We start from the raw sequence: 144,179 nt of genomic DNA on the forward strand, positions 1-144,179 counted from the left end.
CACAGGGCTCTTGCCAGTGTGCTGATGGCTCTACAAAGGGCTCAGCCACCTGGAATGTCCCATGTTTCCTTCCTCCAGCATCTACTGCCTGCAGGACCTTCATCTTCTAGGGAAAGAGTTTCCCTGTGCACAGTTTATGTCTCAAACAGGGCAAAGCAGCTGCTTGCCCTTGTTCTTTTTCCTCCCCCCATGGGGTTGAGCAGCCCAAGTTGGTAGGAATCTTGAGGACCACAGTGATGTGAGACTGCAGTATCATGGGGTCAGCCTCCCAATTCTGCCTCAGCAAAGCATAGGCAATCATGTCTAGTTTTTCAGCACATGTAAACTTTGTTGGCTACTCTGCATATTTTAAAAATGCAGTGAACAAGGGCCTAGGTAGGAAAAAGCTAAAGGGCTCTCTGTACTTTCCAGATCTGACAGTTGAAGAGTCCTTGTTCCTCTTCTGGGATAGCAGCTCCATGCTTACAGGCTGACTGATGTTATCAACTTTTCTGCTACCCAGAAAACCCAGGGGTTGATAGCATCTCTCATTCACTCAATTGCTGACCCAGCCTTAAACCTTGACAAGTATGCCCATGGGTTTGGTGTTTTCATCTCCTGCTCTGAGGTCATAGGTGTGTGTGGAAACCAGGACTAAGAATCCCCTTTTATTTTAAGTCCCTGCCTTTTTTGTTATAATTCCACATGCCTTGGCTTTCTCACATACTTTTTGTCATCTTTATCTCTGTGGGTACACTGTCACAGGCAAGACTTGAAAAGGGGCCTCTAAATGGAAATCGCTAAATCAGAACCAAGCAGTGGACACATGGCTGCTCATCACCATGCATTGAGCATGTCCCATAATGAGCACGTCTTCTGGGACACCTCTGTGATGAAAGGGAGAAGTTCAAAGGCTATTGAGAGGTCCAGGATAAAGAGCTCAGATGGCTTTGTCCCAGCCAAAAGGATATTATCCAACAGTTCTCTGAACTGGTTTAATTTCTACATGGTAACACGAATGCAGGTGGTGCGGTGCCAAAGATTAGCTTCACTTCAGTGAGCTTCAGTGACCTTTGGCTATGGCCAGTTGTGTCAGAAAGGGCAGTTTGTCTTTGGGAGGTATCTGTCTGAGATGGATGTACTGCATGTTTCAAGGAGAAAGGGCAAGATGGATCACTTCTCTGAATGACACACTGGCTGTTTCAGTGAGGACCAGTGCTGCCTGCTAGTGACCCTTGCAAGCCAGGAAGGGCAGAAGTTGAACTTATATCTTTCTGAGCCCCCTATGCTAATGTTGTGCATGTAGGGAAGGCCAGCAGAACACCAGATGAAAAGCACAAATGGTGTAGGAGGCACACAGTTTGAGACAATTACCATCCCTGCAGCTAGTCAGTATGACTGCTCCCTGCCACAGGCAAATAGTTTTGATGAGATTTTCCTACCTTCAGAAGTTTTTTGGTGCAGGATTTTATAACTCCCATGCAGGCAGCCAGGACTTTGGATATTTAGTCTACATTTTTCTTCCCAAGCTCAGAGTCACATAATCCTTGGCAACAACCACAGTTTTTATAAAACACACACTGATAACAGCTGTGATCACCAAGAAGAATGTGAAAACTGGGTTCATCAAATACTCAAAAACACACAAAACCAATTCTGACTCTAGTTATTTTTCTATCTGATAATCTCAGACCTGTCCCATGCTTTTCAGGAATGAGAACTGACACTGTAGATATTGTCAGTAGTAGATAAGCTAAAGAGTTCATGGCTTTTAGTACTACTGCCAGGATGGTGGTGTGTGCCACCACAGATGCATCCCTGATTCTAGCTGCCACTTGACCACATGACCCCTTGGACATGCTCTCCAATGGGCTGGATGAATCTTCCTACTGAATGAAGAATCCTGGGACTTTGATTTCAAATACAGCCTTAAGTGCTGGTGATAGTCAAGGTGCCTTTTGAACAGCTAAAACAAATTTCCCCATGCTTCAGAAATGTATTCAGGGATTTTCTGTCAAAGGGCCTACAGTGCAGCCAACTGCAAACCCCATCATCCTAGTTGAGACTCCCACTTGCCTTCCATAGGAGACTGCTATTGTAGACGAGCAAGAATAAACATAAATATAAATGATAATAATGCATATTATAAATAATACACATTATAAATAATATTAATAAATATAATTTTACTTACAGTGAATAATTTCTTTCTTTTTGCAACATCTGTGAATGATCAGCATTGGGATTCTGTCTGACTGCTAGATAGCTAGCAAATCCAAGTTGAAACATCTGTACTTCAGATATGCACTGCTGCTGATCCATCTGCTAAACACATCAGAAGTGAGCTGACTGACCTGCACTTGATTGGGCTGGGTAAACAACCAGTAGGAAAAGATAAAATTGCACAGCTCAGTGCAAGTTTTTCCCCCTCACCCCTCCTTTTTAGCCCAACATTTTTGTTCCTCTGTTCACGTTTTTGCAGTTGTTTTTCTTACATGGTGCAGTTATGGTGTTGAATATGGAAAAGAGAGGGAAAATCCACATTTCTAAAAGGCAGGAACACAGATGTCCCTGGCAAAAATAACTGTATCTGTGGTTACAATCACCAAAAGCATAAATGAAACATGTAATTAAATCTTCCAGAAACTGCTTCAGGATTTCAGCATGAATACTGGGGAGGGGTTTGGTTGTATTTCTGTAAGAGACATTTTAACAGTTTTGGGTGTCTTCCCTATTGGCTTTTAATCACACTGAATCACGTTGAAACACAACAGTGATGCTAGAGTCTTTTGTTTGAAACTGAAGTCTTATTTTCTGTCTTGGCAATCCCTGATTGCATTTACATTGGTCACACCCACTTCTCATTGCTTTCTATTGTCCACTTGCCTGCATCATGAGCATGTGCAGTTGTTGCAGTCTTCATTGGAAATACTCCTTTTCCTCAGAATGCTTCTTTAGTGTCCTCTAGAAGTGCAGAAATGCATGATGATGATTAAGAAGACTCATTGTTAGTTATGCAACCAAATGAAGACTGGGTTATGACTTTTTTTGTCTATCATAGCAATCACTGTATCATTCAGTACTCCAAAGGCATGGGGGGGCATGCATGTGGGGCTTACCTATGCTCTTCCAGCAATTAGAGGATACAGGCATTCTCACTTTAGTAGCAGATCTCCTAACACTTCGAAAGGGTCAAACTAAAAATGTCTCACTCACCCACCTCTACGTTGCTTCTGCATCACCATGGCAAGTCATAGAAGCATACGAGGTTCTCAGGCAGATGTGACACAGGCAGCAGGTAGTAAATTAAAAAATAACAGCTTTGTACAGACATCGTTCTGACTCGTAACTGCTGTTAATGTGCCACATGTGGAGAGCCAGCAACCAAATCCTCTGCTGTGATCAAGCCATGCTCTAGTTCCTTAAGCTGCTCTGAGAGTAATGGGAAAAGCCTTTCTGCAAAGGCACTATTGGTAAAACCCCAAAATTTCTGAGACTGAGTGAAATGAAGGCTTGCTTTAACAGCTACATCAGCTCAGTAGCTATTATAGCTGACAAAGGGGATCTGCCACGGTTTAAAATCTGAGCCATTATCCCTTTAATGCTCTTCCCTCTGCAACGGAAGGATAGCTTGTTAGCTTTCCTTACTGTTCTGAATGCAGTAGTTCAAACTTCCCAGTATGACTGTGATGACTGATGTAAGTGCTTTGCAGACTGCTTTTTAATCCTGGTAGGAGTAGAGCAGGTTGATGGACTAGCAGATGAATTGCCTTTCCTGTAGGCATCCCCCGCATGAAATCACAAATGTCTACATGGGAAAAGAAACCTCATCAAAGGATGTGTGCAAGAAATTGTGCATGAGTTTCATTTGAATCATGTCAGCTCAAAGAAGAAACCTTCTTTGAAGGAAATGTCTTTCTGTATCAAAGAGCCTGGCAGAAAAACAGAAATAAATAAAAAAATTGTCTCATTAATGTATGTAAATACCTGAAGGGAGGGTGCATGTAAGTTGTAGTGCAAATAGTCTCTTTTTAGTGATGGGTGACAAGATCAGAGGCTTGTGGGCACTAACTGAAACACAAGAGGTTCCTTGTGAACATCAGGAATCACTTTCTCACTGTAACTCAGGGTGACTGAGCCCCAGCACAGCTTGCCCAGAGAAGTGATGGATATCTATCCTTGGAGATATTCAAAGCCATGTGGACATGATCCTGGGCAACATGATCCTGCTAAGTAGCTCTGCAGGACTGGGGCAGTTGGACCAGATGACCTCTCAAGGTCCTTCCAGCCTCAGCCAGTCTGTGATTCTGTAAACAGTGAGTGAGGGGATCTCCTCAGAATAGTCTGATATGAGTCTGACGTGCTCTCCACCCTGGTGCTGGGAGCAGACTCCACCAGCTCAGTTGTATCTGTCAGTGAAAGACCATGTTTGTAATGGTGCTTGTTCTTCTGCAGCTTCTCTATGTTAGAGACACGGAAACACACTAACAACTAACCACATTTAATAACCACAGAAAAATGAGGCACTGGGTAGTTCTTATAGGTCATCTAGATCCAAGACAGCTTCACAGGCCAATGCTCTGGGCAATATGACTCAGTATTTGCAATACTGTTCTTGAGAACAAAGAAGCAATGCCTTCCAGCATTTTCTCCTTGGAAAAGACTGAAACACTTTTCTTTTGCTTCTGCATTTTATGCCTGGGGACAGTTTAACTGGTACCTGACAAAAATGAGATTGCTGAAAGCATGTCCAGCTCAGATCTAATAAATCACATAAAAGCAAAAAAGGAACAAAACTGTAAATGTCCCCAACCAAATAATCAGCAGTAATAACAACCTGCTAGAATGTAATAAACTTGAAATACGCAGCAAGGATTTGGTCAGTTTTGTTTCAGAACTAAGTAATTCTATGGTATAAGCAAAATGAAAAGCCATCAAGAATGTTTCCCTTCCATTGTGTGTGGGAAATATACTCCAGATGCTTGCTGCCTATTGGTAACAAACAGCAGTGTGATGGATTAGAGAGACTTTGAAACAATGCCTCTAACTGATCTAAAGAACAAGAATGATAAAATATCCATCAACTGACTAGGTGGAAAAAAATGGAAGATTGTAATCCAGGCTTCAGTTCTTCGCTTGGGGGGAATTTTTAGACCCCAGAACAGCCCCTAATATTGAATGATTTATTTTCTAAACAAATCTCTGTCTCAGAGAGGTCTCTCTGTCTGTCTCTACTGACATACATTGGAACAGTTTTCCAGGGCTTGTCTGGTCTAAATCTACTCATTGTTTTGAGCATGCAGCACTGAAAATTAAGAGTAATGTTACTGCTGAGATAGTTTTCCTCCTGTGGAAGTCAATCTTGACTGAAAACTTTTGGGATCTTCTCCAGCAACAATAATTGACACTTGAGGAAGAATACAGGCACTGAGAAAACCAGTGAAAAGCATGAAGTTTCTGAAGCTGATCCAAAAGTGAATTGGGCCTCAGAGTATGTCACTTGAGATTTTGGAGCAGTATTCACCTTTCTGTTGCCATGGCTGAGCTAGTTTGGCGTTCCAGTACCAGAGTAAAGATAGCCTATACATAACCAGATGCTTCCACTCATCCTATCTTCATTCTGTTGGTGTTTACAGATTACTTTTGAGATAATCATGCCTCAGAGTTAGCAGAGGCTTTATCACTGGAATTGATTCAAATATGCACATGGGGCAGCATGGTGACCTTGACTAAGAAAAGGCAAAAGCTTTTACTGAAGACAGCTCTTACTGCTGATCTGACCACTGCAGCATGGATGTCTCATGTCTTTCAGTGGTGACTGACTTCTGCAGCTTTTGCCGGTGTTACTCATGCTTGTGGAGATGCAGCCATAGTTTTTAGCAATGTAGGAAAGTTTTTGGTACTATAGTTACCATCTAGTAATTTTGAGGTTAAAAAATATCAGTTCCTCTGGGGAAATGTTGGGAAGGCACCAGAATACTTACCAACATAAGGCAGAGTTGCCTTGCCTAGCTTTTACAGACTGGAAGTCAATCTTCTCATATGAGCTACTTTGACCTTCTGGACTTCTTTCCACACAGCACAGTGATGGTGCTAGATGACTCCCCTCAGATGGAGATTTATTCCTGAATCTAGATGGATTTCTTCTCAGTCCTTGTTCTTGCTAAAGGAAATGAGAATTACTAGCTCCAGTGAAAACTAGGTGAGCTCCAACAGGCCTGCCACCTAATCACCTACTTGGGTTTGCTTGAACTGCTTTAGATTAGGGCAGAGAGTTTTCTCCTCTAAGTGAGAAAAAAGTTTCAGGCTGTCTCTGGGGGTAAAAGATAAATTAGCTTTGCTGTAAGTATTTATTTTCTGGGCTGGGACCAGGATGGTAAAAGGATCTCTGCTCCATAGTAAAATCCATCTTCTGAGAAAGTGAACATGCAAGCTGCAAGCAGTTCTGCTCAGTGTCTCACCTGAATGAAAAAGGATCCAGAATCTGTAATCCTTGTGTTGAAGCAGTCATCACATGAAGAGAAGTGGCAGGCAGAGAGGAGCAGCATTCTGTCCTCAAGGCCTTTAAGAGCAGCAGTTTTATCCAGTTCCTTCGGGAAAAGACTCAGAAAACTGCAGACACCTCTGCTACCACTGAGTTAGCCCTTGCACTTCCAACACAACCACCTTGTCTGACACATGCTGAGTGCTCTTTACAATCCCATTAAGTACCTTGTGCAGATTTTGCCAGCACATGGATTTGCATGTGGGCTATGATCCTGGGCAGTCTGAGTCAAGAAAGTAGCTCTGACCTTTGTGTGGAGGTTCTAGAAAGCAGATGAGATAAGCCTATGCGTGGGCTTCTGTCACTGATAAATGCCAGCCCCATGGTCCAGGAATAAGGGAGTAGCAACTAGCTCAGCTACTTCTCAGCTATGGAGATGAAGAGGTCTGGAAGATTCATGGAAGTCCTGCTTTGTACCTTCCTGAACTTTCCACCTATGGGATAAATGTCCTTGTCTGCCTGAAGGGAGGCTGGATGAGGTTCACAGGTACTTCTGCTTCATATGTTGGAATTACGTTTTTCCATCCAGAATCTCACCACAAAATGTGAAAGCTCATGGCTCATCCTAGTGAATGTTTCTGAGTTGTAAAAAATGAGGCTTTGGTTTAGAATAGTTACAGATAGCCATGGCAACTAAATAGTAGTCCAGTCCAACACTGCAAGGCAAGGAAATGGAATGGAGCACCTTGAGTGCATGGCCCTGGGGTCCAGAGAAGAACAGGCTGGCTTGCTAATTGTTTAGTACCAGGATACTAGCTTACTAATAATATGGTGCAAGTAGCTTGGTACCAGGTCTTTCACCTTCACGTGATGAGTAGGTATCCTTGGGAAACAACTGTCTCCGCATGATCTTCCATCCTAAGTGGTTTTACAGATATTCAGTATTAACCACATAGAGCAATAGAGGGTCTGATGCCCTTTGAGTGTTCTGTTTTGGGTTTATTTTCTTTACAACAGTGTGTTTGACTCAGCATCAAACTGTAGATCTGGTTCAACTGGGGTACTGTCCACCTGCTTTCCAGGTTAGCATGCATCCAAGAACTCTCCTTGTCTGCAGCTTGAACATGCTCCTGCTGCTCTCATGTCCCTGGCAGCTCAGTTATTTGAACGACACAATGATGAAAAGAATTGTTTTATGTCATTGTAGTGGCCACAGAGAAGGTAGTTTGGCTGCTGCCTGTAACAACTCTCTAGCACAGGATTTAGGGAGTGATCTTGTGGTCACTTAAGTCCTGGACAGAACTTGCAGTGGAGACAGTGCAAATCACATCCAGACTGGCTAAGAAAGTTACACAGATTTCCCATCAGAAATGGTCACCCCACTTGATCTAGGCTGGACATTCTTCCAGCTGCTTGAGATTACCTGTTCTACGAAGTTAGGTTCAACAGCCATGACTAAAGGGAAGTTATTAGTCCCCTTCCCCACCCCAAATAAACTTAACATTAAAAACTGTATGCACTGTATGTTAAGATAGATTTATGCCATTTCTCAGAAGAAATAGTAAGCACATTTACTTGTTTTGGTTTGTGGGCAGGTTTTTGTTGTTGTTCTGGGAGTTTTTGTTTGCTTTTCTGTTTGTGTGGTGGTTTTTTGTTTTAAATCCTGATGGTAAGCTTAAGGAATTTTCCTCAGTATTTGGTGAGGAGAGAAAATTCCCACTTGAGAAGCAAAGTAAAGTGTTTACTACAAGAAAATTACCAATGAAAACAGAGAATAGAAACACAATTTCAGCTCTGCTGACCTGGCTAATCCAAAAATGTATGAAACATTTTCAACATGCTATTTCTTTAATTTTCCTGGGACAATGTGCAGTGCAGGAAGATATCTGTCTATGTAAATCTTCACAGCTTTAAATGCCCTGGGGCAGGGATGGTAGTTTGCTGCGCACTTCTCTAGAGCAAATAACCCAGCAAGTTCACCAGTGGCTTATTGCTGTGCAAAGACACATTCGAGAGTTTCTCAGAAGTCAGGTCTGAATGGGTTGGCACATGCATGGCAATTCTGTGGTGCCATAAATGCCTGAGCTCCACCACTTCAAGGCAAAACCTCACCCAGCTTAAGTAAGCCTAAATGCTATGAGGTTTCCCTTGTGCTGGAGATTTATTTCCATGATGCGCTCAGTGGGTCTGATACTAATTCTGATTAGTAACTACAGGGAGATGTTCACCATATATTTTTCTGTTTTCACAATAAAAGATACCTTTACACACTGGTAAGTCAGCATTCTGTAACAAGTTAGAGTTGCCTACACTGCCTATTCAACACTGACAGCTTTGTGGATACTTTTTTAGAGCCAGTTAGGAAACCAGGACAAAATAAGAGTTTTCTCAAAGAAAATTCCTCCCTTTTTCGTGGAAATCTTCAATTACAGCTGCTAAAAAATCAGAATAGTGTTTCTCCCCAAAAGACATTCTGAAAAAAAAAATCATGCTAATTGAAAAGATAAACTTAATTCAATGCTTTTCTACTAGTTTCAGATTTTCAGATGTTCCACAGTAAAATTCTGATCTTTCCTGGAAGATATCAAAAATCTACCTATGTAAACAAAAAGGCTGTATACATGGCAGGTCCCTCCCCTCCTGGGAAGTGCTGTCTTGCCAGATGTTTCCCAGGTGGAAGCCTGTGTGTACAGAACTTGGATCCACCTGGATTTCCAGGAATGATTGATTCTGCACCTTTCCCCCATCCCCGTGAAGGGCTTGAGAAAGAAGTGAGAAAAGCAGGAGTGTTGCATCCCTCCTTTCCCAGGTATAAGCAGTTTTTTTGAAGACAGGGAGGCTGAGGGCACAGGTTAGCCATGGAGCTACAGCTCCCCCCTAAAAAAGGAAGGACTAACTTTCAGGGACTCACACTTTTCTTCCAGCCCTGCAGAACAGGTTTGGCTGGTGTGTCCAGCAGGTGATTCCATGATGCAGCCATGCCCAGTGCAGAGGAGCACCAAAACATCAGGTGAGAGGGTGAGAGATGGGCCAGTCTGGATTAACCTCCCTTTTGGTAAATACAATCAGTTAGTTTGCATCAAAGCATTTGAGTTTCACCATGGAGCTTTGGACTGCTTCTGCCTCTCCAGTTGCAGTATGTCAATGCTACTCAGCCACTCCTTCAAAAAACCTTCAAAACACAAGATCCACTGTACTTAATACCTGCATGAGATATGAGTTCCCTATATACTGAATTTAATAAAATAATGCATTAGTCTTACTAATTTTGATAACCTTTGCATTTTTTTCTTCAAAGATTATGAATTAATGGCTGAATAATTCACACTGTTTTTACTATTTTGTTTGCACTTTATTTTCATCTATTAAATAGCATGAGTTTTGATTTCCCTTTTTCATAAAGAATCCTTTCAGACAGGGGAAAAGGGTTTTGCAAGCTGTCCTTTAACTCCTTCCAGCCTGGCTTCAGATGAAGCCTTTTATTTCTAAAGTGCCAGGGTCTAGCTCAATTCAGAGCTCGCTGTTGTGGTCATGTACTCTCTCTTCACCTCCTTTCAGTGCCTAAGAGATTTATTTTTGTTTAGCTTTCTCTCTCCATTCAAATTGAGATTACTATTATTAACATCTGTTTAGAGAACAGAATTCCACTCTTTATTTTTGTCTTCTGGCTGACTATGCTTGATAATTACATGTAACCACTTCACTTTGTAATATATTCCCCATATTTCCCTTCCAGCTGACCTAACACTTTCATACAGTAACATACTACAAAGTTAACTAACCCTTTTTATCTAGAGGCATAATTGGGTCTCTGTGTTCCTGAACCTCTGAAGTCCACATCAATCCTTCTAAGCAAACTTCCTTTCAAATGCAGATAAAGCAGAGTACTTTTTCTCAACTTGATGAAGAAAGCTCCTTTGCCTCCTTTATTATCTGTTTTATGATATTTGTTTCATAATTTTAAATGGTGAGAAATCCTCATGCTTAATTTTCATGGTGTTTAAAATCTACATTGAATTCAAAACCAGCTAAATCATGTGTGATAGTGAATCACAGCTGACCTGCCTGTTAACAGGTTGTGAATATATTCTCTCTCAAGGTCTGTGCAAATCTCTTTTGTGGCAGCTTCTTTCTCCCAAGGCTTTCTATGTTTGGTTCACTGAGGTAAGCTCTCTTTCCCAGTGTGGGTTAACATTCGGTATCAGAGGAACACTTACAAACTGAAGAGGTCTTCCAGGAGGGAGTGCACTGTATGCACACTGTGCCACATGTGCACAATCATGCATGGCATCTAAATTAGAATGTGCAGAAGTTTTGGACTGTAAGTCTCTGCAGATCTGTCAGCACTAATACCCACTTGTGGAGGCTTACATCTCTGACAGCCTTTCAGTCCTTTCTGTACAACTGCTCCTATGGCCTGGGAAACTAAGTCAGATGACAAAAAAAAATCAAAACAAAGCCCAAAACAAAACAAAAACAACAAAACCAAACCAAAGCAAAAACAAAAACCAAAGCAAAATAAAACAAATAAACAAAACCCAACCCCCGCTAACAATTTTTAAAACAAAGTCCAGGTCACTACTTGTCTCCACCTGCAGACACACTTAGAAGTGTGGAATGTGAGTGTAAGCAACTGTCTGTGCAGAGCATTTGCTTAAATTCTGCTGATAAAAGAGTCAAAACTGTGGAGCCTGCCCCTCCAGTTACCTTGAATTAACTACCAACTAGAAAAAACAGATCACAGACTCTCTGTGGTCTAAGGTGCTGATTCAGAAAAGCTTCAGTTTACCCTTTCTGTGTAATGTACATAAGCACATGCTTAGCCTGAACTATGCTAAAGCATAAACTATGCTTATGCTTCACCACTATGCCTGGACTTATTGAATTGAAAGAATTTTTCAAGTTACCAGGATAAACAAATCCCATCCACTCTACAGTCAGAATTTTATTAAATGAAAATACTGGTTTGTATCTTACGTTTCTGTTAGCTGGTGTAGGATGCAGCTTTCTACTGAACTGTTGCAGTGAAAGTATAAATTACTTTGAAAGTCTCTGAGAAAGTCTGTTTGTTCCTCCTCCTTCCCTACTTACCATCAGCAGTTCACCACAAAGAATGCATTTCCCACCAATTAAAAAATAAAGGCAAGCAGCATCTTAATCTGCATTGACTGTATGCAGGTAAGCCACATATTTCAGAGTGTTGCCATGTATTTTGCTGCTTTAGAATGAAAAAACAACTGATAATGGTCACAGAAGGTACCTAAGTCTGGCTGCACGTCTTGGTGCCATGAAAGATTGATTTTCTGTTGCTTGATCTAGGTATTGTATGAATTCTATCTGGCTTCCATGCACAGAAGTACATATGACCAAATGCTGCTCTAGCTCACTGAGTTCCAGGGCAGAAAAATAGTGTTCCAACATTTTATATGCGGCTGCTGAAAGTGATGTCTGTTTGGAAAAGCTTCTTAACTCTAACTGGTGGGCAAACTCAGTATTTGAACCCACGGTACCAAGCCAGGGATTTTTTTTTTTCTTTATTTTTATTGGTTTTCAGAGGATGATAAATATGTCTCATCCTAAGTTCTTCCTCTTACAGAGTGCTGTCAAACTGCAGGTAGCATTTTGCCCTGCTGTAAAATAAGGAATACTAATTAGGATAGCTAGGGATTATAACTACTATGTATTGAATAAATGCTAAAGTCTTCGTCAGATAATGATATTTGTTCTAAATGGTTGGCGTAACCTAGAAAACAATGCATTTCATGTATTAGTAGTGTCATTCCCCAAATCAAAAGCCACGGTATTCAGAAATAGAGTTAATGAGCACAACAGAAGGCAAGACAGGGAAAGGTTTTTGTGCTTGGCTACCTTCTCTTCTGAAGGCAGTTAGTCTGCTCCACAAAATGTGACTCTCCTACCAAAGTTAAAGAGTGGCACCTTTACCTTCTTGAAGTTGTTGGGAAGTTTGCCATTAACTTTGAACCAGAATTTAAATCCTTGGGATTGAAGAGGGTGACTTTTAAAGTAAGAATGGGGTAAAGCTAGAGAAAGAGTAACTGTCTGTGAAGAGCCTGCTTTCTGCTTGGTATCTTCACAGCTTCAGAAAGAATGGTCAACATTGTAAACAAGTAATAGTAGTCTTTTAAGACCACCTTTGTGCATCCAGTGTACCCAGCCCAATAGTATGTCAGGTCCACTAGCTATTAAAAAAATTTAAAAAAACCACAGCAGCATACCCATCCATCCCCACAGGATAGCAAGCATAACAGTGATTACCAAAGTAGAAACAGTAAAATTACTGCCACTGAACACTGAGAGAAGATGGACAAATGTATTGTGGAGAAAGGTCTGCATTAAAAGTAACACCTTAGTCTGCCATTTAAAGAAACAGGTTCATGGAGTGGCGTGACTTTTTCAACTTCATTTGATCTGTTATATTTTTTTATTATTATTATTTTATGGTTTGAACAGATTCTGGCTTCTGCATTTGGAAGTCCTTAATTAAAACAACTGGAGATGGTGCCAGAGGGAAGGTACCATGTAATAGGACCAAACACTGTGATGGACAATGCAGATTTACTATTCTAACTTTAAAGGCTTTCTTAGCTCTAGCCCTAAGAGTGCCAACAGTTTTATTATGCATTAATTGTACATGCCATATTAAAATTATGAGGAAGATCCTATCATGAAGATTCAAAGAGAGATGAAAGTTCAGCTCTTTTAATTCATTATACTAAAAATTGCTGTTTCTGGTTTTGCTCAGTATTTTTATGACTGTGATTAATAGCAACACGTACTTTTGTGAGGCCTTAATCACCAGTCACCTTATAAAATATTGCTTAATTTTACAGTTAGAATCTTCTGTGCGTTGTTGATCTGAAATAGATCCCAGTGCTTGTGCAAAGCACACAAGACACCCAATTTTGTCCCAGGTGTCCTAAAACAAGAAAAAATGAGTGTGTCAAAAGTAATGGCTCCTCAATTTGAAGCTGATGGATAATAAAGACACTTGCGAAGAATCACGTTATGGAACTTGATACTCACTTCAAGAGATCGACACGCTGAACAGAGACCGGCAGCTGGGCCGGGGACAGCCAGGAGGCGGGAAGCGGAGGCAGGCAGGGCAAGGGAGGACAGGGCAGGGCCACGAAAGGCAGAGGGCAGGCGGGGCAAGGCGGGGCAGAGCAGGATCGGCAGGGCCCCGGGCACGGCGGGGAGCGCAGGGGCGGGGCGGGCCGTGTGGGGGGCGCAGCCACCCCAAACCCCCGGGGCTCGGCCGGGGGTCACCGCTGTGCTCAGCGCAGCGCTTCGCCGCCGGGGGGGGCCGGGGCACCCTTCCTCCCCCTCTCCGCTGCCGCCCTATCACCCGCCCCCGGTGCGCCGCGCTCCGCGCCCTCCCCTTCCTCCCCCCGCAGCCCCCTCACCCGGCACGGGACCCTTTAAGAGGGCAGCGGCTGGAGGGCTACTTGGCCTGGGGACGGGGCAGCTTCTGCGAGGGTTCTAGAACTGGGTCGACCAGGAAAGAAAAAAAAAAAAAAAGGGGTGGGAGGGGGGGGGAGAGTTAGGAAAAGGAAAAAAGGGATTTTAAAACAAAAACCACAGAAAACAAACAACAAAAAAGAAAGGTGTGGAAGCAGCAGCAGCAGCAGTAGAAAAAAGTAGGGACAAAACAAAAAAAACAGGGAAAAAAAAAAAAAAAAGAAACCTGTCCCGTCTTCAAATAGTACCAAGTGTGGGAGCGAGCAAGGATGGTGCATCCCGGCTGGCTCTGCCTGTTGCAGGGCTCCCTCCTCCTGCTGGCCAGAGCGCGGCAGAGCCGCGGCCCCGCCGTCTCCTGCCCGCTCCGTGGAAAGGTAAGCGCCGGGCCGGCGGCCACTGACCGACGCCGGGGCACCAGCAGCGCCGCGGCTCCCGAGGCACGGCAAAGGGGGAGGTGGTGTGTGGTAGCAATGCCACAGTCTCTCCTTCGGGGGCGGTCTCTCGTTCGGGGGCGGTGGCGAGACCGTAGCAGCGCGGGGCCACCTCCGCCGTGGCTGAGCCTGGTGTGCGGCTGGGGCGGGAGTGGGGGGAGGGGCAACGTGTCTTGTCGGGCTGTACGCCAGGTGGGACGACCACAGCGGAGTGCTGAAACAGGGATGTGACGGAGGAGGACCCCGGATGTGAGCCCCAGCAGGATCCTTTGGTTGGGTCTAGTGGAGCTGCTTACTGGCCGCATCCCTCGCTGAGGGTAAGGGCTTGCCTCGACGGTGAACGCGGAGCGTGGTGGAGCAGGTTCGGATCTGCAAATGGCCGTGTCCCTGCAGTGGAAGTACAGTTCTAAGTTGTTTTTGGCTTTACTTATACTCTAACCTCATCAGCCTGAATCTGGTAACCAGGAGCAGCACGTGCTGACCTGGCTCCAGTGGGTGGTAAGCACCGCTGAGGGTCCCTGATGTAAATTAGGGATTCTGTTCTGGCTTGTGGAGCAGGGTGTCACTCCCATGAAAAATCAGACGCTGAGAAAAAAAAGTTGTTCTTGCTGAACGTCCTAAGATAAATGTACAAAAACTCATGTAGAAAAAAATCGTCCTGAAGTTAGTTATGTGTTAATACTTCTTAGATACTTCTAAGAGATACTTCTAAGAGAACATTTGTACTGTCTTGTTGACATCTGCTTGGACCTGGAAGCAGTCTGACTGAAAGGTGCTGTGCACCCGATCCTCTTCTGGGCCATGCATCCTCCCATTTGTGTGGATCTCCTGCCTTAAGCAGGGTCACCTCCTCCAGCACAGCTGTTAAGGGAATTGTGCAGCCCTGAGAAGTGCAGATGGGGAGGTGCCAAAGCTGCAGTGGGCTCACTGCAGGGTAGGTGTGCAAGGGTAGGTGTGAGAAAGCTTTGCAGCTGTGAAAATCTGTTGCGAATGAGTACTTAGATAAAAGTGTGAGTTATAAGGGTTTGATAGGGGGGGTTGCTTTATTGCCTGCTATATAGAGGAAAGGAAGAGTGGGAAAATAGGGTTAGAATAAATTTAGAATAATTTACACAGGGAATAGAGGTGCAAAAAGAAGAAGTCACTCGAGTGATGAGGTTCATACTAGAGTCCCTTGCTTTTTAAACTCTTCTCATGAGTCTAGGTGTGGCTGGATCCAAACTTCGCCCCAGTCTTGGTTAATAGTTTATGTCTAAGAGATTATGAGTTTATAGCTAAGCAATTATATATGCATACACAATTCTAAATATCACTTATCTAAGATTTCAAAGTTTTGTCATGCTTATTCCCAATTCATCTACCATCTGTCTGGATGTCCATTGTTGGTTTTCTCCAGAGTTCAAACCCTGCGTTTCCTGACGCAGACTCTCAGGCTCTAGATTTTGTAAAAAATAAATAATTTGAGTGGTACATCAGCAGGGTCAGGTGCCTGGGGTTGACCTGAACAAAATCTCTGGGAAATTATATTCTTGCAGACTATTTAACTGCCTTGCACACAAGGGTCTGGTCCACTGGTAATATTTGGGTCTGGGGTCATATTCTTCTCTAGATTCCTTCACAGTCTTCAATCAGGCCATTATCTTGTCTAGTTGCAGCTGCTGTTGTAACCTTGAAGCCTTCCGTCTTATTCACGCTGGTCTGGCAGCACTGTTTTGATTAAATAGTTACACATTCAGTAAATCTAATCGGAAATTTACAGGTCCTGGCCTAAGGCTTCAGCAAATCTAGCTACTCATGCTGAGTAAGTAAAGCTAAGCAAACAGCATACTAAGTCTCACAATATTATAACTCTAAGTGGTTCATTCTATTTAAAATTTCCTTATTGAAGCTATGCAACCTCTTAACCTGAGAGAAGGTAAGCACCTCTGAATAGTGAGAGATGTTAACTTCCTCTACCGAAGAGGAGAGTTGCTGGGTGTGCAGTTCAGTTGCCACTCAGGGAGAACTTGAATCGGGTTCATACAATGATCCATCTATGGTAAAAGATTTTAGTGCTGCGAGGAGCAGCCTTGAGATTGGCCCCAGCTCAGGGAGGTATCAAGTAGCCATGCAGCCACTCTCACTGCCTAGCAGGGCGAGCTCAAAGAAGACTCACTTAGGCTGTCCTATTGATGGCATGAAGTGGTTGGCTCACAGTCAAACAACATACCGTGGGAGAGCTATGCATGAGGCTCCTTGTACCCACAACTTATTAGTGTTCCCTCTGTCGCTGTGCTCCTTTGTGAGTTTTCTGGAGGAGTTCTTGGCCCAACTGCAGCTCAAGCCTTCACCACCCTGGAGCCTTTGCCAAGCTGCTGAGGTTTTGGTTAAACATAAACCTATATCTAGCCCCTGGTCTAGGGCCCTCTCTGCCTCCAGCTGTGCATGCCACCCCTCTGCCGCTGTGGAGGCTGCAGCATCTCCTACTAGGACTTAGGGCACTGGCGATCACTGAGGGAGTGTGCCTGAGCTTGGCTTAGACAGAGCTTTAACTCTACCTTGGAGGAAGGTGCATTACCAATTTGATTGTGCCTGGATCCAGTTTGTCAGCTGGATTTATAGATGACCAGCCATGACGCTACCACAAAGCTAGGTCGAGACTCTGGAGTGGGTGTCCCCTTTCCCTGGGAGGGCATGAAGTGCAAAAGCTGTGGAATGGCGTAAATCTACTGCAAGGAGCTGGTGAGAGCAACAAGAAGGAAGGGGACAGCCCCAGAGAGCCTGAGCAGCAGGAGCTGTACTTCTGGAAATGGGTAATTCACTCATCTGGTGTGACACACAGGGACTTTCCTCAGGAGCCATTGGCTGGACTTCTGCTGGTTAACAGCAAAACTGGAGGTGAAATGTGTTAATGATACTTCATTATCTGCTGATTACTCTGTCATTAAAATGTGAGACCACTTGTAATTCCGGTATTGATGGGCTGTTTCCTGGGATCATCAGAACAGCAGTGGTAGCTACACTGTCTAGGCCTGGCAGGATTTGCCTTGCTCACAAAAGTGTATCCTCAAAAATATTTATTTCTACCATTGCCCTGGGAAAAAAATGTTCTTCCTTGTCCCTGTACCATCAGTGAAGGTGTTTTTATTTGTTTTTATCTTAATTCTTTCTTTATGGGAATTCTTTTCTCACCTCTCTAGATCACAGAGTATACTTATGTTCTTTTTCTCAGATTGCCTAAAGCAACCCAAAATAAATATGTGCATAAGTGCCTGAAAGACAAGTTGCAATTTTAAGACATGAACACTCAATACTTCAGAGGGTTTTCTCATAATCACTCCAAATTATAATTAAAGCCGCAACCAACCAATAATGTGCCCCATCATTCTTCTTTAACAGCTTCCAGAACAGTTAATGTAGAATAAAGTATACTAGAATCCTTTGGGTTATATTCCAATTCCCAGACTGGTAGTGCTTTCTTTTTGCTCAGTGTTGGAGTGTATTGGTAAATTCAACTGTAGAATCTAGGGATTAACAACAGAATCGTGGTTATAGCTGGTTAGTATTTTATGGTGTGTTGTTCCTGCTGGGGGCAATTAATTTAGATGGCTGCCTTTCCACATAATATGTGCTTCAGCAGAGCAAGTTAACCATCTGCTCTCAACCCTTAGCTTTTTAATTAGAAATTTGATTTTTATTTTTCATTTTTGGCAAACAGAGACTGAATATGTTCTTTTTAAATAGTTGTAGCTAGTACAACGTTTATCTTGAGTTAGTTATGCTTACAATCTTAAGATGAATTTGAGCGCGTCAGTAATGCAGGTGGGTAAAAACTCACCTGCCTAGCATTTCTGCATCCATTACTTTAGAAGCATGAAGCACTTTATGCAGTGAATAAAGGCATGGTCTTTGCCTCAGTTAGGTATAAATGAACATAACAATATAGATAAGAGGAGAGATAAAAGGGAGGGAGAAAGCCATATAGGCAAATTTATAAGGCTGCTTCTTGTGTTAAATATTGCACAACATGTGTACTTCGCTTCTGTAGCAAGCAAGCAAGCAAAAAAAAACCAAAACAAACCCCCAAAAAAAGAAACCAAAAAGATGTGCATTGAGAAACCGTGCAATCCTGGGATGAGGATGTGAGTGCAGAACCAAGTGGTTTATTTGAGAGTTAAGGGGTCCTGAAAGACACTGAAGACACCTACTGACAGAGGGCACCTACTGGCATAGCTAGTTACACACTTTGTGTTGGAAAATGTTTTGTCTGCATCGATGAGACTGGCGGAAGATGGAAGGAAGCAGAAATGAGGTAGAAGGAAGCAGAGCAGATGTAGTTTGACCGTATCTGAAGTTCCCATCCAGTTCTTCAGTCTTTGGACAGCAGTTTTCCTTCTCCTCTCAGCCTGTGTCCCTCGCATCTTCACAACTTTACCTCTTGAATGGTTATGGTTTTTAAACTCGCGTGCTTTCTTCTAGATGTTCAAAGTGCTGCCACTAGATGAATGTTTTGTTCTTCCTGGTTTGTTTGTTTGTTCATTTTTTGTTTGTTTGGTTTATATTTCTGCATTATTTTATGCATGTTTGCCATAATTTTACTGCTAACGGGCAGTTTGTCATTTGCCCAATCTGAGCTAATTTTTCAGATTACACTTTCTCTGATCCTTTTGGCACCATTCTTCCATCATTGCTGCCTGACCTAAAGTAATGTGTGGTGTCTGACAAATGCAGTAGTATTTTTGTATTTGGAGACACCTGTCTATGGTGGACCTCTAAAATGAACAGAATATGAGTCCTGGTGTTTCTTTAAATCTTAAATGAAAACTATTGGAAAGGTGAGGGAAATATCTCTCAGTCAGAGCCTGTGTTCTGCTGAAGGAGACAGAAGGAAGGCAGGAGGTCGTGGGAGTTTCCGTGGCCAGCCAGCTAGGTAATTAGAGGGCAGATAATAAGGCTGCTGGGAGCCTGCTACTGCTGCTGCCCAACTTTCAGCTGGAGGGTCTTTGGTGAGGCCAATCAGCTGTTAAGGGCTGTGAAGGGCGCGGCCCCCACACCGGAGAGAAGGTATTTAAGAGGTTTCCGGGAGCGCCAGCGACCCGGAGCACGGCGAACAGGAGCAGGCAAACAGGAAAGTGAAGCAGCAGTTAGCGAGGCAGTTCGCGTAGGCAGAGCGAGCAGGATGGTCTCCAAAAAAGCAAAAACTGTTGCTGTCAAGAAGAAGGATGTGTCCATACAGACAGAATCCCTTAAGAGGAACAAAAAAATGGATGTAGCTGTTCAAGTCTCTGGATGTGCCGAATGTTTAAGCCTCGTCTTAGCACCCGCGGACAGTGAAAATAAGCCCTGTGTAAGATGCGAGCAGGTCAATGACTTGCTGAGCATGGTGGCAGAGCTTAAGGAGGAGGTGGAGAGACTGAGAAGTATTAGGGATAGCGAAAGGGAAATTGACTGGTGGAGTCACACCCTTTCGACTGCATTAGAAATGCAACAGGATATGGTAAAGCCCTGCCCCTCCTATCAGGCAGCTGATGCGGACCAGGTGGATAGGGGAGAATGGAAACAGATCCCCCACCGGAAAGGCAAAAGAATTCTCCCCCAACCCCCACCATCCCCCCAGGTGCCCATAGAGAACAGATATGAGGCCCTAGACCCAGAGGATCAAGAGGAGGACGAACAAGAGGACGATCTGTCCAGAAGGTCTCCTGTTCGCCCCCTGTCTAGCAGCCAGATTAAAACTTCACCCACAAAGAAAAGAAGAAGGGTAGTCGTAGTTGGTGACTCCCTTCTGAGGGGAACTGAGGGACCTATATGTCGACCAGACCCATCCCACAGAGAGGTATGCTGCCTTCCTGGCGCCCGGGTGAGGGACATTACTAAGAGACTCCCTTAACTAATTCGACCCTCAGATTATTACCCACTGCTGGTAGTCCAGGCTGGCAGTGACGATATCAATGGAAGAAATACTAGGGCAATTAAAAAGGACTTCAAGGCCCTGGGTCGATTAGTTGGTGGATCAGGAGTACAGGTGGTGTTCACCTCAGTCCCTGCATTAGAGCAGATGAATGAGGAGAGGAGCAGGAAAACATATCTCATCAATAGGTGGCTAAGGGACTGGTGCCACCGGAAGAACTTTGGGTTTTTTGACTATGGGATGAATTTCAGCATATCAGCTGGACTGCAACTATCTAACAGGGGAAAAAGGACTCTAGCCCACAAGCTGGCGGGTCTAATAAGGAGGGCTTTAAACTAGGTTCGAAGGGGGAAGGGGTTGAAACAAGGTCCTCCGGAAAGGAGCCCAAGGGTGGACAGCGCAAGTTAAGGGACAAATCAGCAGCCCAGCTGAAATGCATGTACACCAATGCACGCAGCATGGGCAACAAACAGGAAGAGCTGGAAGCCACCGTGCAGCAGGAAAGATATGATGTAGTCGCTATCACGGAAACGTGGTGGGATGACTCCCATGACTGGAGTGCTGCAATGGGTGGCTACAGGCTCTTCAGAAAGGACAGACAGGGTAGAAGAGGTGGAGGGGTAGCCCTGTATGTTAGAGAGTCTCTTGACTCCACAGAAATTGAAGTAGGTGATAATAAGGTGGAGTGCCTGTGGGTAAGAATCAGGGGGAAGGCCAACAAGACTGATACTGTGGTGGGAGTCTGTTACAGACCACCCAACCAGGAGGATGAGGGTGATGAACTCTTCTACAAGCAGCTGGCACATGTTTCAAAATCGTCGTCCCTTATTCTCGTGGGTGACTTTAACCTGCCGGACATCTGCTGGGAATTCCACACAGCAGAGAGGAGGCAGTCTAGGAGATTCCTAGAGTGTATTGAGGATAATTTCCTGATGCAGCTGGTAAATGAGCCTACCAGGGATGGAGCCCCACTTGATCTACTCTTTACAAACAGAGAGGGGCTGGTGAGGGATGTGGTGGTCGGAGGGCGTCTGGGACTTAGTGATCACGAAATAATAGAGTTCTCAATAATCAGGGACACAAGGAGGGTTGTCAATAAAACCTCTACATTAGACTTCCGGAGGGCAGATTTTGGCCTTTTCAGAAGACTAGTCCGGAGCATATCCTGGGAAACAGCCCTTGAAAACAAAGGGGTCAAGGAGGGATGGACATTCTTCAAAGAGCAAGTTTTGAAAGCTCAGGAGCAGGCTATCCCGGTGTGCCGAAAGGCGAGCCGGCGGGGAAGACGACCACTCTGGCTCAACAGAGAGACTTTGAAGGAAATTAGGATAAAGAAGAGGGCCTACCGGTTATGGAAAAAAGGGTTATCTACTCAAGAGGAATTCAGGAATACAGTTAAGTTATGTAGGAAAAAAATTAGAGACACAAAGGCACAACTTGAACTAAATCTCGCCACCTCTGTGAAGGATAACAAGAAGTCCTTCTACAGATACATCAGTGGCAAAAGGAGGGGCAAGGAAAACATTCATTCTTTAATGGACATGGACGGGAATGTAATTGTCAAAGATGAAGAAAAGGCTGAGGTATTTAACACTTTCTTTGCCTCAGTTTTTAACAGTAAAACGGGCTATCCTGATGACAGCTGGCTTCTGGAGCCTATAGGAGACAAGAATCTAAACACTCTCCCTGCAATCCAGAAGGAAACTGTCAGTGATCTACTGGGCTGCTTGGATCCCCACAAGTCTATGGGACCAGATGAACTCCATCCAAAGGTGATGAGAGAGTTGGTAGAAGAGCTCGCCAAGCCTCTCTCTATCATCTACCAGAAGTCCTGGCTCACTGGGGACATCCCAGATGACTGGAAGTTGGCGAATGTCACGCCAATCCACAAGAAGGGCCGGAAGGAAGACCCGGGAAACTACAGGCCTGTCAGCCTGACCTCAGTGCCTGGCAGGGTTATGGAGCAGATCATCCTGGGGGCAATCACACAGCACCTGCAGGATGGACAGGGGATCAGACCCAGCCAGCATGGGTTTAGGAAGGGCAGGTCCTGTCTGACCAACCTGATCTCCTTTTATGATCAGGTGACCCGCCTGGTGGATGAGGGGAAGGCTGTGGATGTGGTCTATCTGGACTTCAGCAAGGCCTTCGACACCGTCTCCCACAGCATCCTCCTGAGAAAGCTGGCTGCCCACAGCTTGGACAAGCGTACTCTGCACTGGGTTAGGAACTGGCTGGAGGGCCGGGCCCAGAGAGTGGTGCTGAATGGGGCTGCTTCCAGTTGGCGGCCGGTCACCAGCGGTGTCCCCCAGGGATCAGTACTGGGCCCAGTCCTGTTCAATATCTTCATTGATGACTTGGATGAGGGGATTGAGTCCATCATCAGCAAGTTTGCCGATGACACCAAGCTGGGGAGAAGTGTTGATCAGCTGGAAGGCAGGAGGGCTCTGCAGAGGGACCTGGACAGACTGGAGAGATGGGCTGACTCCAATGGGATGAGCTTCAACAAGGCCAAGTGCCGGGTCCTCCACTTTGGCCACAACAACCCTATGCAGCGCTACAAGCTGGGGACAGAGTGGTTGGAGAGCAGCCAGGCAGAAAGGGACCTGGGAGTCTGGATTGACAGGAAGCTGAACATGAGCCAGCAGTGTGCCCAGGTGGCCAGGAAGGCCAATGGCATCCTGGCATGTATCAGAAACAGCGTCACCAGCAGGTCCAAGGAGGTGATTCTGCCCCTATACTCAGCCCTGGTAAGGCCACACCTTGAGTACTGTGTTCAGTTTTGGGCCCCTCAGTTCAAGAAGGATATTGAGGTCCTTGAACAGGTCCAAAGGAGGGCAACCAAGCTGGTGAAGGGACTCGAACACAGATCCTATGAGGAGAGGCTGAGGGAGCTGGGGCTGTTCAGCCTGAGGAAGAGGAGGCTCAGGGGAGACCTCATTGCTCTCTACAACTACCTGAAAGGAGGATGGAGCCAGGCAGGGGTTGGTCTCTTTTCCCAGGCAACTCTCAAAAAGACAAGAGGGCATGGTCTTAAATTGTGCCGGGGGAAGTTCAGATTGGCTATTAGAAAGAATTTTTTCACGGAAAGGGTGATCAGACATTGGAACGGGCTGCCTGGGGAGGTGGTGGACTCTTCGTCCCTGGAGACATTTAAGAAGCGACTCGATATGGCACTCAGTGCCATGGTCTAGTGACTGTGGCGGTAGCTGATCAAGGGTTGGACTCGATGATCTCTGAGGTCCCTTCCAACCCAGCCTATTCTATGATTCTATGTTTGGATATGGCACTAGCATATTCTGATTTCAGATACCTAACTTTACTCCCCCTGTCTTTAAGGTCTTTTTTTTTAAACACTCTGTTCCTGAGGAAAAACCCTTTATGTGCACCGTGATTTTCCAGGATTCCTGAGATGCCTGATGCTGTTGTCCACCAGCCTTGGAGAAGTGCTCTCTGGCCTTAGGTGCCCCCAACAGATCTCATTGTGGATAATGGAGTTTGTCCCTATGCAGCCCTTGTTGGGAAGGAAGGCTTTCCTAGTCTGGCAGGGATTGGATCCTGTAGGTGCCAGTGAGTCATCTGTGTGACAGTGTCAGCTTGAGCAGCTGACATAAATTGGAGAGTGGAGACAGAAATAGTCATCTTGATCTGCAAACCTGGCTTTTTGTTGTTATGCTGCTGAAAATGAAATGCCTGGAGCTATACAATACAGCTCTCTTAAGTCTCCAGACTTGGTCTGTAATTCATGTGGGTTTTAAAGCACCCCTTTATGATGTAACAGCTGTGTAGAAGGATCCTACTGCAAAGGAAAATTGGGCTGTAGCACCTTTATGTACTGCATGCTGTCAGGGAAGTGTAGTGTGAGAGAGGTGCTGTCAGTGAGTGCATACTGCTCTGCATGAGGCACAGGAGTGTATACTGTATGAGGCTCAGGAGCCTCAGCACCACTCCTGTGCCATGTCAGTCACCTAGAATGTTGTTTAATGGCTCCCCTTTTACTATCTTGGGGAGAGATTACACCCTTGCTTTTCTCTCTCCGTAACTGCAGTGAGACGTGTGAGGTCCAGGAGATTCACAGGGACTTGAGACTGCCAGGAGATGCAGCAGGGGAAGCACAGACCTCAGTCCCATCCCTTCTCACATGAATCATTACTGGGCTGTTGGCAGGGGTCTGGCATGGAGGCAGAACAGTACTGGGATTGCTTTCTTCACCTGCTAGAGGAAAAGGAGATGGCAAAGGAATGTGAGGCACTACGATGTCCTTATCAGCTGTAATGCCACCTTTTGGAATGGAAGTGAGCTTTGTGAGCTTCCGTTGTAGCATCACCTGATGATGATATCCAATTGCTGTTGCCTGGAGACTGGCTCTACAGGGTCTGGGAAGCTTTCCCATCAATGGTGGGAAGCAGGCCTGTTCTCCTCCTATGTTTGTTCCAAACAGTTCTAAAAAGGGATGTCTTGGGGTGGCTTGCCAATTCATGACTGCTTCTGTTGGCATGGAAGTGCTGGCAAGAATGCCCAGCTGCTCTACTTTGTAAGGTCTCAGTGTGTAGGACTGCATGAGAAGTTTTGCTTGGTCTTCTCCTGCTTCCAGTCTGTGCTGAAGTCTATTTAAAGGAAGACTGTATTTACTCTGTGCCTGATGGCCTGTGTGATTTCCTCAGTGGTACCAGTAATAGCTGACAGTATCTGCTTTAAGTATCTGATTGTGAAAATTGGAGGGACTTGCTGAGTAAAAAAAAAAAAAAGTTACAATGGCAAGCACCTTTCTAATTGGGCTGTGTGCAGAAGTCTGGAGCAGTGCTGATGATGCATATTAAAGCATGGTACCATACTTCTAGACGTGAGCCTTCTGGTTCGATTTATTCAGGGAATGAACTGAAGTTTTAAGATGGCTGGTGACCACTTTTTCCTTACAATTCCTAGCAGCTGTGGCTGTTCATGGACCATGTACATGATCAGACTTGTCTGAGGTGCCTCTGCTGTCTTTTTGTTTGCTTGTAAATAGAAAGCAGCAATTCTGCTCATTCTTCCTTGCTGGCTGATGACTACTTCCAGTTAATTTTTACTACAGTGGTGTGTCCTTACATTTTTCTCATTTTTTTCATGGCATTGTCCTAATGACAGGAGGCCCAGTCTCATTTCCCCTCATTTTACTTTGTGTATTCATTTACCTAAGTTCTTCCTCGTTCTGGGTCAGATTAATTCTCAACTGTTGTCCTGTGTTTGTTTATCTCTTAGTGCTGCATCATGTTTGTTCTACCTTTCTACTGTGGTCTTCAGGAGAGTTTTTATGGTCTGTAATACAGGAGTGCATTCCAGATCTGTCCTATGGGATCTGGAATTGTAGCATGGTGTAAGGTCTAAGCCTAGGGTATCCTTAAGACTTTCAGTATGTTTCTGAGGAGCTCTTTGGAGTATACTTGGTTTGTCAGTCTGTGCTTGTAAGCTGACCTGGTGGTAGCATTTTGCTGAAGTGTTGTCTGAACTGTGGCCTGTTGTTTGATGTCAATAGCTGCTGGAGAAAGTTGTTTCTGATTAGCCATTGCAGATTAACCTTTGTGACCTTTGTAACCTTTGTGTGGGTCTTTTGTATCAGAAATTTATAGGCAGTGTGTTTCCAATAAATTCCTTCAAGCATCCTGTTCTGTATTTGACAGTCAAGCTTCTTAGATCAGCACAAATGCACACTTAGCTTCAGACTTGAGGTTAGAGTTAGCAGTTGGCTAAAGGCTGACCAGATGTTTGAGTGCATCTGGAAGCCTGTCCTCTTACTTAGGCATGCAAAGGCTGACTCTTCCTGTCTGTGCAGACACAAATAGTTTGTGTCTGTCGCTTCAGTAAGGACCAGTGCATCAGTAGGGATGCATCAGTGTAGGAGATCATGCCTACTGCTTCTATAAAATGACTTGGCAGGATCCAGTCAGGATCCATGTTGCCCCATCTGCTTTCATGTCCCGTGGGATTGCTTAGGGGCTTGATCACAGCCCCGTCCTCTGGTAGTCCTGGACAAACTATGTAGTTTGTAGTTTTGCAGCAGAACAAAGCCTGATTCTGACTTTCTGATGGCCGTGTTTTTTGAGAAATTTTAAATCTAAAGAAAGATTTCACTTTCTCTGTGTTTAAAAGGACATGCACTGGCACTGCAGGCTGAGTTTGGCCTGTAGAATTTCTCCCCTTATATTTCAAGGGATTGTATGTGCTTCTCTGTGCTTTAAGAAAGAGAAGAACTGGACTGCGAGGGGTCTTGATGGTGTGTCTGCCTGCTATGACCTACATCAATGTAGAACTGTATTTCTGGTTGCTCCAACGAGTCTGGCTGTCAGCTGTGTTTTGTGTTACTTGCTTGTTTGGTGTCTTGCTCAAAGCAGAAACTCCTCTCCAGATGCTGTGGCACCCTCTGACTGAGCCTCCCAGCAGTTTCTTTGATGAAAAGTGTCATGCTGTGCTGGAGTAAGGAGACATCAAGCTGAAGGTGATTACTGTTACTTCTCTCCTTAAGCATAGTGATGCCAGCTTTCGCCTCAATAAAAGGTGGAAGCTGGATAAGTGTCTTGAGCTCTGCTGCAGGTTTTGGCAGATGCCCAGGTGGCTTTAATGTTGAGAAGACTCAGGGCTTGCTTTCAGGAAGAAAAAGCCAGAGACAATCTTCTTGTGTTTTTAATTAGTGAAATGAATTTTGACCTCAGGACCTGAGAAAAAGATGGTCAAAAAGAACTGTCTGTGAGCAAAGCTGCTTTAGGAAAAGAATATGCTGGCAAACTGCTGAGCCAGCTGGCCTGTTAGCTTGGAACCATGTTTTCCTTAAGCCCTATACTGCAGTGTGAATATCTGTCCTTAATGAGCTGTGTCTCCCTCTCCCCCAGCAAAGCGAGCTGAACTCCTTCCTGTGGACCATCAAGAGAGATCCTCCATCTTACTTCTTTGGCACCATCCATGTCCCATACACACGTGTCTGGGATTTCATTCCAGAGAACTCCAAGAAGGCCTTCCAGCAGAGCCACATAGTATACTTTGAGCTGGACCTCACTGATCCCTACACCATCTCAGCTCTTACCAGCTGCCAGCTCCTGCCACAGGGAGAAAACCTCCAGGATGTGCTGCCCCGTGACATCTACCGCCGGCTCAAACGTCACCTGGAGTATGTCAAGCTCATGATGCCGTCCTGGATGACCCCAGACCAGCGGGGCAAAGGGCTGTATGCAGACTACCTCTTCAATGCCATTGCTGGCAATTGGGAGCGGAAGAGGCCGGTGTGGGTGATGCTGATGGTGAATTCTCTGACAGAAGTAGACATCAAGTCACGAGGTGTGCCCGTCCTGGATCTGTATCTGGCCCAGGAAGCAGAGCGGCTGAGGAAGCAAACGGGTGCTGTGGAAAAAGTGGAGGAGCAGTGCCACCCACTCAATGGGCTGAACTTCTCCCAGGTAAGACAGAGTGCTGTGCAGGGTTCCAGGTGGATGCTGCTGTAGATTGATATCCCAGCAGCAAGAGTAAGGGCTGGAGTGTGGGGTAAGTGCTGTTATCCCAGAGACTCACATTTGCTCCTGGAAGCCTGTGCCTCTCCTGTGCCACTGGGAGAGTTTGTAGCTGTAGGAGTTCAGGACACTTTCTAAATTCATTTAGACCTGGCCTGGGGAGACCTCTGTTATCTTCCCTGAGTAGCCTTGAGTGTGGTCCACTATAAGAGATTCTGGACCTCTGGATGTCTGCTCTCTGATGCTGTCTGGATGTCCCTACTAGAACCCGGGGCAGACTGGGACTCTGTGTCAAAACTTGTTTTGTAATAGCCAGTTAAGAATAAAGGTGTGATCACTTTGGAGAACTAGGGGTGCTGTGAGTGAAGCTGAGAAGTAATTGCTTCCTGGAAAAGCATCCCAGTGCCCAAAAATTTGTGTCCCATCCTTTGCATTGGGAATAGGGTATGGTTTTAATTGTTGTGATTTTTTTTTCCCTACTTTGAGACCAGGTGAGGGTGGGCACAGCGCATCCCCCTGTAGGGAGCTCTGCAGGCCCTTGGGCAAGTGTCTTTGTGTTTTCAAACCTACTGGAGTTCAGCACCATTGTTCATGCAGTCTCACACTAGGCAAGCAGAATGATTTCTGTGCGGTCCCCGTGTTGGATGGAGCAGTTGTGGACGGACTCTCCTCTCTGAACTAAATACACCAGGGAGCAGCATCTCTCACTGTCTCTGCCTACCCACTGGGATTACGAATGGGCATACCATTACTCCCTGCCACTGGAGGACCTTTTCTTGCAGGAAGGTCATAGTTTGTGGAAAGGAAGTGGTGTTTGCTTAGGCATAAGGGAGACCTGCTGTTGCAGCATGCCCTGGTAGAACAAGGTGGGGGAGGACCTTTGGTCATGGGTCTGGGGAGTTTTGATTGATGCCTGAGCCTTTCCCCTGTATTCCGAAGCCTGTCCTGTCAGAGGTGCAGCTCAGCAAGGACAGGTTCAGGGCAGAGTTTAGAAGTGCTGGTACAACATCCAGTCTTGGCAGGGGGGCATGGTTCAGGGAGCAGGATGGCAGCCTAGGGTGCATTGCTTGCACAGTCTGTAACTGCAGGTATGGCACCTGCAATTCTCTCTTCCCTTGGTTTAAGCTGGGCAGTCTCATCTGCATCTCTTGTCTTCTGCTTAACTGTGCTTTGAATCCTTGTGCTGCCACTGTTTGCTTGGAGCTACAGACTGTAGAAACAGGCTGAGAAGTGCTCATTCACTTCTTATATGGTTGAAGCTGTATTAACATTATTGCTTGTGTTTTTCTGACACTGCCTTTCTGGTTTAGCATAATAGAAGAGGTATGAGGGAAGCATTTGCTTTCTCTCCTGTATTGTTAAACAGTGCTTGGGAGGATGAAAAGTACTGCTGATACTTCAGGCCCTAACACAATTTTCTTCAAGCAGTATCTTGTTGCTCTTATATTTTTTGCTAATGGAATAAATACCACGTGAGCTGGGAAGCTGTGTGAGGAGGGGACACAAAGCTGCAGGGTCCCGAGTTCCCTACCTTGATGACATTTATTGTGAGAAGCCAGCTGAGGGGTCAGGGAAACCAGAACAGCAGAAGAAACTTCACTAGTTTTCACTAGTTGGGAAAATCACAGCCTGCAAGTGTATGGACCTGTGCATGTGCATCACATGGGCTGCTGCTCTTCCACATCTGTTCACTTCCAGGGGGAAAGATCACACTGTTCCTTAAGGATGCAGCACTTTTCCTTAAGGATGCAGCAGCTACTGCAGCACAAATTCACATCCTCGCTTCTGCCCAATAGTAGATTGCCAGTACAGACAGCTTAACTGGAGGCAGATGGTTTTTATATTTCTAAGCCAATTTCACGGCTGTTTCAGAATCTGACTTATGAACTCTCATGGTTGGCAGTTCTGTAAATCTTTGGTTTTGGAGCTTTCTTCTCGGTTTGTTCAAACAGTCGAGTTAATTCTGTGTTTAATATAAACCAAACAAAGATTTTAATGGGCTGTTTGAAAATTATTTGTTTTCATATTGTCCTTGCTGTCTGGGAATCCCCAGCGTCAGACCATTTCTTCTATCTGCCTTTAAGGTAAGAAAACACACAGGAATGACTTACAAAATTGTGATGGGGAAGAAAGGACACAAAGCCATTAGGAATGGTTCAGTACTGTGCAAGAAATGCTTTCTTTCTTGCAACAGACTCAGAAAGATGATACACTTAGCAAGTTCAGTGCTTTTTGTTTATGTTGTTGTGTAGGATTGCTCTGTCATTCATTTCTGACCTGGTTGTACTACCTGGTAAAGAGGACTCCCAGGCCACTTACAAGCAATAAACCATTATTAGGTAGGTCCCATTATTTTTGATATATACCATCAGACAAGGCCTGATTGGTGTGGGTATGTTACTGCATGAGAAACTCTGGAACAGTTTTATTGATTACCTGTGTGGAGTTGCACAAAGCTCAGTAACTCCAAAGTGCTGGGAAACCCAAACTTGAGACTTCTTTCTTCATGTGAGGAAAGAGGTAAAAAATGAGCAAAAAAATCCACACATGCAACAGCCAACACTGCCAGTCATGCTACTCTTTTTCTTTGGCTATATTTGTTACAGTGTTCTCTGTATCTTTTGTTTTATGAGATTTTACCCATGACATTTCTCAATTCTTGTTCAGCTCAGGCTGGCTGCCCACATAGCCAGACCATAAAAGTATCATTTCTGTAATATACACAATGATGAGCATACAATCTGTGAAATATTCTACTGCCTCATCAATCCCCCTCTCTTATTCCAAGATCTATGCTTCAGGAAGTATGGAAAGAATAGTCTGTCTGTATGCCAGGGTCATGGTGTTCCTGTTTCATGCTGTTTCCATCCTAGTTTGTCTTAGACTTTTTTCTCCCACCTGACCTTTCATGCATAATCTCTGTATCATTGCAGTACCCTATAAGGATGCAGGTCTCATTCCTAGCAGTATCCAGGCTTCTAGAAGATAAAAGGCTTTGTGGCTATACACAATCTGTGACTGCTGACTTCCAAACCTCCCAGCTGTTACTTTCAAGTTATTTGTCTGCTTATATGCTTGCTGGATTTGAGGCATTAGTGCTCCAAAAGCCTGTGCAGCTTTGCTGTTGGATTTAGCTGCAGTATCATGAACATGAGTTTGCTGCTGGCTCAGAAAATGAGATGGCCTTGGCCACTCACTTGTAAACAGGTTTTGCTTTGTGAGATGGCCTTGGCCACTCACTTGTAAACAGGTTTTGCTTTGTCACACTCAGGTGGTGTTCAGACTGTGTTTGTTACAGACCTGCTTGGTTTTGAATGCATGAAGTTTGTTACTACCCTCTGCGTGGGACTTGGGCTTAAGTGTCTCAACACTATCCATCCATCACCATTTCCGAGCCAAGACCCTGGCCAGTTTGACTTCCCCAAGCTTGAGATACTAGATGGAAAACCCTAGCTGTTATTTATTTGAGAATTGTTTGGGTTTTTTTCCCTTCTAAAGAAGTTAGCAGCAATGGCTTGAAAATAGTCCCAAAAGATATGGTATGAAGTTGGAGAGAATTGTGCTAATAAAATTTCAAACAGCTTTTTTTGCTACACTGAGTTACCAATCACAATGTTTGTCTTCAATTCCTGGTTGGAATAAGGTCAGATCTGGCAGTGTTTCCACTCATAAGACCCCAGTGCAGGCTCACCTTTGACAACAGCAGTAACAGAGAAACTCAGAGAAAGGAAGAGCAAGAAGAGTCACAGGTGCGAGCTCTCCAGTTCAGATCCAAAGTTTGTAGCAAAGCAAAAAACAGTTGCTTGGTGAAAGAGTAGACAGGAGCAGAGCACTTGCTGCTGAACAAGTTGAACTGGACACTACTTGTGGTAACCTGATTGTATCCCCTGCCCCGAGGGGATAACTTCAAGATCTGCGTGTGAGGAACAGCCCTCCCTTTTCAAGTCATGGGAACATCGGGATTTTCTGCACAAGAACTGGAGCTAAACCCACTGAATTGATACAATTTGCATCTTTGGCTGTTGGAATCTGTGACCTAAACTTGTTTTTGTTTTCAGTTTGTGTGTAGGCACACCTACAGCCTCCACGTCTAGACATCAGTGGTGGGGAATGAGCTGGCTGGTGGGAACCTAAATAGCTAAGGTATTTTTTTGAAAATATCATAATCAGTGTTCAATTAAGATCTTTTTAACTACCTCAGGAGCTCAGAGTTCTTCTGTGGGAAGAGTGAAAGGGGAATTCAGTTGCTGATATCCTCTCTCAGCATTCGTAAGGGTGCAGAATTTGTTTCAAGCAGCCTGGAATCTGTGCTAGGGCTTTGAAATCCCAAACTGCAGAATTTGTTGTGGCAGTGGTTCTTATCAACTGACTGGATTTTTACATTAAAAATGCCCCTTGCTCAGCATATTACACAGCAGAAGTAGAAGACATCAGACAGCGAACGTGACTTCATCTCTCCTCACAGCTCCCAGACAGCCAGCTCCTTACCTGTGCCAGTGCTGCAGTGTAAGCATGACAATGCACTTTCTTTTTATCCTGTTAGTGAGGGCTGGGTGATGAGTTGTCTACACCGCTCCAGAGACTGTGCATGGTGAGTTAGCACCAGGCTGGTGGGCTGGTTGGCATGTACAGTATGACACTTGAGATACTCTACCTTTGGGTGAGAGTTGGTGGTTGCTGCAGGGGAGCATAGCCCTGTCAGTGGGCTCAGAGGGATCTTGGGCATCAGAGGGCACTTGAGGGAGTACACAGAAGATCTGGGCTGGATGCATTGTGGAGCAGCTCAATCAGCACTGAAGAGTTTGGAGCAGGGAGGGGATATTGGCTCATTGAGCTGATCAGTCAGTCAGTCAGGTGTCTCAGTGGTAAGTTTTGGTCTGCATGATCTCAGATCTTGGTGCAGACTTACTGTGACTGGTCACAGTGGCCTAACCTTGGCTTGCTTTGACATCTCATCCTGAGGGCTCACTATTACTGCCCATTAGTAAATCCAGAGTGTGGGACTATAGCTGCTAGCTTTTGCCTTGGACAGTAATGTTGCAGCTAGTCTGGATAACCTAAAGGCACATGCCTGCAGAGCTGTAGAAGGTAGCTTTATTGCTGATCTGCAACTTGGACTGCGTTACTGTCAGCCTCCTATCAAGCAGCTGTAGGATGGTTTCTATTTGCCCAGGATAGACTGCCAGAGCCATGGGCATCCTATGTGGCTCCAGCATCCAAGCAAGAGGTTTTCTGTCCAATGGCAGAGATTCCAAAGACTTTTTTTTTTTTTTTCTTCAACACACTTGGATGTGTTGAGGCTGAGGGTACAGCTTCAGCTTTCAACTGTTTGATTTTGTGAGGATTTGTATTACACCAAAGAGCTTCTGTCAACTTTTTCTAACTTTGGCTGGTACTGTAACTGTGGTGACTTTGTCCTTTAATGTTCTTTTTGTTAAATTAATAAAAAAAAACTGTTTAGTCTTTCCCATTGGGGCACATTTTCAACATGTTAACTGATCCCTCACCTCTTCCTAGGCTTAGCAGCATCTGTCTTGTGTTATGGAATGTTCTTGGTGCAGTGCTGTTATTGTCTTCATCTTTCCTTGCTTATGCATCTGAGTCTGTAGCTCACTCAGGCACAGTGGTTTTCTAAGAGCTCATACTTGGGGAATTCAGAGTCCTTTTTCATTCTTACTGCTTCCCAGGAAAGAGAGAGTGTTACCCTTGGTATTGCGGTCCAGTTTCTGTCTATTCTCTGTCCAAGACAGAATGCAAACCAGCAGGGAATACTTGTTTTAAAAAGAGATCCAGTTTCACAGCACCTCTGCTCTCTTCCCCTGACCTGTCTTTTATCTGCAGAATCTATTAATAGCAGAGTTGGCTTTTGTTGGTGGGTTTTTTGCCCTCTTTGTTACTGACATGTTGAATACTGTATGGCACAGCTCCTCCTGCAGAGGTCTTCAGGAGCCTACATGGTAGTTTCTGAACTGCATTTACATTTTCAGTTTACTGACAACACTTTTTGTTTCCCCTATCTTTAGTATGTGATGTGCTGGATTTGTATTGTTCTCAATTCCTAGTGCCATACACTATTCAGAAGTCTGTTCACTGGTGACTTTATCAAGTAGAGCTGAAAGCTTGCAAAAAGCTATTGGGGTTTTTGGAAAAGTTACGGTTTCCATTATCCCTGTTGACTTGTGATTTTCTATAATCCTGTAATTATTTCCCAGAATCTTAAAGAAGACTTTCATTAGCTAGTTAGAAAGGTTGATTGCAAATAGGATGAAGCTAAGTTTTAAGATGTCTGTTGCTTTATCTGGCCTAATGCAGAAAGGGAGCAGCAAGATGAATTCTTCACTGTTTTTTTTGACAGAAGACAGACTGGATCCCTCAATAAAATTATTAGCAGATGGAAGGCTTAGCAGGTAGATGCATGTTCACACAAGACATCATTCATTTCCAGTGTGCCTGGATGAGGAATGCTTGAACATGAAGACTTCTGAACAGTTTCAGAGGGATTAGACAGATTGATGAATGATAGTCACACCAGTGAGTCCCAGGTGCTCCAGATGTCCCTTGCCTCCTAACAGCTTGAATTGAGGGCAGGTGCCAGGGGAAGGACTGCTCTGTCACGGTTGGACAATGGACAGGGTGATGGGCTTTTGTCCCATGGGGAAGGTGTGGGAAGGTTGTTCCCAAAATGTAACTAAGGCTTCATTTTCCAGAGAGATGGCCAAAGTAAGCTGCTGAAAAGAAGGGCATGATTTCTCTCTGGAAATGCTTAGCCATGCCAGCAGTACCAGTGGGGACAGAACATATGTATCCATCTGGGTCTGGGTAGGTGTCCTGTGAGACTCTCCTGGTTCCAGGCTCTGCTGGGAGTCCCGGTAGCTGACTGCCTGCTTTCCTTCCTCCTGGTCATGCCACTCATTTTTAGAAGAGAGGTGTCAGGGCAGATTGGGTTTCTGGGTTGGTGTTGCCATCATACATACTTGTGCTGTGCCCTCAGCAGCAACTCTTCCTGCTGGCTTTCAAGGTGAGATAATGCTCCCAGCAGCCTTTCTTCCAAACCCTGGCATGCATGGCAATCCTGCATGCAGCAACTGCAGTCCAGGTTACACTCCAGACTATGGTGCATCTGTTCAGTCTCCTGGAGCATGCAGTCTGTATGGGCAGGTGCTGGGAGACTTGAGGCAAGTGACACTGAAAGTTGGTGCTCAGATACAATAGCTTTCAAGCTTGATTGGCTTGCGGGGAATGGGAAATGCACTTGGAGGTTCATAAGGAACAGGTTAGCTGACCTAAGTTTGGCAGTGTCCCTGCTGGAGCACTCAAGATATCCACATTTCCTTCCTTTTCATAAGGCTTATGTTTTTGAGCATGCATATGCTCAAATGTGAACAGACAAGCATGTAGGGAGCAGTCTCGCCGTGCAGTCTGAAAGCAGGGTGAAGTTTATGAAGGGATCCATCCATGCAACTTAAGAACAGTCCTGGTAATTAAAACCAAATGTGTAACAGTGTTTAGTCTGCAGTTTACTGTGAACACTATCCTTGTCACATGCATAAGGGAAAATTTAGGTAGCTGGCATTCTGCTTTTCACAATGTCTTTGCTCTAATAAGATTAGCAGTGTTGCCAGAACTCAAACTAATAGTTGGGAAAAATGCTACACTGTTTCAGAATTGGTTTACATGAAGGGTCTGGCAAATGAATCACAGGACCTTACTAGCAATTATTATTTTTTTTAATGCCAACTTTTATCTGCTTTTGTGTGGACCTAATTTGCTTTTTGAGTATGATTCTTTTTGAACAGAGGGTGCATCATCCGTGGACTCAATGCCAGAGTCTAATTTTTTTGTCCTATTTACTAAAATCCTTAATTTATGTGTGGATTACTTGTAATTTATCAGTGTGTCCCACTCCCTTTGTGTCACCCAAATAATGCCATGTGAGAAAAATACATCTTTGTGGACCACTAGGCTGTCCAAGCTCCAAAGAACTTGGCTTGCAATTGTGCATCAAACATGGCTAATTTTGCTGCAAATAAATCTGCTGTCAATTGCTGCTTGATACAGACAGCAAACCTCATCCCATGGATGCTTCTCTCTCCCAAAGGTAAAAGCTGATGCTTCAACTGGCTGCCTTTGCTGAGTATGTCTGGTGCTGAGACATCCTCACAGGTGTAGTGAGAGAAGCTACTGAGAGTTGTGGGGACCAACCCAGGTAGTAAGCCTCCTCCACCTTTCACTTTTTTACTTACTGGAATGTCATCCTGCTCCTGCTGAGAAGATGGGTTATTTTGGTGTGCTCCACTTGTCTGAGCAAGGAGGATGGCTCAAATCTACTTTCACTTACACTTGAAGCCAGGCAGCACAGGACCGCATCACTGCAGCTCCGTGGCTTTGCTTTTCTGGAACTTTGTGGCATTTTGAAGAGCTTCCTAAAATCTCAGAGGAAATGTTTGACTTCTTGTGGGACTCAGTTATATAAGTAACACCAGGTGCTCCAAACTAGATGAGCTGCTGCCCTGTGGTGATGTGGTGCTGGATATGTCCCAGTGCAGGGTGTTGTTGAAGACCCTGCCACTGTCACTGCAGCTCTGGATTCCCCTGATTCACTGTAGGGGAATTTTTCAGTTGCTTCCTGTAAAAGCTTTACTGTTGCTTGGGGTCCTGAGTTAACTGCTTAAAGATTTTAACTGCTGAGAAAATTTTATCTTTCATCTGGATATTGTCCTAAGCATTTCCTTGCCTCTCCACCTGCAAACCTTTCATCAGATTATTGAGCTGTGGTTCCCTGGTACACGTGAATAAAGATGGTGAAAAATGCTTTTGTAATTGCTTTGGACTTCTCTTCTACTTGTTTTGCGGGATGGTGCTAAGTCACGCAGGTGCTCAGAAGTAACTGTTCTCTTTCTGCAGTTTTACCTCGCTGCTGTGCAACCAGAAGAATAGGTAAAATTGGGTCTAAATCCAATGGTAAGGTTGGAGCAGCTTAGCTTCCCATGCTTGCACAGAGTCAGCACAAAGCTAAGTCTTCCAGGTCTTTCATTTGCCATTTGTCTCAGAGCTGTGCAGCTTTGTTGCTAGCATGCTTGGCTGGGGCTGTCTCAGCAGAGAGGGCACTCCTCTAGCCAGTGCTAGGCAAACAGATGTTTGCTGCTCATGTTCTGAACTCAGTTTTGTAAATCTTACCTTATTCTAGCCACACCAAGCCATTCTGCTGAAAATGTGCAGCACACTGTTTATCTACCTGTGTGTATTAACCTTAGCTTTGTGATATCCTGTATCTATAATCATAGAAAATTTTCCCTGACTTCATGTACATCTGAGGAATTTCCTGCCTGTGGAATTTCAGGGTATCCCCCAAAGTGCAAATGTGCAAAATTCCTCTATAGCTATTTGAGAGAGAAACTGAAGTCTTGTTACTGTCAGTATGTCTGCCAGAATGGTCTCTGGGGATTTTTAGGGCTGAGATTTCTGTACTCAAGAAGTTGCAGACATCCTGAAGTGAACTGTATCTTCTTGAGAGTGTGGTAGATACCTGATAGACGGGTAGTGTACCTTTCAGTCTCGCATCAATGAGCAGTGTCTAAGCAGAACCATTCCTCCCCATCTGGCTGCTTGCTTCCAGCCTTACTCACCAGGCTGTGGTCTGTGACAACTTAAGTGTTTCAACCCATTGTACTGGGCACTACATTTCCAGTTTTCCAACTGCCTGGGAAGCACTTGGCTTAACCCTGCAAAATGCAAACCTGTAAAGAGTGGCTGGGAGCTGGTAATGGAGGAATTCATGCAGTACATCCTAGGTCTGGGCTTCTGGACAGTCTCTGCTGCTCAGTAAGTGTACTGTAACTTGTTAGGCTGGGGTAATTTCATCACAAGTTTCATCTCTGTGTGAATTTATAAGGCCTGTTTATTTATATAGACTATTGTTACAGCTAGGGTCTGTTGGGATGAATTGTATGTTTGGAATGTTTAAAAATGAAGTAGCTGCAGCCATGCTCTCTAGGAGGGAAGAAATGGAAAAAGAAAAGAGGGTGACATCACTTATCTATTTTCAGTGAAACTGTTGTTTAGTCAAAAGAAGAAGACCTGGAAAGCTCAAGGTTGTAGTTAATCAACAAAAAACACAAGGGACTGAAATACTTGTTACTGGTATTGAACAATGTGTGGGTGAGCAGCTCCTTGAAAATCTACCAGAGAAAGGAAAATTATACTTCTGTTTAGGTATTTCAGGTACGTTTTTTTAAGCACAGGGAGAGATGTATTTACTGAAAACAAATAGTTTAATAACACTGTATCTAGAAAATATCCCAGCTGGTTTGGAGTTATGCAATTTCAAGCATCACCCAGGTTAATAAAAACGAATTACTCACCGAACTGAAAAGGGCATTTGCTTAGGTAGAAGTAATTCTGACTGAGCTTTACTTTCTATGTGAAAATGAAATATACATTTCCAACCAATAATATGTATGATTACTGCTTGGGGGGGATGGTGGGGCAATTTTCCCAATCTGAAAACAATTATAGGCCAAATAAAATGGGAAGAAAAACTTAAGCATAAAACTGTGAATGGTAATTGGGAGTTATTCAAGAATCCTGTATTAGACCCCAGAGAAACCACAATTCTGCATTTGCAAAGTTGAATTCCCTAGTTAAAAAAAGCTGTTTCATTTACCAGAGGAGGTGGAAACAGCAATAAACCCCACAAAATACAACATACAGTAAAATAGAGGAAGTTTGGTGAACAAGTTGTTTTGATGAACAAGCAAGGAAATACAGAAAATCAGTGGGAGAACTGAAGGATACCAATGATGGCTATCCCTGCCTTCGGGAAGCGGGCTTGAAACAATAAAGGATTCTTCAAATGTATCATGAATTCATGAAATCCCAGTATCTGTACAGGCTTCATACTGAACAGGATTGCAAAATTATTGCTTATGAAACAGCACAGGCAGAAATAACCAGTAAGTATTCCTTGGTGATTAGAAAGGAAAAGACTGTATTCATAGCTTGGTCATAAGGGAATATTATCTGGTCCAGTAAGAAATCACTTCCAGTAGTTAGGATAAATGTTAAATGTCAGTGTTTTTCGATGTTCAAAATATTAACAATGGTTAACTTACTGTCCAGAATATTTAGAGGCTAAGCCAAGGAGTTCTTTGAATCATTTATTTTAAGCACTCAGAAGACTACAGGGGAGTGGAGCAAACCTACGGTATCAGCATTATTCTGGGGCAATGTGTGGGTTGTTTGTCAGGCAACTCAAACTTCAGTTTGTTCAAAGTATAACATGGCGGAGCGGTTAAAGAGCAGAGAGAAGACAGGTTGATGCTCACCATTTTCCCTTGAATGGCAAACTGGCCTTTTTAGACAAACATGATACCACTTCTTTATAAGACTATGATTTTTGGTGATAAAAGTCATCATGTTGACATACTTATACATAGATTTTTAAGTTTTCTGACTTTGTTCCTGGTGATACCCTGTTACAGATGTGTGCACAAGACAAAACCGAAGTATTATAAACAGCCCAGAAGTGATCATTCTCATAAAATGGCTGCAGATGGAGAGTCATCCTCCACCAGAGAGAGGGGAAGCTTTAGGATATTCACAAAGAGGTACTAAAGGTATCTGCTCCTGTCCCTGCATTACCTGGTGGCTTTGTCCACCAAATATTTAAATACCAAATAATTTTTTTGCATAAGCAGGGAGGTCCTGCAGATGGAAAGGAGGTAACAACAGATCAGCTGTGGGAGCAGAGCAGAGTCACCTTGAAAGCTGGGCAGGCTTCTCTAAGGCTGCTAAATGCAAGGCCATACACCTAAGAGCAAAGCGTGGAGGTCAGGTTACTAAGGCTGGAGGCTTTATCCAGAATGCACTGAAGGTGCAAAGGCCTTGGAAGACAACTAGCAAACACAATTACCAAGCCAAGTACTGCAGCTGAGAGGTCCATTACAAACATTTGGTGAGTGGTGGAAGCAGGGGATGAATGTGCTGGGAGTCTAATGCAAGAACACTGCTTCATCCTGGTGTCAGCATTTCAGAGAGTGTGGAACAACTGGAGCAAGGTAAAAAAAAAAAAAAAAGCTGCACAGTTAATTTGCGATCTGGATAGCGTGCCTGTACAACAAGAAAGTAAACCTCTACGAAGTTATTTGTAGACAAGTTGCTTCATGAACACGCTCAGATATCTGAAGAAGAGGGACCAGATAGCAAAACACTGAAGTCCAGTGGCCTAGCTGCTGAGAACACACACTATCAGAGTCAATACAATTGGTTTCTAGTCAAGATAGTCAGCCAGTGGAACAAATTTGCATAGGAATTGCTGGAGTTGCTGTGATTCAGGCTTTAGACCACCATCAAATAGCTGTCTGAAACAGAAAAGATTGCTAGGTAGTGCTCAAGAGCTGATGATTTGTGCATAGAATCACTGTACATTTTGTTCTGTCTTATAAAATACCACTTTGAGGAATGTAGACATCTGCAATTAAGGCTAGAAAGCAGTTTCAAGCAGCTTCCCGATTCTTGTTTTTTGTAGACTGTTTTCTGTAGATCAGGTTAAAGCTTTGTAAAATTTTTAAAAATGAGATGCAGGACAAGAAACAGAGGTACTGTGACATTAGCACAGGGCCAGGAGGGAGTGGATGGGCAGCTGCAGATCACACCTGTATATTTTCTGCTGCACTTTGTCTGCTGACCTTTGGGTAGTACTGAACCACCACCACCAAGCAGAGGGTTGCTTGAGGTACTGGAGGCTTTTACTAGGCAGCTCCAGACACCCTCAAACATCAGCCATATGTACCCTTTTGAGGGACCAAAGGATTTGAAAGGCTATATTCAGTGTTGCAAAACCTGCAGAGAAAGGTATGTGGGGAGCAGGCACCAACTCTTCTGAGCTTCTGGGGTTAACAAGGAAGGACAAGGGACTAATAAAGCCATAATGCTGCCCTTGAAGGCACTTTTCTGCTAGCCAGGGATGGGGTGATACAGTTTGATGCCTCCTTCATCTCTCTAAGCCTCCCACCGGAACGTCTATGCCAGGAGACACTAAAAGGCAGGGCAGAGGATGATCCTCAGGATGTGGGTGGTGTGGGGTTGCATAGCATGTGAGCACTGAGTGCCCTGCTCTGCAAGCTGACAGCATGGCACCATTCACTTCATGTTCCGAAAAGCCTTTGCCAACGCTGTGTGCTGTCAAATGGAGGGCTAGGGTTTTGTTAAGACCCTTGCCATTTGGTCTGTTGGCTTGCCACTTGTCTGTGGCACTGAGCCCAGGGAGCACCAGGCATATGAAGAGCAATCAGATCCCTTTAGTCCAAGGCTAACCTGGAATGCAAGACATTTTCCTTGGGGGTCCTTTGAAGATGGCTTGACTTAGTCCCCAGAGCAGCGTTATGCTCTAGGTACTAGGACAGTGGCATACAGGCAGGAAACTGAGACAACAGTGATGCTGGTGAATAGCAGAAATTGTTTCTCTTGCTCATACTGTCTGGGAAAGATACAGCATGTCTGCACAGCAGCTTTGCACTGAATCCTCTAGGAATAATACAGTTTTTCTTTGCCTAAAAATTGCTTGTTATTTTAGGTAGTCCAGTTTGACATTATAAGCTACAATTTCCATTTCAAGCTGTATTCTTCAGTCTGCACTGAATCTTAGCCATTTGGCCAAAGGAACAATTGAAATTCATCACTGCGACTGCAAAACTGTTTCCAAAATGTAATACCAGTACCACTATTCTAGACAGCAGCATAGCTTTGTAGATAGGTGGGGATGTCTCTTCTGTCCTCCTCAAGTTCAGTGGGTATTGAGAATCTGGCCAAATTCATTGCCTTGCTCAGGCAATTTTCAGGCCGTTAGCATTCAAGGCCATTAGTGTTTCGAACACCTGTCATGAACTTATTCAGTCCCTGTCCTGGTAGATTACGGAAGCTTGGTCACCTGTATAGCAGCCCCATTTTCTCTGGCTGCTGAAGTTTGATGTTTTTATAACTTAAAGAAGTTATGAGCTTGTTGGGCAAAGTCTTTGAGACAAGTCACCGTTTTCCTTTTTCAGTGCCATCATATGTGGTTGTGCATATGCAGTAGCTAACAAGACAACTAAAATTCAGAGGAATTGTGTCCTTTGGAATATTAGAAACATAAGAGCATCAGAGGCTGCCTGCCTGTGAGACAGGAGAAATACAGGTCTTTCCAGACACCATTGTCTTTAAGAGATGTGTTCTGGTCCATAACTGATACTTAAATATAGATCTCTGCCAGCAGTGTCTGTCTGGAAGGAGCCACCTTGCAGGCTGTTTCTTAAGGTTGGTGCTGGTGGCTGTGGTTTGGCAGGGTGTGTGTAAAACTGCATGGCAGAATAAAGCAGGTTCCCAGGCAATGCAGTGGAGAGGTGGTGGTTACTGCATGGTCTCTGCCTAACCTATACAGTTGTGTTCCCGTGTGATGGACACTTTTCTAATCTTGCTCTTTAGTAAGGTATGGTCTGGAGGTCCCTTGAGAGGCTGTTTGTCCACTTCTGTAAGAGACACTGAGTGGCTGTAGAGCTGCTTCATGGTGCTAGATACTGCTTAATAATGCCATGGGATGTAGAGCCATTGTGGATCTGCAATGTGTCCCCAAAGCCAGAATAGCCTACTTTAGAAAATATGGTGAAAAAGAGCCTTGCAGCCCTGGGACAGTCCCATGGGAAGCGTCCCATGTGGCCATCCAGAAGGTCAGCTGCTTCAGATCTAGTCTAAAATTCTCAGGGAATTTGTCCTTGACTGTAGTTCCATTTTCTTCCTCTTTGGGATTGGTGAAGTTCAGAGCTTGGCAAAGAGACACCTCTGTGGGCTGACCAAGGTCAGAGCAGGAAGACAATGCAGATTGGAAGGGTACAAATAGTCTTAATGAATTTTGTGAAGTCAGATGCTCTTTCATGATGTAAAGTTCTGTGAATCAGGAAGGGATCTACTGCAGACATCAGTGGATTTATGCTGCAATCCCCGTAGAACAAATGGGAGAAGTCCTAGGCATTCTGATGTTAAATATCTGTATGAACATAGAACCCGCTGGCCTCATGCAGGATACCACTGTCTGGAAAACACAGCTGGTGTACACTGAGTTTACAGCTGCTGCTCTGTGCAGGTGGTAGGGCTGACCTTCACTTTTTATCCCTCCCTGCACACTGCACACTGCATTCCTGAGATGTGTCCCAGGCAGGGAAAGCATCAATTCCATATGTTGAGCATGTTATACATATTTTTGTAGTGTAACAGTGCAGGGTACTAGTTCTGTAGTCACATGCCTTGGTCTTACTGGCTTACAACCCCAAAACTGTGCTTAGTCTCTGCAAATCAGGATCTATTTATTGACTTTCTTAGAAATATACAAGTTCTTCACACTCATCTCTCTTTTTAGTCTTTATTTGGATGCTGATGCCTACAGTACCCGAATTTTCAAGGGGGACTCAATGACTGGGTTATATGGGCCAGAACCATCCCAAATGTTTATAAGGAAGCTTTTACAAGCAATTCCCTTGTCTTCCTGCTGTTCCATGTCAATCAGGTTTTCTCTGCTGTTTCTAAACACTCCTTTTCCAGTTTATCAACCCAATAGCCTTATACCTAGCATGAAGAAAAATGCTCAGTGCTCAGTTCTGCTTTCTCTTGGCTTGCATTTTCTTCTCCTGTCCCTCCCTGCATCATAACATAAATGCATCCTAGAGCAGACTTTGCTGCTGGTGCAAAAGCTAAATGAATGTTGTTTTGCGTTCACATGCTTGTAAGCACAGCTCCAGCGCCTAAGGTGTGCATGCAGCAAGAAAAGGGAGAGGCAAAGGAATGGGGATTTGAGTTAATTTTCGGTTTATGCCATGGGCTGTCATTTTGCACTTTGTCCCACATCCTGAGGCTTGGTTTTCTAGAGACTGTCAGTCAGATCTGGGTTGCCTGGCACTCTGGTATTGTGGCACTATGTACAATTCCGCCGCTGTCACTTTCCTGTATGTCTCTGAGCTCCACAGGAACTGGAAAGTTCAGTCCTGCTCACCTGCAAAATACTGCACTCGTGCCCTTTTTTGGAGTAAGCACAAGGGGGCAGAGCTGGAACTGAATTAGATGAATTCCTGCCTGGCTCGTTTTTCAGTTTAATATCAACAGTTGACCAGAATTTTGGTTGTGGTCTTTTTGTTTGTTTGTTTGGGGGCGTTTGTTTTGTTGGTTGGTTTCTCGGTTGTTTGTCTGGGTTTTTAAATTTTTTTCCTGGGATATACAGACGCATTTATTTCTAACAGAGGTCTGGAGTGCCTGAGAACTGACTCTAAAAAAGCATCCACTTCTGCCTCTGCCAAGGTTTATGTTTAAAAAACAAATGCAACCATTAAGAAAACTTTATTGGGCTGGTGGGTGACAGGCATCGGCTCTGCAAGAGCATCATTGCTCATACCAAGATGCTTCAGCCCCATGCTGGAGCACCACAGTCCTCCTGGAAATTGAAGTCTTTTAGAGGTTTCCTTCTTCAGCATCAGGTCTAAATGCATGTGATGCCCTGGCAGATGGGGCCAAACTGAGGGCAGCAGGTCTCCTTCTGTCCTCCTGCCTGCAGTGTGCACACCAGGTGGTGGTCCTCCCTGCCAGGAGGTGACTGAGAGGAAGTACAGCTTCATGGCAGTCTGACTGCTCTCTCACATGATCTCTATACACTGCACAGAAAATTCCCTCCAGGCAGGATTTCAGTCCTGGCTGGATTTACACATGTGATGCTCTGCAGGCTGTGCAACCCGAGCTTCAAGGAGGTGGGGAATAAGGACTAGATTTCCAGTCACTGACATTACCTTGTGAGGTAAACCTAATGCTCCTTCCTCCACATGGGAGAGGGCAGAGCATGAGTGAGTGAAATGTGCTTTGAGCTGGGATGTCACACTTGTCAACCTAAATACTGCCAAAGCATGAGTGTGTGCTCATGAACTCCAGTTCATTTTTTGTTCCCACTGCTTCTTAATCCAGCCTGGCTCCCATAGACCCCAGTCAATTTATCGTTCTAGTCCTAGCCACAGATCATGTAATGGAAAGCTGGAGATCCACTGGTGTGTGTCTTCACCTTAGTTGTGTTAGATCAGGCTTTTAAACATCCTGGTAGATATTCCGTTTCTAATTGCATTTGCCCTTACCAAGACCTTTTCCTCCATCCACTTCAGTCTCTGGAACAGAGTAATTGCAGATTACTTAGCTGATAGCATGAACTTTATCTTTGCCTTGGAAGGTACTAGCAGAGAACTTTATCGATGGGCTTTCTTAACTGAGAAGTAATGCTCTTAAGAAAGCATATTTCTGAAAGTTCTGCTGCATATACTTCTAAAGAGAGCAAAAATTGTTCTTGCCTCAGACTGATTTGAGTAGAAGACATTGTCCTTTATCTCTGCTATGATTTCTAATATGGGTGGCAAGGGAAAAATAAGATACTATCTTTTAGCTAAGACTCACTAGAGTGAAAATAGAGTGAAGTCTCTAGGTCTCAAGTAGTGGTGTCTTAAGCCAATCTATTTCTCAGCCTTAGCTCGTACTAGGTAGATGATCTTATTTTTCAGTCACATGTCATCTTATGTACTTAGGAGCAGTAGAACCATGGTAGGAAACAGCTCTGTCCCAGTGTAAGTAAAACAGTAAAGGGATTACTGGGCTAGGCTTCAAAACTGCACAGCATGAGCAACCATGGGACAATATGTTTTGAAATGGTTTGTGCTGGTGTGGAGAAGGCTGCAGTCAATTTTCTAATGGAGAGAGGCTACTAGACCTCAGAGTTATTGCACAGGCATCAAGTAAGTGGGAGAGTGTAGAGGCAAAATAGCACAAGAAACCAATTCCTGAGTTTTGTGTTACTGTTTTTATTTCTGCCTTTCCAGGCTATGCCAGTGGCAGTCAGTTGGCATGTCTAGTAGAGATTTGTTTGCTTTTTAGTGTTTACACTTCCTGCCAATCTTTTTATAACTGTGTTAGCTGATTTTTAAGCCATGTGTAACCTTGCAGGATTTAGCTCCAAGGCTTTTCAAGATGTCTGGTCTTGGCTTACGCGAACTTGTCCACTCCATTGTGGCGGTGAGTCACTTAGTTGTTGTCCTGTGTATTATCCAGCAAATGTAGTGGCAACCTGAGAAAGCAAGTTACCTTACATTAAAGACAGATGGCACAAGACAGGTGCTTGTTGTTCTTCATCACTCTTCATATATCCTTTAAGGCTTCAGATACCCAAGTCCTTTGAGGAGAGCCTTGCAACTTGTCCAAGTGAGATGGTGAGGAGACCACATGGTTTTTCTAGCCCATGGTCCCCCATGCTAATTGGTAGCAAGGCAGGCCTTCATAGGTTCAGTGCATGAGGAAGTAGGCTCTTGGGAAGAAGCAGAAAAATGGTAGCATAATAGACAAGGGAGGAGCATATAGTAAAATGAAATGCAGGGGTAGCCCATTATGATATATGCTTGTGTCCAGGCTTATAATACTGTATTGCAAACTGGATGGAGAAGCGTGCCAAAAGTTGTTTTGCATTTAATCAGTAATTATTAGCTCAGGCCTAAGACAGCAGAAAGTCCTTTTAGTATGTAGTTGGTGAACCTCTTTCTGAACTTTTCATTCTCTTGTTTTATGCTTAAATAACCTGTCCTGCTGTTCCTGATTTTCATCCTGAAAAATCTACTCTGCTGAACTTAACATGCAGTTCTGTGCTTCATCTAATCAGACATGGCAAGGAACACTCCTGTTCCATTCTGCAGAGCTGGCATGGTCTCCTGGGGCAGGAGTGTTTACAACAGAAATTGTGTAACAAGACAAAACTTGATGTTCTTTCCAGTGAGCAGCAAAACAAGAAATTCCTGGACAGAGAGTGAACATAGCAGTTCCCACTGTCTCTGCTCTGACTGAGTCCTTAATGACAGCTTTGCATTCACTGCTTAGCTATAAAAAATTAGGAGTCATAGCTCCAGCTAGATTTCAGCCACTGAGTGCTTAGGGAATGAGCAAAAGAAACACAGCATTCATAAATTTACTTTTCCCTCTGTGATCTCACATTTCTGGTTCTCAGAGGCATAGGGACTTCCTGAGTTACATTATTGCTAACAGACAGTGAATGCATTACAGATATTCTGCTGAACTTGGTTAGTTTAGAGAAGATGCTGACCAGGCAGCCACAAAAATGAAGGAATTGCTTGTTTCACTGCATTATAATAATAATCAGAGAAACCTAACCTACATTAGCACCTACAAGGCACCTTTCTGGAGCCATATATGAAAAGTAAACTCAGTTTGATGGTACAAAATATGTTCTGAATTTTTTTAGCCAAGGAGAACTCCTGAGAGGAGCTCATAGGCAGAAGACTGTACATGGGCATGGTAGACTGCTGTGGGATGCAGGGTATAACAGCGTTTCAGGGTAGTCTGGCAGTATGACCTTTAAGTCTTTGCTGGCTTGTCATTCCTAAATTTAAGGACTGGCTTACTCAGAAAATGTGGCAACCACTCAGCCCTCTTGCTGCTGTTGGGACAAACTTCAATGGCTTACAAACCAGAGAAGGGTCCAGTTGTGACAGACACAGCATGCTGAAAAATGCATGCAGGAAAATGCAGTCAAGAGGAAGGAAGGGAAAACAGATGAGAGGAAGAACTGATCAGTGGTGTCCTGTTAAACCAGCTCATCATATCTTCTGCAGGAGAGCAAGACATTGCCACAGTTTAATGCTTGGCCAACAATTAACTGACTGACAGGTCCTCTATTAATCCCCCTCCCTAATAAAGAAAGGAGAAGGAATAAGGGAGAGAGATTTATGGGTTGGAAACTAAACTATGCAGCTTCAATGAAACAGTATTGATAAAAAAATAAAAACAATTAAATATATACAATATTTATACCACGTTCCTCTCCCCTTCCCCCAGTAACTCTCACGTCACCACCAAGTTTGCAGGGCAGCCCTGGGAAAGTCCAGGCTGGATTCCTGCAGTCAGCAGCAGTCGGGAGCTGGAGGCAGGAACACACAGATTCAAGCTGGCATGGCTCAGGACCACAGGCACGGAATCCTCCCAGGATGCAAAAGCAAACAGGAACAGAAGAAAGGCAAAGGTGAAGGGCAGAGAAGAAAGCAAAGAGAGGGTGAAGGTGAAAGGTGATCCCACAAATGTATACCAAGTGAAGTGTATGGGATGGAATACTCTGGTCAGTTTTGGTCATTTTTCTTGTCCACTCCTCCCTAAAGGAGAGTTGCAGGTGTGACCCCATTACTCCCTTTCCCTTTCTGGAGCATAAGATGTTCCTGCTTATGGGAGACTTCACTGAAAGCAAAATTATGAAACAGCAAATTAGCTCTATGATGGCCCAAACCAGGACAAGTGTGTAGCAGACTGAGCCCTTCGTGTGTTGTCTCCATTGATCTTTCAAACTGAAAGTGGAAAACTCCACTAGAAATGAGAAACCAGCCTGGGAAAAGGGGTTGATTTGGGACTTGCATCTGCAAGACAGAGTTGCCCTTGCACCATCTTCCTTGTAATGCGATTTTTGTGGCTGCTGATCTGGACCTGCTGTTAAATAGTGCTACCTGTTTTAAGAGCTCTGAGCATGTGAATCAGATCAGCTGAATTAAAAAAGTGGTGTCTTCTTTGTAAAAGACTTCTAGGTGTAATATCCTATAAATTCACTGTTTTCTGACTTTTACTTTGTTGGCTGCAGGTAAGCAGTGTAGCATTTCACTAGGCAGCTGGAATGCAATGTGGTTGCACAAAAGCAGCAAGTGAACTCAAAGGCTTTGAAATCCCAGCAAGCTGGTAGAACAACTGGTACATTCTGCCACAGTCTGGCTTGCATCTTGACCTGGTTTAGACAGGAGAGAAAGTTGAGTGAGATGTAGTCCTGTAAAGGAGAGAATCAGAGTGTAACAAATACCACTGGATAAATAGCTTCCTGTAATAGGTTCAGAGAAGCAGCATTCTGACATATCCAGCCTAACTGTTCACATAAAATCTTGGCTGTTCTGAGCTGTGCACGGCTTTGTATGATGTTTTGCAAGTGCCATACTCGTGCAAAGTGCACCTTCTCTTGAAAGAGAAGTGTTGAAGGACTGTGAAGTGGGAGAGGAAGGCTCAGATAATCCAAACACATACTCAAGGTGTCAGGACACCTGCTTGCTTGGTCTCTTCTCCCTCACTTCTCACTGTGTTTGTCTCTTCAGAATGGATAGTTCTGACACATACCAGAGAACTGCTACCAGATTGAAATTAAAGGAGGCTGAGCCCAGAGGCCATGTACAAGGAAACCAAGTGGAGCTTTCAAGACGGGGTCTAGAGTTGAGGTAGGCTGTAGTAATCAGGAGGAGATGAAGAGCCTTACTTGAAAGTGGTGACAGAAGGCTGGTTTCTGCAAACAGGTCCTGTGGTCTAGAGGGGGAGGGGAGCAGGTGCTCCCTGTGGTTCTGCAGGTTTCCATGTATCTTGCTGAGGATGACAGCATGTTGTAGTGCCCTCCACATCTCACCTCTTGGCAGCACTGTATTTCCTCATTGTCAGTTCTGTAGTTGACTGCATGTGCTTTGATGATTTGAGGTGGACTTTTTTGTACCAAAAGTTTTGTCATAAGATCAGGGAGTCCTTGAACTGAAAAAAACTCAAACAAGCCCTGTCAAGTGTAGTCTTGATGGTGGTTTCAGACATTTTCTGGGACTTTTATTCAGGTTTATGTGTGGGGGTTTTCTTTGTTTTTGTTTGTTTGTTTGTTTTAAAGCAAAAAAGGAAATACCAGAACAGTATGCTTACTCTGTCCACTATTGTGTTACTGTGCCTGGTAACCTCAGGTGTAGCTGTTTGTGATCTTTCTACTTTAAAAATGTTTTCTTGTTAGATGATTTAGTGAACGTGGATTTTTTTTAAATTTATGTTGGCTTAATTTTAAAGTAAATTTTATTAGAGTGGCTAGTGGCTCAGAACTGCAGAGACTCAGCTCCTGTGTGTAATTATTTTGCTTTGCATCTTAATAGGTCTCTATTCCTCTAGCAGGAATTAGATTGTTACATATGAAAATACTATCTTCTAAAACATAATACTTCAGAGCACGGCACAGCATCACAGTGACTATCCACACACTTCTGGGCTGTAGAAGGATAGGTGATGTCTCAGAACTTTAATTGGTTTTAGGGCTCTGATCAAGGTCAACTGAGTTATTTTGGAGGCTGGAACAGTATTTTACACTATTTTCACCAATGAGCATTTTGAAAAGTAGCAGGACCCACAGATTACAAAGCTTAGGGAAAGATTCTGGCAGATGCTCTGTATGTTCTGAACCTAATGTTCCTGAATGCTTTGTCTCGCACAGTTAAATGAGTGATGCTGAGTCATGGTACTTTTAGTTCAAGCCTACGGGTCATGTTTTGCGCTGGAGTGATGCCCAGTGACTTCTAGTGCTGCAGCAGATGCAAAGCTGAATAGAGGAGTGTTATAAAATGTTGTGGATTGTTTATTAAACTGTTATATATGTTAAAAAATCTTTTATTAAAGTATTGTAGTAAGCTGTTTTGGATAGTGGGTGGAGCATTAAGATCACAGCCTAGTGACGTAGTTGTTAAGAGGCAGAGGCAGAAGAGGAGACCCCTGGTAACAACTGGAACATGCGCAGTACATCAAGAAGAGAAATGTAACAAGAAGAGGAGTCTTTAAAAGGCCTGCTGTGAGAAAAGTGGGTGTGGCAGTAGGAGGCAAGTCTGGTTAGAACAGACCCCCCTGTCACCCAGCGCTGTTTTGCTCAATATTCTACTTGAATAAATTTTAATTTGGTTTTTTTATAAAATGCAGAGTACATGGTCAATTTATTACAATTGGTGCCGTGACTCGGATAAGGGAATAGTGTATGGTGGTTCTTCGGAGGGGGCCCCCGCAGTGATTTTGCGGCTCCGGAGACTGTCAGTACACTCAACCCTTACCGACGAACCTAAAATCTAGAATATTGAGCAAAGGGAACCGGTAAAACCCCATAAACAATTCTGTGCACGGGAGCCTGGACGAAGACGCGTGGGACGCGTAAGTATTGCGCAAGGTATTGCGCAAGGAACAATCCGGGGAGGATTGGCCGTCCGGGCGGGGTTGGGGATCCTGGAATATAACGAATGAGAGGTTCGACATACTGAACCAAGCGAGTGCGGACCCTTTAGTACTGCGGTTCCCATCTCCCGCGAGGGACTGGGCCAGGAATAAGGGGAGCGAGTGAGTGTGTGAAAGAGGATATTCCAGAAGATGGGATCGAAGGGCAGCAAGCCTTCGACACTCATGGGGAGGGTACCCTTGGTGCCTAAGAATACCCCTTTAGCATTTATTTTAGAAGAGTGGAAACACTTCCCGGGAGCAATAGGGAAGAACAAACAAAAAATGATTGAATATTGTACCAAAGTATGGGGAGGGAAGAAAATTTCTAAAGAAGTTATATGGCCGGTTTATGGGTCTGATAAGGATTGGGTAAGACAACTATTAAATTTTTGGGTTAATGAAAAAGAACCTCTTAATGTAGAGGAGAGTCAATATGCAGCGATATGGTTAGAAACACCCCAGGCTGTGCTAAATCCATTAAAAGAAGTGAAGGTTGAACAGAAAAAGAAGAAAAAGGGGAGAGATGAGGACCTTTTAATTCCCCCTCCTTATGTTCAACCACTGTCAACCCCTGCTGTCCCGCCGCCGTCGCCCCCTTCTGTCCGGACACTGTCGCCCCCTCCTGCTGCTCAACCACTGTCGCCCCCTCCTGCTGCTCAACCACTATCACCCCCTCCTGCTGCCCAACCACTATCAACCCCTATCGCTCCTGTTGCCCCACTAATATCGCCTCCTGTTGCCCCTCTAATATTGTCTCCTGCTGCCCCACTAATATCGCCTCCTGTTGCCCCACCACAATTGCCTCCTGTTACCCCACCATCATTACCTCCTGTTGCCACACCACCATCTCCTCCTGTAACTCCTAGGGCATCACCCCCTCTGTCAGAATTTTCTCCTTCTAGACGGAGAACTAGGAGCCAGACAAGGGCAGTTCAGATGTACCCCTTAAGGGAAATGCCTATGGGAGGACCACAACCACATATAGGATATATATCTGTACCCTTAAATTCTGCTGATTTGCGAGAATTTAAGAGGACAGAAATGGGCAGTTTAATCGAGGATCCACTAGGGGTAGCAGAGAGATTTGATCAATTTTTAGGGCCAAGTCTTTATACTTGGGAGGAAATGCAATCCATCTTAGGGCAGTTGTTTACTGCGGAAGAAAGAGATATGATCAGGAGGGCAGGGATGCGTTTATGGGATGCCCAACATGCCCAGGGACCACAAGCAGACCTTAAGTGGCCCCTACAGAATCCAAATTGGGATAATCAGAACCCAGTACATAGAATTCATATGCAGGATTTAAGAGTAATTGTGGTCCAAGGAATTAGAGAGGCAGTACCTCGTGGTCAAAATATTAATAAAGCATTTAGTGAGAGGCAGAAAAAGGATGAGAGTCCTACGGAATGGTTAGAGCGGTTAAGAAAGAGTCTCCAGCTATATTCTGGAGTAGATCCTAGTACTCCTGTGGGGCAAGTACTACTTAAAATCCATTTTGTGGCTAAGTCATGGGAAGATATCAGAAAGAAGTTAGAAAAATTAGAAGATTGGCAGGATCGAGGGTTGGATGAATTATTACGAGAGGCGCAGAGGGTATATGTTAAGAGAGAAGAGGAGAGCAGTAAGCGGCAGATAAAGATGATGGTAGCGGCAGTGAGGGAGGACTGCAAGGGTAGGCCTCCCGAACGTAGAACTGCTGAGCGGAAAAAGGAGAACCAGGCAGTAAAAAGAGAACAAGGCAGTTGTTTCTGTTGTGGGAGAAAAGGACACATTAAACGAGATTGTCGACTAAGAATTAGGGATGAAGAAATGGTAAAGGTAGAATAGGGGTGTCAGGGGCTCTACATTATGGGGGACCGGAGTCATCGTGAGCCCTTGATAACTTTAAAATTGGGTCCCCAAAGACAAGAATTTACATTTTTGGTGGATACGGGAGCTGAAAAATCGACAATTAAACAAATTCCAAGGGGATGTAAAATTTCTTCTGAAAAGGTACAAGTAATAGGGGCAAAAGGAGAACCTTTTAGGGTAAATAAAATTAAGAATGTAGTATTCGAATCTGAAACTAAGACTGGAATTGGAGAACTTTTGTTAGTTCCCGAGGCAGAATTTAATTTGTTGGGGCGAGATTTGATTGTTGAATTACAATTGGAAATTAAAGTGAAAGATCAGGAGCTGACGGTATTGGCATATCCCTTGACTGTAGAAGATCATAAACAGATCAGTCCGGATGTGTGGTATTCTCTGGATGCAATTAGCAAACTTGAAATTCCTCCCATAAAGGTCCAAATTACTGAACCACAAACACCTGTAAGAATTAAACAATATCCAATATCCCTAGAAGGACGGAAGGGATTAAAGCCAGAGATTGATCGACTAATAATACAAGGGATTTTAGAGCCCTGCATGTCACCATTTAACACACCAATTCTACCGGTAAAGAAACCAAATGGGAAGTACAGGCTAGTACATGTTTTAAGAGAAATAAATAAAAGAACAATAACACGGTTCCCGGTTGTAGCAAATCCTTATACGCTGTTAAGCAAATTAGGACCTCATCATTCTTGGTACAGTGTGATAGATTTGAAAGACGCCTTTTGGGCCTGTCCCTTAGCAGAAGAATGTCGTGATTATTTTGCATTTGAGTGGGAAGATCCAGATACTAATCGGAAACAACAACTGAGATGGACCGTGCTCCCACAGGGGTTTACGGAGTCCCCAAATTTATTTGGACAAGCATTAGAAGAATTACTAAAAGAATACAAAATACAGGATGGAAATATTTTGCTACAATACGTGGATGATTTGCTGATAGCGGGAACCGAAAAGGAGTTAGTAAAACAAGAAACTATTGGGCTATTAAACTTTTTAGCAAATAAAGGACTAAAAGTATCCTAGGAGAAACTACAGTTTGTAGAAGAAAAGGTAAAATATTTGGGACATTATATATTTAATGGAAAAAAAATATTAGATCCGGAACGAATTAAAGGTATCATAGAATTACCCCTGCCAAAAACTAAAAGACAGATACGACAAGTATTAGGGCTATTTGGATACTGTAGACAGTGGATTGAAAATTATAGTTGTAAAGTAAAATTTTTATATGAGCAGTTAATAAAAGATAGTTTACCTAAATGGACTGAGCGAGACCAAAGATTATTTAAGGACTTAAAAAAGGAATTAAGTCAAGCTCCAGTACTGAGTCTTCCAGATTTAAAAAGACCATTCCATTTATTTGTTAATATAAATGAAGGAACAGCGTTTGGGGTACTTACACAGGAATGGACTAATCAAAAGAAACCTATAGCTTATTTGTCAAAACTTTTAGACCCAGTAAGTAGAGGATGGCCAAGCTGTTTACAGATAATAGTTGCTGCTGCTTTATTACTTGAAGAAACAAATCGGATTACTTTTAATGGGGAAATTATTTTATATGCTCCTCATAACATTCGGGGAATATTACAGCAGAAAGCAGAAAAGTGGCTTACGGATAGTCGATTATTGAAATATGAAGGAATGCTAGTAGAATCTCCAAAATTATCTTTAAAAACTATAGGAGCTGTCAACCCAGCAGAATTTTTATATCCAGGAGAGGATGTAAAATCAATGCATGATTGTTTTCAAGTAATCGAGCAGCAGACCAAAATTAGACCTGATTTAGAAGAAGAGGAGTTAGAACAAGGGGAAATATTGTTTATAGATGGGTCCTCAAGAATAGTGGAAGGGAAACGGCTGTCTGGATACGCAATAGTTAAATTTAAAAATGGACAGATTAAAATTTTAGAGTCGGGACCTTTAAGTGCTGGTTGGTCTGCTCAAGCTTGCGAATTGTATGCTTTATGGAAAGCGTTAAAACTACTAGAAGGGAAAGAAGGAACAGTATACACAGATTCTCGGTATGCATATGGAGTTGTACATACCTTTGGAAAAATATGGGAAGAGAGAGGATTTATAAATTCACAAGGAAGGGATTTAATACATTCAGAATTGATACGTCAAGTTCTTAATGCATTAAAAGCTCCAAAGAGAATAGCTGTGGTACATATTAAAGGACATCAAAGGGGAACCAGCTACCAGATTAGGGGAAACAACGCAGCTGACGAAGAAGCTAAGAGAGTTGCTGGGAATTGTACAGTAATTTTAGCAGTTCAAGTGGTTCCAGAAAAGCATTCCTTTTCCTTTAGTGAAATAGAAAAAGAAAAGTTGAGGCAAATGGGAGCTGTGGAGAAAAATGGAAAATACCTATTACCTGATAAAAGAGAAATTTTACCCAAGGGATTGGCAATAGATATATTCTCAAAAATACATAGCAAAACACATTGGGGAACACAAGCATTAGTTGACCATTTTGATCAGCTATATGCATGCATAGGAATGTATAATGTGGCGAAATCTGTAGTGGCTGCTTGTAAAACATGCCAAAAAGTTAATAAAGGAAGGAATAGACAAAAATCATTCGGGGGACGCCCTCCAGCATATCGACCCTTTTCGCATATACAGATAGATTATACTGAATTACCAAAAGTAGGAAGATATAAATATTTATTAGTAATAGTAGATCATTTGACACACTATGTCGAGGCATTTCCAGCTTCAAGAGCAACTGCAAACCAAGTTACAAAAGTGCTGCTAGAACAAGTAATACCTCGATATGGTGTGGTAGAAGTAATTGATTCAGATAGAGGAACACATTTTGTTTCGAGGATTGTAAAAGACCTAATGGAAAATTTGGGTATCAAATGGGAATACCATACACCATGGCATCCGCAGAGCTCGGGAAAAGTTGAAAGAATGAACGGGGAGATTAAAACTATATTAACTAAATTGATGATTGAAACTAAATTATCATGGACTAAGTGTCTACCAATGGCTTTATTAATCCTAAGGACTAGGCCGCAGGCCGATCTGGGAATATCACCTTTTGAAATGATGTATGGTATGCCCTATCAGATAGAAAATCCCCAGACAAATATTTTTTTTTATATTTTTTATATTTTATATATATATTTTTTATATACATATATATATGTATATATATATATTTTATTTATATATATTTTTTATATTTTAATACGTGACCAGGTAATTAAGGAATATATTTCACAATTGGCAAAACATCGTAATAATCTCTGGAAACGTGGGCTAATTGTACAGAGACCCCCTTTGGATTTAAACATGCATAACATCAAACCAGGAGATTGGATATTAGTTAAAACTTGGAAAGAAGAAACGTTAAAACCTAAATGGGAAGGACCTTATCTTGTTCTGCTTACTACAGAGACTGCTGTTCGAACTGCAGAGCGAGGGTGGACTCATGCAAATCGCATTAAAGGACCAGTGAATCCCTCACAGTGGAGAATTGTTAGTCACCCAGGAGAAACCAAACTGGTGTTGAAACGATAAGCGTCTTTTGGAGATTCTGAACCACTTATATAGAGGGCGGTTCAATGTTTTCTTGTTTATAGCTTGTTAGTATTATACTTAATAGGAGTTGTTATATGTCATTGTTGGTTGTGGTTGTTATCTGTTTGTGTGTTTTAAATGCAAAAGATGTAAGGAAAATTGGTGGAAACATTATAATTTGGGGGGGTGCCTCCGGAAGGAGTTTGAGATTCCTGTTATAACATAGAAATAAGAAGGTGGCTATTAAAAGATTTATACTTTTGGTTTTATTTAAAATTTTGAATACATCCTAATTGTTGCTGTTCAGTGTAGGTTCGAAGCCCTAAACATAGAATGCACTTCTTGAATGGTGAGGGCCAAATCGTGGGCTGCAGCGAACTCGCAGGTTCAAAGACAGAAGGCTCGGCTGGTGCTCCTGCTGCCGAGAAGATGGTACACCCTGTGTCTGCTGGGGCAGTCGACAGGCGAGGCAGAGGAGGAACCCAGAGAGACCACAGCCTGGGACCTGGAGTGTACGGGCGGCCCTGGCCGAACTCCCATTCTTTCAAAAGGAAAATAGGTAAAATAAATGGGCTGGTCTCTCACTGGACTAGTAACAATATTGGGAGAAAAATGCAGAGGAGGCAATTTAAAAAGATTATACAGACACCTCTTTTCCTGTACATCCTTTGTTTTATGATACCAATTTCAGATTCGACTAATCCACATGAACCGTACAGGTGGACATTAAGTAGACTTGAGGACCAGAAGATTTTGAGCCAATACACAGGGCCAGAAGAACCAAACTTTCATGTATACTTGTGCGATCTAGTACAAACAGAACCATGTTTGAATTATTATCCGTATTACATTTGTCCTGCATCAAATCCAGGGAAAGCATATTGCAACTATCCAGGGCATTTTTATTGTGCATATTGGGGTTGTGAGACTGTTGCTTCAGATTGGAAAGTTACCACACCTGACAAATATATAATGTCTTTTTGGGGAAATGGGAAATATTGTAAACCTCCTACTCGGTATGTCTCGTGGGGAATAGCTGATTTAGGAAATTGTACAGGTATAAGTCTGAAAGTAAAAAGGATAGAGGATGATAGATGGTTAGGCAGCCAACTATGGGGAATAAGGCTTAGAGAACAAGGAGTAGATAGAGGAGGACATTTTATTATTAAAAAGGAAAGGATTCCTCCTGATTCAATACCTGTAGGGCCTAACCCGATTTTAAACTCTAAAAATCTAGAATATAAGTCTCCTCCAACTAATACAGTACAGTTTGGTGAAATAAAAACTGGAATGGAGAGTAATAAAGAATTTACCACTCCTGTACCAGAACCTATAAAAGAACTCAGCTATGATCCCTTATGGAATCTAATGCAAACTTCTTATGTAGCATTAAACAAGAGCAAGTCAAATTTAACAGAAGATTGTTGGTTGTGTTATAATGTCAGACCGCCCTATTATGAGGCTATAGCAAGAACTGACAGGGTCCAATGGTCTAATAGGACTAATCCAAAAGAATGTAATTGGGAAGAATATCGAAATGGCTCTCAGGGAATAACAATTCAGCAGGTAACAGGGAAAGGAAGGTGTATTGGGAAAATACCAGCAAAATATAATCATCTTTGTAATCGCACCATAACAGACAATAAAATTCAGGAACAAAAGAATAAGATGCATAAGTGGATAGTACCAGGGGAAGGAAATAAATGGGTATGTTCGGATACAGGGATCACACCTTGTTTATCACTGTATATATTTAACGCCTCTAATTTTTGTATTCAGGTGACAATTATCCCTCGAATAATATATCATACTTCAAATGAAGTATTATATTATTTTGAACATACAGATGAAAGTATTAAGAGGCAAAAGCGAGAGCCTGTCACTGCAATCACCTTGGCAACCTTGCTCATAGCAGGAGGAGTAGGGGCAGGAACGGGAATAACTTCTCTGGTAAAAGGGCAGGCAATGCAAAGATTGCAAGAAGCAGTTAACGAGGATATTGTCAGGATGGAGCAGTCTATAAATGCTCTGGCTACATCTGTAAAATCCTTATCAGAGGTAGTATTACAAAACAGAAGAGGTTTAGATTTGCTATTTTTAAAAGAAGGTGGGTTGTGTGTAGCTTTAAAAGAAGAATGTTGTATATTTGCTGATCATACCGGGGTAGTGTTGGATTCCATGGCGGAACTAAGAAAGAGATTGGAGCAAAGGAAAGGAGAATTAGAATCCAACAGATCCTGGTATGAAAATTGGTTTAATTTATCTCCCTGGTTAACCACTTTGATTTCAACATTGGCTGGACCAATCATTACGATAATATTGGGACTTATATTTGGTCCTTGCATATTGCGTTTTGTGTTACAATTTGTTAAAAAACGTCTCGATATTGCTAAGTTACTGGTTTTGACATCAAACTTAAAAATGCAAACTGTATCGCCCTCTGTAAGCAGTGATGAATATGAAGAAGATGAAGTTTAATAAACAAATGAGTATCAAAAGAAAAAGGGGGGGATTGTTATAAAATGTTGTGGATTGTTTATTAAACTGTTATATGTGTTAAAAAATCTTTTATTAAAGTATTGTAGTAAGCTGTTTTGGATAGTGGGTGGAGCATTAAGATCACAGCCTAGTGACGTAGTTGTTAAGAGGTAGAGGCAGAAGAGGAGACCCCTGGTAACAACTGGAACATGCGCAGTACATCAAGAAGAGAAATGTAACAAGAAGAGGAGTCTTTAAAAGGCCTGCTGTGAGAAAAGTGGGTGTGGCAGTAGGAGGCAAGTCTGGTTAGAACAGACCCCCCTGTCACCCAGCGCTGTTTTGCTCAATATTCTACTTGCTATAATTGAATAAATTTTAATTTGGTTTTTTTATAAAACGCAGAGTACATGGTCAATTTATTACAGGAGCATTTCTCAACACATGTTGACCACCTGCTGGCAAATCAGTGCAGAAGTCACCTGAGAGGGAACTTGGAAATTCTTCTAAAATTCCTGTACATTTTTCTGTAATCTTCTTGCAGTGTGAAGGCAGAACAAACCCTTTTCCCCCTGGGTGTAATGTTTGCTATTCAACTAAATATGTGCTGTCTAAAGTGGATTTTGAAAAGTGGTAAATGGATTAGCAGATCAAGTCCTGTTAGTCTCAGTGAGATTTGGACTCACGTCTTCTGTCTGCATCTGAAAATCTTTGCGCATTAGGGTTGTCTGGGACAGACCAAAATCTACATAGTACTGTATTTTGAAGTATCCTTTTAAAGCACTCTTGTTCTTTTCAGTGACTCAGTTTGTAGGAGGATGTTAGGTTTGAAACTCCTCAAAGATACTTGTATGTGTTATGACAGCCCCAGCATCAGTATCACTGAAGAAGGAACTGTGAACAAATGATTTTTTCAGGTGTTAGGAAAGTGCAATATTATCTACTCAGATTTCTATGGGTGAGAAGACTCTTTGCTTCTTGTTGCTTTGGCTTAGTTCTGTGTACTGCTTTGTAATGAGGATGCAAAGGAAAACCATCAACATGATTTTTAGCCTAGAGAAAAGGTTGTGGCTGGCTTTCCAAGTGTTTTGTTAAGTATCTTTTTTCATGGGTTGTGCTCTAAGCAGAGGCAGCAGGACAGGCCAAGACGGGTACAAACAAACATCTGCAAGGGATCCTGGGTAGTGATGTTTTTTAGGCTTTTTGAAAATATGGGCTTGCTGCAATTCAGATCAAGGGAAATGTGGACATACAATTCACAGTTTTTGTTAGGATGTGGCATTGCCCGTACAGGAAATAAAACAAGGGGGGGCCTGAATTGAAGAAGACAATCTACATCCTTGAATTCTGCAACTTAAATGGTCTTTCAGTACAGTACAGGTAGATGAGGCTTATTACACATAAAAGTGGGTGAAAAAGGATTTCTTTTTCCATTAGAATATTCTAGTCTCTGTGGCTGTGCTCTTGTGTTTAGAATTTCTATTTATGGCTGTAATCTTAATTTTATGAGAACTGGAAACTTAGAAATTATTTTGGCTTACCTGAAAATGGGTTTGGGAGCACCAAAATGACATTTTAAATTCTTATCCGATTATATTTGTTTGTAAAAGTTAAGTTTAGTTTCAGAAGTACTGCCTCTCAATGATCTGAATTAAGATGAAAGAGGTAAAAGATCTTTGAATGCAGTCTCTTTGTAGAGAGAAATAAACATAAGTAGGCTTTGAAGAATCAGTTTTGAAAAACTTGACTATTAGGTTCAGAAGGCTGGCTGGATATGCATTGTTTTGACTTCCTGGTCTTGTTCTACCAGTCTAATATCATTAATTTCCTTCTGCCCAGCATTACCCAGGGCACCTGTTTGCATGCTATCTTCGGAGTCTTTAAAAGATCCAGCTGTTCCATGCAAATTTCTACTGGACTGGTCATTGGTTGTGGAAAGCAGTACTCAGGAAGGCAAGATGATTTCTGAATATATTTGGACGCTATTAGCAATTTTTTTGAGAATTTGAGGTCTGTATAAATGCTGTGTCACAGGACCCTTTCTGTCTGTCTTTCTCATAATTATGTGCATGCTTATGATTCAGATGAAGGTAAGAGCAGCTGGTATATTCCAGATGCTGGAAACATGCACACATGGTAAGACAAGGCATGCTGCACCACCTTGGCAGGAAATCCCATCCTCTGTCAAGGTTATACTTGGTTTTTGCTTCTCCTCTGCAACCTCTCCAGCAGGAGCCTTTCATTCTCCAGCCTGCTTGGTTTCTGCTGACACTGGCAAGCTTCTGGCCATCAAACTTCTTGTGTGTGGAAGCTGGCTTTTTGGCAGAACAGTAAAATGTGGGCAGACTGCCTATTACCATAATTCGTTCCAATGTTCAACCTGCTGCCCAGGTTCTGTGTTGCCTAATGGCAACCCTGGCAGTCAGGTGCTTGAGAGGTGCACCCATTCTCAACCTGTTTTTCAGCTGTCTCCGAGTTAAAATCTCAAGCAGCCTATGTGATGAATGTAACTTCAGCCACTGCTGCTGCACTTTCAGCTTTTGTGTGTGTGTGTGTGTGTATAAGCTTTCCAGCATGGGTGAAGCCTTGCAGGTGCTGTTCTGCCTCAGCAGAATGAAGAGTGTCTGTCAGTGCTGGGTGTGTGTCTCTGCAACTGCTCTGGAATTGCATTCGGAGTGACCTCACTGGTGCACAAGTGGAGCATATGTGTGTGTGTGAGCTAACCAAGGGGAAGCTGCAAGACTGTGAGAGGCCACATGTCTGAAGAGAGCCTGCAAAAAACAGAACTGAAGGGAAGGCTTGGCAGGAAAGACTGGAGTACTGAGAAATTAAAACTTTTCTTGTCAGACTCAGTTTTTGGTGAGGTTTTTTAATTCTTTTGTTGTTTGTTTGCTGTGAATAGTTGTGGATGGGACCTACACCTGGCAGAAAACAATGCTGCAGTCACTCTTTTGGCAACCCTTTCCAGTTGCTAGACATATGCTCTGATTCCGTCTCTGCTATGGGAACAAGTTGAGCGGCTTATGAGGTCTGTGAATGTGCATGAATGGTTCTTTTCAGTACCTCAATTAACTGCTAATTTAACAATGGCATTTGGTGTGTTAAGCAGGTTTATAAATGAATGAATATATTTCATCAATTTAGTAAAATTGAAATTGAAGGACCAATTAACTGTAAGTAGTTGTTAGCTATTAAAATTCCTGACTTTGCTGGCTTACAGACCACTTGTGTAGGTACTTAGCTCCTGTGATGTGGCTCATTTTATCGGCATTGGATATCATGGTCCAGAGAAAATACTAACTGTTACTATGTCAACAGTCTTCAAGATGAAATCATTCCATCATGTAACACACTGAAACATTTCTGATCTTGTGGTTTTGCTGACTTCAATCAATTTACCAGGGAAAGTATGCTTTTCCATAGCCTATCATCTCAGAAATTGATCTTTGGAAAGGTTACTTATTATTTTGAACACTGATTTTTCTTCTCTGCATACATTTATTTGCCTCATACTCGATGGCTCTTATTAATTACTTGCATACAATATTCTGTTCTTCAAACAATTTTAACTTTCTACTCCAGCAGCATCTGGAACTTTAAAAAAAATAAGTTTCAAATATTAAAAAAAGACTAGATTCTGGAGCAACTTGTCCTTCAGTATGACTGTTGGCTTCATTTCAATGCTCAACTTTCCAGTGCTGGGTAGATTCTGTATTCTAATGTTACTTGAAATAAGAAAGTTCTGGGCAAATTATCTAGGCCTAGAGGATGTATAATGTTGCAGAAATAACTGGAAAGAAAAGGCAACAAGCATTTTCAAAAGAGCAGATCTTTACATTATAAGTCAATTCAAAATGGAGACAGACTTGAAAAATTCAATTGATATTCCTGCAGTAGGAAATGCCAGCTTGAAGCACCTGCTTGTTTTTGTCCATGCTTTCTGATTTGTAAAGACAAACCTTGCTTCCTTTTTGCCTTTGATTGGCTGAATACAGGTAGTACCTGGTATTTTACTTTATTGTCTCAAATGAGCCATTTTTTTTAGCATCCTTTCCTGAACAATATGGCCTGAGGGGGGTTGTAAGCAAATGGTGGTTTAGGCGTCAAAGGCTGAAAAATTATCAGATGTGCATTACAACACCGAAATGTAGAGAACATTAGCAGTCCAAATCAAGGCATCCCCTGTGCAGTGAGATCCTAAAGACAGGAGAAAACCAGGAGACTTACCCTCATGGCTGTTGGGGAAACCAAGTGACTCACAGGAATCTATGAGGTGCAGTGAGAGCTCAGTGGTAGCAGGACCATGTGTGCTCTGTACCCAGGCTCTGCTGAGGACACTCAGCCTTTCCTAACATGAGTGTCTTTTTGTCACCAGACTGAAGACAATGACCAAACTTGCAGCATGAGAGCATTTGGGTATGACAGCTAAAAAGACTTGCTTACATGTGGAGACCTAATTAAACTTTTTGACCCAAGGTAGAAGTACACCACAATTATGTTGGGAAATGAAGCTGATGATGCCTTGAATCCAGTGGTGGAGATTGTACAGAAACTCTGGAGAATCCATCCCCGCTTCCCATCTTAGCTTCTTCTCTGCACTTAAAATACTCATTGTTACAATCTGAACTGTTGTCTTCCTGTAATCCTCAAGCTGAGGACCACAACATGATGGCCTTTTCCTCTGTTAACCATCTTTCATAGGCAGGGTGAACTGTGGTGATATGATGCCTGTCTCCTTCCTTGGATTTCTCTTTTCTAAATGAATTAAGCCATTTTTTCTATCCTTCCCTGTAGCTTATGTTTTCAGACCTCAAAACAGTCTTCCTTTACTCTTCAGGACTGAGTTTGTTTCTGTCTGAGCAGCGTCTAAAACTGGATGCAAAACTCTGGCAGAGGCCTTCACAGGGCTGGATAGGACAGGTTAATTTCTTACCAATGTTTGCAAATAGCACTCCTGGAAACTGGCTTTTGAAAAAACATCATGTCAAACTCATAAATTTTCTGGTTCCCTGCCACCCACAGAGACTGTGTGATAGTATGGCTACCTTCCTGGTAATGATTTGTGTTTATTTATGTATCAATAGTGATTTTTTTCTCCTAACATCCATCTGACAGCATCCTTTCATTTTGTCATAATTGTTGCCAAATGTTGCTTTGTTTCCAAAGAAGTTATAAGGAGCTTTTTGATCTTGGAATTAATAACAACAACAACCATCCAAAACAAAAATGTAATTTGTAGTAATAAATCTCTATGTACTTAGGTAGAGAGGCAGGAGTTCTGGTTATTTTGAGCTCCTTAGCCTCTTAAAGAGAGGCACACTGTTTCCCTGTCCTGGGAAGACTGCAGTATTTAACTTGCTGAAATATATTGCCTGTTTGTAAGTATGAAAAGTACTTTGCTTTCAGTGCCCTTCTGCTTTGGAAGCTCAAGAGATGTGGCAGATTTGAGACTCAAATTTGTCAGAAATGGTGCAAATGAATTGTAATTATGCATTCATAGTAAAGCCTGTAAGCTTTTCCTGGATAGGAAATACATACTAAATTGAGCTAGACTGTATCAAGAGTAGAACAAAACGTGAAATGATTGTGGTATTTTATGATTAGTTTTTGTGGTGCTCCTGGACAGAGTGTCTGGATCATGACGCGTGACTTTTTGTAGTGCTGCACAGGTCACAAGTCATGTGTGACTCTGGACTCCCCAAGCTCTGGTGCAGGTGTAGCTGGTGGCAGAGGGTGGTACATGTGCTCTAGCTAAAATCTGTGTCTGGTGTGTGTTGCTATGTGAAAACAGGAGCAGCAAATACTTTGGGAGCTGTGTCCCTTAACTGCTGTAGCAGTGTCTGAGAGCATGATATTTCACATCTTCGGAGGAGGACCTTTGCAGTTAAAAGCGTTAGTGCTAGCAGCCAGCCCATGGTCCAAGTTTTGGGTAGTTCCTGGTGAGCTGTTTCAGCAGGCTTGGTGTCTCTGTGCAGTCACTCTTAGTGGAAGGGGAACCTAACAGTAGCATGCGAGCTGCTTGGGGTTTCTTCTCTAGAGTTTGTGCTCTCTGCAAAAGCTTCTTCTGTGTGTTAGGTGTAGTGCTTGCCAACATCTTAAAAAAGACACCACATACTCCATTATGGGGTTTAAAGAGAGCAGGACTGAGGATGAAGGCCCTTGTGACAAAAGCAGAGGTATTTTCTTGTGTCAGCGTTTAGGAATTTAAAAGATTGTAAAAAAGCCTTTAAAAGCAGACATGGGACTTACCTTGTACTGCCCCCTTCCTGCAAATGTGTAGCTTCATCTCAAAACCATAGAGAAATTTCAGAGGACTTTCAACTAAAATCTGCAGCTGATACATTTGTTGCTTTGTTCCCTTCCAAAGGAAAGAAACTGTACAGATTTGTGTTTTTTCTCAGCTTTTTAAATGAAGAATTTGCTTCTAGGGTAGATAAAGCCATGTAATGTACTATGCACTAGGTGAAAATGGAGTGGGCAGAAGAAAGCAGAAGTATAAAATGGATTTTCTGTGTTCAGATTTTTTGAGAACTCTCTACGAGCAGGTCTGCACTTTTTAAAAAAGTGCTGTTGTGGATTTTCAGGAAAAGGATGGAACTGATGTTTGTTTAGCCAGCAAGTGATTGATAAGAGAAGGCTGAGAGCATACCTGGTAAAACTAACCATTTCAAAACAAACAGGCCTGATGATGCACGGTTCTGAAGGAACTAGCACAGAATACCATGAACTGCTAGCTAGCCTTTTTTCAATGTTCATAGAGGACAAGTGAGATCCAAGGAGACTGGGCTTGGCAAATGTAGGTACAGCCTCTAACAAGATAAAAGCAATGTCCTTGGTCATTGTTAAGCAGACCATTTGAATAAAAATAATTTTGAAAAGTAACAAAAGTTCAAACATGGTGGCACTTATATCAGCTATTTTAAATAGAAATTGAACCAGCCCTTTTGTGGTGGTGATTTGCAGGCCATCTTGTGCAGTTCTGTTTCAACAGTTCCATCAGCAGAGAAATTATATGCTAAGCTTAAAGTGTTAATTATTTTTATTATTTGATTGCATAGGTCTGGGTTTTTTAAATGGCTCTTAAAATGTACATGAACCATTCTCTGATGTCCTTAGATGACTGGTATGTCCAACCATGATTTAAATAAGCACAGAGCTGCACCAAATACATCCTTGACACAATGTGCTGAGGGTTGGCCTAGTTGGCTTCTGAGTATCATGAAGTCATTCAAGATAAAAGATTGTGCAACTTGGATGGCCTGTGGAGCAGAATTATATGACTGCTGAGTAAACTCAAAAAATGAAGCTGGATTAATTGGACTGTAAGTAAAACTGTCTATATGCAAAAAACCTTCCTGTATGCAACATAAAGGTGCTAAAAATATTTTTAAAGTCTTCTATAGAGAGGTGATACAGTTCCAGCAGAGGCTGGGTATCGGTAGCAGATTCAGAAGGGAATTATCATGATTTGGACTTAGCATTTATTTCTTTAGCTTTCTTGCAAAAAGGGAGGTCCCATGTCCCAGGCCTGGGATGACTTGTCGGTTTCCATAGTATAGGATAGGGAATGAGGGAACTGTCTGCCAGAGTGTAGTGCCTTCTAACTTTGTTTTACTTGGTTTAAAATGTTCAGGAATGTGTATGCAATTGTGCATGCTGTCTGTGAGCCTGGTGTATGACTCACATTTGCACCTCTCAGCTGGTGGTGCTGTTATTTTTTTATATTTGTAAACTCAATCTTTTCTGGTATGCATGTTAGACAAGCAGGACGATTGCTAGGTAGCAGTGCTATCTGCTTCATCTGAAAGGCTTGGAGAGGATTCTGGAAGAGAGTTGCAGTAGGGGCTGCAAAGGGTTGAGGTTCTGCATTTGGTACTAAGCTTTGATGATGACCAGAGGACATACCAAGGGAGTGAGCTGTCTCCCCTGAGTCTCACTCTCACCATTATGGATGGGTATGGAAGCACTTTCTTCCTCAGTGCTTCTTGTCACCTGGCAGAGCATCAATACTGTTATGTTAAAAGAATCTGATTACACCAGTTGCAGCTTGCATTTGAATTTGATACTGGAATGTTGACACCTGTTGCATCTGGGAGGTACAGAGAGAGCCTGATTATAAAAAAGGAAGTATAACAGCAGTTAAAATATGAGGTTGAGAACTGAGCATGTGACCATCAGGAATGAATCCTACCCTTTTCCTCCCTACCTTGGGAGCAGTAAAAAACTGGAAGTGTTGAATTGAGTTTTAGCTGACCTTGTCAGGTCTCTAGCCCAGCAGGGGACCTTTCACTGCCTCAGGGCTGATTTGGGTAGTGATACAATCAAGTTGAATGCTGGTAGGGCACACACAAACCAGCAGAAGGGGAAGACTAAGTCTGGAAGAGGGAGCTTGAAAAAGTAAAGAAAGTGAATTTATGTAGGACTCAGGTTAGTGCTGTAGGAAGAGGGACTTCAGCCAATGTATCAGAAACCAGCTCAGTCACTCCTATAGTGTGAAATACTATTTCTGAATGTGAGGAGAATAGAAACCCTGAGGTGAGAAGCCAGCCACCGCTCAGCTGGAGGACTGCAGCTGGTTGGGGCCAAATGTTGTGGATTGCAGTGCCCGTGCACATGACAAAAGGTTTTAATCTTCTCAGTCCTTGTAATTCGTGCTTGTACCCACAGTAGTTTACAGATCTTCACGGGGCTTGCAAAGATTACCTTGGGTTTTATATGCAAAACTGAAGAAGCATCTGAAACTATCAGCTGTCTTGTTGTAAGGAGGCAGCTTCTTCTCAAGAATACTTTCTAGTTAGAAAGGTTAAAGACTGATCAACAAGTAGCAAAAGAGAAACATTTTCCCAAAGATAATAAAACCAGGATTTTCTAGGAGCTCATTAATTATAGGAGATTGTTTCATCTGTCATGTTGGATTTTGACACGTTTCTGAATGCCAACTTTATTTATTTTGCCTATGAGTTTGGAGGTAGCATTTTAATCCTTTCATGTGTACGAACATTAAAGAAAACAAACAAACAAAAAAATCACAACAAAAACAACCATAGGAGCTTTATGGTGGGGATATGCAGTGATTTTGAAGAGCTGAATGGCTCATTTTTGCTACCTATTCTGTGTCACAATCAAGACTGAGGTAATCTCTTGAACTCCTTTGTCCTTAATCCAATGTCGCAACACTGCACAGACACCTGGTTTGTGACTCTGCATCTCAGAATTTAACTGAAGAAGAGACATGAGTGGAAGAAGTTCCAGTAGATGTTGCCTGACATGGAAGAGATGCACATAAGTAATGATGTGCTAAAGTGTAATGATGCGCTAAAGTGTAATGCGGCAGGAGGGAGGCATCCTTTTGCAGATATTTGGAGTGGATAGTAGTAAACAAAGCATAACCTAAGACTTTGCATGTAGTGTGTTCTCCTCAGAGTTAAATTCTCAGACTTTTTCAGTGCAAGCCTCATGCCTGTGTGTACAGGCCTTCTTGTGAATTTATTGCCCCAAAAATGGAATAAAATCACTTGGGAATCCTAGAAAGATCCTGTTGTTCTAAAAGTACTACTTGTCAAGGAGGAAGAATATTTCAGCCGCTTGAATTTTGTTGCTCTGATTACCATCTTATTGTTTTGTTTCTGTCACAGTTTTAACAGATACCTAACATGCAACTGCTGTTGTGCAATGTTGTTTGTATTTATTATTTTCAAAACTGGCTTTGGAGAATGATGATCACATCCCACCCTGCCTTATAAAATTCTTTGCACAGTTCTGAGTCCACCAGAGCTGTTTGCTTTGGTGCTGAAAGCTACAGACCTTAAGCCAACATATTCTTACATTTTACCATATATGGAGCTTCTGACTGAGTAGCTACTAGTTGCATTGCAACTTTTCCACATAACTTTTTTCAAAGTATTGCCATCTCTAGTCCAGGAAATATACCCAGATATATCCTTCCAAGGCCGTAGTATGACAAACCCATAAGATGAATCTTTCCATGCTTTGTTCTTCTTTTTTTACCACCACGTTTCATCACACCCCAGAGTCTTCCTGCTTATTTTAGGCCAGTTTAACCTTAACAATCAGACTTTTTAATCCTGATGACTTTGTGAAAATTATGGTCTCTTGGCATGTATCTTTGTACACGATCCTGCTTTGGCAGGGGGATTGGACTTGATGATCTTTTGGGGTCCCTTCCAATCCCTAACATTTTGTGATTCTGTGATTTCAACACAGACCATGTGCTGGAACTGCTGTGAAAAAGGTGTCTGGCCCTGACCTTTAACAAAATTATTTGAAGGTCTAAGGCTCAAAAGGGCTAAAGAAAACCAGGTTAGATCATTGTTGGGACTGCTGTCTACCCTGGCCACTGAGGTGATTAAAAAATCTTTGTGCAGTTGGTTTGAGGGTTATGAGTTTGGGATACTCCATGGCTTTCTTGCCTGAAAAAACCTTCAGATAATTTTTCTGTAATATTTTCTGTTCTGATCCATTCCAAGTGACAGTGTTGGTAGATATCTTTTACAAAGCTACAGCAATCCATTTTGAGCTAACATCCTTCCGACTTCATATTTTAATGGACTGCAGCTACTTTGTGGTGACTTCCATCTTTTTTTTTTTTTTAGCATGTCAGTAGGGCAAGGCAAACAATAAAGGCCTAATATACAGTGTATAAATCTTGGGGTTAGCAGGAGAAATAAGTATCCTTTCTTCTGGCTTTGCATGCAGTGACACTGGCACGGAAGTTCATGGGTTAATATCTTCCATACTTTGAGAGAAAAAGCTTACCTGATCCATGAGATTTTTTTCCAAATTAGTTGAACTTAGACAATCATGTAGAATTCCTAGGGGGTCCCTTCAGCCATGGAGCTATCCCTTTCTAGAGCAAACCTGAAAGACAAAAAAATGAAATAATTAAAAAAAAAAAAACAAAACAGAAAACTAAACAGATGCTTTTTAACAATAAGCAGCCTGTCCTTCAAAAATGCCTAATGTGCCCAATGCCCAGTGTTTCTCTGATTACACTGGCAGCAGGTAGTGTTTCATAAGTCTGAAAGTCAGAGTATACAATGTCAGCTTGGTGTGTTGTCTGAAGTGGAAGCACTGGTCATGTCCTCATCTAGAAAGCCGAAGAGGTGAGGTGCTGCCTTGCCACTGGTATCAGCTGGCTCATTCCAAGAACATCCTCTCAGGGGTTTCACACAGCACAGCTGGTGGCTTGCTAATTCCTATCCTACCTTGGGATACACTTATTCTTTTCTTATGGCTGAGCTTGTGGCTACTACAAAGAGCACAAATTTATGCTTATTTTTCACTCTTTGAAAATTTTTTCAGCTTTCCCTCTTGGAAAACTTTTTCACTGATAACTTCCAGTCTCTGAACTGGCTGAAACCAGCTAGGGACCATTTCAGCAGTTCTTGTTTGAGGCTTTTCTTGGCAAGTCTACCACTAATATAAACTCCTCTCTCACCTTGAAAAGGTTATCTTTGTCTACTGTGCTCCATTTGGAAGCCAGAAACTTCTCTTACAGATGCTTCTACTTCCTTTTGACATAAACATTTGTCCAAAGTTGTCCTGTTTGGAACAGCAGCCAGAGCCCTGCATGATTGTTCTGTCGAGTGGAAAAATGTTTTATCAGTGCTAAGTGTTTTACACGGAACATGTTTTATATGGAACATGTTTTCCCAGCTGGCAGAATTTCAAGAAAACAAATTACCTTGTTGCATGGTTACCAGAAAGCACATGATAACTGTCTTGAGTTTGTTCATCACATTGCAAGGTTAAATTTTTTACACTTATAACTTTACAGACTTGATTTGCTCATGCATACATGACTTACTCAAATAATATACACCAGAAATCTAAAGAAAGAGGGGTAAGCACTCAAGCCAATGGAAAATTTCTGAATTATTTGATCCCACTAAAAAGGTGCACTGGAACTGATGAGAGTGGTTTCAACCTTCAGTGTTCAGACATGCTATTTTCTACCAATCTTCCAATCAGCTGTCAAGTTTAGTTCTAAACTATGTGTAGCCTGTGCTAGAGAGAGGGTAAGTTAAAAAATAGTCAATGCAGGCAGGAGAAGGAGGCCAGTGAGACTTTTGTTTTCATCTAGCAGCAATCCAAGGAGCATCTGTGGTTGAATGAAAGAAAACTGGAGAGGAAATGTGAGGTCATCATTACCAAGTTTGTTTAGTTTCATTGTTTGTGTTTAAAGAAGATGAAAAGTTCTGCTAAATGTTGTCCTTGAAGCTGTGGAGGTATGTTGGGCATTGGCCTTGTTAGCTTACTGCTTACAGTGGCAGATACAGCTATGTCTTCATAATTTCTATGGTTTTTTTACATAATTTTCACAGTTTGGAAAACCACATTATTTCCTGTCTGAGGGAATTTTCCTGTGAAGTTCTTAATAACTGAAGACAATTGGATATGGATTTTACTAACACAAGGGAAAGGTAATAACCTAAAGGGTAAAGTAACAAAAAACACCAACCTCACAAATATATACATATATATATACAAATATATATATAACCTGATACATAGAACAGGGTGAGCTGGCAGTAACATACAGCAACACAGCTTGCAGGAAGCAGGAGGAAAAAGAGGGAGGAGCTGTTGACTTCCTGATCTTTTATGGAGTATGGCAGGAAATGGGAGGGAACAGACCACTCCTTTAGCATTGTACCCCTCTCAGAGTCCGAAACCCCTCCTTTGATTCCTCCTGTCAAAGTGTGACATTGAGGCATTCCTGCAGCAGGAGTGAGCACTTCAATGGACAGCTCTCAGGGACAAAGTGCAGAAGAGAGGTTCATAGCCACACTATTAGCCCTGTAGAAAGACAGGAGCAAGTCCCAACAAGGTTGTGTAGATGTCTTAGTTTGAACTGCAAGCTGGCCTGTAAAATCATAGAATCATAGAATGTTAGGGGTTGGAAGGGATGTCTGGAGATCGAGTTGAGCCCTTCCTGCCAAAGCAGGATCCCCTAGAGCAGACCACAGAGGAATGCATCCAGGCAGGTTTTGAAAGTCTTCAGAGGAGGTTCTGCAACCTCTCTGGGCAGCCTGTTCCAGTGCTCTGGAGGTTTCCCCTCATGTTCAGGTGGAACTTCCTATATTCCAGTTTAAACCTATTACTCCATGTTCTATTACTGGGCACCACTCAAAAGAGACTGGCCTCTTCCTCTTGACTCACATCCCTCAGATATTTATGGACATTAATAAGATTCCCTTTTAATCCTCTTTTCTCAAGACTAAACAGCCCCAGTTCTCTCAGTATTTATTCATAGGAGAAATGTTCAACTCACTTAATCTTCCTTGTAGCTTTCTGTTGGACTCTCTCCTACAGATCCTTGTCTTCTTGAACTGGGGAGTCCAAAACTGGATACAATATTCCAGTTGTGCTCTCACCAGGGCAGAGTAGAGGGGCAGGAGAGCCTCCCTAGATCTGCTGAACACACTTTTTCTGATGCACCCCAGGATACTATTGGGCCCTCTTGCCTAAAAGGGCACATTGTTGACCCATGGAAAATTAACTGTCCACTAGGACTCCAAAGTCTTTCCCCAGGGAACTGCTTCCCATCAGGATGTCCCCTAAACTGTACTGGTGGCTGGTGTTATTCCTCACTAGGTGCAGGACTCTACTCAGAACTTCATGAGGTTCAAAAAAAAAAAAACAAACCGACAACAAAAAAACCCCAGAAAAAATAATTCAAAATGGAGACAACCTGTTCAGCTACTTGTCTTACTTCACATTCAATGCAAAGCATGGTGTTTATTTCTCCTGGTGTCAGTAGAAATAAAAAAGCCTGTAAATCAATGTAAATTACTCAGACAAAAGGCTATGTATTAATGCAGTATATTACTAGCAAAAGAGTTGCACTTCTTCCAGCTGTGCTGTAAGCAATTTTCCTCTGATTCAGCATTATCTACTATCGTCCTCCATCAAGATGAGCATGATAAATTCATTCACTGCTTTTAAATGATTGGAAGTACCTTGTTTTTATAGCTCCTAGTTGGAGAAAGATTGATTTGTGTATTCCCATATAAATCTCAGGTAACAAGCAAAATCTTCAGAGCATCTTTTAGTTTGGTTCTGTGAAGACACACTGAAAGAATCTGGCACCAGGTGTGCCAGGGTATCAGCAGACAAAAGACCAAATTCCTAACTGCCATTAGCTTGGCTGGCAACTGTGTGATTTGAGGCAGTGCCCTCTAAGTGCCTTGTGGGACCATGCTAGAGAAGAGGTGATACCTCTGCTTGCAGCGCTGGCTTTTGAGAGCAAAAGCATATATAAAACCAAGCAAATGGGACACTTGTAGCTCATAGTAAACCTAGAGTAGCTTCCATTTCCTTTTGTTCCAGTGACTCTTTGTATCTTGTCCTCTGGATGAGTCCCTTGGATAACTCTTTAGGTCACCTGAATCCAATCTTTCTCACAAAAATGCTGCAAGTTTGGAAATCTGCTTCCTTTCTCTTTCTTTTTTACAGAAGTTTGTTGCAGGGACCACAGGGAGCATTTCATCCAGTGCAACAGCCTTGAAAGTGACTAAGGTTCCTCTGAAGGCAGCAGGTGGATGGTTAAAATCTCCTACTGGTATCCTCTGCCCTTGCCTAAATCAGATTTTTCCTGCCTGTGTGTGAAGCCTGGTGGCTGCAGGGCTCTTTATGGCAGGTGGGTTCAGTTTTCACACAGAATCAGCCAAGTTGGAAAGGATCTCTGGGATCATTAATTCCAACCCTTAATCCACTACCACTGTGGTTACCAGACAATGGCACTGAGGTGACCAGGCTCTGAGATGACCAGTCCCAACTTTCTTCCTCAAAGTCACCTGTCGTGTGGTCACCAGACATCTAAGGATGGTTAGTTCCATTGGCATGAGGAATACAACTTTCTTCTCAGCACTTGGTTCATTGTTACCATGACAAAGTGAGATTATTGATTTTCACCATCATGATGCCTTTGATTTGAGGCTCTCATTGATTTGGGGGCAGTAGTATGTGCTGGCTCAGAGAGCAGTGGTGTCCTCCAGGTGAAGAGCAAGGAGAGATTCATGTTTCTGAGAAGCAGAAGGAAGAGGGAAAGAATTGTCTGAGGAGACTGAATGGAAGCCATAGTGGATGTAGTTAGTTGCTGAAATGGGTCCCAAACCAGCCCGTGATTCTTTAAGACAATTAAAAGCAAATTGTCCGGCTGAACGATCCCAGTGCAAGGAAGATGCTCCCCCCGACTATAATTCAAGGAGCTGAATGGCCCTCAAAAACTGAGAGCAAAGAGGGGGGGAAAAAAAAAAAGGCCAAAAAAACCCCCCAAAAGAAGATGAGGCAAATGATGGAACAGATGTGAGGGCCTTTGTTGGGAAGACTTGGAGGCTAGCAGGGTGGCAGTAGGCTAATTTGAGGCACATAGTGCCAGCTTCTTTTCATATGCAGATTAGCACTTTGATCCAGTGTGGATGAAAGTACTGCAAAGTGGAGAGGAGGGCAGGGGGTCTTTTGTCTTTGATAAAAAAGGCATCTGCTGGACTCTAACTCCTTTTCCCCACCCCCTTAGCCTAGCAGGCCACTCCAACAATGCTACCAAAGGGGACAAGTGTCTCCTGACAGCTGAAGAAATCTCCAGGAGGAGAATGAGGCTTGCAGCAATATGTATACCAGAGAGCTTAATCGATTTTTCCACAGTACAAAAAAGGAGAGGATTGAGGGAAGACAGAGAGATCACAGTGGAAATGAGAGATGAGAAAGACAAAATCCCTTTCTAATAAACTTGTTACTTTTGTTCTCCAAATACATCTTTTCAGGAGATGCTTTGATGCTAGTATGAATACACCTAATGGAGCCAAGTAAGGTGGAGTTGTTCAGGGGGAGGAGTGAAGTAAGGAAGAATAGTTATGCAGGGAGGATGAATGTGGAGTGATTTCTGTGTCTTCTAACACAGGAAAGATATTGAAATTTGTAAAATGCGGTGCAGTGCAAGAGATACCTGGAAGACAGATGCATGATTTCTAAACCAGCTGGAGGATCTCAGCTCAGTGTAAATTAGTGAGTTTTATTTATTTATTTATTTACATTAAAGAAAATGTAAAATTTATCTTTAGCCTTTTCTGTTGTCAGCACTCCTTGGACTTACTAGAAATGAAAGGATTGAAGGACTGAATGCAGAGGTCAGGAGACAAGCATTATTTGTGACAAGCAAATACAGCAGTTGCAGATCAGCTGCCAATCTGGTTCCTGCTTCTCATGCTCAATTGACTTTCTTCAGCTTTTCACATCTGGCAAACAAGACTGGTAGCTGATCTGCCAGAGCTCCATGGCTGTGGTCTTCCTTAAGTATCACTTTGTACCTAGTCTAATGTTTTCTTTGAGAAATAGTGACAGATAAGAGTTATCAGCCTCTGAGCAAGACCTACCTCAGCAAATTAAATCCTTTAAAAAAAGTAGGCTCAGGATTCTTCCATCTATTGAGATCCTGAATAGTGTTTATCTAGTGCTATTTACCAAAGATAACCTTCTCACCAGGGCATAGCATTAAACAACACCTGGAGCTGCAAACAGCTCTTTTACCTCTTTAGCCCCACTCCCCTTCTCTTTCCACCAGGGAGTTACACTTCCTCTAAGAAGGTATGAGTGATACAGAATGGAGAGAAGCTATCACATTCCTTTGAGAGGCTCTGAAAACACACTGACGCCAAATTGTAATCCTGTGTAGTTGTTCTGTAGGTGTGTGGTGATCCCCCTCAGACAGATGCCACCATCCTGTTCAGGCCAGCTGACGTTGAGAGTATTTTTGGCAATAGCACCCTCCAGCTGTGCAAAATCTGATTGCATCAATCACCATAACTTATTAGGGGGGACTGCTGGTCAAGAGCATTGATGCTCTATTTCTGCCCATTTATTATTGTATCTTGATTTTTCATGCTTTAAGTGTCTGGCCTGTGGCTGAGGATGATGCAGAGGCACTTGGGCTGCTGTTGGTCAAGGACCTGAGACCACCTCTCTTCCTCAGAATATCAAGATGAAAGTCCCTTTTCTGGGTGGCTTGAGATGGTCCCTGTGTGACTTCTCTCTCAGTTGCTATGCACTGTGAAAGAATGCAGGTCTAGATCCAAATGGTGGAAGAGCTTTGCCCATGGATAAGTACAACCTAGCAGGGAGCAGCCTTCAGTAGTCCTCTGTGCCAAAGAAAAACAGGCCATGCAAACCACCAACCAGGCTGTGGGATCCATGCCAGTCTCCTGAATGTTCCATATCCTGTCAGTTATGGTCAATATGGTCTGTAGGAGTTTTGGAAAGTGAGCTTGGACACATTTTTCTTTTGAGGTGAAACATGAACCATCTCTCAAAGGTCTTTTGTGCTTACCCAACTGGGCAGGCAAGCCCTTCAGCTTCTACCATCCTGGAATTTCTTTATGTACTCACTTTCCCATTGCCACCCCAAATAGATGTACTCTTAGTAAAGACCAGAGAGCTGCCAAAGCTGCCTCTCACCAAAACAGCTTGGTGTCATGCCAGTAATTAGTTTAGAAATATGAAAGGAGGAGGAGTGACTTTCCTCTGTTCCTGTGTAAACATGCAGTAATAACTTGATAACTGCAGACAGTCATTGCGGTTTTAAACTGTGCTCTTAAGACAGATTTATTTAGCTGCCTGCATTTCACTGTGTGCTGGTTTCTCATGGCTGCTTGCTGGGCACAAGGAAGGAAGGTGGTTGTGTGGTTCAACCTGACTGTGCAGGCTAGGTCTGTTTGAAAGAGAGACTGAATCTTTTTCACCTGAAGCACACTGCAAGGGAGGAGGGAAGAGATGTGCGAGGAGCAGAGAGTAGCAAGCAGAGCCAGCGACAGCAGGAGTGCAGGCTGTGGGAGTACAGCAGAGAGGGAGGGTTGGCTTTGTTCTCACATCTTGCCCAGCAGGCTGGTGTTTTCTCCATAGAAGTCAGTTACCGTTTGCTGGTTTGTGTTTGGATGAAAATCAAGCAGTAAAGATTGCAAAATCACTTTGATGTGCTTACTCTACATTGACACACAGCTACCTGCCCAGCTCAGGAGACTGTCAAAGGTCTTACTCCTGTTTGTGTAGGGAGATTGTCTGGTCATTCCTCCTCTGTGGACTTACTCCCTTATGCTGCACTGGCTAGAAAGAGACATACTGCTTTAATGGTAAATTGTCCAAGCAGATGCTACTGTGATAGTCAAATAATTTACAAAAGAAGCCGTTCCCATGGAAGTGCTTTTGGCTGGACTGGTTGAACATACAAGATTTTCCTGGCATGACTAGCAGTCCTGGCCATGGAAACCCCACATTTTCAGCATAGATTTGCCTTGTCTCTCAGTGAATCTCATCTGGTCATTAGCATCCACAAGGACTTCCCTGTGTGGGAAGTGAAGGCAAAAGAATGGAAAATTATGGGTCCAGAGGGAAATAAACCCCAGCCTGCATACATTTCTTTGTTCAGACATAAAGTCTTTTCAATTTTTGTTTCATTTACTTCCGAATTAAGTAGATGTGCAAGATGGCAGCTTTCCTGAATGTCTACCTGCAGGTATTTTTTAAAATCAGACAGAGTTTTTAGCATCAAATTCTTATCCTTTTTAAAAACATGAAATGGGAGTTGATGTTGTTATTAATGAACTATTCCAGAGCAATGCTCACTTATGTGCTTTCATATTTTGCTAAATACACTGTGGTCTGAATCCAGATGTGCAGCTGTAGCTGTAGTGGGGACAGCATGATTTCAAGTTTGGTGGCACATGTTAACTTTCTGTAGGAGGTGGATTGTTCTGGGGGGAGGACAAACTGCACCTGTTCATTCTGACAAGTGCCCTGTCCTGTAATCTCAAGATTTGGTTCACATAATTTCTGTATGTTAATAGTGTGCTTACTCGTGTCAGTTTCATGGTGCTGGTGAGTATTTCCAGTTCCAGAGTGCTTGTGATGCTTTTTGAAACAAATATCCTGGAGGAATTAGTTACACAGAGCCCTCATCAGTCTGCAAGAATCACCAGAGTTTAGAGAATAACCCTCCCAAGAGCAATTTTTGAAATGTGTTTCAAGAACAAGCCAATATCTTTCTGTTTCTTTCCTTTAGAAATAATTAGTAAATAAGCCAATCTATAGTAGCAAGGCTTGTTCCAGCTGCTCAGTCTTGGTGCGCAAAAGAGCTTGACTAAGTGCTCTGTTCAGAAGAGATCTCAGTGTTTTACTTGCCACACGCTGACAGAGCTGCTGTCTGCATGGGTGAGTAACCAGCTCTATGTCCCACAGCTGCGCCCACCAGCATCCCATACTTGGCCTCAGGACTTTCTGCCCCAAGTCCTTCCTTGGCTTGCTGCCTTTCCGTGGCTTCCGTAGATGCTTGCTGCAGTGTCTGGAGTGGTGAGGGAGGGATACAGAGGTGCTGCATTGCCTGCTTGGCTCCAGAGGGCTGCTGTCAATCAGACATTGCTCCAAATTGCGTTCGTGTTTCACGATGGTGGCCACTCTGGTGGGGTTTGTGTTGGGGAAGGCGGCTGGCAGGGCAGCTCTCCCTGGAAAAACCATGCTCTGCTGGAGCGGGGGGAAGCAGCCACACCTGGAGGAGGCCTCTGCTGATCTACTGCCTTGGCAGTCAAGGAGGAGGCAGCCATGCTGCTACTCCTGGGGCTGGGAGCTGTGGCAGCCATGCTGATTCAGTCTGAGGTGAAGGGGAGTGGAGTGTTTGCGTTTTCAGGTGAATGCCAAGGGAGCATGGGCAGTGTCATCCTGCCATGCCTGCAGAGGCAGTGGAATGGAGGAGACTGTGGGGCTGTGTCCTCAGACTTACCCGCAGGGAGGGTGACCGCCTGTGTTGTCTCCTGGCTGCCACCATCCTTCCCTGCTCCGGAGATCCACTTTTGCCTGAAATAAACAGGGTGTGTGGGAGGAGTAGACACAGAAAGGGGAGTAAGAGCATTCATGTTCCTTGTGGATGAGGAAGAAACTGCAAGCATAGGGAACCATTCTTCATTTAAGTAGGCAGCTGAGGTGGGGATAGGAGCATGTCAGACCCTAGAGGTGTGGTGGTCAGGCATATTGTGTAGGGGAGTAAGAGTGCCCCAAGATTGCCCCCGTTTCAGTATGCCCCTTTGTATCTTCTATATTACCCTTGTCTTGGGTAAAACCTCCAGGAGTAACAGGTGGTGATTCAGTTCCCTGTGGGCCAGCCTGTGGGACCTGAGGTGGGAGAATCTCTGGAGCTGCAGGAGGCATGGGCTGGCATTGGGTGGACTGGCACATTTGGAGCAGGAGGAACTTCAGAGAGCCCTCGGTGGTCAGCTGTGTGTCTGTGACCTTCTCAAGGGTCAAGATGAGAACTCACCAGGAACTCTGTCTTTTCCTCCCTCTCCCCCTCCCTCTTCCTCAGGTGGTCTTTGCTTTGAATCAGACTCTCTTGCAGCAGGAGAGCCTCCGAGCAGGCAGTTTCCAGATCCCCTATACAACAGAAGACCTTATCAAGCATTACAACTGTGGGGACCTGAGCTCCATCATCTTCAACCATGACACTTCTCAAGTGAGTCTGGCCACTGCAGCTCTTGTACTGCACGTACGTACTTGTAGTGCTAACCGCTGTTTCACTCATTCTTGTCTCTCCTCAGGCAGGCCCTTTGCCCTTGAGGTCCAAGGGCACTTCACAGGGTCCCTGTCATGTCCACTTTCCTGCACTTCTTGTCCCAGGAGTCTGCACAACCTCACCTCTGTCTTGCTGCACACAAGCAGCAAAGGCACACCTGGCTTTCCCTTTGGGCAAGTGCCATGTTTGGTCTAGCGTAAAGCCTCTATGAGTTAGTCCTTTATTTTCTTAAGGATCATGTGGAATTATCCTAGCTTAGGTATGTATGAATTTAGCACCAACAGAGAGCAGCAATGGGCTCTTTTGAGCAAATAGTGAATGCGAAATATACTCATGGCTTGGATGCTTGTGTAAAGCTGGGCAAGTTGTAAGCTTTTTAATGTCCCTTTTCAGTATGATTGTGTACTGTGGGCAAGGCCTGAATAAGAGAAATGGAGTGAAACAAAGAAAAGGTAGCTTTAGATTGAATGTTAAGGAAAAGAAAACCTCCTGAGGCCTCAAAGACTCGGTTTTGGGGGACGGTTTCCTAAGCAGCACAGTGGAATGCAAGGCTCTGATCTTTAAAGCACTAGAAAATGCCCAGCAGGAACCAGTTTGGCCTGTTTGGGCTGTTAGATTAGCTAACCTCAGACTGAGACACCAGGCCTCTCTGTGAGGTGCTGCTTGGCAATTTGTGCACATCAGTGTAAGGGTAGACTCTAGCCTCGCAATGCGGAACAAATGGGTGTTGGTACCTGGGCTTTCCCTGCTGAATAGCCCTTTTGCTTGATATATACAGTGCAGACTGGAAATACTCTCATATCTAGCCCTTGCTTCTCCAGCACTGAATAATCTGCTTGTGTTCTGACCTCCCTGTCCCACACACCCTCCAGCCTGCAAGTGCAGGCAACCTGCTTGTCAGGTCTGCTTAGCTCTTACACAGTACTTTGCATCCATACAGATGCAAAATGCAGGGCCTCTCAGAGGATGCTGCATGACTGTTCTGCTGATGTGTTGCAGATTGCAGACAGCTGGCATTGCCTTGAGGTCCTTGGAAAGAACCTCTCTTGCTAAGACACTCAAGTCTCTGAGGGAGCAAGTGTCCTTCACTTACATGAGAAGATCCACTGCATGGCACTCACCCTCACAGTGGTACTGAGCAGTAATGTTCTGCAACACTATCAGCTTATGTTCATAAGCAGAACTTCTCTTTAAATTGTATTTGAACCCATGCTTGCCCAGTAGATGACCCATTGTGGGCTAAGAACCCTTTGAAGCAATTGGTAATAGTCTCTGAATGGCTCTGAATGCAGCCTTCAAGGGAAAGCACCTCACTGTGTGGCTCTGCTTTCCAGAAACCACCACTTATAACCCCTTTTCCTTAACAGTTCCCGTAGCTGCAATGATCAAAGCTACTTGTCAAGAAGCCAGGGTGGCTGCAACTCCAGATGAATGTTTCTCTTCACTAGCAAGAGGCCAGGGTAGCATGCAGCCAGCACTGTGATGGGGTCCCCATAGGAGAAAGGCATTATTTTAAAACATACCTTGAAGAGAGAGGAACTGGAGGTGGTTATACTTGTCTTCCTGACAAAATCTGGCCCTCCTGCTTTTGGAAAGTTTGGGATAAGTTTGGGGAAAGTTTTTTTTCACTATTTCAAACTTTACAGTTATTCTTTGACAACCTCGGGAGTCTTGACTCCAGTCAGACTCTCTTAGAAGAGCATAATTATCACTCTAGTTGTAATTCCTATGGAAATTAAAGGAAGAGGTATGTAGCTAAAGATAGCCAGTAGCAAATATTTAGTTTTTTCAGCTATCCAGTCAGGATTTGTCATCTACAGTGTAGCAAATTGAGAGTATTTATTGACTTGGCATCATAAACAATTCAGTGGGGTGACATGAAATTATACGTTGAGAGAAACGAAGCACTATGGATTATTAGTTGTTCACTCGGTAATTTTTTAGCTTTCTTTGTGTTTTGGCCTACTGGATGTTCCTTGAGGGGCAAGGTGATTGCCACATTCAGTGCTGCAGTAAAATGCCTAGGTATTATGCCTGCCTGTGAAATAAGTGGCCCTTACATGAAGATACGTTCTTTCTCTACCTTAGGTCCCAAATTTCATTAATGCTACACTTCCAGCCCATGAACGCACTACTGCCCAAGAGATAGACAGCTACTTCCGTCAGGAGCTGATCTACAAGAGGAATGAGCGGATGGGCAGGAGGGTGAAGGACCTGCTGGATGAGCACCCGGACAAGAGTTTCTTCTTTGCATTTGGAGCTGGTATGTGGCTGAGGTGCCCCACATTACAAGTTTTTTACAAATAGTTCCCTTTGAGGAAGGTCTGTATTTTCACCATGGTGTACACAAAATACAGCTTTGCCCTGATAGCTGTACCATACTAGGAAAATCTTTTCAGTGTAGGAGAGTGGTTTTCTTAAGTATGCAAAGAGCTCACAGTATATACATTGATTGCAGTTTTTATTAGGTGCAAACTTAATTGTTATATGGATAGCCAAAGATACCAAATGAACTAGCTCCTAGACATACATGTTTATTCTCTGGCCAACCAAGGCAAAAGAGCAGGAGCAACACGCAGCTGAAATGAAAGGCAGCAAGTTGGATGTTTCATGAGTGCTTGAATAAACCTTTCAAGAATACATCCAAAAGAACATGACAAACTCTGTGAATCTTGTGAATATAAGGGGCTCAATAAATGCAAGGGGAGAGGCAAGGCACAATTTTACCTTTCTGTTCCTGCTGCAGCTCCTTACCTCTTTCAGTGTGCTTCCACATCTATGAGCAAACCTTTTCTGCTGCTGCTTTGGAGCAGAGCATTGGACCCAGCTGGAGAAAATCTATTCCATTTTTAGCTTGTGAACAGCCAACAAGAATCCATGGGTACGTCCAGCAGCACATCCAACTCAGTGATGTCAACACGCACACTTCAGATAGGGATGGCTGGAGGGTGTAAACAGGACTGGTTTGCCATGTCTTTTGTTCTTTGTTCTAGCTCCTAGGAGGAAAAGAAGTGAGGATCTCTTTTTGAAAAGACAAGTGCTAATTCTCAGACAAGTATCACATCCACTCCACCATGAACCATATGGTCCTTGGGAGAGAAGGATAACTGAAACCAATCCATGTGGTGTTTTCTAGTCTCAGTGGCTAGTGTTTTGATGAGGATGGAACAGCTAGACAAGGCAAGGAAAATATTTACTCCAGCATTCTAAAAGCATTGTTATTTGAAGTCTGTGAGAATATCCTCACAGCAGGGAGCTGTTGTTGCAAATTTAACAAGGGTCCTGTTTGTGAGGTCAGGAAGATAATGGAAGGTGGCTGATAATGTCAATTCAGGCATGCATGAAGATTGTAGCTTTTGTTTGTGCTATCTTTCTAGAGTATCACCTCTCTGTGCAAGTCTCTGTCATGAAGGACAGTGAAGCTGTCACTGGTTATGTAGATTTTGGTCATGTGTATCTGTTTTTTTCAGGCTTTATGGTACTGATAACACTTGTCCCTGCTGGACTGATGTACCTGACTAGAGCATGTGTCAGCCCTGAGCGTCAGTTTTAGGTAGCTTGTCTTCTTTCAGGAGCAGATGTTGGTGCTTCAGTGACTATTGCAGCTGGGCAGTGAGCAGCCCATGCAAATGGATGAATGTGGATGAAACTGCCTTATTTTAGGAGCATCATCCTTTGAGAGAAGAAAGCCTCTTACCCTCCTTGCACACACATTTGCATCCCAGCAGCTGCATGGAACACGTTGCATGTCTTTAGGATACTTCTGTGTCATTTGTCTCCCCTCCCATCAATTTCCTCCTCTTCCTACTCTTCTGCTCCAAAGTGTCTTCATTGTCATTAAAGTGCACAACTCTGCTCCAGAGCCCAGAAGCAGTGCAGAGTCCTATCCTTCCCAGTCTTTCCTGTCAGCCACCTTCCTGACAGCCCTAAAACCCTTCCAGGCTTTCTGTCTTCTTGCTTTCCTCCTTCCTCATATTTTCCTTTTTCCAGTTTTCCCCTTCTTTGTCCAAACCCTGATTGCCTCTTCCAGTCGAACAGGTAGAATTCATCCAACACTGCTATTCTGTAGCGTTGCTTGGAGCCTTGGGTCTCTACAAATACCCTTCGTATGTGGCTTATGTGCACATCTTCAAGACTCAGGTGTGCTCTTTTCATGCTTTCCACCATATCTTTGTCTTATTATATATAACAAGGTCATGGTCTGTGAGTGACTGCAGTGCTACAGGCTTGGGGAAGAGTGGCAATAAAGCTGCTTGCTCACTGGAAAAGGACCTGGGGGTATTGGTTGGCAGCTGGCTGAATATGAGCCAGCAGTGTGCCCAGGTGGCCAAGAAGGCCAATGGCATCCTGGCCTGCATCAGAAGTAGTGTGCCCATCAGGACTAGGGAAGTTATCGCACCCCTGTACCCTGTACTAGTGAGGCTGCAGCTCAAGAACTGTGTTGAATTTTGGGCTCTCCACTACAAGAAAGTCAGCTGGAGCATGTCCAAAGCATATTTTATGCTCATAACTACATTTTAACAAATCCAACAATCTCCCCTTATATTCTGTTGAAAAAAATTCACAGTCAGAGCTAAGTTCTGGAATTATTTTTGCTTGAAAATAATTTAAGCATAGAGGAAAAAATATAAAAGATTTTGCCAAAACTATCCAAAGAGTTTTACTTTTCACTGAAATGCAGGCATGGAAAGTTTCAAGAAATAATAAGTCTGTTTGTGGCAATTAGAGGAAAGTGTGGGAAGAGAGATTGTCATGCCAATAGTACTCCACTAGGTTAAGACTTATTCCTAGTTGTGGACAGGCCTTTTGGTATATTGATGATAGAGTTGCAAGCCAGACCTACTTCCTGTTGCCAATGGAAGAAATTGTGAAGCAATGAGGCTGATGAGGGGCAAGTTGAAAGTTTGTGGGTTAGAATTAAGGGGCAGGCTGGTGTGGGTGATACAGTTGTGGGGGTCTACTACAGACCTCCTGGTCAAGGCGAGGAGGTTGATGAGGCCTTCTACAGGCAGCTGAAAGCAGCCTCACAACTTCAGTCCCTAGTCCTCATGGGAGATTTTAACTACCCCGATATCTGCTGGTTGACTCACACAGCCAGCCTTTCACAGTCTAGGAGGTTCCTCCAGTGCATTGATGATAACTTCTTAATGCAAATGGTGGACAAGCCGACTAGAAGAGGAGCGCTGCTGGATCTTGTACTAACCAACAAGGAGGGCCTTGTCGAAGCAGTGGTGGTCAATGGCAGCCTTGATTGCAGTGATCATGAGATGGTAAAGTTCAGGATCCTGTGTGAAAGGAACAGAATACCCAGTACGACCAGAACCCTGGACTTCCACAGGGCAAACTTTGGCCTCCTCAATCAACTGTTAAGAGAAATCCCATGGGACAGGGTGTTAGAAGATAAAGGGGCTCAAGATAGCTGGTCAATTTTCAAGGACCACTATTTGCAAGCACAGGATCAGAGCGTCCCTATGGTTAGGAAATCTAGTAAGGGAGCTAGGAGGCCAGCATGGTTAAAAAAGGAACTGCTGGGAAAACTTAAGTGGAAAAGGAAAATCTACAGATCATGGAAGGGGGGGCTGGTCACTTGGGAGGAATATAGGACTGTTGTCAGAGGATGTAGGGAGGCAATTAGGAAAGCTAAGGCCTCCTTGGAACTTAACCTTGCAGGTCAGGTTAAGGATGATAGAAAGGTCTTTTTCAAATACATAGTTAGCAAAACTAACACTAGAGGCAATATTGGCCCACTAAGGAATGAGCTGGGAGCCCTGATGACAGAGGATATAAAGAAGGCAGAGGTGCTGAATGCCTTCTTTGCCTCTGTCTTTACTCCTGCAGGGTTTCCGCATGAGCCCCAGATTCATTTAGCCCCAGAAGTAGTCAAGATAGATAAGGAGTTTGGCATAGTAGATGAGGATTGGGTTAGGGATCAGCTGAGTAATCTGGACATCCATAAGTCGATGGGTCCAGATGGAATGCATCCAAGCGTGCTGAGGGAGCTGGCGGAGGTCATTGCTAGGCCACTCTCCATCATCTTCAGTAAGTCATGGGTAACAGGAGAGGTGCCTGAGGACTGGAGAATAGCAGATGTCACTCCAGTCTACAAGAAGGGCAAGAAGGAGGACCCGAGTAACTATAGACCGGTCAGCCTCACCTCCATCCCTGGAAAGGTGATGAAACAACTTGTTCTTGACGCTATCTCCAGGCATATTAAGGACATGGGGGTCATCAAGAGCAGTCAGCATGGTTTTATCAAGGGTAAATCATGTTTGACTAACCTCATAGCCTTCTATGAGGAAATTACTAGGTGGATAGATGATGGAAGAGCAGTAGATGTGGTTTATCTTGATTTCAGTAAAGCATTTGACACCGTCTCTCACAGCATCCTTGTAGATAAGTTGATCAAGTATGGGTCTGGTGATCAGGTAGTGAGGTGGATCAGGAACTGGTTGAAAGGAAGGAGTCAGAGAGTTGTAGTCAATGGGGCAGAATCTGGTTGGAGGTGTGTGACTAGTGGAGTCCCTCAGGGGTCGGTACTGGGACCGGTGTTGTTCAATATCTTCATCAACGACTTGGATGAGGGTATAGAATGTACCCTCAGCAAGTTTGCTGATGACACTAAGCTGGGAGGAGTGGCTGACACACCAGAGGGCTGTGCTGCCATTCAGAGAGACTTAGACAGGCTGGAGAGTTGGGCAGGGAGAAACATGATGAAATTCAACAAGGGGAAGTGTAGAGTCTTGCATTTGGGGAAGAACAACAAGATGTTGCAGTATAGGTTGGGGGCTGACCTGCTGGGGAGCAGTGTAGGTGAAAGAGACCTGGGGGTCCTGGTTGACAAGAAGATGACCATGAGCCAGCAATGTGCCCTTGTGGCCAAGAAGGCCAATGGCATCCTGGGGTGCATTAGAAAGGGTGTGGTTAGTAGGTCAAGAGAGGTTCTCCTCCCCCTCTATTCTGCATTGGTGAGGCCGCACCTGGAGTATTGTGTCCAGTTCTGGGCCCCTCAGTTCAAGAAGGTCAGGGAAGTGCTTGAAAGAGTCCAGCGCAGAGCTACTAAGATGATTAAGGGAGTGGAGCATCTCCCTTATGAGGAAAGGCTGAGGGAGCTGGGTCTCTTTAGTTTGGAGAAAAGGAGACTGAGGGGTGACCTCTTCAATGTTTTCAAATATGTAAGGGGTGAGTGTCAAGGAGATGGAGTTAGGCTCTTCTCAGTGGTGACCAGTGATAGGACAAGGGGTAATGGGTGTAAATTGGAGCATAGGAGGTTCAAGTTGAATATCCGGAAAAATTTTTTTACTGTAAGGGTGACAGAGCCCTGGAACAGGCTGCCCAGGGGGGTCGTGGAGTCTCCTTCACTGGAGACATTCAAAACCCGTCTGGACACATTCCTATGTGAGGTACTCTAGGTGGCCCTGCTCTGGCAGGGGGGGTTGGACTAGGTGATCTTTCGAGGTCCCTTCCAACCCCTAGGTTTCTATGATTCTATGAAAGCCAGCTATTATCTTTCATAAGCAGTCTTCCTTCTATATGCATTTTTAATTTCTCTGAACTGTAAGTGTAGTGTTCAGGATCTGAATGCTAAGCCAAAGGAAGTGATGCACATATGATTCCACAGATTATCAGCTAGAAAACACTACATATTTCTGGTTTGTCAAAAAGGTACACATTGACATACATAGGTGTCACGGTTTAACACTGGCCCGGCAATTAAACCGAATAACAGACGCTCTCTATTAATCTGTCTCTCCTTGATAGAGAAAGGAGAGAGAATAAGGGAGAGAGACTTATGGGTTGGAAACTAAACTACACAACTTTAATGAAACAGTAGTGATAAATAGGTAAAATTACTGAATATATACAAATATACAGGAAAATGGAAACCACATTCCTCCCCCCTTTCCCCCAATAACTCTCACGTCACCACCGAGGCTGTAGGGCTGGGAAAGTCCAGGCTGGACTCCTGGAGTCGGCAGCAGTCGGGAACTGGAGGCAGGAACACACAGATATGGGCTGGCACGGATCAGGACCACAGGCAGATGAACAGACAGGATCCTTCCAGGATGCCGGGTGAAGGAAGGGAAGCAGGAAAAGATCTGGATCGGCCCACGTGATGCCTCAAATTTATACTGAGTGTGACGTATATGGGATGGAATACTCTGTTTGGTCAATTCTGGCATCTATCTTGTCTGTTCCTCCCTAAAGGAGGGTTCAGGTGGGACCTCTTTATCCTCCTGGACAGTAAAACGTTTTCCTCAGAGCTGAGGAAAGCAGTGTCCTTGGCTCTGCATACCAGTCTCTGGCTGGAACTATAAACATCAAGTGTTATCAATCATAGAAGCACACACACTGCATGAGAAACTTGCTGTTAATTTCAGCAAATGCAACTACTTACAAGGGACTTAGCTAAAAGCAAAAGTACAGAAACAGAAAAACCTTTATCCTGGCCCAAACCAGGACAATAGGGCTGCACCGTCCTACTATGCTGTGGAGATTTACCACTTGCACAGGCCTTACAAGGGTGCTGTCTACTTGCTAAAATTACACAGAATCACAGAATAGTTGAAGCTGATGGGCACCTCTGGAGATCATCTTGTCCACCCTCCTAATCAAAGCAGGGTAATATAGGGCAGTTTGCCTAAGATTGAGTCTGGTCAGGTTCCGAGTACCTGCAAGGATGGAGACTCCAGAACCTATCTAGGCAACTTGTTTTATTGTTTAACCACTCTCACAGTAAAGAAGCTCTTTCTTCTATTCAAGTGAGATTTTCTGTAGGTCAATTTGTGTTCATTGCCTCTTGTCTTTCCTGAGGCACCACTGACAGAATTTCTGTTCCATCTGTTTTAGAACCGGTCAGATACTTATACATGGCTTATACTCCTCAGGCCTTCTATTCTCCAGGCTGAAGAGTCCCAGATCTCTCCTCCTTTCTTTATATGATAGATGCTCTTATTGTTCATCATCTTTGTGGTCCTTTTTGCCCTTTGCTGGGCTCTGTCCAGTATGTCTATAACTATTTTGAACTGGGAAGCCCATAGCTAGACACAGGACCTAAATGTATGTCACCAGGGCTGGAGCCCTCCCTCAGCCTGCTTGTAACTCTCCTCTTAATGCAGCCCAGGAGCCCCTTCTTTGTCAAAAGGGCAAATTGCTGGCCGAAGGTCAATTTGATGTCCACTGGGACACCACATCCTTTTCTACCAAGATGCTGTTCAGCCAATTTGTGTCCAACCCCTCCTGGTGTCTGGAGCTCTTCCTGCCCAGGTGCAGTATGTGGTTTGCTCAATTTCATGTCATGAACCAAGGTGTCCTCAATGCAGATCCATACTGACCAGTTCCAATCATGTGGTTATCCCTCACCACACATCCAGAAATGATTTGCAGGATAATTTGCTCCATCAGCTTCCCCAGGAATAGGGGTGTGACTGACCAGTTTGTAGCTTCTCGGATCTTTGTTCTTGCTCTCCTTGAAGACAGGAGGGATACTTGCTTTCTTCCAGTCCTCAGGGACCTTCCCCAGTTACCATAACCTGTTGAAGATAATAAAAAATGACCTCACAGTGATACTGGCAAGCTCCCACAGTTTCTTTGGTTGTATCCTATCAGAACTTCATATGTGTAGTCTGTTTGAATGTTCCTTAACCTTACTTCTCTACCCATGGTGAACCTTCTTTGCCCTGGACTTTCCCTCTAGTCATAGGAACCTGAGGTTCCTGAAGGTTGGTTTTATCAATAAGAAAAGTGGCAATGACACTGAGTACCTTGGCCTTCTCTGTATTTTTTGTTCTGCTTCCTTCAGAACTGGGCTGACATTTGCCTGGTCTTCAGTTTACTGCTGAACTATCAGTAGAAGCATTACTTCTTTCCCTTACGGTTTCTCACCAGATTCAGCTCTAGATGCACTTTGCTTCTGCATGGTCACTTGAATTTGAAATTATTGCTTTAGCTTACTTATGGTTTCTGTTGAAAGGGGCAAAGAATAAAAGAAGGAAAAAAATAAAAAGAGCATGTTGGGGGTTTTTGTGCAGGAGGAAGCATACTCAGTGGCATGAGAACCTGATTTTATTATGAAAGGCAAGGCCTCAGGTGAAGCCAGAGTTTCTAGGATGCATATTTAAATTACTTTCAGTCTCCCCTGCCTTTGTGAACAGCTGAGGATCTCCAGAAATTCTAGCTCATTAATAAGAAGTACAGAGGGATCTAAGATACCTTCTGTGGATGCCCTGTGGATGAAATGACTAATTGTCATTTCATGTCATGTCAAATTTCCTTTTTCTCTCAGAGCTTTTTTCCTTTGTTTCTCCTGAAAAAAGATCATTCTGAAGCTTTTAAAAATATAGTGAATGTTGGTAAGGCACCATTAATGCTAATAAAGATGATGCTGAAACCTTCACCTACTGTTCTGCTAAGTACTAAATGAACTAAAAAATGTGTTTATTTAGCATTACTCTGACTGTATGGATTCAAACTTCAGGAGCTGGCTGGATTTTTTCCAATCGTTATCCACCCCCCTGCCACCCCTGCAAGATCTTCCAGAAGGAAAAATTGTTATGAATAGACTGATGAACCAGTGTCTGAAATAGCAATAGGAGTTCCAGATGTTAATTATCTTCCTCCCAGCAGCTGAGTTAACTAATAATCACTAAAATAAAATCAACTCTCAGATGTTTGGCATGTAATCCAAAGCACACAGAAGGAGGATTTGCACATCATTGTAGATGCATAATTGACCCTATATGAACTGAAAATGGGTATGTAATCCATTGTCTTAGATTCCTGAACGAGAGGGAGTGAACTTACTATCACCTATGGCTAGCCCAGAGTCTGCTGTAGTTCACAAATGGCACTCTCCAGCCTCTCTAGGTTTTAAGACAACCCTTGGGATATGAGAAGCTGATCAGTTATGTGTCAACTTGAGATGCCACGTGTACTGGGTTTTCAGGCATGTGTGATGTCTTTTCCCTTGCCCCTTATGTCATAAAAAATAATTTTAAAAACAGGAACAGATATCCAGGGGAAAGTGTGCTGAATTCTCTGTGCTGTATGGTGTGTTAGGTGATGTTTCCATGTAGAGCTGTTTGCTGTTCCTTCTTGAAATATGCTATTTAATCTGACATTTTTGGGTGGGAATTTATGCAAGAGGAACAAGATTTGTTATCTCTGGGAATTAACAGATTGCAGAAAGAACCTGTCACCAGTGTTTGTTAAAATAATTGACAGTGCTGTTCATCTTGCATACATGTTAATACCTGTAAAACCAAACCAAAGCCATGGGAATATGGAAGTTGCCCACTTAAATGAGATGTCAATTTGCACTTGAACTTTGGTGGGAATTCAGAATGCATCATGGAAACTTCAAATCTGCCATGAGCATATTTGGGACTGGAGATGTGGGTGCACACAGGGAACATAAATTTATTTATGCCTTATGTAAAGAATCTGAAAGGCATAATGATGGAATTCAGGAAAAATCCACAAGATGGAACTTGGCAGATGCTGGATGAGGACAAAAATGGGGAGAGGAGAAGGATGCTAGCATAATGATAAAACAGATGGATTAATCTTGTTTGGCCACCTCATTTGTCCTTAGGCAAGAAGGGGTTGCTGATTGACTGCTTGCTTCTTCTGTCTCTGGAATACATCATTATAGCCTCTTTGGGTGGGAAGAAAGGCTGAGTCCCTGAAGGTGTGCCTGTACCTCTGTAATGTGAGAATGCCAGATACAACCCAGCAGCTTTGGGACTGTTTTTCTTAGTAGCCTCTTTGAGTCTGCAGAATGCTAATGACAGGGTTTATTAGTATAACAATCCCTATGGGGTTAGATAATGTGTGGAGGCAGGAACCATATCCAAAACCCCACGGTTCACATGAAGGGCACTCCACCTAACATCTCTAATGCACAAAATGAGAAATGCTTTGCATTTCTGCATTAGAGACAGAAACCTCTGTTCCAATGTAGTAGTGAAACTGTCAAAATCAGACAGGTCAAACGACTGTGTGCTGTTTCTGCTCAGGTATTGACAATTGGTGGCCACGAGCTTCTCATCTGTGCTGAGGTTTACCCATTGCTACCTCTATTGGGCAGCTACCATAGGAATACTTTCATCTTGTATATTTTGAGCTAGTGGGATTTCAAGTTATTAAAACCTTTCTCCTGGAATGGAAACAGTGGTACTGAACTGGGAGCAGGTCCAGTGGCAGAGGTGGCTGTATCTGCAACTCAGACGTGGCACCAGTATTTCCTTGCCTTACTGGTAGCATAATGCTGGCTCCTAGCACAGTCATCTGCGTGAGGGTCTTCTTGCCTGATGAGCCCAGGACTTCAACTGTGGAAGATAGTTGGTAAATACCAGTGTAGATGGCTGTCAGAAGCTGTTTCTTTTAACTCAGTTTTTATAAAATGAGCAATGTGGGGTTGTAAACTTTTTCCTCATTATAACCTTGCTATCAGTTTGGCGTTGTACTCAGTGGAAAACCTTTTTTTAACTTCAGGTTGTGTAGTTATCAGGAGGTTTACTTTGTGCAAAGGTGAAAACAGGAGACCCCAGGACAAAAAAATAGGTATTATGTCTAAGAGATCTAGGTTTGGTATATGAGAGTGTCTTGCCGTCTTTTACAAGGAAAATGCCTTCATTTTAGCTCATGCAAATTGTTATTTCATACAGTTCTTTTCTGTGGTATTAGACATTTTTTCTCACATTGTACAAGGCCTTCATCATGAAATATTTTGAGAAGGATTTCATGTTTACATGATCGTGTTAAAATATGTGGAAGATGAATCTGTGTCATTCCAAATAGGTGAGTCACATCACTAAAGCACATCACTTTAGTGAATGTTTAGTGAATGAAAGGTTAATTTTGTTTCCTCCTGAGTGAATGCAGACACTTGAGTCTCTTCATGTATAGTGACAATATTTTCTTGGACAGAGAGAATGCCACTGTTCCACAGTTATGCCCACCAGATTTTTCCTTTTGGTTTGAGAGTGGTGTGGTATGTTCTGGTAAGATCTTACATTAAGAAAGACATTTGAAGTAAATTGTGGTTCTGAAGGCAAACGCTTATCTTGCCCTCAGTGGAGTAGAGCCTCAAGTTTCTCTCATTTTTGCTTCTCTCAGGGAATTAACAGACAGTGGAGTGGGATGAAGAAAATTCCTCTGTAAATGTTCTCCCCTGTGTCAACACTGTGAGTGGGGTTACCACACAAGTACTTTGTGCATCTCCATTCTTAGTCATTGTGGCCTAAGAACCATGTTGCCTTCAGGAACTCTTTTTAGCTTCATCATCTGCCTGATGTCAGGGAGGATCACTTTGTCCAACTCATAGACTGATGAATGCTAAAAAGATCTGGACTTGTAGGAGGAGCAGGATGTCTGTTTTACAGTTTGGTTTCCATCCAGTGAGATTATCTAAGATGGTTCTCTGCATTCTCTGGGTCATTGGCTAGATCTGCCACATGCTGAACTTTCAGGTCTTCACTTGTGCCAAGTACATCTCTGCTCTCACAGCCATCAGGACTCCTTCTTTGTTGCTATATCCTTTGAGGGAGCACTGGAAGTTTTGAACCCTTCTCCATTAGTTTATTGACTCACAGGCTGCTGTTGGAGGATACTTTGATTACTGGAAAGGTAGAAGAGCCCTGCCATGGAAGGTATGTAGAGAGGGATGTACTCCCCTCTGTGCATCACAGTTAAATGAGAATTTTTGCTGAAGTTTCACTTTGGTTTTTTTGTTGTTGTTGTAAATGGGCAACGTAGGCAGCATCCTCATGGCATGGCCTCATTTACAGGCCCATAACTCTAATCTAGGCACCTACAGGTGTCCTGCTCACCCACCTGGGCAAGTTATATGAATTTATCTACATAATTCTTGGAAGCAGTCTTAAGAAGAATGCTAACAGATGATCATTGACATGGGCATTTCCAGGGAGTTTCTAAAGTAATTGTAAGATATGTACCTCTAAAACATTCTTGAATATATTTGTCTCAGTCACCACAGAATCTCTGGCACCAAAAGCCCATCTGAGTACTCTGAGCCCAGCCAGAGGTAAACATCCTGCTTTGATGTCCCCAGGGGCTAGAATTGGTTTTGCCATTTTGTGGTTGTACTGTTACGATCATGTGCTGTAGCTGTTCCCACCTCTTCTTGGAGGCCAGCAGTCCAGATCAGGTTTCCTGACAAGCATTTTTATTTCTTTACATGTATGGACAATGTTTCATCGTCTTGGGAAATACTGTCTTTCTACAAAGGAAAACACATCAAACACAAAGAATTATGTGATCTGGAGGATTTCGTTTTACATGACTCTAAGCAGAAGTCAAGGAAATCTGTGTATCAGTGTGGAATCATGGGTTTTGTTGAAATTCAGAGACGAAAATACTTTTCTTTAGTCTTAAAATCTTTGTATGAAAAATAGAAATTTAGAAATAGAATTTCTGTTGTACAGTATTTCCTTGTTCATTTTCCTAGATGCAAAAAAAAACCAAAAAACAAACCAAGTCTCATATTGGCTTAAATTTGGCTTCAGGAATTTCTGCTACAACACCATTCTAGCACATTTTCTCTGAGGAAAACACCTCTGTGTGCACTGGGAGTAACAGCAGGAGATGTGGTTTTTATGGCAGTGGTAGGAGCCTATGGTCTGAAAAACTGGGAACAATTGAGTTCAGAGCCTTTGTATTGCTTTTCGCTGATGAGGATGAATCTCCAATCACCTAACACTGTCCACATGAGATGGTTACCTAGCTTGAACTTGCTGTATATACTGCCCCTATCCTCATCAATAGAGAGGCACTTCTCTAAAAGTCTGATCTGTCCTGCCTCACTTTCATTTGCATGGGGTGGATGACCCTTGGAAGCCCCCATTTCTCTGCTGTCTAGAGGCAGGGGAGGCAGAGTGGTTTCACTCTCCTCTTTCCTTTTCACAGACTTTTCCAGACCTCAGTTTTAAACATGAGAGATAGCAACTTGGGCTGGCACCTTGTACATGGGCTTCCAATGGCTAATGTTACTCAATTGCAATGTTTTAATTGCAGTCCTTTCTTGTTCCCTACTGCATCTGGTCTTTTTGCTGAGAGGAAAGCTGGAAATTCTCAGTTAACTGCACCTCAGGCTGAACTACTGGCAAGCAGTAGCTACAAAGACTATTAGGCTAGGTCCACATAATGGTCAAACTATACTCTTTCTTAAAGTAAAATTAGGCCAAGAAGCCAAGGAGAAGTCCAGTTAACTGGGTGAGCAAAAATGGTACACAATGGGTGGGCCTCGCAGTGTTTGGTTTAATTTGAGCTAGATGTGTCTGTGAGGGAAGCTTCATCTTCATAGATACCTTCTCAAGTGCTAACATCTAACTTCCATTCTTTAAGCCAGTTGTTCGTGAGCTCTTTGCTGTTATGGCATGAGAAACTGGAATTTTGGGCTCCTATTCATATCCATTTTTGAGTAAAAAGTCATGAATCTCATTAATCTTATCACTGTTGAACTTTCCTTTTTTTTTTTTTTTTTTTGGTTGGTTGGTTGGTTGGTTGGTTTTTTTGCTTTTCCTGGCTACAAGAATCATTCTGGTGGTTTGATTTCCATGTGTTTAGCAGAACACTGTTTTTTTCTGAAATATTTTTTTTAGCACTACTTACATCTACAGAGGTAAGGGAACACTGTTAAGTCATATGCTCAATCCTGATTTAACTAATGTAGTTTTCAAGATAGCTAGATCTATGAGAGATTGTGCAAGGCCTCTGTTGTCCATCTGCTTCTCAGCAACTTCTTCTGATGAAATGCTGTAGTGATGGTCTAGAGTGTACAGTCCTTCAAGAGTAGTTCCTGCACCCTTTGAGTACTCATTTATTCACTATGATGGCTGACAAACCACCATATCTGTCTGAAAATTGAGTGGAGATGTAAATCATGGAATTAAACTCCTTCCAAAACTTATCAATACAGCAGAAGTGGAGTTTCTCTCCGCAGAGATCTAAATCATTGGCTTTCAGAGCCGTTTTCTATTCCTTGCAGTTGAATTATTCTTAGTATTTTGAAAACTGTTAATACCATTGCCCAGCATCTCAGATAGTGCCTTCATAATAACAGAGCACGCAAGAAAGTTGCATGCATTATGGGCAGATTCTGATCTGGGTTGTACCACCACCTGTTGTGGTCAGGTGTCTCCAACTTCATCTCTTCCTGCCCCAAGAAATCACAAGTGGCCTGATAATGCAACAACCTATTGTACCTGAGTAATTTCAATCAGATCTTCGTTTTAAAAAAATAATGTGGTAACTGAACTGATCCTGGAATGTTCAGCAATCTTTTTTCTGATGCATGCTGGTGAGGAAGTGATAAAGCAGTGCCTGCCTCTGATGAGGAAAGATTTTGTTTTTCTTCTATCTCTTTTCTTCTACTCCTTGAGTCCTGATGTAATTTTTTCTCCTAACTGCAGGTCACTTCATGGGCAACAACACTGTGATTGATGTATTGAGGAGAGAAGGGTACGAGGTAGAACACACTCCAGCTGGACAAGCCATCAACAAGTAATGCATGCTTTTATCTAGCTGAGCAGCCATTGGGAGGGGTGGCAGCTGGAACTACACCTAAGAGTGAGCTGGGCTTCCTCTCTCTTCCCCACCAGTTTGTTTTTCTCTTCCATGAGCCAGTTTAGAAACAGGATCTTATTTGGTTTGCTTTTGTCCTTGTGAGATTGTGAGGTTTCTTTGGGGTTTTGTTGTTGTTTTTTTGTTTGCTTGTTTGGTTTTAGGTTTTTTGTTCAGTTTTGGTTTGAGTTTTTTGTTGTGGGCTTGTGTGTGTGTGTGTGTTTTGGTTGTGGGTTTTTTTTTAAATAAAATAAAAATATTTTCCCCACCCATAAGGCTTTGATTGTTAAACTAGTAGCCATATGCATGCATGGCTTATCAGATCTGGATGCTGTCTTACACCACATAGGCTTCCAAGTTCCTCCTTCCTCCAAGTGTTGGACTTGGCAGGTGGCCCTGCCTTTTAATACTTTCCTTCTCTAATGCTGCTATTTTTTATACTTTCTGATTACTCTTTCTCAGCCTGGAATATGGCTCTTGCAGGCTGTCCCCATGACTGATTGCTCTTATGTCCCCTGCTCTCTTCTGCATTTTAAGGACGAGGTACTTGCTGTTCCGGTTCATCTTGCAGCTGTGCTTTGGGATATACCCTTATGGCCTCTTTTTTGTCTCTCTCTGGGTGTCTTTATCCATCCCTGTGGTTTCAGTAACTACAGAATACCAAATAATCTCTTCCTCCACATTCTGCTGAGAATTGCAGGTACTCTTGACTCACCTTTTGCCACCAGCTTATGCTCTGCAATCTTTGTCTCCCCTTTCTCCAGACTCTTGTGGAACATGTGGTCTTGTGCCTCTCACATATCCCCACACTTCCTTATAGTCACTGCTTAAAGACCAGAGTGGAAAAAAGGTTTGATCCCAATTATAGTACTGTTTCCCTTCTATGTTGTGAGCCAGGTGTGCTGTTCCTCCTTCCCATGGCAATCACCTTTGTGCTGTGGACACAGTACAGATTCTTGGTCTGTTCCCAGGGACAGTACAGATGCGGTGCAAAATAATATCATGTTCTTCTCATACAGCATGTTGCTTCACCTGTTTCTTGACACCACTCCTGCTATCTTATTCAGACCATGGAATTCAAACTGTAACAGGTCTTGGTTTTGCTATAGTTCTTGGCACGTGCATATATCATTGACTCTACATGCATTGAAACAATCTTAGACAAGACCCATTCCAATGAGTATATGAATGCAACCCCTAACCCTGTTGCTACCAATAGGTGATTAGTCTGACTTGGAGAAGCCTACTGTGCTTAAGCACAAGTCTTACTGATCCTGTAGCACTTAATTCACGGTAGGCAATTCAGTCAGTGTTCACAGGGATGGTAAAAAAACTGCCTCTACTGATATTGTGTTCTATTGTGTTTTTTTTTCCCCAGAACATTCTTAGCTTAGGTATTTCTAAAAACAGGCATACCAGCTTCTTAAAGCATAAAGAAACAGAGCTTAATATATACTGGAGACTAAACAAAATCCTGCACTGAAAAGGTGTAGCTGTAAGGAAATAAAAATCAGACAGCTGTGGAATGGAGACCTACATCTTTACCCATCATGAGGGTAGGTATCAATGATCCTCAAGGAAGCTGGGCACCCAGTTCTGTGACCACATTATGGGAATTTATTGTTTATTGTTTATAGCCAGATATTTTTGTGCCTTTGAAAGCCCTTAGTCTGGCTTGCACCTCAAACCTCTTATTAGGAGTCCTAGACAGAGTATCTTTCCTGGAATCAGGATTTTATAGATGAGTGGAGAAGCTAAGGAAAGTGATACTTCTGTGTTCTCTTTGAGAAAAGGTGTTTACATTTCTGGATGACTTGGAAACACTTCAAATTATGAAACTAAGTTTTAAGAAAAATGTGAGTTCTGAAGGAGAGAATTTGAGGAGCGGAAAACACTTGTATGTGGTATGAGTATGTCAGAGTCCTGGAGGAAAGCTGATGGAAGGTTTCACTTGATTGCTATCCTGGGCTTATTCTGGGAGCAAGGTACCATGGCATCCTGTGTCACTAAAGCCAGTCTAGCCCACGCAAATGTGCAACAATATTCAGCTACTGTCACAGATAGCAGTGCTGCACACAGTTCAGTCAGTACCCATGGGCTATTTCACAGGACAGATCCAGGAGGGGAAACTGGCAAGTGGATGAACTGAGACAGAGCATTCAAGTGGCTGTTGTGCTGTTGGATAAAGTAGGTAATATTAGCTGAGTGGGCCTAAAACAATAAGATGAGGAAATCTGCAATTGTCTGCTTGCCATCCAACATGACATTGTACAGTCTGTTGCTTCCAGTGCTCTGGCTAAACACAAATTCTTTTCTGAGGTATCTTGTAGGTATCTCTGTGTAGGAAGACAGAAAGCTGTGGAACTGCTACTGGAAATGTATGTTTTTCTGTGACAGACAAACTGATGGGTCCAGTCACTCAGCTCCATCTGCACAAAGTGCTGCCTGAGTTGTCCTGCCCAGGGGTAGTGTGGAGGCAGGAGAGTGTGGCTGGGGAAGAGTCAGAGATCAATCAGTAAAGACAGGCAGTAAAGGTATCACCTTTTTAATAGGCTGGTAAATAAGTTGATGTATCTGATCTGCTCATTCTTTAAAATCAGCATGTTCACTGGTAGCTACTATACATTGCGATAAGCACCATAATTTGACATATAAGCAAAGGGTTAACAATAAATGCAAAACTACAAAGATTAACAGGACTACCACATTCTGAGCTCCAGTTGCTATTGGTGACCATCCAAGCAGAGCTTCTCACCAGTGATACTCTGGGTCTTCACTCTTTCTAGGACTCTTATGGTGAGCTCTTACTATTTAGGTGGTAATGCTGCAACAGTTTTCTTACCAATGTTAAAACCGTTACAATATGGGCAGGTAATAAATTTTGATACAATGTGTAGTTAGGTTGTAGCAATTGGTGTGTTGTGACAAGAGCTAAATAGTTCAAGTTGTAGCCCATTATTTTTCATAATGCTACACATAGACATTTGAGTGATTGTGTATATCTACAGTGGTGTTGTCTATAAATACAGAACCACAAAAAGTTCTCTTGTGAGCATGTTGATTTCCAACATACAGAAGTATAGTTTCAGGGATTTCATCAGCATTGGATACAACTTGGAGTATAGGAGGTTCTGTGTAAACATAAGGAAAAGGTTCTTCACTGTGAGGGTGACAAAACACTGGAACAGGCTGACTAGTGAGGTTGTGGAGTCTCCCTCTCTGGAGGCATTCAAAACCCACCTGGACAAGTTCCTGTGTGACCACGTAATCCTGCTCTGGCAGGGAGGTTTGACTATATGATCTCTCGAAGTCCCTTCCAACCCCTTAAATTCTGTGATTTCTGTGATTTTCCTTATAATGTAACATCCAATTAACAGCTACTATCCTTGTTAGTGCCATGGTTTGGTTCTTGTGGCATTTCTTTGGTTAACCAACTGAGGCCCTATGGACACTGAAGTTTTATTAACAGCTGCCACCCTAGATGAACTCCAGTTCATCTAATGAATTCTCTTCACTAGTCTTGTTGCTCAGTCCTGGTGACTGTCCCCCCCATATGTCTCTGCCCTAATCCTCTGGGGACAGTTAACTTTAATGATCTTTACAGGGTCTGGGGGATTGGGGACCAAGTTATTTTTCCTTGTCTGGGATGAACCCTTTTTATTCTCCATCAAAGAGATGTGCCTACAGCAATGACCTAGCTTGAAAACTGCAGCCATGATGGAACATCCTTTTCGACCTCCTTTTGATGCTTTATAAGACAGAAAGGAAATGTGCTGTCGTTTTAAGGAAGTTTCACTGATTGAAGCCAGATTTCTTCTTGCTGGTCTGTGGTCTTCTGTTGCCTTTCTGAATTTCAGCCCAAGCCTGTCTCCAATTTTGTCTTGTTACAGAAGACTGCTGCATCTCTTCTTTTTATGAAGTAGCCATAAAAATCAATCTGGTATTTGTGCTGTGCTCTGTATATCTACAGAGTGGTTTGAGTTTGTAAGCTTGTCCAAGATGCTGATGAACAAGTAAAAGGGGGGAATTGCTTTGCTTCAAACAATGAGAAGTGTGGGCCAGCAAAGCTTTGAGTGGATAGGAAACTGCAGACTGAAGACTTGGAGTATAGTTGCGGAGATACTGCTTGCTCTGAGTATAATGAAACAGAGCTTGAGTAATCAGGGTTCTTCTTTCCCTTGGAGCTTTTTCTAGGAGCTCAACTCAGTGAGCTCTGGGCTTCCAAGACTTGGGAGAGTTTGTATATACACATAGTCTCTCTGCAGTACGTCACTTGCTGGAGCTGTTTTCAAATTCCAGATTATGCTTCTGGCCTGATACAGAATCTGTGCATCTTTAAAGCTGTTTGCCTCACTCCTGTTCCCTCATTACTTCCTTCAAGTGCATGCAGAGCTCACTTCTGTGTTGTGGGAGAGCTGTGGCTTATCAGCATCTTCCTGTCTGCGTGGATCTCCGTACTTGCCTGATACAATCCTTTAAATCCACCACTTCATGCTTCTTGGTGTGTTTATCTGAGTGGCAGGACAGTGTTATCGCCTGCAGATCAGCACAGGAACAGCAAATGCTTACACTAGAAATCAGTGCCACAATAGTGAGTTGAGCTCTGGTCTCTTAAATGTCAGAAACATCCCCTTACATTTTATAAAGGCTATGCATTCACTTCCGTCTGGCTTCATGAAAGAGTAAATGAAGACTGTGAACTTGGCACTACCACAGCTAGTCTGCTTCCAGTTGCTGCAGGCCATATTGGCCAAAGGATTGCTTATTGAGCCATTAACTTCGGAGATTATTTTTTACAAGAATGCATTTCTGCATCTGTGATTACAGTCACTGATGAGTGACTAGCTCATTACTTACCTTGTCCACCAGTAAGAGCTATTGATCCAGGACTTGCTCCTTCAGCTAGTGTGCCTTAGTCTTCCTGACCCTGTCCCTTCCCCTTGTCACCCAAGTTAGTTGGCTCCGGACAGGAATTCTGAAAGGAGTAATCAGGTCTGTGTTCTGCAGTATGTCAGACTGGAGGTGTGTTGTTTGACCTCCTCTGAATTTAAGGATGATTACTTTTTTGCTTCTTGTAGTTACACAAATTTATTCCATCCTGAGAAAGACTCTTTTTTCCTTAGTTCCAAATTATCTTTTCCAAAGGTGTTTTCATCAGAGAACTATCAGAATATTGACTGAAAGGAGAGGGAGCAGGAATTCAAGGTAGAGAAGTAAACATCCACCCTATGGGTCAGGGAGAAACACCTGTTCTATATGTGCCTTGACGGTATCTGTACCAGAATACTGCCTAAAAGCCCTTTCAAATTTTATCTGTGTTGCTTCCTTCTTCCAGCAGAAAACTCCCCAAAACCTTGATAGCCTTCTCATCATCATCACCAGCACACAGTCCCTATGTTGTCTCCCAGGAGCTCCCACTGCCATTGCCCCCATGGAAGGAGGAGAAGAACGAGGATGAAGAGCTTCTGCCTCACCTACTGCTCCCTGATGGCATCGATATTCTGGAGAAAGTAGACAGGAAGTACAAAAAGAGGAAGAAGCAGCAGAAGAAACAAAGACTTCGACAGTTTAGCGACCTCTGGGTTCATCTTGAAGAAAGGTAGCTAATGGCTGGGGAGGGAGGGGGTTTTGTCTTGCAAACTTGTTTTTAACTTAGACTGATTAATCCAGTATGCCAGACTTGTGCAGGGGCTGAATATCTGCCCAGGATCTGACTTTCTCCCTCGCAGTGATTCTTGCTGAAACATTTATCTCAAGGCCTCTAGTGCTTTTAGTGACAAAATAACTTCTTCTGCATGGTTAGGTTTGTGGAAAATTAGGCATGATACAAGTGGAAGCCTTGTCTAGACCATTTTGCACTTGAAATTGAGTGATAGTGAGCAGCATATGGTAGCCCTCTTTGTCACAGAAGGCTGTGTCCAGTGGTAGGTGGTAGAGATCAGAGCTTTGTACCTTCATCCAAGAGCTGCTGCATATGTGGAGAGTTTTGTATCTGGCATATGTGCTCCTTGTATTTGGACAACATTTGTGCAATATTTCCAGTCTCTATGTGCTTTGAGTATTAAAAAGCATGCGAGGTCCATGAGATTACTGGGGATCTGGAAAGGGGGATGACAACCTACTGGTTGATGTATTTAATAAAAAATATGGAGTGTGTTGTGGGATAAAGGTTCACATATAACTCCTGGTTTTCACTCAGAAGTACTTAGAAGAAATGCAGCAGTCTACAAAGTCAGTTTCTCTCTCACTAGCTAGAATTAGGCCTGTGTATTTGCAATGTGTAGCTTAATTTTTCCCTCCTGTCAGGTAACACCCAGACCCGAGTCTGCTCTCTTTTCTCCTCTGTGTTTCTGTTTATCTCTGCCATACGTAGGTTGAAAGTTTTGAGGTACTGTAAATAGCCAGGCAGGTCAGGATGATGGAGAAAAGCGAGCAGTTCTTGAAATGAAGTTTTTACATTCTTTTTTATAGCCTCCAAAGAGTATTTCTTCCTGTTCCCCAAGGTACTGAGTATATGAGAGTTCTCCTGTGCCTCTTCTGTCAAATCCTCAGGTCCAAGCTGTATCACTGCTTTGAATAATGCATTGCTCATGCTGGCTGCAAGCAGGTGTAGCAGCTCTTGTTTTGTTCCAGGCAATTGGCTGTTGTCAGAAGTTTTAGACTACACCCCTTTTCCTCTTTTCTGGAGTATTTTCGTGCTGTCTTTCTGCTTCTCCTTACATCCTAAGTGTGAGTAGTTGAGAGAGAAAGGGAGACAAATGCACATAGAGGTTGTATGCCTACTGGCAGACCTACATAAAGATTCACCACTACAACAAATCATTATATTGATCACATTTGATTATTATTTTTTTTAATTTTAGTGTATTGTTTACTTTCTACTAATGTAGTTTATACCAGCTGCTTGTGAATGGGGTTTTGGAGGTACATTAGGGCAACACACTGAATTGCAAGTACTGCAAGGCAATGGTCAGGTAAAAACAAAGCTGATTTTGGCATAACTGCTGCATAAACATGATAAACAGAAAATGCCTCCTTTCCTTTTCTTCTTTTGTAAGGTGTCCCCTGGCAATGGAGCTGCTGCATGACTGTACAGGGAAAGACAACTTGTCTGGGAGATAGCTATGCTCTTACTGCAGAGGGAGGGACAGCCCTTACCCTCAGAGCGGCTGCTGCCATCCCCGCGGAGCCCTCACCCGTGCTGGCGGGTACCCGTGTAACGCGGGGGGAATCGCCACCACCCCCCCGTCCCCGTCCCCGTCGGTGTGCGCGGTCCGTGCCGGTGCGGGCAGCCCGGGCGTGTGTGGGCTGAGCTGAGAGCCCCACCTCGTGGCATTGCCGCAGAGTGTCCCCGGGAAATCCGCCCACTCTGGGCTGAGGCACAGACCCGTGTGCAGGGCACATCTCCCCACGTCTCCCTGGGAGTCTCAGCTCTCGCTATAAGCAGTCACCGGCAGGAGCTTGCAGGTTTGTTACGCATGAGCCACGCACAGCTTTCCCGCTGTGAGCCTGGAAATGTGAAAGGTGCAGCTCAAGGGATTCAATGCAGGCTTGTAGTGGGCTTGGCAGAATTGCTTTGGTTCATGCTCCTGCATGCATCAGCTGCCAGCTGCATTTCTTTTATGTGCTGCCAGCTGGCTTCTCTCCAGTTACTGTTCAAACCTGCTGTGGGGGCCTCTGGGTATGGAAGGGTAAGTGTTCTTAAAAAGGATACTAATTTCCCAAAGCATTTTTCTTTAATGCAGGCCAAAATAAGGGGAGAGAACAGCGAACAGCCATGGGGGATGGGTGCAGGAGAAATTACTCTGTTTTTTATTTGGCAGGTAGACTTGTTTTTAATTTTATCCAAATTTGTCTTTTGGTTCCACACAGCACCATGAGGCCCTGAGGTATATGTCTGACTTGCAGCTCTAGGGCCAGCCATGGTCTTTTGATCCATTGCTAAAGAGACCACCACCTGGGTACTATATAACCTTTGGACTCTTGGACCTACCACGCTGTGAAAGCTCCCCTGGTTCAGAACAGTTGGTGTTAGCAGCCTGAAGCATACAAATTTATCACTATCACATGTTGCCATAATGGGAGTTCAGCATCATGTAGGGTCTGACCTGCTGTAGGTGACCCTGCTCTGGCAGGGGGTTTGGGCTAGATGATCTTTCAAAGTCCCTTCTAACCCCAACTTTCTATGAATCTGTGATTCACTTGCTTTTCATCATCACCTCAGAGTCCTCTCTACCACTGGGTGATACTGTGGGATGCAGCAGTCTTTTCCCAGTGTCTCCAGGATGTCTCTGGAAATTACTCTTCCTCTCCTTAAAACCTGTCATGTAAGCCCTCTGTAATTTCAGACCTGTGGAAGGGAACTTGTAGTGCAGGAAGAAGTTTGGTCCATGCTGACATGCGCTTGCAGAAGCATGGCTGGGGAAGATGGATTCAGCTGAAGTCAGGTGCCCCACTCCTGCTGTGCTCACCAAGTGTTACTGCAGTGACATCCCTCTGCAGCAAAGCTTGTTTGATTCTTCTTTATTTTCTGCTTAGCCAAAAGGCTGGCTGGAGGGTGCTATGAACATGGTCATTTTACCCATCTGTCTGACTGCATGAAAGCAATACGCTGGCTGAGTAGACCTGAGTACAAGACAGGTGTTTCTGTGCTGTCTTCACCTTGCTCAGTCTCTTCCCTGTTCCCCTTCAAGACTGCTTCATCGTTCACCTAGGCAGTGCCTTCATCCCCCTGGGGTGGTGTGGGACCTGCTCACACCCGTGAGTGTTCTGCCATTAGGAGACACAGCGCTTTGTTGAGCATGGAAGCAATACCAGAGACCATTTGCAGGAGCACAGAAGGCTTGGCAGTGGGGCAGAGACTGAGCACGTCCTGTCTTGTGGGCATCAGTAGATTCTGGGCTAGGTCTGGACTGATGTTCTTCTCTTTCCTTGCAGTGCTACTGACCCTCCTCCCCGGATCCACGTCATTAATGACCACATCACAGTTGAACCCCAGCCCCGAGGCCATGGACGGTTGAGTCACACTCGTGCAAACACTGGCATCACTCACCAACTTCCCCGTTCTCTCTTCCTTTCACTACTGACTTTGTCTTTGCATATGATAATGCTGCATTGAAAGACAGGGGGAGCCAAGCTGGAGGACTCTCGCCTTGAAAAGGAAAAAACTTACGTGAAAGAAAGAAATAAAACCAGAAGACACTGTGTGGGACACCTGTTTTTGTGGGTGTTCCTATACTGCCTCCTTTTCCTGAATCTGGATCATTAAAACTATTAACTGGTTTGACCTGCCCAAAACAGGAGAAGATATTTTAATGGAAGTGTTATTTATGCTTCTCTTGCAGAAGAATGATTTCATGTTATCCCATAATACTTTGGGGAAATTAAAATGTTGCTATAACATAGCTGTTGTTTAATTGTATGAGCCAAACTAAATTACATTTTTTTCACCTTCAGTGCCTTGCAAGAAGATTTACACATCACAGAATATTTTGGTCATATGAGCACAGCTTGAAAGAGAGGTTGGTATTTTATGTTTCTACTGGTAATGCTTGTTAGGGCTCCAGATTCTATATAGAAGTTAATGACAACATTTTCTGCAATAGAATAAAACAGCAATGATTTGTGAACAGAATGTTTTTAGCATCTGCTTGGTACCATTGTAAGATGGGTACACCTGAACCTTCAACAACCATACAGGTCTCATAAACGCAAACTAACGTACCTTAAAGAAAAATAATTGTCTAGAGAGCTTTACATTCATACTGTTGGACACTTTCAAAACCAGAAGTTCCCAAGAGGAAATTTGAAAAGCGCAGATACAGGTTCAGGTTTTCCCTCTCTCTTTAAGTCACAAATATATTTTATATATTTTATATATTTTATAGCTAGATTCACTTTGGGGGAGAAAGGGCTTTCTTTTCCTTTTCTGCAGTTAGACTTCATTCTAGGAAGACCTTGCAAGTTTTCTACTGATTTCAATGGAAATTGTCACACTTTCCAAATCACTTCAAGTCCTTTGCTACCTACTTAAAACAGGCATTCTGTTGACTGATGGATGCAGGAAGCTTGGAAGTGGTGATGCATGGTTTTATGTGTTTGTATGGGATATCCTCTTGTGATCACACTGTCTCATTTTGTGAACAGCAAATGCCTCCCTTCTGTTAGGAGGGTTTCATTGCCTGGGAGTCTTTCATAAGATTCATCTATGGGCTTGATGCCAATGTGCCAAGTCTTGTACCTTGGAAACACAACAGTCACCTATGCCAGTGAGACAGAAAGCCTGCAGGTTTCCCTTGCTGTGCATGTACATGTGCTTCACTACTTTTTTTCATTGCCTATGAGAAGTACCTCTTTTTCTTATCCTTCTGCTGCACACAGGAGGAGGAGAGGTAAATGGTTTGAGCTCTCTTAATAGGCTTTTCATCTCTCTATCTCAAATTTCAGTCCCCCTTCAGAAGCACTGAACCTGAATGAAGCCTCATTTTACTGAGGAAAACAGATAAAGGAGAGACTAAATATTGAAATCTGAAATGGCACTATGGGAAATGAAGTGTATTTGGGATGGCATAGAAGACAGCAGCATCTCATTGCATATTCCCTCTTACAGGGCATAAATATAAGATCTTGGGATCTCAAATATGTTCAGGCTTTCTTGACTTTACAAAGCATCAAGGCTGGTGATGCACTTTCCTCTTTCCCTCTCTCCTGCTGATCTTTCATTGCTGTAAACTGTCACAGACCTGTTGAGAATGGAGCTATTTTATTTGGCCTGAATATGACCTGAGGGGAGCAGACCAGATGGAGGACAGTTTAGTTACAAAGATGCACTGCAGACCAGACAAACTGACCACAGACTTGTGTGTTTCCCAGTGCATCTGAGGGGGGTACCAAAAACATTATGTCAAGAGTGTCTTCTGCTGCTTATTAGTCTATGCATTGATACTGCTTCTCTGTCCTCTGTGCATGATGAGGAGAGGCACAGGTGAGAATCACTAGAAGGGGCGAGGCAGAACTTCCATTTCTGTATTCCATTACAAGACAAAGGCTGATATGTAAAATAGCCCCAAGCTGGCTTTTCTCTTTGTTCCCTCCTCTGTGGTCCCTTCTGTGAGAAGAGCTAAGTCAGTGGAACAGCCACCAACATTTTTGCTTGGTTGGCATGTGGAAGAATAATTATAAAATACTCAGGAATAACAGAGACCCAAAGCAGTACTACAGTAAATTCAGTTCTGGTGGTGCAACTCATATTGTAGCCTGTATCAAGGAAACTGACATGTTCTTATACAGAAATGGGTTTTGTGCCTACAGAGGCTGCATCCTGGGAGTCTGTCTGCAAAGTAATCAAATACTTTCAAGGTATTTTTAAGGGTCCCATGGGCTTGGCTTGAAGCCAAGAACTAAACTGGTGATTCCTACCCCTCACTTTTCCCAGATCAGTCACTGTTGACTAGTCATGGGACATCAAAATCCTGAAATGGTGACTCTTAGTCCATCTGCACATGCTACTCAGTTGTTTACAGTGACCAGTGAGTGCTATGTCTGCATCCAGTTGTTTCTCCCTAGTTCCAGTAAGCAAGGGACTGCTTTACAGACCTGGAACAGCCCCAGCAACTATGCTAATGGCCAAAGTCTGCTCAGGGATGATCCTTCTCTTAACCACAGAGCATCAGGAAAAGAAGCATTCCTAACAAGTCCCTGGAAGACTTAATTGTCCCTATATTTGCCATTCCCTAACAGCTGAAATTGTTCTTGTTGCCTTGCAACTGAGATTCACTCAGGCTTGTGATGAGCAGCGGACTTAATTCAGAGATCACTGTGAAGATTCAGGTACTTCTTTCTTCAGTGCAGAAGCTTAAATACCCTGTTGTCTCTAGGGCTAGGTACCTCTATGTCTTCTAAAAGATAAAGCAAAGTGTTCTGTTTTATACCTGAATATCCTGATTTCCCTTTTCCATTCTTTTTCCTTTGTACTTACCAATTAGCCTGTGCACTTTGCTTTTCCCCTCCATGTTTACATTATTCTCATAAATCCTCTCTCCAATGTTCTTTGGTTTTGAGATGATTTGGACTCTTGCCACAGGTTTGTTGTGGTCAGGATTTCCCTTTTTTCTGTTGGGAAGCTGATGCTTGCAAAGTAATCAGCAGAAATTAAAGACCTACACACTTCAAAATGTACTGGTTTGATAATAAAATTCCACATATACCCTCGATTAAATAATGTTGGAGAATATGGGCTACAGCCGTCACTGATGTTCAGCAGTGTATTGTGAATTCTTGTGAATTTGTTGTTTGACTAAGTTTCACTAATGGACTACTGTGTTAACGACACATGTGCTTTTCAATTATAAAACTTCACATTTATGTAAATAGGTAGGAAAAAAGGGAAGACAAACTTCCTTCTTGGGAAGAGGACTTGCTCATCAGTTCCTGTTCCCTGAGACAGTCAGCACTTGCACTTTATTAATACTTGCTCATGAAATGGACCAGGAGCCCCATGAAAGACACCCTTTAATTTGAACTTCATTGGCCTTCTAACATCTACCTCCTGGAATTTCACAGCTTTTCTTTTCTGCTGCTGGTCGCTTTCAGTGCATCAAAGCTTTATATTCTGATATGATACTTGGTTAGCAACTGGGATTTCTTGAAAAGAAAGGCAGGGATGCATTACTTCACACAGAATGCTTTCATACATAGTAATGTGTTCTTATCTGACACAGCTTTTCTGTGAACTGTGAATGCCCCTTAGCAAGCTGGTGATGTGAAAAATACAATTACTCAAAGAAAAAATAATATTCTTGCTCTTCAGATAGGATCTAAAAATGTAGACATCCCTTAATTATAAGATTGTGAGAGGGAATGCATAAATTGTACAGATTACCTCACTCTAAATTCTGACATGCCTAAAGGACCTTGCATGGTTCTGTTATTTTAAAGGTGCAGTAGCATAAAACAACAAAGAGTAATGCAAAAACCTTGCTCACTGGTTCACATTTCTTTGCTTTCACTTAGGAACTTTGTAAAGAAGTGGGGCTTTTTTCTGGTTTTATTATATATACTAGCAAACTTATATTTCTAAAACAGATTAGAGGGAAAAGGAGGGGAACAGTGCAGGAGTTACAGATGGCAGATAAACAGAAATTAAGAATCATGAGCATTTTGTTTCTTTTCTCCTGTGTGGTCCTTTTATATCCTCTGTAACCAGGCTTCTGGGGAAAGTATAGTGCTCTTCAACTGGGTAAAAAAAAGAGCCACACACTGAAAAAACAGTGTTCTCTTCAAACACCAGGGTAGTCTTGTGGCTGGTTTGTTCTCTTCCTGCTGGAGTTGAAGTTGCGGTTACCCCATAAGTGAGGTAACAAGCTGGTATAGAGCAGTGGGTTGGTATAGCCCCTTTTTATCAGCTATTTAAAACACTGACACACAGTGCATAGAAATCAGGCTGATATCTCTTGCATCAAGAGACAACCAAGAAATGTGCTTTAGAAGATCCATCGTGGCTTTTGGCAGTGGCTTGTTGTCTAGGAAATGCGAACAAAATGTGTCATTCACCCTTTATCACAAAAAATTAAGTCTAAGCTGTGAAAATTAATAAAAGAGAAAGTGACCTTGTTATATCCATGGTGAAACTGACTACCATTTTTTGTCCTTCCACTCTGCTTTATCCATACTTCTATCCAGAAACCACCAATGAACGCATATGAAGTTTATTCAGGTCAGGTCTCTGAAATTAATTTGCCTTTCAAGATCACAGTACTGATGTGGTGCAGGTTTGTCCTAACACAGAAGACTATGTATCAGTAAAGACTGGAAAATATCTCTCACAATTGATTAACAGTCCTGCCTGCAAGCATCACTTCCTGGGCGGAATAGAATAAAAGTAGAAGCACAGTTTTGCTTGGTGTTTCCTGTGCTTCAACATTTACACTGTGAAAGATACCTGTAGAAAATTGTGGCTTCTGTCTTTGGTGCCCAGAATCCTTCTCAGGTTTGTGTATTTCCATATGGATATTGCCTATAGTGTTCAGCTGTACCTTATCCAGGCGCTAAGTTTTCCAGTGCTGAAGGAACTAACTATTTCCTGTTGGTGGTCACAGAACTGGGCATCAAGCAGTTCAGAAAATGTCTATGCAAACACAGTTGGACTGTGGCTAAATTACATCACAAAACCCACGAAAAGTTTATTCCTTCCTACTCTGCAAGAGTGACAGCTTTGGATTTTAAAATACTATCTCTAAGTGTCTTGATATAATTTGTCTGTAGATACATAAACAACTGAATATCCAGGATGAAAAACACTTTGCTGTCACATGTCTCTCTCTGATGCAAATGACTACAGGCCTTTTGTTAATTCTCTTTCATTTATTTTTACGGGCTTCCTTCAAGTCACTGTAAGTTTATGGAGCTGAAGAAAGAAATAATGTGTTGCCTTTGTTTCCTGACAAATGTTACTATTTGTGCATTGCCTCAGTTCTCTTTACTCCTTCTCTCTACTGCACCCCATCCTGGCTCTGAATTTGTCTGTGCAATTTTAGGCAGTACCAGCAGAATGTCAGACCTGCTTTCTTACATGTATGTAATTTTGCTGTCAGGTACCTCTGGGATTCAAATATTGGGTAAAATGTGTGTTCAACTCTCTACTGGAGGGGGTTTGAAGCCACAGCTCCTTCAGGTGCAGTCCAGCACCTGCTGGGGGGAGATAGTTCCTCTTTGTTTAAGGTGCATGGATTATATAAATGTTGCTTAAGCAATGGGTGCTTAAAGGCTGATTACCAGCATCTGCCAGGACCAGCTGTGGTCAGCTGATAGAAGGCCACCTTTCTATGGCCCTATCTGTACTGTGTTTTGGTAGTGATTTGATTCAGCCTGTAAACATTACTGGGACATGTTTGAGGTTATCATGTGAAGGCAGAGTATCTTTCAAGTTGCTCTCTGAATGATTCACAGCTTGCATACTCACAGTACTTATCATTCAGGGTTAGAGCACATAACACAATGTACACTGGGGTATCAGAGAATCAGAATCACAGGATGGTTAGGGTTGGAAGGGACCTTAAAGGTCATCAAAATCCAACCACCCTGCAAGGGCAGGGACACTTCCCGCTAGACCAGGTTGCACAAGGCCTCATCCAACCTGGCCTTGAACACCTCCAGGGAGGGGTCATCAACAACCTCCCTATGCAGCCTAGTCCAGTAACATACTTGTTAACCTCATGGTTAAGAATTTCTTCCTGACATCTAACAAAATCTACCATGTTTCAGTTTAAAGCCATTACTTGTTGTCCTATCACTACCCTCTCTAGTGAAAAGCCCCTCCCCAGTTTTCCTGTACGCCCCCTTCATGTACTGAAAGGCTGCTATAAGGGCTTCCCAGAGTCTTTTCTTTCCAAGGCTTAATAGCCCAAACTCTCAGCCTCTCTTTGTAGCAGAGGTGCTCCAGCCCTCTGGATTGTCTTTGTGGCTCTTCTCTGGACCCTCTCCAGCAGATCTGTATCTTTCCTGTGCTGGGGGCTCCAAGCTGGTTGCAGTACCCAGGTGGGGTCTCACAAGACCAGAGCAGAGGGGCAGAATCACCTCCCTTGCCATGCTGGCCACAGTTCTTTTGATGCAGTCCAGGATGTGGTTGGTCTTCTGGGCTGTGAGCACACACTAGCACCTCAGGTCAAGCTTCTCACCTATTACCATCCCAAAGTCTTTTCCCTCAGGGCTGCTCTGTGTCTATTTTCTCTCTAGTCTGTGTTGGTGCCTGGGGTTGTGCTGACTCGGGTGCAGGACCTCACACTTGGCCATGTTGAACTTCATGAGGCTGGCATGGGCCCAACTCTATAGCCTGTCAAGGTTCCTCTGGGTGGCCTGCCTTCCCTTTAAGGTGCCAGCCACACCAAACAGGTTTGTATCTTCATCAGACTTGTTAAGGATACACCCTATGCCATTGTCCATGTCGCCAACAGAGATGTTAAACACTGGTCCTAATATTGACAGCAATATCAACCCTGTCCAAGATGGTTTTGCCTACTGTATGTCTTCTCAGCCTGGCACAGTGGACCAGCCTGACACTGGTCTGATTAGCTGCTGGTGGAGCCAGGGTCCTTGAGGACTGAGAGCTAGTGATCCCTTTGTGGAGTTGCTTCACGTGGTATAGACATGGGCACAGCAGCTCTGCCCTGAAATGTATTTTATATGACTGATTTGAACATTGTGGGCTGCTATAAATAAGTATGAACTCAATGGCCACCCCAGAGTTTGCTGGGGGGCAAGGGAATTTTCTGAGACTTTCCAGTAGTGGGAACCAGGCCTCACTCAGTTCCATGTGGAAAGCATGTGAAGTTTGGTACTGGACTTATTTAGAATGCTCTGTAATTATTTGCCAGTATAGCTTCAAGGATATAAATTCACATCTAAGTGGATCAAATGGACAAAGACTATAAAAAGAAGGGGAGCAGAAATGCTATAAGCAATAAGAATGTTGAATATCAGGCCCCTGTTCTGTCACAAAAAGCAAAAAGATGTGTACTGTAAGTACAGTAGTTATACATCTGTAATCAGCAAGCCACATAAAATAAAGCTGTCTGCCTTGGGAATTTTAACATTTCCAAGCATTTTGCTACTCTGAAAAAAGCCCACCCCTTCAGAAGAACTTGGGTATTTCCACTACTAAATAGAAAAAACATAACCAGGTGTCTGTGAGATGTGCATATGCACAGGTTGTTTTCTCTGCATTAGACTTAATTTGAAAAGTTAGTTTTTAAAATGCTGTGCAGTACTATTTCTTTTTTGCAGTGTTGTGTACTTCCTCCATAACATATATTGCTCACCTGCGTATTTGTTTTTCCTACTGCATTAGGATATAATAATGAAAATAGCACTTTGAAAAAGAACTTGTTCTCTAGCAGGTGACTTAGGACTTTACCAGTATCACTCTGATGAAGTGATAACGGTATCAGAAAACACCAAGTGTGGCCTGGGATCCATTCATATTTTGCTGAAGGGTCATAAGCTGGCAGGAGAACCTCTTCAAGCTTGTTCAAGCTTTGAGCTTGGTGCTTGAATTGCCTTAATGTCTGGGGGTTTAAGCAGGATGAAAGTAGTTGGCTTAATTCATAGTATTTTTGTATTAGCTGACTATTGTGGGTGCAGTTATCAGTTATCTTCTTGAGAGGTAAAGCTGTAATGCTGCATTTGTTTTACATGTTCATAGTATCATAGAACAGCTGAGGTTGGAAGAGACTGTAAAGATCATTGTCATGGTTTTAGACAGTAGCTAGACAGTGACAGATGCTCTCTGTTATTCCCCACTGCCCTCCCAGGGGACGATGAAGAAGGAAATAAGGGAGAGATGCTTCAAGGCTAGAAGAAAAAACTTGGGTAGGTATAATGAGGTAATAATAGCAAATTACAAATGTATGTAAAAATATGTAAATACAGAGCTCACCCTCCTCAGATGGTAGTTACTTCCCAGCTGGAAAAGTCCCACACTGTACTGGGCAGCAGATGGGGGTGCCCAAGCCCAAGGTCCCAGTGACATTTCTCAGCAGTCTTAGGGCAACCAAACTGGCCCTGCTTGGGAAGTCAGAAGGTGACTTGTGTTGGTGAGTGATGTTCTTCTCCAGTGAGGCAACAAGGAGCAGCAACACACAGCCCCCAACCCAGGTAGCACAGTAGCCAGAGAAGCCACCCAAGTGCTCTCTTGGGAACCATTATATGCTGAGCACCATGAGAAGGAATAATGTGATTGCTCCATTTGGATCACCTGACACATCCTCTCCTCCCATAGCTGCTCCCCATTGTAACCTCCACATCACCAGGATGCCAGTGGCTGATGGTGTCCCAGGAAGGGGTTTTCTATCCTGCTTCTCTCAAACCAGAACAATCATCTTCTCCAACCTCCCTGCCATGGAGCAGCGATGCCTGTCAACTAGACAAGGTTGCTCAAAGCCTCATCCAAACTGGCCTTGAACACCTTCAGGAATGGGTCTATCCACAGCTTCTCTGGGCAAACTATTCCAGAGTCATGCCACCCTCATACAGAAAAACTTCTTCCTAAGTTCTAGCCTAAACCTATTCTCCTTTAAAACAGTTTTCCCTTGTTAGATGCTCAGATTTGAAGAAAACCAGTTAGCCCAAGAATGCAAAAGCTATGAAGGAAATAAGGCAAGTAAAGGAGTTAGCAGAGGAGCTGACAACCTCTGTCTCAACAGTTCAGCACTTACACAGCAGGCATGGAAAGTGATAATCCAAGAAACATTTAGGTGTACCACTGAGAACAAGCACACAATTTTCCCAGGAAGCTATTGATGAATGACAGTACAGAGACTGGTTTATGGCATGAATGCTTTTCCAAAATTTCAGTGGTGGCTGCTAATAACAAGCTGAATATTACTTAAATACCCAGTTCCTTGCTGAATTTGTTCTATGTTTAGTTTCAATGACTTCCTCTGGTAATATGTTCAAGGTCTGACCTTGAATTTCCTACATCTTCATTAGAACTCAAATTTGTATTGAAATTTCTTCATGCTTATAATGTGGTGACAGCAAATTTTGATTTATTAATTCTGTTTGGTTGGGATTTTTTCTTTAGAATAGGTAGGCTGTAGAACTGGAGGGATTTAAATCCAGTCTGTTCTTTATGAAGGAAAACATATTGCACTAGAGGTCACTAATAGATAGTAGCCTAATAGTTAGCACCTCTATCTTAAAGAACACGTCCTGCCAGATCTTTCAGGGAATGTTACTTCATGACCTCTTTTATCCTGAAGAATTCATGTTCAATCCAGACCATCTAGTGGACTAGAAAATTAAGAATGAAGGGAATTTCAGTGAATTTTATATTGTGTTCTATGTTGAGGCTGTCCTTCAGCCAGTGAGATCAAGAGGCAGGTTAGAATTTAGGCTTTCAATGTAGACATGTATTAAGCAGCATTGTAAGATCCTCTAGCAGATCCAGACACTGGAGATTCCTCCTATGTGGCAGCTGGGGCTTGGTCTGGGGACACAGAGGTCTCCATCCCTGACTGCTTTCCCATCTGCAGGTCTAACCAGCAGCAAAGCTGAGCACATATTCAAGAGAAAGACAGGAATGTACACACACACACAGAGGACTTTGCTCCTCCCCAGTAGGCTTCCACTAAGCATTTCTTTGTAAATCTTCTATAATCCCTCAGATCTCCTCAGATATTGAAAATCATCACATTCCTTTTCTTTGCCCTTTCTTATCAGTTACAAGTCCAGGTGGCCATCTCCTGTGCCACAGCATAGGAGATTTCTCTCAGTCTTCCATCAATTAAGAGTGACTTTTAATCTTTGGCATCATCTCTATTAGTGGTTGTCTGCCAGGTTGCATCTTTTTGTGTTTTCAGTTTATCATTTCCCCTTTTATTTATTATCCTCTTTGCATTGAAATGGTCCTTGATTAGATAACCTCAGTGAAGCAGGGGCTCTTACCTACTGCACGGGACTTTTTCTTAATCAGAAAGACAAGCAATTTTTTGGTTGTTTGTAACTTGTATTTATATCACAGCAAGAGCACAGTCCAGGGCACAAAATGTATTAACCTCACATTTAAAGGTTCTTTTGCTGAAACCAAGTCCGTGATGCTAAAAATCAAGAAACAAAGTTGTGTCATCGTCTTTGGGAATGCATCATGGAAGGACAAAGTGCTATGGAGAAGGCTAACATGACACTTGAAGCTATTAACTTGTCTGACCTCCGGATGCAGCTGTAGCCAGCAGCACCTTGCATGGAGTCCAAAGGCCTGTATCAAGGTGGTGTGAAACAGGAAGCTGATGGCACCATCTCAGAAACTCTATTTGTAGCTTGCTTGTAGCTTGTGACCCATCCATGGCCTGCTGGGAGTGTGGCTGCTAGGTGTCTTCCGGAGCAGATACAGGGATAAGTCTGTACGGGAATAGACAGTGAGATCTGATCCTGTCCAAAAAGCTGGGGGATTTTCCTCAGCACCTCATACAGCTGTGGATTATCACTCAAGTAATTGCTGTTTCAGTTTGCAGACACCACATGACAGCATATGTGATGTGCCTGCTGGAGGCAGGTATGTATGTATCTTGTGCATAGACACCTGTTAGTCTCAGGCTAAAACACATTTTGAAGTCTGGAGAAGTAATACCAGCTGAACGCATAAAGCCTCTGCCTTTCCCTGCTGATTTTCTCTTGGAAACAAATGTCAAGGTAAAGATCATACTATTCTAATTGTGTTCAGAGTTGAGATGTAAAACTAGTGAATACAGTGTATGGCCTGACCAGATTGTTAGGGTTCAGCAGACAAGCACTGTCAGTAAAATATGCTGCTGAAAGAACAGTTTCTAGTTCCGGGCTCCCAGCTATCTCCCCAAATATCTCCCCACTTAGTCCCCAGACAGGGCAAGGGAAAGATACTCAGCATCTTAGACAACTCATTGTTCTGGAGCATCAGGCTGTACCCACAACATAAAAGAAAGAAACATCCCTTTCAGCTATAGTTTGGTTTTCATCTGGGCAGTGCTAACCCTCTTCAGAAAGTTTGTTGGCAGTTGATGGTTCTTAGGCCTTGTTCTCACACTATAAGAAAGATGGTCATTAGTGAAGCCGGGTCACAGATTATGAATGAAAAAAGGGGGAGAAAATGGGCTGATTGGAACATTACCAAACAGGGCAAAGGCTTCTGTGGTAGCAGTAGGGTTTGAATTGTGCAGACCTCTGCGTGATACCCTCAGCTGACTTGGGAATGATCTCTGCAACACTGCCTCCTCTCACTACCCATCATCCTAAAGAGCATCCTAAAGAGCGTGCATGCCCCCCTGTAATCTCTTCATGCCCTGCTTGAAGCTCTGAGGACACTATTCTCTGCTTTCTTATTTTTCTTCTGCTTAATCGAGCCATCCATCCGTTCCTGTTCAGTAATAACCTTGTTCTGCAGGGTAGTAATTCTCCTCCTCTCTGGCAGGATCAGCATAGTTCTGCCTTGTTGAACTGTGTCTGTCACACTCACATTGGAGAAAGACATGAACATGCTTCCACAAGGACTTTCCAGGTTTTGCAGAATGATGGTAGAACCCCTGCTATTCATATTAGCTAGTCCAACATAGCACTACTCATGTGGATAAGAAACTCATTTGTCTAAAACACATCACTTCTGATTTGAGACTGTTCCTTTAACCTGATTTCCAAGGCTCCTGAGTGATTATTACTATTTCTAAACAGATATCAACAGAACTGAGCCCTAACAGCATTCAGCTATTGAGAAAAAGCAAGGAAATCTATGATGTGTGCTTCTGTGGCAATGCCTCCCTAACCTTTTGGATACTTCATCTTGACCTGAGGTAAGATGTGGTTTTTATAGACATTCTTTTTTTAGTTGTCAATTTTGAGTGATCAGATTTTAGCCATTCAGGAAGATTCTGGAATATGCAGTATTCTTCAATTATCTCTAGATGCTGCTCATGTGCTTTAGAAGCTGATACTCATTATGCAAACAGGAGCAAAGGCTTCTTGAGAGCTGTGGAGTAGCTAACCTGAGAACATGGAATGGGCATCTTATTCCAGAATTATTTAAGTAAGAAGTACAAACACACTTCTGCCTGGCAGTTATTTCTTCTTACTCTTCAGGTCTGGCTAAACACATCTGAATGGTGATTAGGAAGGGAATTCTTATCTGTCCTCTTAAAATATTGACTGTTTTTTTTGTTACCTGTGTAGGAAGCAGTGCTATGCAGGGTGAAAATGCACATTTTCAGATGAATATTTTGTGTGCTGCTCTCTGAAGTATAATGTATTTAGGTGAATTAATGACAAGTATACATTCTTGGCAGCCAAATCCACTGCTCTTCCTCTTGTTAGAGATGGCTTAAAGTGAAGTCTTCTCCATCTGAAAATCCTTCAGTGTTTTCACCGCCACTGTTTCAGAGAAGAGCAAATCACACGTGCTCTGAATTCCATCCAGACCACAAGGAGGCATCAGGCTGGCTGTATATTCATCATTGCTTTAGGAGGCCTCAGCCTGTTCCCTGCTCTTCCCCTGTGGGAGAAAGCTACTTCCACTTCCAGCTGTATTGCCTTTCTTGAAGATAAATCACTTTCTTCCTGAGATGCTGACAAAAACTGTCAGCTGTGTTTCTTTGATTTTGCAGCTATTCTTCTTGGGTTTTATTTCTGGGGCTTGAACCAGCTGTTCACCTCGTGCAATCATTCATATACTACATCTCAATTCTGTATGTCATTCAGCATTTTGAATGCAAACTGTCTGGGTGATAAATATATGCACACTGTCAGAAATACTCAAGACATGAACAGCTGGAAGGTAATAGGCAAAACATATCTATGCGGTGCATGTCCTGTTGTCCAGTGCTGTCTTCCTGACTGGTGTGCCTTCTCTGGGTCCACTTTCAAAGTTCTGGGGCCTCGAGTGGTTCTGCCTTCCAGATGCAGAACTTAATACTTCATTGTCAAATGCTATCTAAAAGTTTCTATTACAGATTTCAAATTATATGCCTGTACATGCCTTTCTAGTTTTGAATTCTATCCTATTTTTAATTTACTTGTACTTACACTGCAGGGGAAATACAGAAAAGGTCATCTCCAAAGAAACCGTGGCTGTGAATAGTTACTGCAGGATCACTGTGACCCATGTCAGAGAGCCTAAGCAACCTGAAGTTTTGCTGTTCTCTGAACGAGTCATAGAGGGCCGGTAACTGTGCCGTGGGGAGAGCCATAAATTCCTTGTAGTTGTTTCAATGTCCTTTAACATTGTGGCTTTGTGTGAATCACAAAAATTGGCAATTTGTTTCTAATTCAACCCAGAAATGTTTGAGTCATGCAGCCGTGCATTTTGATGCTTGCTTTATGAACAGACTTATTTATATCCCATATTGAACCAATGTTCATGATATCAAATGTGTCAAAACCATTGCAAAGAATGAGCTGTAAAAATTGTCTACAATTAGCAGGCCATCAAAAGATATAGTTACAGGAGGCTAACCTGGTTAGTGATTGATACTCATCTTAGAAAAAGCTATTTTTCTTCATTCTCCTTAATTATTTCATTACTTTATAGATTATCAAGATAGTGTTCTTTATAAATTACACAATAGTAACTGATGAACTGATAAATTCTCAACTATCTATTCAATACTATGATGATTCTATGTTTTTTTGGTACAAAGGAGTGGGAGGATATTACAAAGGACTAAATAAAAGCAAAGCTCCTTCTATTCTGTTCCATGAATGTTTAGTCCTGGAAAAGATATCCAAAGACATCTTTCACTTTAGAGAAGTATTGGGCTGCTTGTATAATGCCTTGATAATGGGAAAGCCAGGGCACTTTTTGTGCTCTAATGGAAAGTTCAGACTCTGGGAGGTTTGGAAGACCTTTACCTGACTACATTTTTTCTTCAAAAGCACATTTAACAGTCCAGTTCTTGAAGTCCTTTGCACAGGTGTTATACATTAAAATTGCCATAATGTACTTCAGGTTGCAAAAATGTGCTCAGCGGAGCATGGACTTCACACATACAGTGATATGGAGCTACTACTGTGCCTCAGAGGTTATGTATTTTCTGTCTGGTTTTTTCAGCAGTACCCATTTGGATGAACACTTTGTAGAGTGGAACACTTTGTAGAGTGGATGAACACTTTGTCTCTGTGGAAGGTGGTAGAGGAAGACCTAAGTCTTCCTTCTAGTGTTTGAAGCACTCTTGAAAACCTCATGGTATTATAGATTTGTTTTCTTCTTCATTGGGAGATGCTCAAGCATCCATTAAAAAGAAAGAGACAGAAGAATGACTGCTCAGCTGAACAGTTAGAGGACTTTCCTGTGAAGGGTGTTGACACGCATGGGTGGACTGAAATAGGACAGGGAGCTTCAATGCAGTTTCACAAATGGCTTAAGCTAATATAAATTCAGGCTGGGGCCTAAGTGGGGAAGTGTCCTTATAAATATTCTGTCCCATTGCCTCCCCTTACAGAGCTGTGGCACCTAACAGACCAGGGCAGAGCCATGACTGGGTAAAAAGTAGTATACTGCTATTATGATTAACTACAGAGGCTAAAATAGAAACTCACAGTAGACATTACTTTAGCCTAGTAGTAATATCTACTACACTACTTTAGTGTGGTAGTCTCTTTTTATTTTAAGACATGGCAAATTGACTGTTGCAAAGCTGAGTGAGAAGGATTTGCTGTTCAAAGGATAGCTTTTTGTGTTATACAACCTTTTTGGAATTGTACTAATGGGCATATTTGGGAAAGAAATTTGTAACACAGATAACCAAATTGTAATTAGTAGCATTTACAGATGCCATCAATTTTAGAATCCTTAGATTTTAGATCCTGTCTCTACTGAAGGAGGATCCCTTTAATAGAGGACAATAGTTTCCTGTACCAAGATGTGAATCAGTGTTACAACATCATCCCATTAGAAATATAATCTATTGCTTTCTTCCAGCTGCTAATACTGTAGCATGGAATACTGAGGAAAAAATAGGTGTTTAGGGGGGGGGAAGTAATCTAATTTCTGAAGAAATGAAGGTCAAAATTCTTTAAAATGAGCATTTAAATTTACTCACCTAGTTCTATAGTGAGATATCTTAAAGAGAACATGACTTTCAAAAGTGCCAGATTGCAGCAGAAGTGGTCTACACAAGGTGGATCATGTTCATCTCCTCACATGTCCAATTTGAAAAACTAATATGAGGGTTAATCTGAGCTAAAAAAATTACCCAGCAGAAACCTGCTAAGAACTAGTCTGTATTAGTATTTTTGTAGTGCAAAATTTCCTTACGGTGGCTGTTGGAAAAGCTATTGTTCACTTGCATTAATATTTGATCTACTCCTGACATAAAAGTACACGGGCAGGATTGGTTATCCTGTGTACAAGCCTTGAGATTTGATTAATTCACTCGTTAAATCTCACTTTCTGTCCATATTTCTCTTTTATATCTGAAGGCAGTTTGTGCCCAATAGAGGACTGCTAAAAAATTTGATCTTATGTTCCTAAAACTGGAACATTTCTTGTGTTCCTGGATTGAAATACAATTTTTTTCCAAGGAATTCCTCTACAAAGCATTTTGCTCTGTACCCTATCTGCCACCAGCTTTTCTAGAAAACCCTTGGTATGCTACCGAGATTCAAAAAGACTCACCTGTTTTTGCTTGTGAGAAGCCAAGTCTCAGGATGGCAGCAAAGCATAGCAAAACTGTTTCTGTGACATGGGAAGGATCACCTTCCAAGCTTTGCCCACAAACTTAAAATGAAGGCTTTGCTGCTAACTTCTGTGGGATTATAGCATCAGCATTTAGTTTGTACTAGGACTGTATTGCTTAGTTTACACATTAAAAATCATAGAGTGGATCATAGAATGGTTTGTGTTGGAAAGGACCTTAAAGATCATCTAGTTCCACCCTGACTGCATGGGTAAGGACACCTCCCACCAGACCAGGCTGCTCAGGGCCCATCCAGCCTGGTCTTTAGCACTTCCAGGGATGGGCATCCACAATTTCCTCAAGTTAAAGAATTTCTTCTTCATGTCTAACCATAATCTCCCCTCTTCAAGTTTTAAACCTTTTCCCTTTGTCCTCTCACTATACACCCTAGTAAAAAGCCCTACTCCAGCTTTCCTGTAGGACCCCTTTAGATATTGGAAGGTTTCTCTAAGGTCTCAGAACCTTCAGGCTGAACAATTCTAACTTCCTCAGCCTGTCTTCATAGTGGAGGTGCTCCACCCCTCGGATCATTTTAGAATCTCCTCTGGACACATTCCAGCAGCTCCATGTCCTTCTTATGGTGGGGACTCCAGAACTGGACACAGTACTGCAGATGGGGTCTCACAAGAGCAGAGCAGAAGGGGAGATTCACCTTCCTTGTCCTGCTGTCTGTGCTTCCTTGGATGCAGCCCAGGACATGGATGGCTTTCTTGGCTGGCAGCACACACTGATGGCTCATGTTAAGCTTGTGATCCACCATCACCCCCAAGTCCCTCTCCTCAGGGCTGCCTGCAATCGTTTCTCCTCCCAACCTGTATTCGTGCATGGGATTGCCTCAACCCAGGTGCAAAACCTTGCACTTGGCCTTGTTGAAATTCATGAAGTTTGCATGAGTCTAAAATATTTTCAACTCCATATATAAAAAGTTATTTTTATTAGAAAAAATGACATATTTATCTTTTAACATTTTCCTCTTTGGATCATGCAGCCATTTTTCAAGTCTTCAGCTTCCCACTTCTGGGTCTGTGGACAACTATTCCTAGTCAGCAACACAGGAATCTAAATCACACTGTCAAAGAGCTCTTACTTTTCAGGTGGTATATATGCTTCCTTGACATGTGTCATCTTGATAGGCCCCATGATCTGCTCTTTTTCTCTGGTGTGAGAGTTAAAGAAGGATGTGGTGTCCAGCTGGGAGAGTTTTCTTCTTATCCTTTTGAAGGAGAAGTAACGTCCACTGCAGCTGGGCTCAGGTGTGTTCCCCTGGTGAGCACATCTGGCTGGAAGGCAGTGGTAAACTGTCAGAAGAACTGACCTAGTTCCATCACTGGAGAATTGGTGAGATATTTCCACTTACGTTAATGCTGGCTTGGACCTGGGGGCTTATACTTTCTGTAGTAGCCTTTTTAGATGAATTCTGTCAGGCTTTGTTTTTTTCTACAAAGATTTTATGTATACCAATTAGAAATTCTTTCTCTTCAATGTTTCAATAGGCAATGATATTGTCCATCTAAAATAATATTGTCAGTAGACAAAGCCTGGTAGGTTTTTTACAAATATGCAGCTCCATTTCCCAGATTTTTGTATGTTTTTCTTACCTAATGTTTTTTTATTTTTTAGATTTCATAAAGATGTAGTAGGAGTTTTAAAAAATCAAAACAATAAACATTAAAAAAAAAGATATTTTCTATTGCACTGCAACTGCTCTACTACCACTGCCTTCAATTATCACAAAATAATATTGAAGTTTGCTTTAGGAGTGGGCTACTCAGTATATGGAACTTTCCTCTTTTTTTCGAAGATCAGATGAAGATCAGGTATTAGAAATATGTCCCTACTCTGAAAATGTCAAAGAGGCTCAAAATGCAAATTTTAATATGCCAAATCTAATATAAAAACCAAGTTGTCTCTGGATTTTTTCTCTTCAGAATTGCTTAGAGCTGTGTCTTCATGATATGGCTTTTTACTTGATATGTAAACATGATATGTTTTTTACTTCATGAAGTTTCTAAGCGTGATAAAATTTACTAGGTAGCTACTGTCACCCAGTGGGAAATAAGTTTCCAAACAGTCTTTCACATGTTGGAAGGCCTACAGCAGATCTGTTCATAATAGGATAAATTTTCTCATGAAATGAATATATTAGCAGCATAAGAATTACAAAATGGAACATGCCATCACTCCTTTTTTGGCTGATTTTTTTTGGTTGATTGGTTGTTGTTGAGGTTTTTTTGTTATTATTTTCTGTGTAGAGCTTAGATAGCTTAGATTTGGGGAACTGAGGTGATGACATTTTTTGGTGTGCTTGCTTTTTCTGCATGACGCAAGGGACTATCAGACTAAATGAATAGTTAGCACTGCAAGAAGCATAAAATTACTTTTGTCAAACTGAGTACCATTGTTGTATAACAATAAAACGGTATCCTAGCATTTCACCAGCATTTATTATGTAAACAATTTCTTATAACAAAAAAGAACTATAAAAATTGTAACTGAGCTCAGATTTCCTCATGCTTTTCCAGCTGCTTTTGATCTGTTTGCTGTCCTATTGTGACCATGCTAATGCATTATCACAGAAATGTTTTTGATATTGATTCAAGCAGTACCCTGCAATGCCTCTTTCTTATAGGTAAAGAAGGACCTCTGCAATAGTGTCATGATGAAAGGAAAAAAAAGAATTTTTTTTTTTAAATTTTTTCTGTAAATATCAGTGTAGTCTTCAAGACTGGAATACGTAACAGACGTTCCTTCTATCAGCCTTTTCATATTGAGAAGGTAGGGAGGGATGATTCTTTCCACAGTTGTCATGGTTTAACACTGGGCCAGAAATTAACCAAGTGACAGATGCTCTCTATTAAACCTCCTCCCCTTCCTGATAAAGAAAGGAAAGAGAATAAGGGAGAGAGACTTATGGGATGGAAACTAAACTACACAGCTTTAATGAAACAGTAATGATAAAAAGGAAACCATATTAAATATATACAAATATACAGAAAATAATACCACATTCCTCCCCCCAAAACTCTCACATCACCACCAAGGCTGCAGGGCAGCCCTGGGAAAGTCCAGGCTGGACTCCTGGCATCAGCAGCAGTCAGGAACTGGAGGCAGGAACACACAGATTCAGGCTGGCATGGGTCAGGACCACATGAAAAGGAACAGATGGAATCCTCCCAGGATGCCAGCTATGGAGCAGAAGGAAGGAAGGGCTTTGACCTTGATGATCCCTCAAATTTATACTGAGTATGAGACGTATGGGATTGAATACTCCATTTGGTCAGACTTCGTTGTTTTTCTTGTCTGCTTCTCCATAAAGAAAGGTTGCAGGTGTGAAAGAGAAAACTCTTTCTCTTTCTGAAGCATAAGATGTTCCTCAGAACCTAGCAGTGACCTTGCAGTGCCTCCAAACCAGGACAATAATTAAGAAAAAAGTTAAGAAGGAATCAGCTTAATTAGCAAAAAGAAAGTGGTGGTTAGAACACTAAGAAAAAAGTCTTATGTCTGGAGAGGGTGATGAAAATAAACCCAGGTAAGTGTGGATTTCTTTCTTCTATGATTTTTGTTATTCTTGTTGTTGTTATTAATTATAAGTATTGTCTGTTATATGACTAAAAATAATGAATTACAGCAACAATAATGTATTAGACAGGAGTCTGTTTATACCACAGTATGATTTTAGTCCTGAGCAAGGAGGAGTGCTCTGTGACCATCCAACCCTTTGCTCCAAGCAGGGTCAACTTTAAAAGTGGATAAAGTTGCTTAGAGATTTCTCAAAAAGCATCGAATATATTGAGGGGTGGAGATCCACAGCCTCTCTAGTTCACTAATGTAATGTTAGTCCATGTTGGCCATGAAAGATTTTTCTTGAATATCTAATAGTAATTTGCTTTTTTGCAGTTGCACCTCTTATACTTGCCCTTTTGCCATGCTCCTCTGTAATGAGACTCATTAAACAGGTGAAGGGAATCAGAAGATCTCTCGTTTGCCATCTCTTCTCTAGATGGAACAAACCCAATTCTCAGCTTTTCTTCATGCACCATGAAGTCTGCAGCCCCATCATGCTTTTGGCCTCCACTGGGTTATCTCCAATATATAAAGTTTGTCTTGCATTGAGGAGCCTCAAGCTGGAAACATTCTCACAAGCATTAATGGAGCAGAAGAATCACTTCCACTGCACAGCTGGCTATACTTTTGCTAACACAGCGCTGTCTGCAGTCAATTTTTACTGTTGAAAGAACACATTGGTGACTCATGCACAATTTGTTGTCCAGCAAGACCCCTAGATCCTTTTCTTTTTTTTTCTTTTTTAATAACTCAGTGAACAGCCAGTCCTTTTGCATGTGCTATCCTATCCCACATGCAGGATTTATCATCTGTATTTGTTGATCTTCAGAGACTGCTGTCAGAACCTGTGTTCAGCCTGTCAGATCCCCCTATAAAATGCAGCTGTGCCTTCCAGTGTATCAACTTCACCCCTTACAATTAGTGGCCATCCACAAACCAGATGCATCCCATCATCCCGGTCGCACTGCTGGCTCATATTCAGTTGTTCAGAGGCTCTTTTCCTCTGGGCAGCTTTCCATCCACTCTTCCCCTGTAGTGTTGCATGGGGTTGTTGTGACCTAATACTTGACCCTGTTAAACCATATACAACTGGCCTTGACGCAGCAATGAAACCTGTCCAGATCCCTCTGTAGAGCCATCCTACACTCAGGCAGACCAGCACTACATCCTAACTACTTGTCCTCTGCAAACTTTTTGAGGTTTCACTCATCTGGATCATTAATAAAGATATTAAAGCTAACTGAGTCCTGGGGAACACCATCTGTGACTGGTCACCAGTCACCACAGCTCTTAGAGCCCAGCTATCTATCCAGTGTTTTAACTAGCAAAGAGTACCCATGTCCAAGTCATGAGCAACCAGTTTCTCCAGGAAAGTGCTGTGGGAAACCGAGTTAAAGTCCATGTAAATAACATTCACAGCCTTTCCCTCATCCATTAAGTGGGTCATCTTGTCATAGAAGGAGATCTGGTTTATCAAGTAGGACCTGCCTTTGATGAACTGATGCTGACTGGGCCCGCTGTCCTACATGTGCTGTTATCTGCTGCAGAATGGCACTCCAGATGATCTGCTCCATGACCTTCCCTGGCACACAGGTCATCCTGACAGGCCTGTGTGACAAATAGTGCCACAGCATAAGGCGAGGGTACAAAAAGGTGTAAGAAAAGTTAAATGAAAATAATTGTGGAAAGCAGGGAACTTACAAACTCATTTTGAAAATTGGTTTCTTTCTAATTTTGCTCCAAAATATAAAAACAAACAAAACAAAATACTAAAACCTACTTACAATTAATGTAAGAACTCCCAAACCAAAACCAAACACAGAAGACCTCCAATAACACACACCTTGCTCAGTTTCTTCTAAACCCACAATCTTTTCAAATTAGAGCTACTCTCAGTACTCAATTCCTTTTTAAAGGTCTCAGTTTCCTATGTGTTCAAGGCTGTAAGCAAAGCTGCATTATATCTGTTGTTACTCTTCCTGGTGCCAGACATTTCAGATATGAGAAAGAGTGCAGGTTTGGGACCAATAGTTCACATTGCTTTGAACAATGTGAAAAAAAATCACTATCCTTACTTTGACTTTTTGAGCAAAATGCTTTCAAATTCTATTAGTAAATTCAGGATATTTCAGGGGAAGCATCTTGAAAAAGCATCTCTGGAGTCAGTTCACAAAAAAATGCTTTTAGCAGACCTTAGGTTTTGATCTTTGTAGTTTTCACAGTTTGGCATAATAAAATATTAATGATACATTTATATTGTGGGTTTTTTATAATAGGAAAAATAGAAAACAATAAAACCATTCTTATTGTACCCAAAACTGTTGTGACGGAAATTTACAGAGTGCTTTTACAGTTCAGATTTAATCTGCAGTTGCACAATACTGCTGTTATTAGCAGTTACTAATTAGAGCAATTTTTTGTGGTTGTTAGCACAACAAAAAGCAATAATGCCTCTAAGACTAAGTTTTGTTTTGGAATGAGAATTTCCTATGTGAATTGACATTATTGCAAGTGAACAAAAGCAAGACAACATGCAATTTATTTATTTTGCCAAATGAGAAAACAATATGGTGCTTACCCAAAGAGAAAAAAACCCAAAACTTGTGGTAATTTTCCATTGTGTGTTGTGACAAAAGAAAATTTAAAAATAGCAATGTTTTTAATGTCATTTAGGAAATAAGGGGTTTTTCAGTCATCAAAAGGCTTCCCAACTTATATAATTTGTAAAACTTAAACCATTCAACATTATAACAACATTTAGAGAACCTATAATTTCCTCAACTAACTGGGACATTCTCATGGCTCTGTATTATAATAAACCTGTTTTTCTGGGGAAAGTAAATCATAATTTAAAGCATGTTATTTCCTTTAAGTGAAATAATGATGGGATTACTTATGGTTAAATTTTATCTTAAGAAGGTTCCTTACCTGAAAAAAAAATAGCTCTGGAAACCTGTCATATTCACTGATTGTAAAGAAATGGAAGTATTGTGCAGTTGTCTTTTCAGGTGCTTGAGCAGATAGGCAGGTTTTCTGCTTCATTAAATGCAGCATCTATTTTAGGTATGGAGTGTCTTAATGAACAAATGATTGAGATCAAGACTGTATTAAGTACTTCATATTACAAATAGGTGTTTCATGGGACAGATGCTTCTCAAATGTAGGATTCTTAGAAAGTTTGAATGCATGATGATTATAGAGGAGTGGTGAAGTGAGACATCTGGAGGTAGAAAAATATTTTGCTCTGCAAGAAAATTTCTCAAATAGGAATGATTATGAAGACTTTGTGTTTGGAATAAGAATTCCATTAATTTAAATTTTGCAACACCCTTTGTGTAATTGGAAATAGCAGTGACAGGATAAATATTTAAAAGGCTAATAGTTTTTTAAGTAGGAAATGCAATTAATCATTTTTGAACCACGAATGCATCAACCAGTATTACTTATGTAGCTGTCAGAAACATTCCATAGAACTTTCACTTAATAGTAGAAATACAGAAATCCAGTTCTGATCTCATACTATCACACAAAAAGAAACTCTACAAGGAATAGAAGAAAGGACATCTAGAATGGGGGGAAAAAAAGAACCAGCTAATATTTTTTGTTTAATTTGACAAAAATGTTTTAAAGAAAAAACTTTACCTAGTTGCTTTTATTATACTGAAACCCACAGATTTTTTTCTCCACTAGCTGGTCTTCAAAGAAGATCTAAAAGGAATGGTTCTTGACAATGCTAAGCCTGAGGTTGTGGTCAGTGCAGCTAATGGCCAGTATTTCTCAAACCAGGAGTTCAAGCTTCATTGACCCTGATGAGCCACAGAGGTGAAATGGTAACAACAAAGAGAAGACTGAAATTCTCAACAACTTCTTCTCCTTGGTCTTCACTGGCAACCCCTCTCCTCATGGCTCTTGGGTTGATGGCCCACAAGATGAAGATGGCCCACAAGATGAAGACCAGAGAAACAAAGTCTCCCTCAGTATAGGTGAAGATGGGATTCGTGACCATCTGAGGAACCTGAAGATATACAAGTCCATGTCACTTGATGAGATGCATCCCAGAGTTCTGAGGCAACCTGCAGATGTAGTTGTCAAGACACTCTTCATGATATCTGAAAAGTTACAGCCATCTGGTGAAGTCCCTGGTGACTGGAAGAGAGGAAACATCACATCCATTTTTACAAGGGTAGAAATGAGGACCCTGGGAACCACTGACCTGTCAGCCTCACTTCTGTGTCTGATAAGATAATGGAAGAGATCCTCTTTGAAGACATGCTAAGGCACACAGAGGACAGGGAGGTGGTTCAAGACAGCCAGCATGGCTTTACAAGGGGAAAATCCTGCCTGGCCAACCTAGTGGCTTCTACAATGGATTGACTACATCAATCGACAAGGAAAAGCAGTGAATATCAACTATCTGAACTACTACAAGGCTTTTGACGTGGTCCCTCACAATATCTTATTCACCAAGTTGGAGAGATGCAGATTTGATGGGTGGACTGGTCATTGGATAAGGAATTGGCTGAATGGTCACATCCAGAGGGTGGTGGTCAATGGCTCAAAGTCCAGATGAAGACCAGTGACAAGTGATATCCCTCAGGGATTTGTACTGGGACTTGTACTGCTAATATTTTTATCATCCATATAGGCAGTGGAATAGAGTGCACCATCAGCAAATTTGCAGGTGACATCAATCTGAGTGGTGCTGTCAATAAGCCAGAGGGATGGGATGTCATCCAGAAGGACTTAGACCAACTGGAGAGGTGGGCCCAGGGAAACCTCATGATGTTCAACAAGACCAAGTACAGGTTCCTGCACCTGGGTCAGAACAATCTGCACTATCAGTACAGACTTTGGGGATGAGGTTTTTGAAAGCAGCCCTGCAGAAAAGATTTTGGGAGTACTGGTGGATGAAAAGCTGGACATGAGCACAGAAGGCAAATCATGTCCTGGGCTGAATCAAAAGACGCCTGGCCAGCAGATTGAGAGAGGTGAGTCTGAGACTTTGCTCTGGTAAGACCTCACCTGGAGTACTCTGTCCAGCTCTGGAGCCCTCAGTACAGGAAGGACATGGACCTGATAGAGCGGGTCCAGAGAAGGGCTGCAAAAATTATCACGGGCCTGGAACATCTGTCCTACAAAGACAGACTGAAGGATCTGGGGTGGTTCAGCCTGGAGAAGAGAAGGCTCTGGGGACATCTAATAGTGACCTTCAACTATCTGAAGAGGGCTGGAGATGTTCCGCCTGCATGGTCTCATAGTGATAGGATGATGTAGTCATAGGCAATGTTTTTAAATTAGAGAAGAGCAGATTTAGAGTGGATGGTAGGAAAAAGTTCTTTACCATGAGGGTGGTGGAAAAACGGAACTGGTTGCCCAGGGAGGTAGTAGAGGCCTCATCCTTAGAGATATTCAAGGTGAGGCTCTGAGCAACCTGATCTAGTTGAGGGTGACCCTACTTACTGCAGGAGGCTGAACTAGATAACCTTTATTTGTCCCTTCCAACCCAAGTTATTCTACGAGTCTATGATTTAGATTATAGCTATAGAGATATAATTATGTGCAAGACCTCTTAAGGTAGAGCTAATAAAATTAAGTGTGTGAGCACAAGAAAAAAGTGCTGTTTCAGGTTAATTGTTCTGCAATTTTATCCATTTAATATTATCTGATATTAACCACTGCGTAATATTTCTTTTTTATAAGGAAGGTGTCACAGAACTATCGTCTGCATAGTAATAGCCTGCTTGGTATTCTCCTGTTTGTCCTGTTTTCTGTGATTATATACATTATGGGGACTACATTTAAATGTGTAGGTTTTACTTTTCTGCATTTCAAACCAATCCAAATATTGGATTTGGATCCAAGTGCAAGCAGATTATTTTACTATTCTCTGTAAGTTTTTTATAGAATTAGAAATGTGTTAGTTTTATTTTTTATTCATGTACTAAGCAAATGTTTCTTTTTGGCTATATCTGCTGAAATCTGAATAACTTTAAGAAAGCTGTATTATACACTCTGTAAAAAAAATACCTTATAATGCATTTCCTCACTTCCAGAGATGCGCTGGCAGGACTTGTTCATAAAGTATACAGATATTTCATAACCACACTGATAACTATTTACAAGCATGTCAGAGGCACTGTTGAGGGGCTTTTGACAAAAAAGGTAGAGTGTTTCTTCTTGTATAAACATGCCCGAGATAGCAGCATGTTTCATTCTTATAGATGGGCTCTGACAACAACTTTGAATGGCAAAATAGCCTCATTACTTCTGGAACTTTGGTCTGGATGACTATGTCATTAGAATGGGTTTATATATGGTTAAGATTACATGTAATCATGCCCAAGTTTGGTTATAATCCCAGGTACTGTATGAATCTAGTTATAATTTTTTTATTTCTCAATTAATGTAGTGTTGGATTTTTATTAGATGGAGCTTGTATTTATTGAAAACACTTGCAACCATTTAGTTTGATGGTTTGAACCCATTAGTATGGGTTCATAGACATTGACTGGCAGCATGAACGAAAGTGGGATAACTGCGTAGGGTAATCAAAGACTGAGTTTGCACCTCTTTGTGTGCCTCTAGCTGCACCTTTAAATAAATAATAAGAAAATAATCTAAGATGAATATTGCACCCAATCCTTAATGCTTGCATCATCTTCATATTAGATGAACAATTTATCAGCACTTTTATCTTAAGTTTACTATTTCATTCAGACTAAGCTAGTCAAACATGTATTTGTGCAAACTAGCCTCAAGCATCATGTTTGTACACTTGGACCTTTAAGTTCAAACTGAAGATGTTTTTGAATATAGAACATGATAGGAAAGGGTTTTCATCCTGATGGATATCTGCTTTTAGTCCCAGTATCGTAATCATAGTAATAAACTTACTGCACTGTCTGTGTGCTTTACCATGTTTTCCAAAAAGCTGAACTCATATGTATGCAATTTTAGTCATGCATGTATTGACTGCCTTAGAAGACTAAGCATCTTATTGCTGCCCAAAATTCATTAACACTTTGTGTAAAGTGACAGAAATTACATAACTGCACCTGGTTCTTTTTCCATTTTATTTTCAAAACACAGAAAAAACCTCACTTGGAATGCAAAAAAATGTACAAGAGATTGAGAGGACTAATGAACTCTGAAAAGATAACAAATGACTGAATTGGTTTCATTACTTAATTTTGATCCACTTTGCTTGTACGTTTTGCCATGGAATCATGACTGTGCACTACTGCACAAAAACCTTCACTAATTTAATCTGCTTTGAAGGTCTACAGTGTTCATAAAAACATCAGATTTATTTTGTAAACAAATTACTTGGAAGGATTATGCCTAACTCAGTTAAGTGTCTGAAAGGCATGTAGCAAGCATAAAAAACAAAAACCAAACACTGAAGCAGAAGATTGAAACTCTTGTCTGTGCCTGAGGGGATTCAGACTCTGTTTCTAGCTTGCCGGTTTCCTTCCTAAAATTGATGGCCAAATCACATTTAACAGCAGCATCATTTATTTCTGTTTTTGAGAACCTAACTTTATATATTGTGAGTTAGTTTCAGGCTGATTAAGAATTTTTAAAACTGTCACATGTAGAGGGATTGATTTTGTATTCTTAGGTCAGATCTGATTTCAGATTTTGCACGCACCAGGCCTCACTTCATGGTGGACTACATAGACCGTGCTATTCAAGACAGGGTTTCCTAGCCTGAGAGAAAATGTCCATGTAGTCTTTTAGTGACAGAAGAAATCAGTCAGAGGTGCTTGAGACTTATTTGCACCTCCTTAAGTGTTCCTGCAAAGGAATCTGTAGTACACGAATAATTGCACTACCTGGTGGTTTTCTTGGTTTCCTGTCATGTCAGCAGAGGCAAAACAGTCTCAGTATGCGTGGGAAGAGAACCGAACAGAAGCTTCCACTTCTTTGAGACCTACCTTGGAAAAGCATTTTCCTTTGCCTGCTGTTTATATGTTTTCATTACAAAGAATCACATTCCTGCATTACCATTTTACCACTTGAAAATAGACTATAACTGATTATACTTACTGTCCTTCTGTTGAAGGAAGGAAGGCTATAGCACAAGTAAAGCATATGCCAATTTCAAACAATTGATTTGTGTAGGTGTCAAAACCACTCCACGTCTCCAGCCAGGTTCTTGGTCCTGTCTAAACCTTTGAGAGGTTTAGACCAAGCATACCTCACTGAGCAGATCAGTGTGCCAGCATGGATTTTTACTGAAAATATTCAGGAGAACTCTTAAGTGGTTTATTTTTAACTTTTTATTTCATTAGCTGTGGGCTTTGATTATTTAATTAAAATACTTTCCTTGAAGTTAGTATGAAGTAGTTCAACTTGTTCATGACAGCAGGAACTTTTTCAAATGGTACTCTGTAGAAAAATACCAATACAAAATACTTTTTAAACAATATCTATTTCTCTCTGGAGCATTCAAAATTACTTACCTGCCTGACATATCCTTTCTGCTTTTCATGGACAGTAAACTAAATACTACTGGGATGATTTTGATGTATTTGTGAGACAACTGTTTGAAGAAAACGCTGGGGCCAAAGTTAAGAAACCCAGTGACTCGGTGGAACAATAATCTGGGAAGTTGAATTGATAATTCTGAGTGCTAGAATACCAAGGGGGATATTATTTTCTACTGAAACACCATGTCTCAGATACCTATAGTCATTAGAGGTCTTATGTTGGTTTCTAAGCTTCACACCCTGGCTCTTTATTAGCTGTATTTTGTATAGTCACTTTCACCTATACAGTAATCAATTTATAAGCTGATATTTTTGTCAACATTTGTAGCTTCACATTTCACATATTGAATGTTTAATTAAAGTACAGAGCAGTAGCATATCAGGATACTGCTATGATCATCATGTTGGGCTTGTGGGTTTGTTTTGGTTTTGGTTTTTTTTTTAGGAAATGCACCTGCTTGGAAATCATTTTATAATTACCCTTAATTTGTCACAGTCTTGTATATCTTTGTATGACTAGACAGCTGCCATAATGTTACAGTAATGATTCCAGACATGAGTAAAATACTTTTTTTTTTCTGGATCCCTATGTCCCTCTAGGATTTATGTCTTCCCTAGAAGTAATTACTTTCTTTTGTTTCAAAACCCTGCTCAGTTTATCTCATAGGTGTGGGAAGGTCTGCTGATGTTGTTATTTCTGAGAAACAAAACAGCTGCTGTCCATGTCCTAAGGACTACAAAGTGTTCATCTTCTGCTCCACATTTGCACTCTGGAGTCCCAGCCTAATCTTCACCTCAACCTATCCTATTGGCAAAGTCCAACACGAATAATCTCAAGAATGATGGTCATAGGGAAATAAGTAATAAAAACAAAGTCGTGGTGCTGCAGCTTTCAGAGAACACCTCTAAGGGCCACCTTAGCACAGAATACTCAGCCAAAGGGAAGTGATTTGATATTCATGAGAGGTGCATGCCAGCTGTGAATTCCTTATGCTGCCTGAAACTTCCCTGGAACACATGCATAAGAGTAATCTTCAGTAGCTGTAGTCCATCAGGCTAGTTTTCAGTAGCCAGATTTCCTCGTAGTTCAATGAGTTTCATCTGAGATTCATTCCAGGGAAGTTTGTCTCTTAAGTGAAAAATGAACTCATCTGTGCTTGGTGAAAGCTGGCTGTGAGACTAAAAAATCTATAGCCATGAGTATGTTTTCAACAACGGAGTCCTTTAAAATCGTCAGGCAATGAACATTAATACATTGATTACTGATTTTAAAATTTGAAGGAGAAACAGTTGTCTGGATTTTCCAGATATTAAAATTAGAGAGGACAGAATAAGAAAACTATGTCAATGAATTGCAGTCAGGAGTGTGCAACTGTTCACAACTCCTAGGAAAATGCAACACCATGCCAGAAGAAATTCAGTCTTGGCACATGTAAGGCAGTTCCTCTCATGGACAATGATTTCCCCTGTTCATGCACCTTACTCTCTTAGTCTGACTTTTCAAGGCCTCAGCATCATGTGGCCAAGTACGATTTGTTTCATTATTCAATATTTCCTTCCTTCCTTCCTTCCTTCCTTCCTTCCTTCCTTCCTTCCTTCCTTCCTTCCTTCCTTCCTTCCTTCCTTCCTTCCTTCCTTCCTTCCTTCCTTCCTTCCTTCCTTCCTTCCTTCCTTCCTTCCTTCCTTCCTTCCTTCCTTCCTTCCTTCCTTCCTTCCTTCCTTCCTTCCTTCCTTCCTTCCTTCCTTCCCTCTCTCCCTCCCTCCTCCCTCCCTCCCTCCCTCCTTCCTTCCTTCCCTCCCTCCCTTACTCTTCAGATAGTGGTTCTAATATTATTATCCAGCAATTATTTTTTTCCTAACTTCTTATTTAGTGTCTGTTCCTCTTTCTCAACCACAGATCAGTTTTACTAATTCCAGTTCTGGTCCCTTTTTTGTCATTTGTTTTGTAGTGAAGAATGCAGGCATGATTGCTGAGGGGAAAAACTCAATACCTTGGAGCTGTTTAGTTACAGAGAAGAAAAAAGCAGAGGAGGGTGTGTTTGATATCTGCCCCTTTCCAGCAGTTGACTGAAGAGGTCTCCACTGGGTGCTCTATAAATTCTGACACACTGGTCTGATTTGGATAGATCTGACCTATCCAGAATCTGTCTGGAGCATGAGGAAATTATCCCCTTCCAAGGCAGATCAGTGGTGGTTCTGTAGCACAAATGGTCTCTAGTGTAAAGTATGAGAATACTGTATAAAAGGAGGTGTGTAACCTACAACTGTTTCAATTTTCAGTGATTTTCACATATTGCAGCAGCAATTAAGCTCACAAGAGCTCTCTCTCTGTGATGGTTTCCTTCTTTCATTACTCTTTCAACCTAGAGGGGAACTTCGTATTCATAATAACAATTGTGTGTCAAAACCGTCTGCTCACTAATCTGTACCAAGGGGGAGAAATAAAATTTCATCAACAAGGTTATCTGATTTTTGAGACCTTCATTAGAAATCTCTTAAATCTGTCATTCTGGTACTAAAATATATATTATTGAATTTCTGTATGTACTAAAAAATTTATTCTATATGTAGCACTAAAATTACTATGATACACATTTAATATGCCTGTGAAGGCTGTATAATAATGCTGTAACTAATTCAAGGAGAAGAATGTGGAGCTGTGCAGCATGTGAGTGATCTCCTTTGATAAAGCACTGATGGTAAGGCTGAAGCTGGAGTATAGGAGCCCTCTTTTTCAGAATTTTCCTCAAGCAAGAGAACTTCACTTCAGCATGGTGTGGAAGAAAGACTGAAAATAATTTTCAGTATAACCTTGTAATTTCCAAACTGAGACCTGAAGGTAATAATTAAGGGATTTTTCCTGTCTTTTCTGTCTATTTGTTCATGCAAATAAGTGGATAATTGCCTTCTTTCTTGTGCAGCCATTCTTTGTGGGCTTTAATTCCATAAGTTATGATTTTAGCATTTTGTATAAACATTGAGAACAAACAGTGGATTGTTCTAAATAATTACACAGAATCACAGAATCACAGAATCCTAGGGGTTGGAAGGGACCTCGAAAGATCATCTAGTCCAACCCCCCCTGCCAGAGCAGGGCCACCTAGAGTACATCACATAGGAACGTGTCCAGACGGGTTTTGAATGTCTCCAGTGAAGGAGACTCCACGACCCCCCTGGGCAGCCTGTTCCAGGGCTCTGTCACCCTTACAGTAAAAAAATTTTTTCGAATATTCAACTTGAACCTCCTATGCTCCAATTTACACCCATTACCCCTTGTCCTATCACTGGTCACCACTGAGAAGAGCCTAACTCCATCTTCCCTGACACTCACCCCTTACATATTTGAAAACATTAATGAGGTCACCCCTCAGTCTCCTTTTCTCCAAACTAAAGAGACCCAGCTCCCTCAGCCTTTCCTCATAAGGGAGATGTTCCACTCCCTTAATCATCTTAGTAGCTCTGCGCTGGACTCTTTCAAGCACTTCCCTGTCCTTCTTGAACTGAGGGGCCCAGAACTGGACACAATACTCCAGGTGCGGCCTCACCAATGCAGAATAGAGGGGGAGGAGAACCTCTCTTGACCTACTAACCACACCCTTTCTAATGCACCCCAGGATGCCATTGGCCTTCTTGGCCACAAGGGCACATTGCTGGCTCATGGTCATCTTCTTGTCAACCAGGACCCCCAGGTCTCTTTCACCTACACTGCTCCCCAGCAGGTCAGCCCCCAACCTATACTGCAACATCTTGTTGTTCTTCCCCAAATGCAAGACTCTACACTTCCCCTTGTTGAATTCATCATGTTTCTCCCTGCCCAACTCTCCAGCCTGTCTAAGTCTCTCTGAATGGCAGCACAGCCCTCTGGTGTGTCAGCCACTCCTCCCAGCTTAGTGTCATCAGCAAACTTGCTGAGGGTACATTCTATACCCTCATCCAAGTCGTTGATGAAGATATTGAACAACACCGGTCCCCAGTACCGACCCCTGAGGGACTCCACTAGTCACACACCTCCAACCAGATTCTGCCCCATTGACTACAACTCTCTGACTCCTTCCTTTCAACCAGTTCCTGATCCACCTCACTACCTGATCACCAGACCCATACTTGATCAACTTATCTACAAGGATGCTGTGAGAGACGGTGTCAAATGCTTTACTGAAATCAAGATAAACCACATCTACTGCTCTTCCATCATCTATCCACCTAGTAATTTCCTCATAGAAGGCTATGAGGTTAGTCAAACATGATTTACCCTTGATAAAACCATGCTGACTGCTCTTGATGACTCCCATGTCCTTGATATGCCTGGAGATAGTGTCAAGAACAAGTTGTTCCATCACCTTTCCAGGGATGGAGGTGAGGCTGACCGGTCTATAGTTACCCGGGTCCTCCTTCTTGCCCTTTTTGTAGACTGGAGTGACATTTGCTATCCTCCAGTCCTCAGGCACCTCTCCTGTTACCCATGACTTACTGAAGATGATGGAGAGTGGCCTAGCAATGACCTCCGCCAGCTCCCTCAGCACGATTGGATGCATTCCATCTGGACCCATCGACTTATGGATGTCCAGATTACTCAGCTGATCCCTAACCCAATCCTCATCTACTATGTCTAACTCCTCATCTATCTCGACTACTTCTGGGGCTAAATGAATCTGGGGCTCATGCGGAAACCCTGCAGGAGTAAAGACAGAGGCAAAGAAGGCATTCAGCACCTCTGCCTTCTTTATATCCTCTGTCACCAGGGCTCCCAGCTCATTCCTTAGTGGGCCAATATTGCCTCTAGTGTTAGTTTTGTTAGCTATGTATTTGAAAAAGCCCTTTCTATTATCCTTAACCTGACTTGCAAGGTTAAGTTCCAAGGAGGCCTTAGCTTTCCTAATTGCCTCCCTACATCCTCTGACAACAGTCCTATATTCCTCCCAAGTGACCAGCCCCCCCTTCCATGATCTGTAGATTTTCCTTTTCTACTTAAGTTTTCCCAGCAGTTCCTTTTTTAACCATGCTGGCCTCCTAGCTCCCTTACTAGATTTCCTAACCATAGGGACGCTCTGATCCTGTGCTTGCAAATAGTGGTCCTTGAATATTGACCAGCTATCTTGAGCCCCTTTATCTTCTAACACCCTGTCCCATGGGATTTCTCTTAACAGTTGATTGAGGAGGCCAAAGTTTGCCCTGTGGAAGTCCAGGGTTCTGATCCTACTGGGTACTCTGTTCCTTCCACACAGGATCCTGAACTCTACCATCTCATGATCACTGCAGCCAAGGCTGCCATTGACCACCACTGCTTCAACAAGGCCCTCCTTATTGATTAGTACAAGATCCAACAGCGCTCCTCTTCTAGTCGGCTTGTCCACCATTTGCATTAAGAAGTTATCATCAATGCACTGGAGGAACCTCCTAGACTGTGAAAGGCTGGCTGTGTGAATCAACCAGCAGATATCGGGGTAGTTAAAATCTCCCATGAGGACTAGGGACTGAAGTTGTGAGGCTGCTTTCAGCTGCCTGTAGAAGGCCTCATCAACCTCCTCGCCTTGATCAGGAGGTCTGTAGTAGACCCCCACAACTGTATCACCCACACCAGCCTGCCCCTTAATTCTTACCCACAAACTTTCAACTTGCCCCTCATCAGCCCCTGCACAAAACTCAACACATTCTAGTTGCTCTCTCACATAAAGAGCAACTCCACCACATCGCTTCCCCGCCCTATCTTTCCGAAAAAGCACATAGCCATCCATGGCCACATTCCAGTCATGTGACCTATCCCACCATGTCTCTGTTATCGCTACCAGATCATAACCCTTAGCCCGTACACTGACCTCTAACTCTTCTTGCTTATTCCCCATGCTGCGTGCATTAGCATACAGACATTTCAGGAAACAAACAGAGCACACTGGTGGAACTAAATCCTCCCTAGACCACCTGCCTTCGGGCCCCGGTTCGTTCCTGTTGTGTTTGTCCCTGACAGACCCAGTTTTCTCCCCTTCCCCCCTCACATCTAGTTTAAAGCTCTCTCAATGAGCCCTGCTAAGTCCTGCCCCAAAAGCCTCTTCCCCCTCTGGGACAGGTGCATCCCACCTGCCATCACCAGGCCAGGTGTCTCATATAGCATCCCATGATCGAAAAAACCAAAACCCTGTCTTTGGCACCAGTCTCTTAGCCACTCGTTGACTTGTAAACTCTTCCTATATACCTCCCCACCCATTCTTACAGGAGGGATGGAGGCAAACACTACTTGAGCTCCAGACCCCCTAACTAGCCGTCCCAGGGCCCTGAAGTCACTCTTCATTGCCCTTACATTTCTTGTGATAATTTCATCACTGCCAACCTGAAAAATCAGCAGTGGATAGTAATCAGAGGAACCCACAAGATTAGGGAGTTTCCTTTTAACATCTCTAATCCGAGCCCCAGGGAGGCAACAGACCTCCCTGTGGGATGGGTCCGGTCGACAGATGGGCCCTTCTGTCCCCCTCAGAAGGGAGTCACCCTCCACAACTACTCTCCTTTCCTTCTTGATTGAAGAAGTCCTGAGAACACTGGGTGACTGACGAGTCCTAGGTGGTTCACTAGGTAAGTCTACCCCTGTGACTACATTTTCCTGTCCCTGAATTTCTAAGGCCTCATACCTATTCTTCAAGGGCAATTGGGAGGGTGGAGAGGGTTGGGAGGATTTTTTCGTGCCCTTCCGAGGACGGACCTCCTTCCATTCATTCATACCTCTTAAGTCCTCTCCTTCTGTCTGGTGACAGGAGGGGGGGGGATCCATCACTTCCTCAACCTCTCCCATCTGCCCCTGCCTCAGGGTGTGATTCCACCAGTCTATTTCCCTCTCACATTCTCTAATGGTTCTCAGTCTCTCCACCTCCTCTGTCAGTTTAACCACCTGCCTGAGGAGATCATCTACTTGCTCACACCGCACACATGCGGTGTCACTGGTTCCCTTTGATACCAGTGCCAGGCACAGGCATTCACTGCAGCCAGAGACCTGCACTGCTGCATGCCTGCTTGGGAGCTCCGTCTAATTAGGAGAGTCCTTATGCAATTTTAACTGTCTTTGGGTAAAAACATAAAAGCACATTAAACCACTCTGATCTGTTCTTTTTTTATAAAAAAATTGCCTACAATGCAGAAGTTCCACCAGCCCTCACTTAATCACTCTTATAATGATGGTAGCAGTTTGTATTGCCCATATTCTCACCACCCCCAGAATAATAAAGTTTATTTCTTATATCAATCTAAATCTATCCTCTTTCAGTTTAGAACCATTGTCCCTTGTCCTGTCACTACAGGCCCTAGTAGAAATATCTTTCCCTGACTTATAGGCCACCTTTAAGTACTGAAAGGTCACCATAAGATATCCCCTGACCTTTCTCTTGTCCAACTCTCGCAACTTTTCCTTATAGGACAGGTCTTCTAGCCCTCTGATCATTTTTTTAGCCCTCCTCTAGACTTGCTCAAACAAATCCCTGTCTTTCTTGTGAGAGAGGTCCTGGAGCCTGATGCACAGGTGGGGTCTCACAAGAGCAGTGGAGAGGGAGAGAACCACTTCTCTTGGCCTCCTGGATATGCTTTTTTGCTGCTTTTTTTTTTTTTTTTTTTTTTTTCCAGCCAACTCAGGATACAGTTGGCTTTCTGGTCTGTGAACGTACATTACTGACTCATGCCCAACTTTTCATCTACTGGTATCCTCAAGTCCTTCTCCTCAGGGTTGCTCTCAATTCATTTGTAGCCCAGCCTCTGTTGATAGTGGGGACTGATGCAGATGCAGGATCTTGTACTCGGTTTTGTTCACCTTTGTGATATTCACATAGTCCCACTCCTCCAGCTTGTCATGGTCCTTCTGTATGGAACTGCATCCCTCAAGCCTATCAGCTACGCTAGTCAGCTTGGTGTCATCCACAAACTTGCTGAGGGTGCACTGAGTCCCACTCTCTATGTTATTAATGAAGATCTTAAATAGCATTAGTCCTAGTAAGGACCCAGAGGGACATATCTCTGTGCCATCTCTGGACATGGCCATCCAGCCAATTTCTTATTCATAGTCCATCCATCAAACCCATATTTCACCGATTTAGTGGCAAGAATGTTGTGGGGAACCTCAGCAAAGTCCAGGTAGGTGATATCTGTAGCACTTCCCTTATCCACTGATGCATTCACTCCACCACGGAAGGCCACTAGATTAGTCAGGCAGATTTGACCTTGGAGAAGCAATGTTGTCTGTCTCCCTTATGTTTTCATGTAATGCTGTAACTTCATGTTGTATAACTATGACGTAACACACTGTGCATTCTGTCACCTTCAGAGCATAACCTGAACCAATTTTTTTGAAGTCATTATATTTTACCATAAGGGGGTGAAAGTACTATGTTGCAATATAACTAAACTGTCCCTGTTTCATTTAATCCTTCACATTAACTTTTATTTCAACCATCCTTTCTACATTTCTTTTTCTCCTATTACATTTTTACATATTTCAGCCAGCAAGATTCTGTGCTAGAGAACAGAGGAGGGGAAAGTTTTGGACAAAAAAAGTTGGGGAATTGACCTATACTTCTCCATTGGATCAGTGCAGGCTTCACCATGCATTTGTCTTGTCTTGTGCCTGTTCATACATCTACCTGCTTTGCCTAGACTGTCTGCAGAAGGACAACTTTTCATCTCAGAGGAGCTGGAGAGTGAATTACCCAATTGACCTTTCTTAAGGCCGTTTCCCTCCTGACACAGACAATTATTTTGCGCCCAGCAGCTCAGTCTCTTTCGTACTTAGATGTCTGGCTATGAACAAGAAAACTAAGTGTGGAAACCTTCCAATTAAATTCGTCTGTTCACCTAATGTAATTCTTAAATGAACCCTTAAATTTATTTACTACAGTTTTGTGGTTAATGTATGTGTCTTCTGTTACACTAAATGATTCAGCTGGCATTCTTTTAGATGATAACACAATGGCAGGACAGGCATTTGATAATCAAAGTAAATTTCCTGCGTATTTTATTCTGCTTCTGCTTTTTACACCTAACCTGTCCTGAAGGGCTTCTTGGCGTAACTTATGCAATCAGTAAATCAGTAAAGCATGAATGTAGAATTAGAGTAACTCAATTGTTTTGGTTTGGGCCTATACTGAAAGATGTGGAGGTAAAGCTTTTAACGAGCTGGAAAAACAAAAAGGAGATAAGGGTCCAAGAACATGAGAAAAAATAAGCATGTAAGTTAAGCATAGATTTTTATTACATAAAAGCAAATATACAAATAAGCCTGTTGCTTGGTTTTCAGTTTTGAAAATGTGACCAAGTAGACTACAGGATGTTTTAGGTCTGGGTTGCTTTATATAATTTTTCCACAGTTTTATTTTCTTCAGATAATTTCTATTCACCTGGGAACAGAAAAAGTTAGTAGTATGTATGAGGATCTGGCTGACATCGAAACAACCAAATTATGTTATACCTGTCATCAAACTTAATCTATGAAGGAGGTACTTATGATTTACCTAAAACAATGGCATCATATACTGAGTACTGGAATCAAGAGCCCAAGGAGCTGTACATATAGCCACTTGGACAGCTTGACCTGGATGCAATAGCAGTCTAAATGTGGAAGCTGCATAGCTGCAATACCCATTGCTTACAATACAGAGTACACAGACTTCCTATCAGCCCTGTCTTGTTTAAAAAATAAATACAAGCTGCTACCTTTTGTGGGGAGTGGTCATCTATGGTAGTTATCCATATTAAAGGTCCTTTCTGCTTTAATCTTTCGTACAGTCAGTAAGGTTTTAGTAACCATGTTTCCATCTTCCAGAAGCAATTTTCAACTCCAATATAAGTCTCTTTGTACATTTTGAAGCTCACTTACCTTTTTGTCTTTGACTCATTTAGTTCTTTCACATGCTGAGGGCACTCCGTGAGCAAAATTCTCTTAGTATGAAAGCTACTTTATGAGGTTTTCTGACTTCATGAATTGCAGACATAAAAAAGAATCATAGAATCATAGAATCATAGAATTGGCTGGGTTGGAAGGGACCTCAGAGATCATTGAGTCCAACCCTTTGACCACCATTGCGGTTGCTAGACTATGGCACTGAGTGCCACATCCAGTCTCTTTTTAAATAGCTCCAGGGACAGAGAATCCACTACTTCCCTGGGCAGCCCATTCCAATGCCGGATCACTCTCTCCGTAAAGAAATTCTTTCTAATATCTAACCTAAATTTCCCCTGGCACAACTTAAGACCATGCCCTCTTGTCTTGTTGAAAGTCTTCTGGCAAAAAAGCCCAACCCCCACCTGGCTACAACCTCCTTTCAGGTAGTTGTAGACAGCGATGAGGTCTCCCCTAAGCCTCCTCTTCTCCAGGCTGAACAGCCCCAGCTCTCTCAGCCTCTCCTCATAGGGTCTGTGCTCGAGTCCCTTCACCAGCCTGGTTGCCCTCCTTTGGACCTGCTCCAGGACCGCGATATCCTTCCTAAACTGGGGGGCCCAGAACTGGACACAGTACTTGAGGTGTGGCCTCACCAGGGCTGATACAGGGGCAGAATCACTGCCTTGGACCTGCTGGCGACGCTGTTCCGGATACAGGCCAGGATGCCATTGGCTTTCTTGGCCACCTGGGCACACTGCTGGCTCATGTTCAGCTTCCTGTCAATCCAGACTCCCAGGTCCCTTTCTGCCTGGCTGCTCTCCAGCCATTCTGTCCCCAGCCTGTAGCGCTGCATGGGGTTGTTGTGGCCAAAGTGCAGGACCCGGCACTTGGCCGTGTTAAACCTCATCCCATTGGAATCAGCCCAACTCTCCAGTCTGTCCAGGTCCCTCTACAGAGCCCTCCTGCCTTTCAGTGGATCGACACTTCCCCCCAGTTTAGTGTCGTCTGCGAATTTGCTGATGATGGACTCAATCCCCTCATCTAGATCATCAATGAAGATACTGAACAGAACTGGACCCAACACTGATCCCTGGGGGACATCACTAGTGACCGGCTGCCAACTGGATGCAGCCCCGTTCAGCACCACTCTCTGGGCTTGGCCCTCCAGCCAGTTCTTAACCCAGCACAGGGTGCTCCTGCCCAAGCTGCAGGCTGATAGTTTTTTCAGGAGG

At 42.8% G+C, this 144,179-nt stretch overlaps 1 protein-coding gene across 2 annotated transcripts; it reads left to right on the forward strand.

Annotated features, from left to right (window-relative positions):
• The first annotated feature begins 14,149 nt into the window (after positions 1-14,149).
• TRABD2A (TraB domain containing 2A) lies at positions 14,150-105,463 on the forward strand. 2 transcript variants are annotated; one of them, XM_030467369.1, is made up of 7 exons: positions 14,150-14,316; positions 27,130-27,690; positions 79,064-79,210; positions 81,359-81,533; positions 95,701-95,791; positions 101,187-101,450; positions 104,789-105,463. In XM_030467369.1, the coding sequence occupies exons 1-7, from the start codon at positions 14,212-14,214 to the stop codon at positions 104,967-104,969; spliced, it is 1,524 nt and encodes a 507-aa protein (XP_030323229.1). In that variant the 5' UTR covers positions 14,150-14,211; the 3' UTR covers positions 104,970-105,463. The 2 variants fall into 2 exon arrangements, with proteins under 2 accessions (XP_030323229.1, XP_030323230.1); XM_030467370.1 differs by having other exon boundaries at positions 101,190-101,450.
• The last annotated feature ends 38,716 nt before the right edge of the window (positions 105,464-144,179 follow it).

The sequence above is a fragment of the Calypte anna genome, chromosome Z (genome assembly GCF_003957555.1).
Source record: "Calypte anna isolate BGI_N300 chromosome Z, bCalAnn1_v1.p, whole genome shotgun sequence".
In the NCBI taxonomy this organism is placed as follows: domain Eukaryota; kingdom Metazoa; phylum Chordata; class Aves; order Apodiformes; family Trochilidae; genus Calypte; species Calypte anna.

Excerpts from the sequence above, each read along its gene's own strand:
- TRABD2A (XM_030467369.1), top strand. The coding sequence starts at position 14,212 with ATGGTGCATCCCGGCTGGCTCTGCCTGTTGCAGGGCTCCCTCCTCCTG. Across the intron at positions 14,317-27,129 it reads CCTGCCCGCTCCGTGGAAAG|CAAAGCGAGCTGAACTCCTT; the intron begins GTAAGCGCCGGG and ends CCTCTCCCCCAG. Across the intron at positions 79,211-81,358 it reads TCAACCATGACACTTCTCAA|GTCCCAAATTTCATTAATGC; the intron begins GTGAGTCTGGCC and ends TCTCTACCTTAG.